At 48.8% G+C, this 119,442-nt stretch overlaps 1 protein-coding gene across 8 annotated transcripts; it reads left to right on the top strand.

Annotated features, from left to right (window-relative positions):
* The first annotated feature begins 15,716 nt into the window (after positions 1-15,716).
* On the top strand, positions 15,717-117,792 carry LRRC7 (leucine rich repeat containing 7). Of its 8 annotated transcripts, XR_009114784.1 has the most exons (26): positions 15,717-15,771; positions 58,246-58,448; positions 62,322-62,439; positions 63,268-63,346; positions 64,140-64,229; positions 66,050-66,106; positions 73,184-73,247; positions 76,079-76,153; positions 76,617-76,761; positions 77,566-77,638; positions 79,189-79,318; positions 80,793-80,908; positions 86,362-86,431; positions 88,658-88,757; positions 90,706-90,830; positions 93,571-93,771; positions 99,131-99,242; positions 99,446-99,626; positions 100,482-102,162; positions 103,798-103,947; positions 107,295-107,414; positions 108,819-109,037; positions 110,920-111,012; positions 112,659-112,733; positions 113,569-114,448; positions 114,609-117,792. XR_009114784.1 is itself a non-coding variant. In XM_058029833.1 (25 exons), the coding sequence occupies exons 1-25, from the start codon at positions 15,747-15,749 to the stop codon at positions 113,674-113,676; spliced, it is 4,410 nt and encodes a 1,469-aa protein (XP_057885816.1). In that variant the 5' UTR covers positions 15,717-15,746; the 3' UTR covers positions 113,677-117,792. The 8 variants fall into 8 exon arrangements, 7 of the variants coding, with proteins under 7 accessions (XP_057885816.1, XP_057885819.1, XP_057885818.1 ...); XM_058029833.1 differs by having other exon boundaries at positions 113,569-117,792; XM_058029836.1 differs by lacking the exon at positions 114,609-117,792 and having other exon boundaries at positions 112,676-112,733; positions 113,569-113,652.
* Positions 117,793-119,442: the final 1,650 nt, after the last annotated feature.

The following is a 119,442-nucleotide window of genomic DNA, read 5'->3' as shown; positions in this document are numbered from 1 at the left end:
TTGCTGCAGCTCCCCTGAAGCCTGGTGAGGTTCCTGACCCCGTGGCAGCCAATAATTGGGCCCCTGGTTGTCAAAAAATACTCAAGGCTCGTGTCCACAACGGGGCTAAGTTGTTAGGAGGTGAAAATTGCTTCCTTGACTTTTCCTGCTTCTCGTAGTGACAGTAAACAGCACAGGAGCCCTCTGGTAAAAGCACAGAAAGGGGCTCCAGCTGACATCAGTGTGATGAGATGGAACCCCTGGAAAGGAGCCCCAGGAATCCCTGGAAAGGCAGGGAACGTTTCCCAGCCAGGAATTTATGCAGGAATTGGGGAAATGGGGCTTCTTTCCCTGCTCCAGGGAAATGGAAAAGATGACTCGAGCTGGGCTCTTGCTTGGATTGGTTCAATTAAGCTGAGTGAGGCTTTGAAGCTCAGGTTTATTTGATGGAGTTATTGCATGGAATTTCTGAATGTGATACTTTAACCCCCAGAGAGGCTCCCCTGCCCGGGTGAGGGCTGGAGGAGCTGAGCTGTGCCCTGTTCCCCGGGCTCTGATGGAATGAGTGTAATTCCTGCAGGCCTTGACCCAAATCTCTTCTTCATCCCTTGCTCCTGGATTAAGCCCCTGATCGAGGAGAGGCTTGGAGAAATTCTTGTCAGAGATGCTTAAGTAGCTCAAGAAAAGGATGAGACACAAAGAGCTGGGAGGTTTTAGTAAACACTGAATGGTTTTTGCCTCATTTCAGAGGCATTTGAGAACCCCAGAGGTGAAATAGAAATGGGGTATGGGAGGATGAGGAGCTTCTGGGAGTTTCCAGCCCCTCCTGGGCTCCAACATCCTTTAATTAGAGAGAGAAAAACCAATGAGAGACAAAGCTCCACAATCTGAGGGCAGCCTTGCACCTCTTGTAAAGTCTTATTAATTTTGGGTAGGCAGTGAGTAAAGGGTCTGGGTCTGCTGGGACAGCTCAGCATCCTCAAAGCAGGGCACGGGACACCCTGAGGAATGGGAGTTAGTTAAAGCAGGCCAGGAGTAATTAGAGATGGGAGACTGCAATAATTAGAGATGGGAGGCTTGAAACCACTCTGAAGAAATTATAATTATTCTTGATACATTTTAATAAATGAGTTATTTAAAAACAAAAGAGTGAAAACTCGCTTGGAGTAATAAAAAATCGCTAATTTAGGGAGCAGCCTCGATGCACAAGGGGAGGGAAGGAGCTGGGAGTGCCCGTGGTGGCGGGCAGGGGACAATTATTGCTCCAACCAGAGTGGGGAACAGCAGTTGGAATCCTCTTATCTCCAGGGAATTTCTCCCTTTGTTTGGTGTTTCAGGAACGTGGCAGATGGAAAAAACTCCCCCCGGCACCATCTGTGTGTCCCTGAGAAGGGATTCCTGGGAAAGGGAGGGTTTCTTTGGGACATTCCCCTTTTTATGCCATTTTGGCCCATCCAGGAGGGAATGAGGAGCTGACTTTCGGGACAGCGCTGGTGCTGATCCACCCCGAATTCCTCCTAAATTCGGGAGTGCCACATTCCAGTTGGGGACAAGGCTCAGGACACCCTGGGACTGGAACGGGAATAACTCCAAGGACAAAGTGGCTCCCCGTTGTTATTTTTCCAATCCGTGTTTTTGCCTGTAAATTCAGGAGCACTTTCCAACTGAAAAAATAAATAAATAAATAAAAGAAGGAAATATTCCTAAAGATTCCTATCAAAGAGTGTTCCCCGGTAGTTTTTTAAATGGAAATGTTTGCAGAGGGTTCAGTATTTCACAGAAATTAAAGGAAATCCATCTTGTTCCCGGAATGCTCGGCAGCATCCTAAGGAGGGAGGCAGGGGGAAATACAGCCCGGGAAGTGCTAATATATCAAGGTTTCCGCGCTCATTATCAGCAGAGGAGACATCATATACATAAAATGTAGGTCAGAGCATCGCATTTACCGCCGGATTTATCCCTGGCGGGAGGCACCGCCGCGCTCCTGCGGAACAACGCGCGCTCCGATAAGGAATTCCGGCGGCACGGCGGCCTCCTTATCGCGCAGATAAGCAAATGCGCTGGCTGTCCCCAGGGATGCTCTTACAGCTTGTCAGCTCCTCCCTGCTGCGGGCCGGGGATGTCCCGGGTGGGGATGTCCCTCAGTGATGTCCCGGGGCAGGAATGTCCCATTCCCTGTGTGCTGTCCCTCCATCCCTGTCCCCAGCCCCTCTGCAGCTCTCCTGGAGCCCCTTCAGGCCCTGCCAGGGCTCTGGGCTCTCCCTGGATCCTTCTCCTCTCCAGGCTGGGCATTCCCAGCTCTCCCAGCCTGGCTCCAGCCCTTGGAGCAACTCCAAGGATTCCTCTGGATCTCTCCTGCAGCTCCAGGTCCCTCCTGGGTTGGGATGCTGGGGCATCTCTGCAGGTGAGGCCTCACCTGAGGGGGCACAGGGACACAATTCCCTGCCCAGCTGCCCCGGGACGCCTCCCTGCCCTCCAGGAATGGGAATTGTTAATGGGATACAGGATCCAATGAGAGACACCCCTTTGGGAATACAGGCTCAGCACCAGCCAGCTCCAGCTCAGGGAGGCAAAAAGAGCCCAAAATACCAATTACTGAGAGGAGAGCAGCTTGGAGCTGCATTCAGACCCGGACACAAATGTGTCTGTGTAGCAAATTCCCAGACAAACTCACGAAATTCCCGATCCATGCGAGGATCACACGCAGCCCGTGCAGGAAATGTTCCTGCAGAAACTCTCTGGGCCGCTCATGAAATTTGAAATATCTGCTGAGTTTTACACCAGCGAAACCTCAGCCTCGTGTTTGCACCACTCGTGGCTGAATAAATATAGAAGCTGCTCTCCTCCAAATGTTTTTCCAGCTTAATTTAAGTTTCCTTGGATGGAGTAAGGAACCAGGTTCATTCCCTGTCTGGGGGAATGTGGTTCATGGAGTGAGTTCAAGGGGGGCTTTCCAGATGGAAAGGGGGAAAAAATAAATGTCTATATAAAGAAACGTGTCTATAAATACATATTTATATAATGATATATAAAAATAGAATTGTATATTATATACCTTTATATATATATAAAGAAATTTACATATATAACAACATATATATATATATAAAAATATATAGATATAGATATAAATATATAGGTATAGATATAAATATCTATATATGTATATATATTTATATGTGTGTATATATATATATATATGTGTGTATATATATATATATATATATATAAAAAATTTAAATTGAGGTTGTGTGGGTTCCACAGGTTTAAAAATAAAGCCTGGCAAATCATTTAGTGTAAAAAAATAAAGGAGGGCGAAGTCAGAATGTGTCAATGAAGATGATCTCCAAGAGGAGGGCCTCAAGGGTGGGATGGATTCTGCAGTGGCTGCACCCAAGGTGCTGGGAAAGCCTGGCTGGTTCCTTGCAACTGCTTCAGGGAAGGTTTGGCTTCTGCTCCTTTTCCAGCAGCCTGGGCTGGGCCATGGCTCCCTCCTGCCCACCTGGGCAAGGCTTTATTTCATGTCTTGCCCTATTTTCAGAACTTCCACACATCTGAAGCTCAGCCAAAGCCCCTGAAACTTCCACGATCCCTCCTTCCCTCCATCCCTTTGCTCTTGGAACACCCTGTACCTGTCCCAGGGGGGTTGGTGACACGGTGGCCTTTGCTCTCTTCTACTCTCCTTTTGCTCTCCTTTACTCACTCCCAGTTTTTATCCTTCCCATGCTCTATAAAGTTATTTTTTCCCTCTAAATCCTTTCCCTGTTTCTGTCCTTAACCTCACGTTTTGATCCAGGTCCCTGTTCTCATTTTACACCATTCACAGATTTTTTAATAACTTTTCTCCTGACCTCTGCCACCAGTGCTGCTCTTCCCCAGGAGGAAGGGTTTAATTCCCCGGCTCCTCGTGCCCATGGGGCAGAAATGCAGATTTGTTGGAGTGCTTGGCTTTGAGTCCCTTTTGGGTTCCAAGAAATCTGATGGAGCCCAAGGGGAAGGAGAGCAGTGTGCAGAGGGCTCAGGGGGAGGGATGGGGGCACTGGAGCAGGACGCCAGGGAAGCTGGACCCTGGGAAGGTGTCCCTGCCCTCTGTGGGGCAGAGAGGAGCTGGAAGGGCCCTTCCAACCAGAGCATTCCAGGATTCCCTGGTGCTGTGGATGGGACTCCCCAGCTGTGGCCACCAGGCCCTGGCTGCAGCTGCCCTGGCTCTGGAGCTCCCTGTGGATTGTTTTTGGCATGGGAGGTTGCTCCAGGATCCATTCCTCCTGCTGAAACAGCCAGGATTTTGGGCTATTCCCATTTTCTGAGTTACATCAATCCTCATCCCCCCTGTGCCCTCCTCATGGGGTGTCTGTCTCACTCCTGGGTGACTCAGACACACTCCAGCCTCTCCTGCACCCCTGACATCCATCCCACAGCTCCCAGTCCCCCGGGGCAGGGGAGGGCAAGCAGCACCTTCCCTCCCTGATTATTTCATCCTTCCAATGGTTTTCCCTCCTCCTCCTCCTCCTCCTCCTCCTCGCGTTCCCCAGTTTGTCATTTCTGCTGATGCTTCACCTGCAGCAATTCCCCGGGATGGATCAGCAGCTCCTGCCCACTCCTGCGCTGCTCCTCACCCTGAGCTACTGTGGGGATCCCTGCTGGTGGCAGCTCTTGTCTCTGATTTTCCCATTGCTCTGCAGAATTCCCGAGCCAGCTCATCCCAGAAACGGGGCTGGGCACGGATTCCTCTTTGTGCTGCTGCTTGCCCTGGTTCCCATTGCCGGTCCCCATCCCCAAAATGTCCCAAAGAGGGGCTGCTCCCACAGCCAGCTGGGGATGGATTCCCCTGCTTTCATTCCAATGGGCTGGCAGGAGGGTGAACAGGGCAGGCGTGCTCACGTGAGCAATCCAGTTTAGTTTTAATGCAATGTTTATTCACAGCCGGTTTAATATTAATGGTAAATTGATCTTTGGAATTTTTTCCCATCAAAAATTAATGTGGTGCACTCTTTGCTTTTGTGCATGGAAAGCATCTCCCAATTAATTGGGAGATAACCACTGGAAATCCAACACTGCCACTCAGCCATTCCCAGGCCATTCATTTCCTTAAGTGCACAAGCACTCCATGAATAATTAATAATGATTAATAGTGGTATTAAACTATTACTGGTGGATCAGGAGAGCGGAGCAGGTACCAATTTGTGGTTTATAGCCAGGAAACAGTGAGGAATTTGGGAAGGGATGGGTCCCTGTGTGAGCTGGGTGCTGCTCACCCTGTGGGTGGGTGCATCACCAATGTGACTTCACACCCACGTGGCCTCACAGGTGCCACCTCTGGGGCTTGGAGCACTCCCAGACTTCTCCAGGGATTTGAGCAAACTCTTCCCAACTCGGTCTCAGGTGGGAGCTGGATGCTCCGTGTCACTGCAGGACACGAAATAACAAGAAATGCACGCGCTGCTGTTCCCAGGGTAAAGAAAAAGGGAACTTTAATTTCTGACCCCAACATTTATAGATTCCCAAAAGTGACAGTGGATTGGAGGGTGACAGTGCCACCTCTCCAGTGACGCTGGGAAAACCAACAGTCCGTCAAATTTCTCTTCTTTTATAAAAGAATGCAAAACAATGAGTTATTTACAGAAAGGGTGTGAGCAAGTTCGTTACAAGAATGTAAACATCAGAAGGCTTAGAAAAATCTTTAAAAAATCTTCAAAAATCAGGGTGACACTGTGGATTCTCTGCCATGAGGGAGGGGGAGAGGTGTCCCAGTCCTGTGTGACACAATGGCTGTGGGGCAGAGCCCAGGGAAGGGGGAAGGAGCTTTTCCCAGGGCAGTGGGGCCGGGAGCAGCCCCACATTCTCCACCCAGGCAGGCTCCACACTTCCCTGGAGAGCAGCTCCGTGCTGGGCTGCTCCGCAGCAGGCAGAACGTGCCTGGGCTGACAACATTAATATTGATTAAAGGGTTTATGACTAAGTGTGAGGAGGAAGCAGAAGCCTGTGCAGAGCTCGGAATAATTTGGAGTGGTTATTTTTGGGCCAGGATGAGATAATGGATTTACACTGAGCCAAGGGCCGGGTGCTTCATCCCATTGCCAGCCTTTATGGCTTTGGATTCTAGAGTGTCCCTGGGCACACCACCCCTGGGCCATCCTCCTTCCTCCAGGAGAACACATCATCTTGTGCAAATTCCTGCTCCTTCCCCAGTGCTTTCTGCCTCATCAGCACCTCTTGAATCCATAAGGAAGCCAGAGAGGCTGGAAAGAAATTAATAAATGTAATTAATCAGGAAAAATTTGTCCAAACCCTTCTTTCCATATGTTTGTTTGCTAAGCCATGGGTTTTCCTTGGATGTTCTCACACAACCAACCCACTGAGATTAAAGAATTGTTCAAGTATTCAACATGGAAAATGTGAAACAGCCTAGCCTAGCCTTCACAATGATGGTCTTGGGAAGCACTGCTGGGATCCCAGAATGGGCTGGAACCGGACCTTAGAGCTGATCTTGTCCCAGCCCTGCCATGGCAGGGACACCTCCACTGTCCCAGGCTGCTCCAAGGTGGCCTTGGGCGTTCCAGGGGTGTGGAGTCAGAGCAGAGCCTCACCTTTATCCCTGTGCATCCCATCCTCCCCACCACGGACCATCCCACCCCTCCCATCCATGGTCTTCTGGACGGAATTGCTGCTCCAATTCCTTCTGTGGAGTTTGGAGCCAAACCCTTGGCCTGTCCCAGCGGGGATGGGAGGAATCCCATGCAGCCACTGCCTTGGTGGGCCTGGGGAGGGGAAGGGCAGGAACCCACACCTGCCCCTGCTGTGACTGCTCCAGGGGAAGGAAGGAGTCTCTCCTGCAGGAGAGCCGGATGATTCAGCGGCGTGGAGCTCTCCCAGCCTCCCCTGGCTGCCTCGGTTGTCAGGGAGGATGGGCTGAGCTGAATTTTAACAAACCCATTCCCTGCAGCTCCTCCAGCACCAGCAGCCAGAAACAAGCAGAGGCATCCTGGGCACGGATCACATCCCACTGCAGGAGCTGTGGCCTGGGCAGATCCTGCAGGGAATCTCCTGCTCCTCAGCCCACAGGGATCCTCTGCTCTGGGCAGCTCCATGCTAAAGAAAAGGGATTGAAAAGGCATTTTATGCACTTTCATGTCTTTGGAAACAAATCCTCCTCCTCCAAATGTGTCCTGGATCCCTTTGCTTTGGAGTTTTTGAGATTCAGCTCCTAAAGGGGCTCCAGGAGAGCTGGGGCGGGACTGGGGACAAGGATGGAGGGACAGCACACAGGGAATGGCTCCCAGTGCCAGAGGGCAGGGATGGGTGGGAGATTGGGAATTGGGAATTGTTCTTGGGGAGGGCTGGAATTCCCAGATTTGCTGTGGCTGCCCCTGGATCCCTGGCAGTGCCCAAGGCCAGGCTGGACATTGGAGCACCTGGGACAGTGGGAGGTGTCCCTGCCCATGGCAGGGATGGGATGGGATGGGATCCATGGGATGGGATGGGATGGGATGGGATGGGATGGGATGGGATGGGATGGGATGGGATGGGATGGGATGGGATGGGATGGGATGGGATGGGATGTCCCACCAGAAATCCATCCAGGATTCTGTGATTCTGCCACGTGGAGAAGGAACTTTGGGACATTCCCTGCGGGAAGGCTGTGCCCTGCCCACGCTGGATCCCCCTCGTTCCCAGCAGGGTGGAACGGGGGAGCCTCGCTGGAGCCCCACGGGATTCACCCCCTAACTGAGGGATTCCCTCCCTGAGAGAGGCTGGAATGCTGTGCAAGGGCTGGATGAGCAGAACAGGAGGTGGAACTGGGGGCTCCCACTCCTGGTGCTCCCCTGCCTTGGCTCAGAGCATCCCCCGTGCCAGCTGATGAACAGGGAGCAGCTGATGCAGGCACCAGCTCCTTCCACAGCCACTTGCTATTTTTTCCTGCAGAAAATAAATTTTTTAGGTTTTTTTTTTTTTTGCAGTGTCTGTCCTAGAGCATGGACAGGAAAGGTTGGCTATAAATTATGGAGGGCTGAGTCCTCTGTGGAGGGGGAAAGGAAAATGCAGGGAGCCTGAGGAAGGGGAGCACAGCAGCTCCCTGGAAGGAGCCCAGGGAGACGGGGATCCCCCCAAAGCCTTCTCCTGGCTGTGGGAAGAGCTCCTGGGGCTCCCTGGCTGTGCAGGGAGCAGCCACATCCCACAGTCCAACCCCAACCCTGCCAGCAGCTCCGGAGCCCTGCCAGGGCAATGAAAAATTCAGCAAAGGCAGTCGGAGAGAAACCAGGATCAGGGAGCTCTTTGGGGTGGAAAAGTCCTCCAGGATCACAGAGTTCAGCCTTGAAGTGCAGCATCTGAGCACAGGAACTTTAATTGGGGAGGAGGAGGAGGCAGGGTGCTCCTCCCAGCTCCTCCATTAACTCCACTGCTGGATTTGGGATGTGGAAGAAGTCAGGAGCATTGATGGAGGAAAATGTGGTTTAGTCACTTTGTGGGGGAATTGAACAGGTTTTGCTTTGGCCAAACTGGGAAAGTGTCACTGCAGGACACGAAATAACACGATGTGCACACTGCTGTTCTCAAGGTAAAAAGGGGGAAGTTTATTTTCTGACCCCAACATTTATAGATTTCCAAAAGTTCAGAAGATTTCCAAATGGTTCGGAAGGCTGATTTATTATTTTATTATATATATTATATTAAGACCATACTAAAAGAATAGAAGAAAAGATTTCATCAGAAGGTTAGCTAAGAACAGAATAGGAAAGAATGATAACAAAAGCTTCTGTCTTGGACAGAGATTCCGAGCTAGCTGGACTGTGATTGGCCATTAATTAGAAACAACCCCATGATACCAATCCCAGATGCACCTGTTGCATTCCACAGCAGCAGATAACCACTGTTTGCATTTTGTTCCTGAGGCCTCGCAGCTTCTCAGGAGGAACAATCCCAAGGAAAGGATTTTCCATAAAAGATGTCTGCCACAGTCCTCCTGCCATTCCCTGTTCCCAGATCCTGGAGCCCTTTGGAGCAAACTGAAAGGTTAAGAACATTCATCCTCTCCTCTAAGTTGCAGTCTCCAAGTTGAACCCAGGAAAAAAGCCCTAAGCCCTGTCCCTGTGTGGCTGGCAGAAAGGACATGGAGGAATTGGACTGGGGAATGGTTTGCTCATCCCAGTCTTCCTCACCTTTCTCCATTCGGTAATTCCAGGAGCCAGCCCAAGGCGAGCTGCTCCTGGAGCACACAAAGCCATCACTCCTCACTGGCTTCCAGCGGCTCCTCAGGTTCCCTAATTCCAGCCTCAAATCCCAAATCCTCCATTTAGCAGAGGGCCAGAGATCCTGAAATCCTGCTGCTAAAAACGAGAGGAGCCCTGGGTTCCCAAAGAGCTGCTGGGATGGGCTGAGGCTCCCCACCCCACGTGTGGGGAAAGCCAAGCTCTGCCTCTCCTCTGCTGCATTCCCCATTATTTTGACACAAAAGAGCCTGGGGTAGGGACAGATCCATCATTCCTCTGGATCATTTCAATGTATGAGTGGGGTTTTTAATACCCAGGCTTCTCCAGCTGCATCTGCCCATTTTTTATGACGTTTTCCCCATTTTCTGGAGCAGGCCTATCAATTTTCTGCTGCTTTCTTCCTCTTGCTTAATTGAAAATGTCAATTCTTGTATTTAATGAGAATTTCTACTCTATTCTAACCCTGTCAGAAGAGACTTTATCCCAAATCCACTCCTAAAAACCCACTGCAAAAATTCCTGCTGCCATAAATCCACGAGGGATTCGGGACAGCTTCTGGGGCTAACAAGGATTTTGAACCCCATGTAGGAAAATTACAGCTATCTTTCCAATTTCTGTCCATCTTTTTATTAATTCCATGAATTCCCCTCGTCTGCCAGTGCTGCTCTGGGCTCTGTCCAGGGATATTGATCCTGCAGCTCTTGCCCCCATGGTTCCCCCACCCCATGAGAATATCATCCCACTTATTTTGCTTTATTTTGGAAAGATGTGTGGAAAATCTGGAAAACCTGACCTGCAAACCAAGGCAGAGGGAGAACGAACATCTCCTGATGCTGTTGCTGGTTTTGGGGGTGATGGGAGAGCAGCAGTGGGCATGGGAGGCTCTGATTCACAATTCCTCATCCCACAGTGTTTACAGCGCTTGGGTGGGAAAAATACCTGTTCCCAGGAATGCTCCTCGGTAGGCTTGGCTTTCTCCCCGCTGCCATTGCTTAGTAACAGCTCTATTTTTAAATGCTAAGAGGGTAATAGCCCAAAAACCGGGAGTTTGCTCAGTTTGTGATCCTGCAGGCTGCAAACCCAGCGGGACGGGGCCCTTGGGATGGGCTGCGAGCTGTGGGATCGGGGCCGGGAGCTGCCCACACCGACCTCCAACGCTCCAGCTGGGCGAGGGGAACCCCAAAGGGGGAATCTCAGCCCGTGGGCATCTCCCGGAGAGGGCAGCGTGCTCCGGGACGTGCTGGGCCCTGGAGCTGTCCTTGGTGCCGCTCCTGCGCCAGCGCCTCCTCCCCGCGCACCAGAGGAGCCCCGGAGCGCTGGGGAGGGACCCTAAAGGTGTTCCGGAGCCTCAAAAACCCACGGAGCTGCACCCATGGGCAGGCACGAACCCCAGCAGAGCCAGGCACCGTCCCTGCCACGGCCACAGCAGCCCACATCTGGCACAGGGCATTGTCCATCCCTGCTTTCCCTTTGGGATTGTCCATCCCTGCTTTCCCTTTGGGATTGTCCATCCCTGCTTTCCCTTTCCCTTTGGGATTGTCCATCCCTGCTTTCCCTTTCCCATTAGGATTGTCCATCCCTGCTTTCCCTTTCCCTTTGGGATTGTCCATCCCTGCTTTCCCTTTGGGATTGTCCATCCCTGCTTTCCCTTTCCCATTAGGATTATCCATGCTGCTTTCCCTTTCCCTTTGGGATTGTCCATCCCTGCTTTCCCTTTCCCTTTGGGATTGGCAGTGCTGCGGGGCTGGGAGCTGCTAGGATTGTTCATCTCTGATTTTCCTTTCCCATTGGGATTATCCATCCCTGATTTCCCTTTCCCATTGGGACTGTCAGCGCTGCGGGGCCGGGAGCTGCCCAGGGCTGCTCCCCCTCTCTCCCAGCTCCCCCCAGGGCCCGGGTTTCCCTCGGAGAGACAGAGAAAGTTCCCGCGGCCCCTCCGAGGTGGAAGGCTGCGAGGCAGGGGATGGACAGAGCCGCTCCAGCGCAGACGGGATGGACAGAGCCGTTCCAGTGCAGTCGGGGATGGACAGAGCCATTCCAGGGGATGGACAGAGCCGTTCCAGGGGATGGACAGAGCCGTTCCAGCGCAGACGGGATGGACAGAGCCGTTCCAGGGGATGGACAGAGCCGTTCCAGCGCAGTCGGGGATGGACAGAGCCGTTCCAGGGGATGGACAGAGCCGTTCAGGGGATGGACAGAGCCGTTCCAGGGGATGGACAGAGCCGCTCCAGCGCAGTCGGGGATGGACAGAGCCGTTCCAGGGGATGGACAGAGCCGTTCCAGGGGATGGACAGAGCCGTTCCAGCGCAGACGGGATGGACAGAGCCGTTCCAGGGGATGGACAGAGCCGTTCCAGCGCAGTCGGGGATGGACAGAGCCGTTCCAGGGGATGGACAGAGCCGTTCCAGGGGATGGACAGAGCCGCTCCAGCGCAGTCGGGGATGGACAGAGCCGTTCCAGGGGATGGACAGAGCCGTTCCAGGGGATGGACAGAGCCGCTCCAGCGCAGTCAGGGGATGGACAGAGCCGTTCCAGGGGATGGACAGAGCCGCTCCAGCGCAGACGGGGATGGACAGAGCCGTTCCAGGGGATGGACAGAGCCGCTCCAGCGCAGTCAGGGGATGGACAGAGCCGTTCCAGGGGATGGACAGAGCCGTTCCAGCGTGGTCAGGGGATGGACAGAGCCGTTCCAGGGGATGGACAGAGCCGTTCCAGCGCAGTCGGGGATGGACAGAGCCGTTCCAGGGGATGGACAGAGCCGTTCCAGGGGATGGACAGAGCCGTTCCAGCGCGGTCAGGGATGGACAGAGCCGTTCCAGGGGATGGACAGAGCCGTTCCAGCGCGGCCCCGCCAGGCTCCGCTCCCGCTGCGGCGCCTGCAGCGCGCTTTGCCACACGCTGCTGCGGAGTGCAGCCACTGCAGCAGGGAGGGAAGGGAATCGCCGTGCCTGGGCTGCGAGCTGAGGGCTGAGAGCTGCGGGGAGAGGCCGTGAGAGCCCCGGCTCTGCCAGCCCGGCAGCAGCAGGAGCCTCTGCAGCAGAGCAGCGCGGCCGGCAGTGACCTTCAGCTGCTCTTCACATCCCAGCCCCGGCTGCCAGAGCCCTGCCCGGCCTGGGGGAGCTGCCAGGGAGCCGTGGGGCTGGAAACTGGGATTTGGACACTTCTTGTAGGCATGGAGAGCTCAGCTGCTCCAGGAGCTGAAACAGGAGGGGAGGGCTCTGTGCGCCACCTGATCGCCGGGAACTCGAAAATGGGAATTGGATCAGGAATTCTCCTGATAACGCTCCTGACCCCTGTGGCCAGCACTGGACAGCCCAGTGGCTCCCAGGACACTCATGGAATCCCGGAATCCCAGGCTGGTTTGGTCAGAAGGACCCTAAAGCTCGAGTCATTGCAGCAGGGACCCCTCCCTCTGTCCCAGGGCACATCCCAGAGCAGGAGATCAGGATCGTCCCAGCTCCTCTCCTGGATTCCTTTGTCCTTCTGATGAGAGAGGGAACAGGCAGCAGCCTCATCTCCCTGGCTGTTACATTTTATAACAGGTTTTTAAAGTGCTTCCAGAGGATAGAAACGGAATAATTTCAGCGTTAAAAGAAGAAATCAGTTGTTCCAGTTTTAAGAGTTACCATTTTTGCAGGTCCAGCCCGATGATGTCATCGCTCCAGAAAAAATGAACTTTTTCCCACATTACCTTCAGTGCAGGGATGTAAATATCCCGAGTTATTCCAGTGTCATGCTGACGGAACAGCTCCAGCAGCTCCTCATGGACAGTGACAATTATCCATCGGTTGCACACTGGGGATGAGGGGCAAGGCAGCACCCTGCTGCTTTTTGGGTTTCCATGAAGATTTTCCTTCCTTTCCCACCCTCGTTTTTCATCTCCTGAATTCTGCCTCAATGAAAATTCCCAAACTTGTGGACCTTTTTGGGCAGAGCCTGCCAGGTCCCTCCTGCCCAGCCCTGTCACCCTCTCCCAGCTCCCAGCGGGACTCTTTGTCACCACCCACAGAGGGTGACCTGAACCCCCTGTGTCTGTGGCAGCAGGGCCTCGTCCCCTCCTCTCAGCCCCACGGTGAGAGGCTCCAGAAATGGAGATCAGCCTTGTCTGGGAATACTTCAAGTAGTGAAACCAGAGGGGAAAATATATATTGGGAATTCTAAAGGGAGAATGTTCAAGGCTGTGCAGCTCCACCATTTATTGAACAGAAAGAACTCAGTCCTTAAAACTGTTCCTGCTCTCTGTAGTCCAGAATTTTAAAAAATAGGGAATAAAAATATCTTTATTTCAGGGTTATCTATGTGCTGCTTTGATTTATCCCCCATCTTCCCAGCTGGACTTGACCAGACCCTTCTGAGCCCAAACCTGCAGAGCACTGCTAGGAACACATCCAGCTTTCCTGGGAAATCTGCTGAAATATTCTAAATCAATATTCCAAACCTTGCCTTAGCCAGGCCCACAGCAGGAAAGGGATTTTTTATAGGAGCTCAGCAGGGTAAATGCATGGAAGAGCAGCGGCAAAGCCCAGCCTAGGGACGTGTTCCACTGACCAGCTGGAGCTGTGCCCCAGCTGAGCTCAGGGATGTGCTGGCATCCACATTTCTCACTATTCTGGCCTGCTCTTTGCTGGCCTTGCTCTTCCTGCCTCTGCTGGAGCTGGTGGAGCCAGCATGGAACTGATGGGAATTGAGGATTTCAGTTCCACAGCTCCAGCCTTGCCCTTCCCAGCTCCTGGCTTGGGGGTTTGGCTCCCACCTCCCCCTGGCACATCCCTGTGCTCCTCCCTCTCTGCACTTGCCTTTTCAGGGGAGAAAATTCTCTATTTTCTCATTAAGGACTCAGTTCTTCCAGGGGTTTTCCAGCTCCTTTGTGCCCTTCAGGATCTTGGTGCTTTTCAGGAACATCAGGAAAGGAAAGAACTCTCAGCTGTAACAGAAGATTCCTATCTCGTGCTACTGTGGATCTCCTGGAGACAAATTTCCATCACCTGTCACAAACTGTGCCTGTCCCAGCTGACCATGGACACTCCCCCTGTCACCCCTGAGATCAGAATCACTGGGTTGGGTGGGAAGGGACCTTAAATCCCATCCTGTTCCACCCCTGCCGTGGCAGGGACCCCTCCCACTGTCCCAGGTGCTCCAGCCCCAGTGTCCAGCCTGGCCTTGGGCACTGCCAGGGATCCAGGGGCAGCCACAGCCGCTCTGGGCAGCATCAACCCAGGGCGTGTGAGCTTTGAGCACTGCAAAAAATGCTGGTGGAAATTTTCCAGGCCTAATTTGACTTCCCACTCAGAGATGGAGAGAGTGGGAGAAACTGGGAGCATCCCCAGAGCAGGAATTCCTCCACCAGGCAGAGGCAGAGGAGCGGCCATCAGTGCCAGGGCTGTTCACTGCTGGATGAACCCTCCTGTGACCCTGCTCCGGCTCCCTGCTGCCAGGCAGATTGCACAGAGCGGGAAGAGCGAGGTGCTGACCTCCCCCAGCACAGAGCTGTGGAGCCGCCGTGTCACCACGGCCGTCCCTTGTCGCTGCCAGGCCTGCCAGCACCCCTGGGTGGCAGCGGCTGCCCCAGAGCCCCAGAACGGGACACGGCAGGAGCAGCGCCGGCTTTGCTGGCGTTCTGCGTTTCCATGAGCCCCAGGGATGCCGGCATCGCTCCAGGTCACACACAGGGACAAGGTGGGACAGGCACGGCTGTGTCCTGCTCTGTGACACAGCGGGTGATGCTCCCGGGGATGGAGGGACCCGGGGCAGCCAGGGCAGCCTCACCCCGGGCACGGTGCCCCCGCCGAGTGTTCCCCGTGACCCCCGCTCGTGTAGCCCGTGGCCTGCGACACCGCAGCCCGCAGGGGACACCGAGCTGTCCCCAGCACTGCCCGCGCAGCGCCCGGGAGGCTGCGAGCCCTTCCCGCACCTTGGCCCGGGCGAGGAAAGGCTCCTGCGGGGCAAAGGGGCGATGCGGCGGCCGGGGCTGGCCGGGGCCGTGCCTGGGGGCTGGGGGATGCTCCGGGACCGTGCCTGGGGGCCGGGGATGCTCCGGGACCGTGCCTGGGGCCGGGGCTGGCCGGGGCCGTGCCTGGGGCCGGGGGATGCTCCGGGGCCGGGGGCTGTCCGGGGCCGTGCCTGGGGCCGGGGGATGCTCCTCTCGCGGGACGCCCCGTCGGGACAGGGACGGGCGGGGACGGCGGCACCGCCTGCGCGCTCCGCTCCGCGCCGCACCTGCCCGTAGCGCATCCCCCGCGCATCCCCCGCGCATCCCCCGCGCGTCCCCCGCCCCGCATCCTCCGCGCCGCTCCGCACCGCCCCGGGGGGGGGCGCGGCCGCGTCCCGCCCCCCCGCACCGCCCCTGCGCCGCCGCGGAGCGCAGCGCGGGCGCGCAGCGGGACCGGACCCGCCCCGCCGCCGCCGCCGCCGCCGCCGCCGCTTTGTGTCTGGGCGCCGCCCGCGGAGGCGGAGCGGGCCCGGCCCTGGGCTCCGCGGCGCGGCGGGGCGGGCGGCGGGACAGCCGCGGGCAGCCCCCGGCGGCGCCCGCGCAGCCCCCGCACCGCGGCTCGGCCGCGCATGGACGCGCGCTCCCGCCTGCACCGTGAGTACGCGGGAACGGGGCCGGGGGGCGCGCAGCCCCGGGGATGCCCGGGCCGCCCCCGCCCCCGGGCGCGGGAGGGAGCGCGGGGCGGCTCCGCCGAGGACAAAGGAGCGCGGGGCGCGCTCGGTGCGCGCAGCCGGGCCCGCTCCGCGCCGCCGCCCCCGAGACGGCCCGGGCTGTGCCGGCGCCTGCCTGCGCGGGGGTCGCGCTCGGCGCAGCTCCTGGAAAATTCTGCGCCCTTCGCAGCGCCGGTGGAGGCGCGGGGAGGTGCGGAGGAGGCTCCTTCCCTCCCTCCTTCCCTCCCTCCCTCGTCCCCTCCCTCCGCGCAGGGACATCGCCGCCTCCCGCGGTCCCGCGTGGCGCTGCCGCTGCATCCCCGGCCGGCACCGGCCCGCTTTGTGCCCGGCCCGTTTGCCCGGCCCGTTTGCCGGCCCGTTTGCCCTGCTGCACCAGCTGCGTGCCCGGGCTCTGGGGGCACCGGCTCACCCCGCGCTGGGGTCTGGGGGAGGCTGGGCAGGGGCAGGGGCCGTGGTGCCCCGAGCCCGCCTCCCCCGTGCCCGTGCCCGTGTCGCTGCCGAGGGACTACGAGTACCGAGGGCACCGAGCTGGCTTTGCTCGTGTTCTCTGGGCCAGGGAGGGTCACGGACAGGAGAGCCCTGCTGGAAGTTCCTTGGGGTTTGGGAAATAGAAACGGTCCGATGGATGTTTTTGCCGTGCCCCTCACTCCATCTACGTCCCTTCCCTTCGCTCCCGTCCACGCGTGATTCCCGGCTAAAAACGCCGGCCACGTGCGTTGTCCGGTGCCTCTAACCTCAGGCGTTGGAGTGCCAATAATCCTTAGGAACAGCTGAAATCCAAAGCGTTCCCCCAGCGCTGCACGAGCAGAGCGGTGACTTAATCCGGTGGGTTCTGCTGTTCCGCATCTGCTCGCTCAGCTCCTGGCGGAGGAGGAGGAGGGAGGAAGGAGGGAAGGAGGGATGCTCGCCATGGCAACCTCGCGGCGCAGATCGCAGCCGCTCCGGGGAAGCAGCGGGACTCGGGAAGGAGCAGGAGCGGCTGCGCTCGGAACCGGCGCGATCGGGCCGAGCGGCGCCTCTCGGACAGCCGGAGCTGTGCGTGGGAGCGCTGCCGGCGCCTCGGTGCGGGTGTGCGGGGGAAAGGGGCCCTCGGGGAGGTCACGGAGCATCCTCTGCTGCAGCCGCAGTGAGAGGAGGGCTCCTCATCCTCCCAACGCCGTTTATTGCTGTGGTTATCCCGAAATTCCGGGATTTTATCATCCGGTGCCTTGCTGGCCCGCATTACCTTGGTGTCCCTGTGAACTTTAACCTTGGCCTGTGTTCCACCTGTAAAACTTTTCCTTGGCTAAAGCAGCGGCAGTTTTTATTTTTTTAATTACCTCACGGAGGAGGAGCTTTGCTCTGTGCCTCTGTTACAGAGCTGATGTGAAATCCCTAAAAAGGGGGGGTTAGATTGCACCGATTTTAGCAGTTGCTGGAGTAACAAAACCATTCCTGGGTGCCTGGTGGATGTGAGGAGCTGCAGCTCGGGAGCCAGCGCTGCAGAGAGCTGGGCTGGAATGCCTGGGAAGGTGCTGCCTGCCCAGCAGCAAATCCCCCTCTCCCTGCACCTGCAGGGATTCCTCGGTGCTTCCCACAATGCATTAGAAATGGTTAAAGTTTAAAATCCCGCAAAAAGCATTTTAAAAGGACGCTGGAATATTTCAAGGCGGCAGCACCACTAGAGCCCCCAAAATTCAGATTAATCACCTCTGAGGGGTTTGTATCTGGACGAGGCTTTGCTGATCCTAAAGCAGAGACTCCAGGGATCCCAAACAGAGCAGGACATGGCAATGCATGCCAGGACAGGCTGGGGCTGGGTGGTCGTGGCCCCAGAGTCCCCCCAGAGCCCTGTGGCCACTGAGCCACCCCCAGCTCTGTGCTGTCCCATCCCCAGGGCCTGGGCAAACCTGGGAGAGGGCTGGCATCAGGGATGGGAGACTGAGGGACAGCAGGGCTTCAGAAACGGTGAATTTTATCCTCCTGGGCATTCAGGGAATTTTATCCTCCTGGAATCCAGCTGACACCCCTTCCCCTGCCCATGGTGGGGAGCAGAGACTCCATCCCCGGGGCTGCTCCATCCCCGGGGCTGCTCCATCCCGGGGGCTGCTCCATCCCTGGGGCTGCTCCATCCATCCCCAGCCGCGCTCCAGGGCTGCCCATCCCGGCTGTCCCCGCCTGGCAAGGGGCTGGGGACGCTCTGTGAGCGGGGACAGCGGGAGCTGCTCCCCTGCAGGGTGTGAATCCACCGGGCTGATCACCAGCACCGGGAAAATCCGCTGGGACACAGCTGGGTGCGGGAACGCAGCCCCGGCGCCCGACAAGTGTCCCGGGAACATCCAGGGCCACTCGAGAATCCCAGTTAAGGATTTCGGTGGATGCGAGCCCAGCGCAGCCCGAGCTCCTCGAGGTGGTACCAAGCCCTATTTAAAGATTTCCAAGAGCCACGACGTGTCCTTGGTTTTCATCTCAGCTCCCTCTAATTTTAGCGTGGTTTCCGTAGGCTCTCATTTGCAGATTGCATCAAATCCTAGGACGAGGCTTGCAGAACTCGGGGCTGGGTGGGTTTTTTTTTTTTTTGGTTGGGATTTTTTTTTTTTTTTTTTTTTTTTTTTTTTTTCCCTGGGAATGCAGCAATTTGTCGAGAGCAGAGAAATCCTCCGTGTTTGACTGGGCAGAGCCGCCCCTCCTGGTGCGAGCTGCGGAGAAGTTGGGGAAGGGAGGAAGGTGGAGGGATGAGCAGGGATGGCTGCAGGCGGCTGGGGATGAGCCTGGAGAGCCCCGGGGAGAGGCTGCTGCCGGCAGGGCTGGAGCCAAGTGCAGAATTAGGGGAGGAAAGGAGCCCTAAATCCCCGCGCTCTGCGAAGGGGGAGCGAGTACCGTGTTAATGGATCAGGTTCTGGTGAATAAAGAAGAAAAGAAGCTGTAAGCTCAGGAAGGCTCTTTTTCATCATAAGGAGGAGAACATTGCTCATCCTTTAGTTCCCTCGGATCCGGAGTGAATGACTTTAGAGCCGCAGGAGTTTAAGCTCATCGGAGGAAAACGGTGCTTCTTTTACATTTTTTTTTTCTTTCTTTTTTTTTTTTTTTTTTTTTTTTTTACCCTTCCCGAATATTTTTCTGGGAAAAAGATTTGGAAATGAGACTTGGAGCCAAGAGAACCTGCGGAGAGCGAATGTAACCTTCTGTAGGCTAGGAAGCAGCGGTCAGAAATAACCCGAATTTGGCCGAGGCGGGCGAAGGGCAGCGCGGAGCGGATCCGGCCGGGATGTAGGGAGCGGCGGCGGGACCGGGAGTGCCGAGCACATTCCCATGGCCGGGAACCCAGCGCTGGGCTCCGCATCACGTGCATCGCCAGGCACCGCTCCCGCCGAGTGAAGACGTCCTTGGCGGATCTGGGATTGCAATAGAGCGCCCGGCCGAGGGACCCGCCGGCGGTCACACCCGGACAGCGGCGGCGGCGGCTCGGGGACCGTGCGGCTGAGCGAGAGCGTCCCTCGGTGCTGCCGGCGCCCGGAGCTGCCCCGGCGCTGGAGCCAGCGGCGTTCCGAGCCCGGCTCCCCGCGACTGCCTCGGCCCCGGATCGCGGGGCAGCCCCGCTGCGGCAGGGCCGGGGCAGCCATGGCATGGCACGGGCACGGGCACGGGCACGGCGGCGTGCCCGAGTTCCCCCCGCGGGTGACGCGCCGGGGCAGCGGCTTCAGCCCCAACGCGAGCCACGGCCGGAGCCGAGAGCGGGGCCGGCGCCGGCGCTGGGCGTCCCTGCTGCAGAACCCAGCCCTGCTCTGCAGAGGTGCCGGGGCCGCGCGGGGAACACGGCTGGGCACGGCTGGGGACTGGGGGGCACGGCTGGGGCAGGCTGGGGGCTGAGGGGGGCACAGATGGAGGATTTGGGGGGCACAGATGGGGGATTCGGGGGGCACGGCTGGGGGCTGAGGGGGGCACGGCTGGGGGATTCGGGGGGCACGGCTGGGGCACGGCTGGGGAATTCGGGGGACACAGATGGGGGATTCGGGGAACACGGCTGGGGGCTGAGGGGGCACGGCTGGGGGGATTCGGGGGGCACAGATGGGGGATTCGGGGGGCACAGATGGGGGCTGAGGGGGGCACAGCTGGGGGATTCGGGGGGCACGGCTGGGGGATTCGGGGGGCAAACCTGCGGGATTCGGAGGACACAGATGGGGGCTGAAGGGGGCAAACCTGCGGGATTCGGGGGGCACAGATGGAGGATTCAGGGGACACACCTGGGGGGCTTTATGGGGACAGACCGTAGTGGCTTTGGGGGGACAGATCCTGATGGCTTCAGGGGACAGACCCTGGTGGTTTTGGGGAGGCAGATCCTGATGGCTTCAGGGGGACAGAGCTGGTGGCTTTACAGGGACATACCCTGGTGGCTTTACAGGGACAGACCCTGGTGGCTTTACGGGGACAGATCCTGGTGATTTTATGGGGACAGACCCTGCGGGGCTCGGAGCTGTTGCCACGAGGGGACACGGCTCTGTGGGGACAGACCTTGGTGGCTTTAGGAGTGACAATGATGGCTTTGGGAGGGACAAACCCTGCTGGGGCTTGAAGAGATGCTGGCAAGAGGGGACACGGCTCTGTGGGGACGGACCCTGGTGGCTTTAGGAGGGACAATGATGGCTTTGGGAGGGACAAACCCCACTGAGGGTTGAGAAGGTGCTGGCAGGAGGGGATAGAGCTCAGTGGGGACGCAGCTTGGTGGCTCTGTGGGGACAGACAGTGATGGCTTTGGGAGGGACACACCCCACTGGGGGTTGAGGAGATGCTGGCAGGAGGTGATACAGCTCTGGGCAGGGGGACCTTGGTGGCATTGAGGGCCAAGGAGCTGAGCTGTGGCTGCCAGGAGCTCTGGCTCCAGCTCTTCCCAGGTCAAACCCCAGCAATCTCTGCTTCTCCTGCTTTTTTCCCAAATGTATAAAAATCAGCTCCATCCAGACACCCCCACAAGTTCTGTTTCCAGCACCACCTTCAATCCTCCCTTCGCTGCTGCCCTTCCCAGTGTCTTTGGGGCAGGGGTTCCTCAGCCCTGGGACGTGTTTGGGAGGTGGTTTTGGCCCTGCCAGAAGGGCACTTGGACAGAGGGACAGGTTGGGATGGTGCTGGAGCCACGCTGGGAATGGAGGGATGAGCCTGGGAAGGGGCACTCCCTTCATAACCAGCCCTGAAAGCAGGAGCTGGGCTCTGATGGCCCTCCCAGCTGGGGAGATCCTGCTTCCCTCCTCTGGAACCTTGCTGCACTTTGATTTCTCCCCAGGTATTTGCTGTGTGTGCGGCGTGGAGGCAGCTCTGCCTGTTGTTCCAAGAAATATTCCTACATTTTCCAGCCTGAGCACTAAATTGGTGGCTTTCAGCAGTTCCCTAATTATGTGAGACATTTTTTGTACTTAACAAATGGCTCTGATTCCTGCCAGCACTTCAGCCTGGTGTTCCAGGCCCGTGGGTGTCGGGGAACAGAACATATTTCTGTGTCTGTGAATATGATCCCACACGTTGTCTTAAGTGGGAAAATGTTCACAGCCCTTATATGGAGAGGGAATTTTTTCCCCCCCTCTAAATCCATCAGTGCCTTCTCCTGCAGTACTAATGCAGTTTGATCTTGTTGGTGCTCTCCAGGCTGGATTGGGAAGCTGAAATGTGCAATGGGCTTTCTTCTTTGGCTGGCAGGAGCCTGGCGTGCCCTGCTCTGCCCTCAGAGTGTTCAGGAATTGGGGATGGAATGGGGCGGGATGCTTTCCCCACCTGCAGAGCTGCCAGGTGAAGGTAGCTGGGAGCAGCAGGGGCTGTTCCTGCTGGAACCCTGCCCCTGGCTGGGAGCTCCCTCCCTCAGCCCTGTTAATGGCACTGCTGCAGCCAGGAATGGTGGGAAAAGATGGGAATTGAGGGAAAAAGCTGGAAATTTTGGGGAAAGCTGGGATGTGTCCCAGCACAGTGACAGGGCCCCGCTCCCCACTGCCGTGCCAGGGGGATTGTGCCGTGTCACTCAGGGAGCACTTGGTGCTGGCCTGAGGGAACGCTGGGGAGAGGGTGGGTGCAGATTCATGGGGCAGAGCCCTGGGAGCAGCTCCCTGGGCTGACGGAGGGGCGGAATTGCCTCCCCGTGGATTTTGTCCAGGAATATCCATGGCTGCAGGAGGTGCTCCTGCCCGGTGCATCACTCCCAAACCCTCTGGGGCTTTGTGATGCCCAGGGAGGAGCAGCAGTGGGGTGAGGCCGCTCTGTTCCTGGGACAGCTGAGGGGAACAAGGGCAGCAGGGCCAGGCTGGAGGGGCCAGGGTCACTCAGGGCGTGGATGGGGCTGTGGTCACTCAGAGCTGGGCACAGGGGCAGGATCGCCCTGACCTGCTGGGAATGCTCTTCCCAAAGCACCCCAGGATCCCCCTGGGCTCTGCTGGCCAGGGACAGCTCAGTGTCCCCAGCTCCTTCTCCAGGGATCCTGCAGGATGTCCTGCATGAGGTTCTGCACGAGCCTGGAGCACCAGCTCAGGGAATGGACCTGCATTTGTAGGAATTTTCCTTGGGATCACAGAACAGGCCTTTCTGTATTTGCTGATCCATGGCTGCAGATGCTGCAGTGTTCTTCTCAGGATTTATTTTTTTTTTCCCAGCAAAGCCACTTGTCAGGATTCCTGCAGAAATACCTGGGAAAGAGGCCACGCTGAAAACTGGGAGCACCATCAGCTCTCCAGCCTGGGCACAGAAAACCCTGCAAAAAGGAATTCTGTGCATTTTCCAGGGCTGTCCTTGTACCCCCCCTGCCAGGGAAAGGCACTCCCTTAACAGGATGTCATTCTCACTCTGCTGGATGAACATTTCCAGTTGTGATGACAGCCATGAGGGAACCTGGACAAGTGGCAGAGGGAGCTCCAGGAGCTGCCAGGCACAGGCCTTCCTTCCATCAGAGCTGCTATTCTGGGGGCACAGATTCACCATCAGGAGCTGTGAGGCAAGGTGTCAGCCTGGATTGAATCCCTGCCCAAGACATCCTGGCTTTGCAGTGGTGACTTTGGACAAATCTCATCCCCAAGGTCACTCTGTACCCGTGGGGAGGGCTGGGAAAACCCACCCACAAAGCAGCTGCCTGATTTGTTCCCTTCTTCAGTTTTCCTTTAATCCAGCTGGTTTTGGGGCGGGGTGGGAGCAAGGAGGCAGGGGAGTGGCATTCCAGGGAATTTTGGAGTCCCTTTCCCTGGAGGTGACACTCAGTGCTGTGGGACAAGGTGGGGATTGGGCACAGCTGGGACTTGGTGACCTTGGAGAGCTTTTCCTCAGGAATTTTGGGATTCTGTTTCTCAGGGTTTGCTGGAACCTCATCCATAGGGCTGGTGAAGGCAGGAGAACCTCATCAGTGAGGGCTCAGATTAACCTGGGCTTGGGTAAATGTGAATTCCCTTGGATTTGATCCTGCCTGGCCACCTGAACTCACCATCCCAGAGAGGGACCAACATCTCCTGCTGGCTCCAGCCAGGAACACAGAGAATGCCTTAAACTGCGGGGTGGGAAAAGCTCTTTGTGCTGGGGCACTTGTTTTCAGCTGTGAACTGTCATTTCCAGTGGTTATTTGCTTCCCAGGAAATCCTGGGCAGCTCGTCCCCCCATCCAAACACATCTGCTTTTTACTCAGCCCAGTTTAATTCCTCTCTGCCCAGGGTTTCTGAAAAGCTGTCCCACAGCTTTGTCTTGCTCTCTGGAATACCCACAAGGTCAAATCCCATCCTCTGTGTCCTCACAATTTAACTGGAGCCAGGAGAGCTCCACAGAGGGCATTCCCTGGGTCCCAGTGCAGGGCAGGACCTGTGGGAGCTCCTGAGTGAACCAGCTGCTCTGTTGGGACTCTCATCCGTGTTTATCCTAAAAAAGCTTCCCAGATTTCCTCTGGAGCAGCCACAACCCAGCTAATTGCAGCAGGGATCAAAACGGGAGTTTGAAATGGAAGCGGAAATGAAATTAAGGAGAAAATAAAGCAAATAAATATTGAAATAGAAATAAACCACAGAGTGGAGGCTGCTGCCACCATTTAACTGCAGATACAACACGAACACTTCTTCTTAATTAAGGAGTGGAAAAAGCTAATTAGCAAACTGCATCACGGCATTGTTGTGGAGATGAGGGCTTTGTGATTAAAGTTGCTTTGAGGAAGCAGGCCAGGAAAGAAATCCAGGTTTCCTGGAAGATCTGTAATGATTTCGTAATTGATTTCCTGGAGCAGGATTCTTAATTTTATGGGATTTCAGCTGCTTGTGCGTTTGTGATTTATTTGTCAACAAGAGGAGCAAAAGCCAGGTTTGTCTGGAGCAGCTCTGAGAGCCCTGGGACAGGGTTTAGTGGGTGAAGGGCAGTGGATAGAAAGGAACTTGAGCTGTGGTTTATTCTGCACAGGAGAATTGGGAATTTGGGATGGAATTAGAGGAGCTTTGGGGGTTGGAATTAAATGTTCTTTCACAGAACCCCAGAACATGCTGGGACCCTCAGCATTATTGAGCCCAACTCCTGTTTCCCACAAAACCCAAGTGGGAACCCCAAAAACAGGGAAAACACCCCAAAAAAGTCTCTGGAACCCAATCCAGACCATCTCGCAGTCCTGTAATTCAGAACAAATAAGTCTTGCAACTCATGCAAAAGTTAAAAAACCTTAATTTTAACAGGTTCAGGCAATTTCAGGGTGTGTGGAGAAGCTGAAAAGGGCAGTGGATAGAAAGGAGCTTGAGCTGTGGTTTATTCTGCACAGGTGAATTGGGAATTTGGGATGGAATCAGAGGAGCTTTGGGGGTTGGAATTAAATGATGTTTCACAGAACCCCAGAACATGCTGAGTTGGAAGGGACCCTCAGCATTATTGAGCCCAACTCCTGTTTCCCACAAAACCCAAGCTGGAATCCCAAAAACTTGTGGAACCCAACCCAGACCACCCCACAGTCCTGTGACTCAGAACAAAAGTCCTGCAACTCACGTAAAAGTTAAAAACACCTCAATTTTAAACAGGTCCAGGCAATTCCAGGGCGTGTGGAGAAGCTGAAAAGGGAAGGCATCCTTTCATCCTTTTGCACAGGAACCCTTGGAGTGGGCAGGGCCCACAGGAACCAGGCGTGAGCTGGATCTGCTCTGGTTTGGAGCAGCCCCTGGCAGGAGCCCACCCCTCAGAGCGACCCTGCTGGTCCCTGGGGTGAGGCCGCTGGTGCTTGGTGGCCTCGGGGCTGGCGTGTCCCTGTCCCCAGTGCCTGGCCAGCAGATTGTTCCTCCCTGTGCCCCGGGCCAGGCTCCCGCTGCTCGCATTTGCAGCCTCATTTCACCTGGGACAGTGCCTGGAGCAGCCCCGTGGGAGGCTGGAGCGGCAGAGCTTTATGGATGAGATAATCAGCAGCTCCTGAAAGTGATTAAATAAAGGTGGCGTCTCCAGCCAGCGTCCTGGCGTGGCTTTGCCAGGTTTTGATGGATCGTTTGAGTGTTTTCAGGAGGCTTTCCATACTGGGAGCAGCAGGCAGAGCATTAAATCCAGGAATCCCAGGGCCTGCTGAAGGTCAGCATTCCCTGTGGCAGGTGCAGTGCTGTGCATCCAGCACAAATATTGCAGTTTTCACATTCAGGGCGTGGTTTCTGTGCCTTTTCCTCCCGTTTCCTCAGTTTGATTGATGCAGTGATGTATGAAATAAATGGGGGGGAAGTTATGGCAGAGACAAATGTTGGGGTTTCTGTTATGTGTTCCCTGTGTAGCTGTGGCCTCACAGTTGCATTGCTTCCTTTGGCTTTTTGATAGAGCAGCTTTTCATGGAATCCCAGAGTGGTTTGGGCTGGAAGGGACCTTAAAACCCATCCCATGCCAGGGCAGGGACACCTCCCACATCCCAGGGTGTCCCAGCCTGGCCTGGGGCAGCCACAGATGTGCCAGCGGGACATCTTAAATTCCAGATTTTAGATTTAACATCATCGGCAAAGTTACCCAAAGACTCCTCTGACCATTTGCCCTCAGCTTGGTGGTTCCTGGGAGGACAAAAATTTGACATTCTTTAGAAACGCTGAGCTCTTAAAAATCCCATTCCTTTAGATGGTAATTAGGAGGGTTAATTAACAAGGGTTTCCTGGTGGGCTGTGGCAGCACAGGAAGGTGAACAGGTCCCAGCCTGATCTGAGCTGCTTGGAAGGACCCTCAGCAGAGCAGAGGCAGCGTCGCTGTCCCTGCATGGGTGGGGTGGCAGGAGGTGACAGTGCCACCCTGCCCACGGTGACAGTGCCACCCTGTGCCCTCCCTGAGCTCCTCCTGCAGCACCAGCAGCCTGGCATCTGTGGGAAGCCCTGGAGGCTTTGCCAGGGAGTGGTTCAGGGTTTAAAGGCTGAGTTGGAGCAGCAGCTCTCTAGGCTTGATCCAGCTCAGTTCCACCCCAGCCTAGGCTGGAATTCCTGCCCTTCCCATCCCTGATCCCAGCTCAGTTCCACACCAGCCTAGGCTGGAATTTCTGCCCTTCCCATCCCTGATCCCAGCTCAGTTCCACACCAGCCTAGGCTGGAATTCCTGCCCTTCCCATCCCTGATCCCAGCTCAGTTCCACACCAGCCTAGGCTGGAATTCCTGCCCTTCCCATCCCTGATCCCAGCTCAGTTCCACACCAGCCTAGGCTGGAATTCCTGCCTTTCCCATCCCTGATCCCAGCTCAATCCCACACCAGCCTAGGCTGGAATTTCTGCCAGCCCCATCCTTGATCCCAGCTCAATCCCACACCAGCCTGGACTGCCATTCCTGCCCATCCTATCCTTAATCCCATCTCAATTCCACACCAGCCTAGGCTGCTATTCCTGACCATCCTATCCTTGATCCCAGCTCAATTCCACGCTAGCCTGGGCTGCCATTCCTTGATCCCAGCTCAATCCCACACCAGCCTAGGCTGCCATTCCTGCCCATCCTATCCCTGATCCCAGCTCAATCCCACACCAGCCTAGGCTGGAATTTCTGCCAGCCCCATCCTTGATCCCAGCTCAGTTCCACACCAGCCTGGACTGCCATTCCTGCCCATCCCATCCTTGATCCCAGCTCAATTCCACACCAACCTAGGCAGGAATTCCTGCCCATCACAGCCTTGATCCCAACTTAATTCCACACCAGCCTGGGCTGCCATTCCTTGATCCCAGCTCAATCCCACACCAGCCTGGGCTACCATTCATGCCAGCCCCAGCCTGTGGGAGGATAGAATGTAAGAAAATAAAGGTGGTGCAGAAGGCAATCTCACCCCTGAGGAGTTGCAGCTGTGCTAATCACCAAAGATTAGGAACAGGCCTGCCCTTAACAGGCCACAGCTGTGCCCCGTGAGGATGAGGGCTATAAAAGAGTGGGTCAGCTGGGTGAGAAGGGAATTGGAGTTTGTTGGTGGTGCTGTGAGGACCTGCCTGTGAGAAATCACCGAGAAGGTACGGGAGCTTTGCAATAAGATAACGCCAGCCTAGGCTGCCATTCCTCCTGGCCCCATCCTTGATCCCAGCTCAATTCCACACCAGCCTAAGTTGGTATTCCTGCCAGCCTAGCCTCAGCAGCAGCCCTCACCACCATTCCAAAGCTCATCTGAGGCCCTCACATAAATCAGAGCTTATTTCAAATCTGGGAGTGCTAGCACAGAATATCTTAGATATTTGCACTTTCCTTTTAAATTTTTTGGGTTTTTCACTTTCTGGTTTGTCAGAATGACCTTTGTTTGTTGTGAGCTGAACATGTGTCTGTGCTTGATGGTTGGGTGAGGGTTTTGTTACCCTGTGAAGGGGATGGTGCTGCAGGGGGAGGATTAAACCTAAGCCTTATTTTACATGTTTTAATGTACCAAGTTTTCATTTGCATATTACATGAGTGTTATTTTATGTATCCTGAGACTTTTCACCCTAAAATGGAGGTTGTACTTCCCACTTTTAGCCTGGAGAAAAGGAGGAATTTCTCCATGGAAAAGGTGGTCAGGCCTTGGAGCTGCCTGGGGCAGTGGTGGGGTCCCCATTCCTGGGGGGATTTCACAGCACCAATGGAATAAAGGTCCCTGTCCATTCTCCACGCTGGATTTGGGGCGCACTCCAACATTCGGTGATGTAAGAATTCCAACAATTGCAGAAGGAGCTCTCAGGCACTCTGACTGTCCCTGAAAGGCTTTGTTCCTTGTGATGGTTTCCAGCACTGCTTCCAGTTTCACAGGTTTTAAAAATATCCCTCCCGGTTTTGGTAGGAGGAAGTTTTCCCGCAGGAAAAGCGAAATCGCCATAAAAGGCTTGTTATTAAATCTTACGAGCTCAGTGTTTTTAATTTAACTTGTTACATCACAGGAGTGTGAATTCATTAAACTTCCTATTCTTATATGTGGGATCTATTTTAGCTGATGAATCTCTAAGAAAAAGGTTGGAGATGCGTCAGCAGCTCCTGTGGCTCTCTGGGAGGAAAATGTATGGAATTAAAAAGGGATGGATGGAAGGCAAGGGAGCAGTGCCTGTGTCCTTCATCCTGCCTGAGGAAGAGGAGGGACAGACCCTGATCATAGCCTGGGGGACAGCTTGGAATGTTCTCATTGCCTTTTTCCACTCTCTGTCCCTGATTTTAAATCACTGTTCAGTCACTCTGGGGAGGAGCTGGATTGTCCAAAGGCTCAGAGCTGATCCCACTCTGGCTGTGGAGATTCCCACCCACAATTTGGCTTCTCCCCTGACCCTTTCCTGTGTGAATGCCAGGCTCTCCTGTGCAGCTGGAAATGCATTTCTGGGGTCCCTGGTGCCCCTAATCCCAGCAGCAGGAATGCCCTGGTGCTGCAGGGTGAGAGGCACACGTGGACTGGCATTAATTTCATTAAGCTGCTGTAATTCTCCCTAAATAATGCTGTGTGCTGCTGATTCCATTGCTCTGGGCAGGATCAGTGTCAGGCTGCCAGGCCTGTGACTATTCCCCTTATCCCATTTTCTCCAGTAATTCTGTGCAGCAGCTGCCTGCTCCCTCCTAATTCCCTTTGCCAAGGAAGTGCAGTTTGTCACAAAAAAGGTGTTATTTTAGTTATAGTTGAGTCCTTGTCTCAGAACACAAAGGCACCAGAGAGTTACAGACGCAATCCCAAAGATTTTTGGAAAAGAAGCACCGTGAAAAGTAACGTTCTGCAGGGAACATTGGCCTGGACTAATTATTGCTGAAAAAAATCCCCAGAAATTCCCATAAATTCTCATTAATTCCGTGTTAGAGCCATCACGGAGGCATCAATATATTCCCTGCTCCAATAAGCAATCAGTTAATTTTACTTCTAGATTTCTTCCCAAAATCCTGGCAGTGACCAACAGGGCACCCCTTTGACCTGAGCTCTCCCAGATCCTGTTTGGGAAGCAGGGAAAATTCCTGCAAAATGTGGAAACTGCTCTGACCTGCTGTGTAACCCCAGCCAGAGTGGTTTTTGTGGGCTGGAAACCACCCCAAGCCCTCCCACCCTGCTTTTCCAGGGATGATTTAACACCCCATAAATCAGGGCACGCACCCGAGCAGTGGAACGGGGCAATATCTCAAGGAACCATAGAGAAAAGTGACATTAGTTACAAATTTAGACAGTCAGTGTCACCCTGTTTGCTTATTTACAAGAGCAATAATTCACCCAGACTCAGCAGCGAGGGGAGGGGAGCTGCCACCTGAGGCTGGGAATCTTTGGCAATTTTGTTGTCAGGAAAACACTGACGGGAAACACAATTTTCCTGGCTCCCAATAAGCGTGGAATAAAATGATTTTTTGGGGCTGGTGGTGCACCTTGCACTGGGGGAGCTCACACTTGTGCCTCTTCCTCATCTCCCAAGATCTTCAGAATGAGGAAATCTCTTTTCAGAGAGGCAGAGAAATCCCCAGTGCTGCTCAGGGACTCTGGAAAAGTCTCCCTGTGGACGTGGACTGTGCTGAGGTGCCCCTGAGACACCAGGGCAGGATTTGCTGCCTTTCCTCAGATGCCTGGAGGAAACCTGAAGGAAAGCGATGTAAAGCTGCTGCTCTGGGTTAATTTAATTTAATTTGATTTCTCTCTCACACCAGTCACCCCTGGGCAGGCACAGCTCTCAGGCAGTTGGAGGGGCAGGGCAGAAAGCCCTGGGAATTCCAGGCTGTGCTTTCCTGATTCTTTGGAGGAGCGGGGCTTTGGAGTTTGTGGAGCTCCATGGCCAGGAGTGGTTTTGGGGCGTTTTGGTGCTCTGAGAGTCTCGTGGTGCTGAGGGCAGCAGGACACGGCTCAAAGCACAGAACAATTTGCTAATTAAGGGCTCTGTGCTCGGAGTGGAACCTCGAGGAGGCTCCAGGGGAAGGGGAATGTGTTCATTTTACCTCTGCATTTGTAACTGCACAGCTGAGAGCAAGGGAGGCAGGAGAGGCTCCAGCTCAGCTGCACAGGAGAGCAGTGAGCCCCTTCCACTGAAATCAGGCTGATTGCTGGGGTTTCTTGGGTAAAGGAGAGGGGAGATTCCTCCAGGAGGCAAAGCAAGACAGAAAATAAAGGATTATTCATTTATTCCTTTGCCCAAAGAGGAGCCAATCTGGAATAAGGACTGAACCCCTTATTTCCAAATCCTCAGCGGAGATAATTGGATAACTAAAGATAAATACTGTGCTTAAATTCAGTGCAAATTTCTCTGGTTTATTTTAATCCTTTTAGGCTTGGGTTCAAGCTTTGCTGTTCAGCTGTGCTTTAACAAACATCATTGCAGCTGACCGTGCAACCTGAGCTTGGGGTGGGATCCTGAGGGATCAGCCTGGCCTGGGGTCCTCAGGTGCTGCATTTGTGCTGGGCACTGAGCTGTGACAGGAGCTGGGAAATCCCTCCTGGATGGCCTCTGGCACGAGGCCCAGCTGGGCAGGGATGCAAAAGGCAAACCTTTGTGCATCTCTGTTTTAAACCAACAAACTCCAGGCTTCCCAGTGCTTCTGAAACTCACCTCTATTTGCTGTCGTTCCTGCTGTGGTGTTACTGATTTTGAAATACTCAGGGAGTCACAATCCTTTGGATTTTCTTAATGAAGGGCTGGGGGTTATTTGTTGGGCAGGGATTTGAGTGGGATGGACCTGTGGTGGCAGCAGGAGGAAAGGGAATTGCACAGGAGGGAAAGAGGAAGGCACTGAAGAGCAGGAGTTGTGTGAGCAGGCAGCCCCAGCCTGGTCACCCATGCCTTCCTCCAGCTCCATGTGATTCCCTGTCCTTCTTTCCAAGCCAGGAACATCCCTCAGACACCCCCTGAGTGCTCTGTGCTGCTGGGGAGGGAAAGGACACTCCAAGCTCTGCAAAGCAATTCCCCTCTTGGACCTGACCCAAAAATTCCCGTTGGTGCCCTGTGCTGTGCGTAAGGAGAACATTGGGAAGCGGGAGTGAAACCCTTTGTGACAGGAGCACATCCCAACCTTGGAATGTTCCCAGTTCCAGGGGCCCTGAACCAGTCCTGCAATGGAAACAAACCGGGATTTGAACATTTAACCAGGAGCTTCGCTTTTTCTTTCCTGGCTGGAAAAGTGAAAGTTGCGCTGGGTTCTCTTTGTTGGAGAAAACTGGTCAGTGACAAAGAAATCGGGATTTGCTGTGCCTTGGTTTTGTTTGGGATGGAGGGAGAAGGGAGACGGCCAGGAAGGAATTCCATTATTGCGAGGAAGGAATTCCATTACTCCGTGTGGAGGAGCTGAGTGGAGCAGCAGGCAGGAGTAGCCCTGGGCACTGAGAGATGTTTTGCATCACTGAGTAGAACTGGGCTTGGCAGGGCTGATGTAATTCCAGTCATTTCCTCCGAAATTCAGAGTCCCCCTGGAATTCTGTGCTGGGGATGGACACGGCCCTCAGGGACAGGGATTGCTGGGTTCCCTGATCCTTGTGGGTCCCTTCCCACCACCCTGTGCTCCTCTGACTTGTTCCCATGTGGAACTGACCCCTCTGGAGTACCTCTTCTGAAAAAGATACCTGGGAGGATCCAGCCTGGATGAGGGGCAGCTGGGCCTGACAGGGAGCTGGGGCTGCTACATCCCTAAAATCAAATCTCTTCTGGCATCCTAAAAATGAAATATCTTCTGCTATCCCTTAGATCCAGCCTCTCTTGGTATCCCCGAAATCCAATCCCTCCTGGTGTCCCTCAGATCCAGCTCTCCCTGTGCCTGTAGGCCCTGCCGCCCATTTTTAATGGAATTTAAGTGGGTGACAGGGAAAGTGCATCTGGAATTGGCCTCGTGTTTCTCACATGGAAATATCCCTGGGTGCCGTAACCACCACAGGGTGGTGGATTTATATCCCAGGAAATTCCCAGCACTTCTGTCAGTGCAAATCAATGATGTGGAAGGAGATAGGGGGAGAAAATCCATCAGTTTTTGGGACAAATTTCTTTCTCTGCATTTTGTAGGATATAAATCTCCTTTGTGACAAAGGAGAGCTGTTATCACCAGGGGCTAAAAGCCACCAAATAAAGCAGTTAAAAGGTTCATTCTGCTCCTAAAAAAAGAGCTCCTATCATTCCCATTACTGTCACCCTGAGTTAAGTATGGAGGATGCACAGGAAAAAAAATCCAGACTTTTAAAATAACATTTTTACTGCAAAAATGAATATAAAATTATCAAATTTTAAAATATATTTATTTAAAATATATCTCCCTTTTAATTCTGAAGGGACTCAGTTACATAAAATATTTTCCCAATGTTTCTTTAGTTAAAAGGTGAATTTAAAACAATATTTCTAAATGAATAACTCTAATTATGTAATGTGCATTTATATAAATATAAACAGACATTTATAAATGCCTCGTGTACAAGTAGATAAATACATACATTTATTAATACAAATACGGACATATAAATACATAAATACCCAAACCACACAGAAATTTAAATATGTAAACAAGCAAATATAGCTTAATTTACCAAATCCAGGGCTATTTCCATATGCAAGCACACAAGCATAAATAAATGTAGAAAATATAAATAGAGATATTTCATTATGGAAAAAAAAAAACCAATTAGAAATGCAGGTATTTGGCTTAGATTTTGTAGTTTGCTTTCTTTTTAAGCACTTCCCAATTTCTGAGCAGGAGCATCCCAGGGTCTGGGGCATTGATGGCATTCCAGAATGGATTTGTTCTGTGGGATTCCTCTGGGGCACTTGGGGTGAGGAAGGTGAAAAGTCCTTCAGTGGAAGGAGTGGAACTGTGGGGTATTTAAGGTCCTTCCCAATCCAAACCAGTCTGGGATCCTGGGATCCCTCTTTTCAGGGAATTTGGAGGTAGGAGGGAGGCACTGGGAGGGGAATGAGGAATGTTGGAGATGTCAGACTCTGCAGCCCCTGCTGCTGAGGGGGACAGCTTGGAGGGAGCATCCACAAGGAAAATGTTCAACCTGGACAGAAATCATCACAGAACCCTGGAATGATTTGGGTTGGGAGGGACCTCAGAGCCCACCCAGTGCCACCCCTGCCATGGCAGGGACACCTCCCACTGTCCCAGGTGCTCCAGCCCCAGTGTCCAACCTGGCCTGGGACATTCCAGGGATCCAGGGGCAGCCACAGCTGCTCTGGAATTCCCATCCCAGTCCCTGATCACCCTGCCAGGTGATGTGAGGTGAGGTGCTGTGCTATTCCTTCCCAGTATCCCATCCATCCCTGCCCTCTGGCAGTGGGAGCCATTCCCTGTGTCCTGTGGGTGCTGGGAATGGCTCCAGCCCTGCAGGGTGGGCAATGCACGAGTCCTTTCCTGTGGAAATCGTGGAAATCAGGCAGGAAAGCAGCCTGGCTCCAAATGCCACATACATACACAAAGCAGGAATGAATATGCATGGTTCATGTGGGCTCCAGCAGCAGGAGGGAGCTGGGCACTGTGGTTGTCCTGGATGGTGGATGAAGGATGAAGTGTTTCTCGTGGTGTTAGCAGCTGCAGCTGGGCCATGAGGGGTTTGGGGTGGATTTTGGGACAGGTTCTTTACCCAGAGGATGCTGGCACTGCCCAGATCCCCAGGGAATGGGCACAGCCCTGAGGCAGCTCCAGGAGGGTTTGGGCAGCATTGCCAGGGATGCCCAGGGTGGGATTTTGGGATTGTCCTGTGCAGGGACAGAATCTGGACTCCATGGTCCCTGTGGGTCCCTGCCAGCCCAGGGTATTCCATGACTCTGCGATCTGTGCATGCCAGGAATGGGGCTTAGCATCCTGGGAGCCCCAGGTGCAGCTCCAGAGCCCAATTCCCATCTCCACGTGCTCTCCTGCATGGCTTCATTAGCCCAGGGAAGGATCTGGGGGCAGGAACGGCTGGACTGGGAGTGGTGATCCCATGATGGATCACCTGTGCTCTGGACAGGGGAATGGAATGGAATGGAATGGAATGAGCAGGGTGGAGCAGGTCCCAGGGGGACCCACATCCATGTCTGCAGGAAGGAGCTGGGGGAGCAGGGATTCCTCATCCCTGCTGGACTGCAGGATGGGAGCAGCACTGGGATAATGAATGGAGCTGGAGTAGGGAGGACTCTTTCTTGCTTTCTAAGAAGAAATTAAAAAAAAAATAAAAATTAACAAGAGAGGAGAAAAAAAGACCAAAGGAATTTCCAGGAATGGCTCCAGGTCTGTGCTCCCCCTCTCCTTCAGGGAGATGGGGTTTCCCATAGAGAAGTGAATTTCCAGGTTTTTAACGAGGTCACTGAACACAGAGTAACCCCTGAGAGGGTCTGGGGGTGAAACCAGAGAGAAGCCTCGTGTGCTGACCCACCGGTGTGAAATATCCTGTGAAACAGCTGGGATGTGATGTGCAGTGATTTGGGACTCCTTCCCCAAGCACTGAGCACTGCTGCGTTCATTCTTGGCTTTCTAAGGAGCACAAAAGGCAAAACCAGGGCTGAAGTCTTGTCCCAGCTGCAGAATTCCCTGAGGATTCCCCTGTGCCTCTTTGCTGCAGCCAGAATTCCTGACACATCCCCGGGTCCTTCCCAACACAACCATCCCATAACTCGAGCATCCTCTGACAGAAAACTCCAAACTAACAGGAAAATCCTTTCTTAAAATTCCTTTTAGGAGAGACGCCACGATGTAATTAAACCAGAGTATAATTGCATTTGCACGTTTGAAACGTGGCATTGAAGGGATTTTAATTGGGATGTAGCCAGTGCCTCTCCCAGGAGCAGAGATCCTGGTTTTCCCTGGCTATAAGCAAAGGCCCGGTGCACCTCAGAGAGCATCCAGAGGGAGCCCCTGGTGGTTTTTAAGGGTGCCTGTGCACTTTCCCCTGTTTTAGCAGCTTGGTAGCTCCTGAATGGACACCCAGGGACTGATTTCCAAACTGGGCTTTAACCTTCATCCATAAAAAGCACGTTTAGCTCTCCTGAAAGGCATTTTTACGTGCAAGTTGGGTAATTAGGAATTTAATCACCCCGCCTCCAGGGAGGAGAATGTTTTTTTTGCACGGGGAAAAAAGCAAAGGTTTAAAGGTTTTATTCCAGAGAGAAATTTGCAAGATTGATAGCCTGAAATGACTTGTTTGCCTTAGGAATAACTGGATGGGAAATGCATTGGAAGTCATTGGGGTATCCAGGAGGGAAGGCAGGAAATGCAGGAATAACTTAGTTTCACCCCAAAACACAAACCTCTGTCTGACATTTCATAGGCCCAGCTCACCCAGTGCTGGTTTTAAACCTCCAGAATCAGAATTGTTCCAACTGTTGGAACCAGCATTGAGATTTCCAGTGCCTTGCTGGGGTTAAGAGCATGGAATGGTTTAGGTTGGAAAAGCCCTCTAGGATCATTGAGTTCTCATTCCTCCAGCACTGCCCATGGCCCCAGCTGCCCTAAATTCTGCACATTCCCCCCAGGTTCTGAGAGTTCCTGTGGGAAATGAAGTGGCATTTTGCTTTGCCAGTAGGTCGTGTTTGATTCAGTAGGAAATCCACGATATTACAGAGAGTTTGGTGTCCTTTACTCCAGAGGGAATCTGTCCCAAAGTTGGTTTTCCAGAATGGGACGAAGGCGAAATGGGGAAAAGGAAAAGGGCACTGCTGGGAGAAAAATAGTGCAGGAAGAAGGAATAGGAATATTCCAAAAGGGATGTGTGCAGTCAGGTCCTCACCTGGGACTGGGGAGCTGCAGTTCCTGGGGCACAAATGCAAATCCAGGAATGTTTGGGCAGTTTTATGGATAGTTATGGATAATCAGGATAACATGGAATGGCCATTTGCTGTGTAGGTGTGAGCTCCTGGCAGATCCTGAGGGCTCATGATGGCACTTTAGTCAGGAATATCCCTTTCCTTGATGCTATTTGTTCCCAGAAGGTGATTTTATCCTGAGGTTTTTGGGTCAGGCTGTTCCGTGCTGGATCCATGCATGGGCACCAGGCTGTCCTTGGATTTCTCCCTGCACTCCAGCTCTGGCAGAGAAGGGATTTGCAGAGTGTGAGTAAGACATCCAAAGAGTGGGGGAAAAGAGATTCCCTATTATTAGTGATGAGTTATGTAAGGAATGCTTGGTTACGAAAGAACGGGACCCTGCCACATTTGGAGATGTGCTGCAATTCCTGGTGCTCTCCAGCAAATCCCATCTGTGCTGCTCACTCCATCCCTGCTTCTGCAGCAGGAAACCCTCCCCGAGTGCTTTGGGAATCACCAGGTTAGGAATTAAAAAGTCCATTCTGGAAAGGAAATGTTTCGCCTGTGGCCCTTTGGAATATTTTTTTCCCAACAAAATCCATGTTCCGTGTAAGGCCTGGAGGGTAGCATTCCACCTGGATGTGCCTGCAGGTGTTTGGTGTTCTGAGGAGGAGAAAAGCTGTGCTTAGGATGCCATTGGAATGGTGCTCTCCAAACAGGAATTTGGGATACCCAGAGGATGGATTTCACCTCTAGCTGTGGCCTTAAGAAGTTTTTAAGTGGAAATCAGTGAAGTCCTCACGGGTTAACGAGGTGCTGACTGAAGGTGCTGGGTAAGAGGGATAAAAATAGGGAATAAATATTCCTTAGGCCATGTTCAGGGGTATTTATAGCCAAGAATGGCCAGAACTCGTGATTGTATGTTTAAATACAGCTGCTAGCTGCAGCAAGAGCTCCTCAATCATTCATCCCACCTTTAGTGGACAAATTTATCGTGCTGTTTGCTTGGTTTATCCCTTTCCTCATAAAAACTTCAGCAAAAGCTGGAAGTGCCCTGCTGTTCCCCCAGAACTGGGGGTCACAGTGTGAGGCTGAATTCCTGCTGCTGCATCTGTTCCCCTCTGCTTTACAGACACAGCAGGAGCAACACCCAGAATTAAGCAGGCTGAGTAATTTCCAGGATATCAACACTCTTTTAATTGTTTATAAATTGGCTGCATGAAGCATTTGATTGAATTTTTTTTTCCCTAGGCTTGGTTCTGAATAATTTGTTTTGTTGTTGATTTGTGTTGGGGTTTTTTATGAAGTTTGGAGTTCTTGCAGCTGAAGACCAAGGGAAAAATCACTTTTTGTTTTTAGGTGTTGTCAGAGGGGTTTTGAACGTTCTGGGACCCGGTGCAAACAGGGAGATGTGGCAGTGAATAGCTCTGAAGTTAAATTGTTCCTCTTCCCACATTTATGAGGGAGAATTCTGGACTGTGTCATGCACAGATCTTTTGTATCCTCAGTGGACTTTATTTCTTGTTCAATTCGATTTTCAGAGCGCTCTGGGCTCACTCCAAGCTGATCATTAAAGCCCGGGTCACATTGTGCTCATAAAAATGAGTAAAACCGGGGTTGGGAGGGCAGCTTATTTTGGGCACGTCTTACCTGTGAAGTGCTGATTTCCCAGCTCCTCTGGAAGCCGTTTTTGGGGCACCGAGGAGCACAATGTGTGCGCTCACCGCTCACAATGCGCGCAGGGCCCAGCCCCGAGCTCCCGGGCTGGTTTTCAAATGCTTTCAGATATTATTGTCCCCAGCCCTATAAATATTATTTAAAAGCCTTTCTGAGAGCGCTTTTGCCCCGGGGCTGCGGCACAGAGCCGCAGTGTTCTGGGGGGATAATGCAGACGGGGCTTTCAGATAGCGCTGCTTTCCCTGCTGGCTTTCTTCTCCCGCGCTGAATGAAACCATTGCTGCCATGTGCTTTTTGTGTGCCTCCTCTGAGACGCGGCCTTGTCCTGGGCCCTGTCTGCCCGTGCCTCTGGGTGACTGGTGCTGCCTGCCTCGGGCAGCTGCCAAGAGCTGGGGCTCAGCCCTGCAAGGCAGCAAGCGAACAGGAGCTGTTGTTGGGCGAGCTCAGCCTGCGGAGATTTCTGCTTTTTATCCTCTCAGAACCATCTGCATTTTCAGGGTGGCACTGTCTGGTTCCCACATCCCTGCTTTTCCTCCTGTGCTCGTGGCCGCTCCTGGCAGAATCCTCTGCCTTTCTCTGGGGAAGGAGCAGGAGCCACAGCCTGAGCATCCTCCTTGGAGGAGAGATTTGGTTGCCTGGAAACTACAGCTGAGCCAACTGGAATTTCAGCTCCAAAGGAAATTCTGGGGGTTCTTTCTTATTCTCCTTCTTTTGGGTTGGAACAAAGGCTGCAGAATTCCTTCCAAACTGCCCTAGAAGTGCTCAGTGGAGGCATTTCAGTGCCCTCTGATGCAGATGCTGGATGGAGGATGCAGAACATTTGCATGAGGCAGGGTTTTGGTGTTCTGTCCTAGAAAGGTTAAAATGGATTTTCTGGAGCTGATTGAAAACTTTGACACCTCCCACTTGGGAACCAAAACTCTCAGAGGAAAATATTTGTATGGCAAGTTGTATTTTTGGCAAAATATTGTCCTCGCTTCAGAACTCAATGGCTGGGAAATTTGGGGGGATCAGAGTTGTTTCTCCAAGCCCAGCTTTGGGTTTGCTGTTCATCCTGAAGCCAGCCCAGTGATTTTTTTAAATTCCTGGCCTGTTTTATTTCCAGCTGAGGGGCACTGCCTGTTTCTCCCCTCGGTTTTAATGTGTAAAATTTGGGACATCCCCTGTCAGCAGCTGCAGAGAACAGGAGGAAAAGTGTTGGAGCAGCAGTGGCCAGGAGGGCTGCTCCTCTCCTCTCTTCCCTTGCCCTGGGTGCTGGGGGATCTCAGGGGGGATCTGGGGACACTGGAGGTGCAGAGGTGGCAGCAGCTGCCAGGGCTGTCACCTCCTGGGCACACTGTGATCTGCTGTGGCACTGTGCACATTTCCCAGCTGGCTCCAGGGATGGGAACTGGGTCAGGGCACCAGGAACCAGCCCTGCTCCCACAGCATGGACCCGAGGCAAAGGAAATCTGATTTTCTGTCCTGAGCCCCCTGAGCTGCTTCTCCCACCTGCTCCCAGTCAAAGGGAAGGGATGGAGGCCGGAGCTTGGCATTTCTTTGACATTGTGCTGGAGCTAATACTAATTTGTGGTGAAGAGTAGAGAGAGAGTTCCTAAAAATAAATTACTGGAGGACTTCTCCAAAGATGCACACTGACTCCTTCCCCCTCTCCCTCTGGCATTTTGTTCCACCCTAATTCGTGGCATTGACAAATTTCGGGGTGGCAGGGTTTTATTGCTGTGCTTCTGTATCAGCACTAAAAGGAAATCAATGGCATTTATCTTTGGTCTCAGATGAACAAGGGGCAATGGCTTCCCACTGCCAGAGGTGGGATATTGAGAGGGAATTCCTGGCTGTGAGGGTGGGCAGGGGCTGGAATAGAATTCCCAGAGAAGCTGTGGCTGCCCCTCAATCCCATGGCAGGGGTGGCACTGGATGGGCCTTAAGGTCCCTTCCAGCCAGAACTACTCTGGGGTGGGATTCTATGAAGTCTTTGCTGTAAGAGTTCCCTGTTGTGTTCATGGAGTTGAGACAGCAGAACTCATCTGCTGTCAAGTAAATTCTTATTTATTATTATCAACCTTTCCTAAAAGGCATGACTGGGTTGGCTCAGGGAACAGCACAAAGCTCCCATTTTTGACAACACAGTGTAGCCCTTCTTTTTTGTCAATTTTAGGTTCTTTTCCTTTGCTTCCTGCATTTTCAAGGGAACTGCTCAGGCTGGGCCTGCGCTCAGGGTAGAAAGTGCAAATGAAAAGCTCCCAGCTCCAGCACTGCTGCAGTGACTTCATTCAGAGCAGCCTTTTCAAAGCAGGTGCTGACCTACTTGCTTTAAATTGGGCCCTTTTTAACTGTACTTAATTAAAATTTATTCCTTTTTTAACGCGCTCCATGAAAGCCCTTTGTGCATCCCGAGGGTCACTACCTAGAAATGGGAGCTCTGGGAATGGTGTCCCGGGGGCCACTCCACTTTTCCCCTAATAAATTGTCCTGTCCTGGTATTCAGAGCTGTTCAGTCAGCGCACATGGAAGCCTTTGTGATCCTGGAGGGTGCTCAGCAGCACTCCCTGGGTTTTCACTGCCAACAAAAAGGAGGAAAGCGTGGGGAATGGCGGGGATGAATTCCCTGACAGCGCAGCCCTGGGAGCTGAGAGCAGTGCCTGAATTCCGAGTGCTTTCAGGGCTTCCCCATTCACCGGGGAACAAATGTCACTCTGGGCTGTGTCACAGCAGATCTGCCGCAGCAAATTATTGCAGATTTGCACTTGACAGCGGGGTCTGGCCACCCAACAATTATCATTTAATAGCTCGTTTATCCCGAGGCAGCTCTGGCCATGAGAGGGAAATCCCGGGGTCCCCGAGGTCACACGTGGCCTGGATCAGCTTGGAATTGTTAATGAAACCTCGCCCTTCATTGAAGGGTTCCCATCTCCAAGAGGAAGCTCTTGCCTTGTTTATTGGGCTGTAAATCTGCTGGAAAAGGTTGGATTGCGGTTAATTAAAATGCAAGCAAACAATGAGCAGGATCTGCATCTGTCACGGGGTTTGTTTTGGGGCTGTTATTGTGGCATTTGGGAAGGGAGCAGATGAGTTTGTTTGTTCCAAAGCCAATTAGGAAGGGACAAAATGATCAGTCAGCAGCAGGTACCGGTGTGGGAACAACCTTTCCGGAGCCCCTGGTGCTGGGAAGGGACCTTTTCCGTGGAGATAAAATCTGTTTGCAGGGAAGGGTTGTCTCAGTCAAAACCTGACGGGGTTTGGAAGCTTTTATGAACTTTGTTTTGCAAGATTTTCTGTTTTCTTAACCACTGAATAGGTTGGGTTGGGAGGGACATTAAAGCCCATCCAGTAACTCTCCCCTACGCCTCCCACTGTCCCAGGCTGCTCCAAACTCATACAGCCTGGCCTTGGGGACAATCAGGGATCCAGGGACAGCCACAGCAAATCTGGGAATTCTATTCCAGGGCCTCAAACCCTCTCAAGGAGGAATTCCTTCCCAAAATCCCACCAATCCCTGCCCTCTGGCAGCGGGAGAAGCAGAGAACCTCACCCCCTGCTCTGCTCAGTTCCACAGCTCCACCTCTCAGGGAAGATCCTGCCTTGGCTTCCAGCTCCTTTATTCTTGATATTGTGGAGTTTCTGTATTCTTCATTATAAACCCAAAGAAAATCCTCCTGGAACAAGGAGGATTTGTCACCCCAGAAATTCACGTGCAGGTGATGAAGATGATCAAAGCAGCCAGGGCTGCTTAGAAGTGCTCATCCCTGTTTCTGGAGAGTGCTCCACGATTTCAGCTCCTTCCCTTTGGATCAACAGGCACAAAATCCAGGAATAAAAGCATTTCCAGCATAGGGAAGTGACCTAATGAACCCCATCTTTACTGTCTCAGAATGTTCATGGCTTGGGACTTCCTGAGCAGCACCTCCCAGTCTGTTTGAAAGGGAGTAGAACTGCACAAACAGTACTTTAAAAATTCCTAAACTTGTCAAAATTTGAGGTTGGACAGCAAATTCCTAAATTAAGATCTCTCATTGGGAAATGTCAGAATTGAGTTTAATTTCTTTTTCTGTGAAATAGATTGATTTTTGCTCTAATTAGCCCATTACTTGTCACTAGAAGGTCTCAATAACATCTGAAATTATTTGACACGACATATGGATGGCATTGATCTCAAAATCAAAATATTGTCTTTATTTCATTTCCTTTCTAAGCAGCACAAATTGCTACATCTTTTTCTGGTCTGAATTCCTCCTATTTTGTCCTAATGAAACATCTTGACAGTTTGAATCAGAAAATATGGGATACCTTGGGAGTAAAAGGGAGGAAGAGCTGTTTTCATTAGTGTAAAAATGCTATCGCAGTCTCACACATGGGTGTTAAAAACATCTGCTCCTCTAATTAGTTCACTGAGTATTTCATTTTTCTACATGGCTTGGAAGGCTCAGACACGTCGTGCTGGGCTCCCTTACAACTGAAACAACAGAAAATCAACTGAACCCAGGCCTAGACAAAGGCATTGTTCTGACACTGCTCTCAAAACATTGAAATTCTGCTTGGAAACAGCAGTTCTGGGGTTCACGGCCTCAACCAAAGCCTTGAAAGCGTTAATGCAAAAAGGGTTTGAGCAGGGATGACTGGAATGTTCTGTGTGGTGACTTTCACAACACTTAATGGCATCTGAGGGACTAATTAGTGCTTAATTTGGGCTTGTTTTTGTGTGCAGTGTTTGGGGAACGTGGATACATCCACATCACTGTTTAATGTACAAGTACAGTAGGTTTCACTGCTGGTATATTGGCTCAGAGTCGATTATGGGAAGTTTAAACTCCCGTTTTTCCTTCCTGAGGAATGCCCAATTGCCTTTGACCCAAACTGGAGCCTTGCTGAGATGGGGGCTTTGGGCTGATCCTTCTCTCCTTTCCCTCTGGCTTTGTGTGACATCCCTAAAGTCCCTGTGCCTTTAGGGATGGCAGGGACTCTGCATCGCTTGAGGCTGGAAACTCACATGGACCGTGTGGGAAATTCGCATAAAACATTGAAAATTCACATGGAGCACGTGGGAAATTATTCACATGAATCATGTGGGAAATTCACATGGAACGTGTGGGAAATTCACGTAAAACATTGGAAATTCACATTCCATATTTTCTGATTCACCCGGAATGTGGAAAATTATACACATGGAGCGTGTGAGAAATTCACATAAAATATTGGAAATTCAAATGGAATATATAGCAAATTATTCACATGGAACATGTGGGAAATTATTCGCTTGGAACATGTGGGAAATTCACATGGATTATGCAGGAAATTATTCACATGGAACATGTGGGAAATTCACATAAAACATTTGAAATTCACATGGAACATGTGAGAAATTCACATGGAACATGTGGGAAATTATTCGCATGGAACATGTGTTGGAAAGTCACAGAGAACATGTGGAAAATTCACCTACAACAGGCTTTAAAGACAATGAAAGTGTAGAACTTCCAAGCAGTTGAGGTTGGTCCCTGTCATCACCAGGGGTCACCTGGAGCAGGTTGGCCAGGCCCGTGTCCAGCAGCGTGTGGTTTCTCCATGGTTGGAGCCCCCATGGGATAACCCGTGCCAGGGATTTGTTAGAGCCACACCAAAGGAGTGTTTTCCTGGATTCAGGTGGAATTCCATCCGTGCTGTGCCAGTGCAGGCCCTCACTCTGGGCTCATCCCAGGCCTGTGTCCTGCTGGAAGCCTGGAACTGGGCTCAGCCCTCCAAGGCCTAGGAAAAGCTGGGAGCTACCAATTGTACAAATTAGGACAGCAAATCAATTAAACCCAGCTAAATCTGAGCGGGGGATGATTTAGAATGCTGGTGCTTGGCTGCACCACGTTAATATGGACATGAACTTTTAGGAGGATGTGTTTGTGTACTGCTGCAAGGAGATGTTCCCATGCCAGACTCCAGCCCTGATTTCACTGGAGTGCTCAGAGCTGGGATTTTGGGGGTGACTCATCTTTAGTCACAGCAGAGCCTGACATTCCCATTTGGAAAGGGCAAAATCTGCACTCCAAGGGGGAGTTGGGCTGGTTTGGATTTTGTACTGGAATATTTCAGCTCTGGAGGAGAAGGAGGGAATATTCTGTTTGTCTCCCCCCTGATCTCTGTTAAAATCCCGATCTCATGAATCCTGGGTTGTGCCAGGCTGCCATGGTGTTTCTAGGATTAAAAGCCAGACCTGGCTATTTTATAGGTGCATCAACATCCCTTGAAAAGCTTGGAGTAACTTGGTGTGCCAAGGCAAGGAATCTGTGGGATAGAGTTAGGCTTCTGCCCATGGGCATAAACCAGGAAAAATACTTGGTGGCCTTTGTGAAAACACAAGGGGAATTGTGGAATCTCGTGATGGAAGGGATTTTAGAGCCCATCCAGCTCCACCCCTGCTGTGGGCAGGGACTCCTTCCACTCCAAACCCTGCCTGAGCTGGCCTTAAGGACATTTTTGTGCCTCACAGCAGCCCTTGCAGAGCTCCCAGGTTTTAGCTTTGTCTCTAAACTGATGGCTCCTCTTAAGAAAAATTCCCTAAAAGCAAAGAATTAACTCAGGAAAATGTCATGAAAAAAAACTTGTTCTAAACCAGGAGGAACTTCTTTCTCTGGCAGACTGACATCTCCTATAATCATCTTCTAAATCCAGAAGACAGGTTCTTTGTCATCTAAATAATCGCTTTTTTGCTCTCATGGGAAGTGACAAAGTGAAATCCTCCCCTCAGAATTCCGTCTGTTCCAAGTGGATGCTCACACACCTCGCAGCCCTGCCTCAGCAGCTCCCATCTCATCTCAGGCATTGCCAGACTTCAGCTCCTCTCTCTCTCACTGAGTGTTTATTTGTATTTTTGACTCAGTGCAACTCCCCAGAAATTAAAATTTAATAGTCCTGGGTCAGCGCTGGCAGCTCTAATTCCAGCACCGAGAGCTTCCATGGATTGAATTCCATCCCAGCTCTGCTCTGTGGAGCTGAGGGGTGCTGAAGGCCGGGCTGGACGGGGTTTGGAGACCCTGGGATGGTGGAAGGTGTCCCTGCCCCTGACAGGGATGAGCTGAGGATCCTTTCCATCCCAAAGCATTCCCTGGTTCATGGGGAGCTGTTGGGTCCCTTTGGCAGGCACAGGGATTCCTTCCATGGGGATAAACACGGCTTGAATCGCTGTGGGTAAGGAATTGGGCTGGGATTCCATCCCCACTCTGCCCCACTCCCCCTGGAACATTTCCCCCCATCCTTACAGACACAGAGCTGGCACAGAGTAACAGGTAAATTCCTGCAGTGGCTGTGCCATGGCTCTCCTGTTGTCTCTTCCCAAAGCCTTTCCTCTCCTCTGTATTCCCAGCAAGCTGCCAGCTTGTCCAGTAAATAATTCAGGAGTTTCTGTTCACACCTCCCAAAGAGCTGAGGGGTCAAGAGGGAGCTGCTGAACGTTCTTTCTGCTGCGAATAAACCCAGCGGGGTGTGCCTGGGATATCTCATCCCTACCAGCCCCTTGGGCTGTGCTGTGCCAGGAGATGATCGAGGGAAAGGACCTGTGGAATTTTATTGTTGGTCTCTGCCTGAATATGGCACTAATCCGCAATTGGAGAGTATTAAACCAGGAGAAATGTGTGCTGGAAATGATTTGGATCAAAAATAATTTAAGTGAAACATTCTGTCTTATTTTGAATTTTATTTGAATTTTATTGAATTAATTTTTTCTGACTGTGTGAGATCAGCATTCTACCAAACACATTCCCCCTTTTCAGAAGATTTCTCTGATTTAAAAAGTTTTCAAGCAAAAGCACTTCCAGCCTGGTTCTGGCAGCTGTCAATAACCAACAGTTGGAATCCCAAAGTATTTCCTTAAAATAATTCACCTGCTGGTTGAGCAGGATGAAACCTGTAAGCCTCTGAACCACAAATTTAGTGAGTAATGGGATTAAATTTCATAACAACAGCACTGACTTTCACAGCTAGGAAGGCAACAAATGTAAAATGTGCACAGAGCTGTAATTTATTTTTTCCTTTCTTTGTTTCAAACTTGAATTTGGAGAGTGAGAGCTCCAGAATGTGCTGTAAATAAATATTAAAAATGGGGTTTAAACCAAGCAGGCATTCAAGGCTGGGAGTTGTCAGGTTTCTGAGCAGGGAACAAGCTGGTTAAAATACAGTTTTTATCTCTTTTTATAGATACAGTATTCTAAAAGACTCTGTAACTATGGTTGCTGCTGTCTTTCTGTTCCATTTGTGCTGAGCAGAAGAATGGGGATATTTTTGCACCTTTTGGGAAAGGGGAATGTTTTTACTCCAGGGAAACTTGCTGTGATGAAAGGATGGAAAGGAGAGCTCAACGTGAACCCTGCCCTGCCTTAAATCTGTTTCCAGTGGGCAGAACCTGGAGAAGGGAAGCTGTGGCTGGCCCAGATCCTTGGGGAAGGTGAGGAGCAGCGCGGGCTGGGCTCCAGCTCAGTTCAAAGCCAGCCTTTGGTGCTCCTCCTGCGGAGGGTCTCAGCTTCCTCACACTCTGCCATCAGCCACTGGAAAATGAGGGGTTTTTCCTGATGTTTAGTCAGAATTCCCAGAGCTTCCTAGTCCTCTGGCAGCCCTCTGTGGAAATTCTTGTGCTTCCTTTTAGCTTCCCTTGGCTTTTTCCTGTGCCCTCCTGATCGAGATCTGTCCTCTCTGCCACCCTCTCAAATGGGGTGACAACACTTTGCTGACAGAGAAGCCATTTCCTGCCTCTCTTTACTGCTATTTTCCCTTTTTCCTTAGGGTTAAACCCCCATAATTATCATTGAAACAATGGGATTTTAGAGCACTTGCTTTGCCCATACCTTACACAGCCTTGAGAGGAAAATCCTGCGAGGCTGAGGGAAGATCCTACAAGGTTCTGGTTGTGGTGACTTTGTGAGAGCTTTTAGTGCTCCCTCTGAATTTCCACATTTTGCTGGACTTGTCTCCATTCCATGCAGCCCACCCCTGTAACTGAGCCCTCTGGCAGAGGAAAAAGAGGAAGAAGTAAAAATCCTCCGGATGGATCCAGGCCAGTTATTGATAGCGTGGGGCTCCAAAGAGGTGGAGGCCCCCAAGAACATTGCAGGAGGAGCGGGCAGGAGCAGGAGGCCTGGAGCTGGGCTGGGAGAGCTCAGGTGAGGGGTGGGGGAGCCGTGCTGGGGCCCCAGAGCAGCCCCTTGGCGTGCCCTGCTGCTCCCTGGTTCATTCCCTGGGAGCAGCCGCGCTCCGAGCGTTGGGCTGTTGTTCATCTTCCTGATGCCATCTGTTTGCCTGGGTGGGAGGGAGGATTGGGATCCACTCCAAGCTGTTCCAAATGTTTTTCCCTGGTCGGGGCTGGGGTTCAGATGTTCGTGCGCAGCTCCTGACGCCGTTCAGCGGCGCTGGCAGGGCTGGGCTTGGGGCAGTCCCGGTCCGGGGGGATCCAAGGGAGCTGGGGTCACCTCTGGCTGGGGATGGGAAGCTCTGGGCTCACTGCTGCATGCAGAGGCAGAGGAGCTGTCCCTGAATCCCCGTGCTGCATTCCCAGTGTGTTCTGGCTGTATGCACTGAATGCTCCCTCCTCAGCTGTTTGCCCAGCCCTACCCCACCTCTCTCTGCTCCCGCATCTTCTCCGTGATCATCTTGACTGCTGCTGATTTTCCATTCCTTTTTGGATTCTCTGATGTCCCACCCCAAATTCTCTCTACTTTCACTCCACTCAAACAGCGGCCACAGCCCTGATCTTGTTCTCCCTCTTTTTCTGATCCCTGTATTTTTTTCCGTATGCAGCTGACACTGAGCACAGTGAGATTCCTTTTTGATTTTCTTTCCCAGTTTGCAGTTTCCTGCCTTTAAACCAGTGAATCTCACCACCAAGCTGAGCCTGGGAAGCTGAGAGGAGCTTCTGGATACTTTTTCCTGGCTTTTTGCAGTGGTTCCTTTTTGCAGGAGAGTTTTTTGCAAGTGCCTCCCTTGAGTGACAACACTGGAAAACTGTCAAAGGCTGGGAGGTGGGAACTGTGGGGATTGAAATCCCTGCAGCACTTACAGCTCAATCCCAAAATCCTGCAATGCTTTGGGATCTTAAATCCCATCCCATTCCATGGCAGGAACACTTTCCACTGTCCCAGGCTGCTCCAAGCCACAATGTCCAGCCTGGCCTGGGATGGAACAGCCACATTCCTCTCATGGATCCTGACCCCCCCACTCAATGCATGGCTGTAAAACAGTTCTATTTTTAGGAAAATCCTTTTCTTTCTCCTAAATTAAGTCCTGATAGCTTGTCTTTTTAAGGCCCTGGAGGGATTGAATTTTTATTTTGCCACTGGAGAACTCAGAGAAAGGATGTGTTTAATTAAATATTAACAGAATCCTCTCTGAGTTGTAAGAGCTCAGTACCTGTAGTAAATCAGTAAATTCAGGGTTGTCTGGGAGTCACCCAGCTCTGAGGACTTTAATGGATATAATTCAGTGTATTTGGGGTTGGTTTTATTGGTTTTTGGAGTTGACATCCCCATCCCCACAGGAGCTCTTTCCACTGCCTCCTCCAGGTCTCCCAAAGAGAATCCACATGGACTGAAAAGTGACAGAGTGTCTCAAAACTGAGAAACTACCAATCTTTTAGAAATATTTAAATAGAAATGAGCATAAAATAGAATAAAAATATTGATAATATAATCTAAGAATAAATAAAGTGTTTTGGCAATGGCCAGAGAAAATTATCAGATGCCAAGGGGTACTGGAGGAGGAACTGGGGACCTTGTGCTGCTGTGGGGACATTGATCCACATTTTTGTTTTCCATCATTATCAGTAGAAAGGTGGCTGGGATGATTTAAATGGAAATAAACTGATGGAATCTTCAGCTGTCCAATGAATTTAGAAAAGCTTCAGGAAAAGCCTCAGTTCCTCTGCTTGCATTGTGGGAATGACAAACAGGGATTGCTCACTTTGGTTCTGGGGAAAGATCTGAGAAATATTCCATTGGTGCAGTTCAAAAAAATGAGTTAAATCTTAATGAAAGGCACCTGTTTGAGGGCTTTGCTCTGGAACAGGTGAAATTCTAATATTGGCAATTCCTGTCAGAATTAACTTGAGGTTTGTAAACTGGAATTTGGAGGATATTGTAACAACATTCCAAGTGTTGCTGGGAGTGCTGTGGCTGTAATTCCAGACAGACCTGGGCAGAATCCTCCAGATTTATTTGGATGATTGGTGGCTTTGCTTTGGTTTGTAGTTGTCCAAACAATTTAATATTTGGTACCTGCTGCAGAAAATGTCCCAAAAATCCTCATTCAGCACAGGATGGGAAATTCCCTATTTCCCTTCCCTCTGGATTACAGCTCCATGCCTTTGGGCCAGGCTTGAACTCCTTCTCTGGAGTCACCAGAGCGGGTTGTAAATGGAAATTTGGTGGTTATTTATAAGCTGCTGCCAAAAAGCAAAAGCCCAGAGGCTCTCAGTGCCTGCACCCAGCTAAGGCTGAATCCAGCAGGTGGGTGGATGGTAAATTTATCCAAGGGTTTTGTCCATGTTTTTTTAATCTGGCTCCAGGCTGTGGCTCTGGACATGCAGCACTTGTCGGGATTGCTCTGGGGAGGAATCTCAGCCTAAGCTAAATCAGCTGAGACAAGGAAAATCCTCCTGTTTAGTTGGAGTGCTTGGGATAAACAGGGGAAATAGTGGAAAAAACCCCAAAGCACATCACTGTGGCTGAATGGAAAGGATGTGCCAAAGTCTTCCCGAGCTGTTCTGCCCACAGCTGCAATTCCCAAAGCCCTGCTGTTCCCTTCCCTTAGGAGTGCAGCCCTCCTGTTCCCAGAGTGGAACAATTTGGTGCAGTTCTGGTGGCTGAGCCCGGTTTACAGCGCGAGCGATAAAATTCTCTTGAGAAAGTCATTGCTAAGATTGCATAATTGGGCATTAAAGTTCTGATTATACTTTCCAAACTCTGGGACTTTGTTAAAAACCTGACATTCCAAAAGCACTGAATTTCAGTGTTTGACAGCTCAGCTGTGAGAGTTTTTTACAGAACATTTGTACCAGAAGAACAGCATGTTAATTGCCTAAAAAAAAAAACTGGGACAGATTAATCATGGAGCAGGATACTTGGGAGAATGTAGTTCTAGAGCCCTCTGCTGATGGATTTCCTCGTGGAAAGGCTGGAGTGGCCAGCTCTGGAGGTGGCACTCGGTGACAAGCTGGGGATGGGGCACAGCTTGGACTCAATGATCCGGGAGGGCTTTCCCAACCTCACTGAGAATCTCCTGCCATTCTCCAGCCATCCAAGCAGATGTCCTTGTTTTCCGTGATATCCTTGCACATTCCTGCTCCTTAAACCCCTGACTCTGGAGGTGTTCCAGCTGAAATGTTGGAAATATTTCACACATCACACAAATCTGTGCGCAGTGTTTGCGGAGCGACCGGCCCGAGCTGTTAGCTGGATTTGGAGAAGGAGTTTGCAGCCACAAACTGCTCATTATTTTATTCTTTATTTTTACTTTGTGGGTTTGTGTCACACAATAAAATCATGGAATCAATCTCCTGAGTGGGACGGGACCCACAGGGATCATCCAAGTCCAACTCCTGGCCCTGCACAGGTCTTCTTTATTGTTCCTGAGGAGATTTGAAGCAGAGAGAGCTCTGATAGGGCCAAAGGGCTTTGTTTTCTCAGATCTATGAAACCAAAGCTTTCTGGCACAATAATTTCCTTGGAAAAAGGAAGAATTGTCCTGGAGCTGCCCTGGGATCTCCCATTTTCCTATACAAGGGCAGCTGCTTTGGGGGTGACTCTGACAACACCATGGCGAGGGTTGGGAGCCTCCCGTTCCCAGAGCCAGGCAAGGAGAGGATTTAACTTCAGCCAGAGAGGCTGTGCTGAGTTCTGAATTCCAAATTCATCTCCCTTTGATGGGGGACCTGGCCCTGACAAAACTTGTTTAAACCCCAAAAGAGCAGGAGGCAAAACCTGGGGTATGGGAAGGAAGTGAGGATGTGCCAGGCACAGGTTTCCTCAGGGAAGGGAAATCCAGTTTCAAGGAACCATGGTGCCAGTGAGGCATTTTATGAGTGAACATTCTCTGGGCAACCTGTGGCTTTGTGGACACGTTGGCAGTGCCCAAGGCCAGGCTGGATGGGGCTTGGAGCACCCTGGGACAGTGGGAGGGGTCCCTGCCATGGCAGGGGTGGCACTGGGTGGGATTTAGGGTCCCTGCACTGAAATACAGAGGAGACAGGCTCAGGAGTTCCTGGATAATGAGGTGTTTATGGAGACAAATGTCAGGTTTAATGTAAAATCATTTTCTCGTATTTGAGCAACCAATTTTCATGACTGCTTGTGGGAATTGTGCCTTTGAGGTTTCCCTGGTGCTGACATTCCCTGTACAGGTTTTGGCATTCCCAGAATCCCATTTATGAGCAGCCATGGAAGCATTTTCCAGCACTGCATCCACAGACAGGAAAGGGATGGACAGAGGACAAAGAGGAAAGGTGGACAGCAAAAAGTTTTGTGCTTTTTGCCAGAACACAAAGAGCAGAGTGAGCAGGGAAAAGTTTTTAGCTGGGAATGAACGAGGGGAAGAACTAAATCTGTGTTTGTGCAGGTCAGTGGAATGTTTCTGTAGGAACTCCTAGAAGAGAGGGTAATTCCATAGTAAAGAAAGGATAATTTCATAGGACAGAAAGGCAAGAAATAATGCTGGAGGTGCAGAACATTAAACCCAGCTGCAGAGAGTTTGGGGAGCTCAGGGAAGAGGGTGTGAGCCAGAGGAGGGCTCTGGGAATGGGGCCTGTGCTTGGAGTGGGAAGGGGATGTGTGGAGGGAGGGAATCCAGGAGCATTGGGATGGGGAAGGAAGGAGAGGATGGTCCAGGTGAGAAGTTATTGCTGGGAAATAGCAAACAGCAGAGAAGGTTAAAGAAGGTAAATGAAAGCTGGGAAATAATGGGAATATCCATGAGAATGGGCACCTTGTGGGATAGAAACTCTCAAGGAGCAGTTGGAGTGGTGGGGGTTGGCAGAAAAGCGGGCATGGGATCAGAACTGGAATTTTCAATGGTTCAAAACTCCCTGTTTTGTTCAGAAAGGAAAAGGTTCTGTGACTGGATGGGAACATTTCCCACGCTGAGGGAACCACGCATTTTCCAGGCAGTTTGCTGTGTGCCTCCCAGAGGTTTGAGAAACACAGAAATGAGCTTAATCTCCAGTTTGGAGCTTCAGGAACACCTGCTCCAGTGGGAATGTCCCATCCCATGGGAGAGAGGCAGGGAAAGGCCCCTCATCCCTCAGGACAAGAGGGATGATGGGCTGGAGGGTGTCCAGGGCAGGGAACGGAGCTGGGGAAGGGTCTGGAGAGCAGGAGAGGCTGAAGGAGCTGGGAAGGGGCTGGAGAATCCCTGAGGGAGCTGGGCAGGTGCTCAGCCTGGAGAAAAAGAGGAAAAATTGCAGGATTATGTGATTCCACATCTGTGCCAGAGGGTCAGTGTGACCATGTTCACAGGGGTCTGAGGAAGAGGGAAGAGACGAGGATCTGACTCCGTGTTTCAGAAGGCTGATTTATTATTTTATGATATATATTACATTAAAACTATACTAAAAGAATAGAAGAAAGGATTTCATCAGAAGGCTAGCTAAGCTAAGAATAGAATAGCAAAGAATGATAACAAAGGTTTGTGTCTCGGCTCTCTGTCCCAGCCAGCTGACTGTGATTGGCCATTAATTAGAAACAACCACATGAGCCCAATCCCAGATGCACCTGTTGCATCCCACAGCAGCAGATAACCATTGTTTGCATTTTGTTCCTGAGGCCTCCCAGCTTCTCAGGAGGAACAATCCCAAGGGAAGGATTTTCCATAAAAGCTGTCTGTGACAGGTCAGCTCTCACTGGGAGCCAGAGCTGCCACTTTTAGCTCAAGCTGCCCGTCCTGGCTGCAGTTTGTGGCTCCCAGTGCCCTCCCTGGCACTGCCAGCTCAGCAGAACACCCCCCTTCCCTGCTGCAGTCCTGCCAAGCTGGTTCCTGTGTCAGGAATAATGCAGCTGGACTGTGATGGAAGCCACTGGGAAGTGATTGGGGATTCTGTAGGAGCCTGTGAGGAAGAAAGCAGAAGTTTTGTTGTTCCTACTTTGATCCCAATTTGTTTCCGTGCTGCCTTCAGCAGGTAAACGATGTTCTCTCTGCTGTTCCTTTGGAGAGCACTTCCAGCCATTGCTCCACAAAGCAGCAAATAAAGCCCATTTCATCCCAAATTTCACAGCACATCATCTCTTAAACGGAAGGATTACTTCACATAAAAGCTGTGACACATCAAAGATGCAAGCAGAAATGTAAATTCCCTGATTTCCAGACAGCACACTTCCCCAAGAAATGTCTCCTGTTTATTGGGATTCTCTCCTGCTGAAATGTCTGCAGGGTGAGCTGTCAGAGTGATTGGAATTTCTAGCAATTAACGGCATAATGATTAATTTTCAACATGTGCCACTAATGTGCAACAAATTACTGGAATTCTGTCGCTCCTATAAAAAGAATCTGGGCTTTTCCTTGAGGTGTGCAAGAATTGTCTGTAGGGAGAACGGGACGCAGATTATTGATAATCAAAACAACCCAAACAAGTGCCTTTGCTGTCACTAAAATGCCTTTGCAATTGGAGTTATCATCATCTAGGATTATCCAAAACCATTTGCTCAGAAAATCTCCTTCAGGAAGGAATTTCAAGGAAGGAAATTGGGAATTTTGAGACAAGGCCAATAGTAATCTTTGGAATCAATTCATATCTTATCAGAAAAGATAAAGATTTGCCTTTATATCCCAAAGGTGTAAGGTCTGGGCATTCAAAACTGATACTTGGTAGAAATAATCCTCCAATTTTCCTCCACTGTTTTTCTGCACCTTTCCCAGACCTCAAGGTGTTCAGGTCTCCAGGGACCTCCCAGGACTTGCAGCAAAGCCAGGGACACTTCCCCTCATTAATATTCCCCAGAGACAAAAGCTGAAATCTGATTTTTCATGCTTGGTTATTTTATTTTAGGATTAGCCAAATCTGAATGTGAACCTGAATTCAGACCATTGTAATGGGGGCATAATGAAGAGAATTCAATTACCAGCATTAAATGGCATTTCTGGGGGAGATATGCTGCTTATCTGGGAATTTCTGTGCAGGAAAACAATTCAGATAGCATTGCACACCCCTCTCTTTGATAAGACCAATTCCCCTTTGGAAGCTCCCTAATAATTCTGTTATTGTCACTTTAGAGCCAGAGTTCCTTAATCTTTCAGGAAGGTTAATGAAGATTATTACCAACGGCTTCTACAGCCAGAATAAATCCCTAATTTTGCATTTCCAATTAGGAGCAGAACAGGGACAATCCCACTTCCCTCACCTGACTCAGGGGGGAAGTTTGGGACAAAATGCTTCTTTGCTTCTAAAAAGGGTGTGGAAAACCAGAATTTGGATGAAATGGAGAGACTTCCCATGGAGAATCCCAGGATTCCTGAGGCTGGGAAAGCTTTTCTGAGCCCAACCTGGGACCGATCCCCTCTGATGTTTTTTTTGGAACATCAGAGATTCCATCCCCCTGCTATGGGCAGGGACACCTCCCACTGTCCCAGGCTGCTCTGAGCCTTATCCAGCCTGGCCTTGGGCATTTCCAGAGATCCAGGGGCAGCCACAGCTGCTCTGGGCACCCTGTGCCACCCTCCTAAACAGGAATTCCTTCCCAAAACCCCATCCATCCCTGCCCTCTGCCGGTGGAAAGCCTTTCCCCGGGTCCTGTCCCCCTTGCTCCATCCCTCTGCTCACCCTGGGCTCTCCCCAGCAGCTCCAGGGGCAGGGCTGGGGGCAACTCGAGTAAATCATAGTGAACAGGCTTTGTTATTGTAGCAGATTTTATATCAAAATTCTATACCTGCATGAGCATACGCATTTTAATCAAGGCACCAATTCATAAATAGCAGGTGTGAAATATTGGAGGCAGCTCGCTTTGCTAAAGGTAGATTGATGGAATCATATATGTGTAAATGCATGTTTATTTATATGTGTTATGTCTGTGATAATTGAGGTTTTACTCGCTGCCTAACTTCTAAGCCTCTGAGCGCAAATTTTATTTCAGAATATGAAGTTTAAATATTTTAATATAAAGAGGGGCAGCATCCAGGCTGGGAATGCTCCCTCCCCTTGCAAGGAATCAAGCAGATTTTTCAGCAAGAGCAACGCTGCTCTTCAGGCAGAGAATAAGCAGCTTCCACCTCATCAGAGGCCTTTTCTGAATGGGAAAATGGGGGGGGGAATGCAAAACAGCAGCAAGGGCTGATGTCAGAGCTTACATAAGCACAATTCCCATGTCACAAGCACGGGATTACAGCTGCAGACAAAAGTTTGGGATGAGGAATGCGAGGTAGGGGTAGTGAGAGTTACACAACTGCCAGAGCAAGGAAACCAAGCGCTGAAAACTCCCAGCAAAGCTGGTGCCCACAAAGCTGCAGCTCACAGAAAGGTGAGCAGCGAATTTGAAATCCAAAATGTGGGTGAGGAGGTGGCAGAGCTGCGGAGAGGTTCCACGTGGTTGCAAATGCAGAGAGAGCCTTCCTCCGTTCCTGCAAGGCTCTGAATTGTGAGCAGGGCTGTGCTTCTAATTGAGATGTGGTGCTGGAAATGAAGAGGGCTCCGAGAGCTTTGAAGTTCCCTAATTATTGCAGTGACCCAGACTGCAACTGGACACTGTGGAAATCAGCCAGGCAGCCCACAGAATTCATTAAAGGGAAGAAAGGAAACACAAGTGGATGTCTGCCCAGTGCCAGGAGAATATCCATGGGGAAAAGGCTTTGGGATGAGGGAAATCTGAGGGTTGTTTTCTTTTTTAATTCCAACCTTAAGCTCAGCTTTGTTGCATTTCTCGTGTGTAGTCCCTGTTATCAAATCTCTTTTGGCACAGAAAAGGTAAATTCTGGGGTATTGGGACAAACTGGGCAATTCCCAGTGCCTCCCTTGGGTCAGAGGAGGGAGAAGCTGCCCTGGAGCCCCCCAGGAGTCCTGGTGAATGCTCCAGAAAGGGCTCCTGCTTTCCAAACAAGTCCTTTATGGGATTTGGAGAAAATGGGAATGTGCTTTAGAGAACAGGAGGTTCAGATTGGATTCTTTGTTGGAGATTTAGATGGGACGCTGGGAAGTAATTCCATATTAATGGTGTTGATTGTGCTGCTAAAAGAGAAGGAAAACAGGAGCAGGAAAACCATCCCTGTGTGAGATGTGTGACAAAGGAGGCACTGAGGAGAATTCCCTGCTGCTCTGGAAATAACCCCTATTTTTTGAACCCTCTGACAGATGTTTTACTGCTCATTCCAGCCCTGCCACGCTCCCATCCACACTCCCAAGTTCTCTGTTTTCAGCATTTCCCTTTAGTAACTTTCTAGCTCTGCCAGGTCCCTGCAACTGGGGTTTCTTGGAGTTTTCTGAATGAAATTGGAAGGGCAGGAAGGGTTTCATGTTTGGCCAGACAGCTCAGGCTGGTCCCTGAGAGCCCAGAACCTGCTGCCTTTGGCTCTGGTTATTCTGGGTATTTATTGAATTTTGGCTCTGGTTGTGGCACTGCAACAACTCCCTGAGACGCCAGCCCTTCTGTGAAGTGTTCTGTGGAAAACTTGTTTGGGAGAAAAATTAAATCCATCATTAATGCATCCTGCAAACCAGCAAATTAGAAATCGATTTCTCCTGCCAATCACTCAGAGGCCGCTTCTGGAGCTTTTTGTAGCAGCATTTCCACCACCCCTGTCCTGCACCCACTGCTGGACTCTTCAGGAGAGCCCAGAATTCCAGAATTGGGGCTGGAAGGGATCTTAAATCCCATTCCATCCCACCCCTGCCGTGGCAAGGACACCTTCCACTGCCCCAGGCTGCTCCTGGGACAATTCAGGGATCCAGGGGCACCCACAGCTGCTCTGGGAACCCCATCCCAGCCAGGAATCCCATCCCAAGGCATTTGGAGTGTTGGATTCTGTCGAGCCGTTTCATCCCATCTTCAAATCAGCTGGGTGAGCCTGCAGCAGTTTTCTCTGTCTTTCCAGCAGGTGAGGGAAATGTCTTCTCCTGTGGCTCCTGACAAACAGGGATTAGTGTTTTCCTGCACAAAAGGTCCGTGAATTGAGGAGGGATTGTAAGTTATTGTAATTGATTTCCATAAAGCTCCTCTTTTCCTCAGCTGAAGGAGTTTCTTTATAAGACAATAAACTGCAGGAGCTGATAATGAGCTGCTTGCTGGAGCTGAAAAGGAGCAGGTTATTTTATGCTGCTTTTCTCATTTATCTGTCTTTATTCAAGAAATAATCTGATTTTGGAGCTCTTTTTGAGGCTCTCTGATTTTCCTGTGTAATGTATGATGTGGAGCAGTGACCTCAGGACTCGGCTGTGGGGAATTTCAGCTCTGAAATGGGGAGAAGCACCAAGCTCTGGTGCTTCCAGGGGGAGTGGGAGAGGGATGAGGAATCCCCTGCAGGGATTAAGGGATGGATGAAGCTGCTGTGTCCCTGAGCCTTTTCCATCAGCAACCACCAGCATGGAGGAAAGGATCTCTGAACGTCAGCAGAGAGCAAAATGCAGGGAAGGAAAGTGTAATTACCAGAGCTGGAATTAGTCCAGGGTAGGAATTAATAATGCTGAAATTAATAAAAAGTTTAATTACCATGAGCCCACAAGGCGTGAAATTCTGCTCCTTTCGATCATAGCCCAGGTCCTTCCATTCCATACTGGTGCTTGCTACAAAAACCTTATTTTGCTTTATTTGGACTAATTCAGTGCATTGTTTTCCTAAATCTAATCCTTGGGAGTGGTTTGGAAAATGGGAGTTGAGGGCTGAGCCCTCCTTGCCTTTGTGGTAAATGGGTTTCAGGACAGCCTGGTTTATCCAGAATGTTTAAGTAACTCCTAAAGGTGTCCAGGATGGATTTAGGGACTGCTTGATGTGTTCCCAGTCTGCTTTTGGAGCGTTCCCCCATCCTGAAGGGGTTCTGTTCCACAAGGAGTAGGGCACTGTGTAAAGTTACTCACTGAGTTAGGGTTGCACACACATACTGGGGCTGCACCACTGGGACTGAGGGTGGGAGAAGTTTGAGAACAGTTCTGGATACCTATTTTAGTGCAGGAAAAGGAATAGGTTTTGTTGAATCCCCTCTTGGAGCTTCCAGCAGAGCCTGGTGGCACGGGAGGAGCAGGAATGGTTTGGGATCACTCTGCAGCCAAGGGTTCCATCCCTGCTTTCCTCAGCTGCTGCAGGAAACTGTGGGAGCAGCATGGGGAGCTCTGCTGGTGTGGGGGATCCAGGGATAATTCCCATTTCCCACAGGAATCACACCCAGGTACATCCCTGCCAGCTCTGGGCCAGGGACTGGTTTTGGCTCTGTGCTTCCGTGGGTGGGTTTGGATCCTGTGCCTTCCCATTTTCCCATTACAGCCGGGCTTGTGGCTGGGCTAGGTGTGTTCCCATCCATCCCAGAGCAGGGAACAGCTGCAGGGTCCAGGTTTTCTCCTTGCACTCCAAATCCCACCTTCCATTCCAGCAAGGTGCCACAGACACCACGCAGTGTGCACTCTGGACATCCCTGGGCAAAACTGCTTTTCATGAGCTGCAACCCAAGCATAACTCCAAGAACATCCCCCCCAAAAAGGCTGCTGAAACCCCCATTTTCCTCCCTTTTTCCCTCCAGTATGCTGCTTGGAGATGACCAGCAAAAGGAAGCTGATCGGGCGCCTGGTGCCGTGCCGGTGTTTCCGCGGCGAGGAGGAGATCGTCTCCGTGCTGGACTATTCCCACTGCGGCCTGCAGCAGGTGCCAAAGGAGGTCTTCAACTTCGAGAGGACCCTGGAGGAGCTCTACCTCGATGCCAACCAGATTGAGGAGCTTCCCAAGGTAATCCATGCCCTGCCAAGGCGCCAGGGCAAAGCTGGGGCGTGTGCCCGGCTCTGGGGCTGCTGAGCTGCTGGGGAGAGGAGGAGATGGGGGCTCCAGGGATGTTCCTTGGAATCAGGGCTGGGCTGGGAGGAGAAGGGGCTCCTGTTCCTTCTTCACAGCGTGGGAATGGGGCAGCTTGGGGCCTGGAACTGGGAAAAGCAAATTCTGCAAAATAAATGGTTCTGGCCCCAGAAATTCCTGTGGTATCCAGTACCTGGATCAGGGGTCACTGATGCCTGTGGATCCTCTCCATCCTTGCTTTTCCCTCAGGATCAGCCCCTTATCCTTGTAGGATATTCCTGGCAATGCCAGGGCTGTCCCCTGTGTCAGGATCACCCCTTTATCCCTGTAGGACATTCCTGGGAATATCAGGGCTGTCCTTCCTATCAGGATCAGCCCTTTATCCCTGTAGGACATTCCTGGGAATATCAGGGCTGCTCTCCATGTCAGGATCAGCCCTTCATCCCTGTGGGACATTCCTGGCAATGCCAGGTCTGTCCCCTGTGTCAGGATCAGCCCTTTATCCCTATAGGATATTGCTGGGAATGCCAAGTGTCCGAGCAGGAGTTTCAGAACTGCCCTGAGATCATCCAAGCAAATCCTTCCCCTGTAAAATTCCCCTTCTGGAACCTTCCAACCCGCTCTCCTGCTGATCAATGTTTGCTGTAAGGGATTAGAACCTACTGTAACCAAAATGTTCTGGAAACAAAGGAGGGAAGGGTGGAAAAAACCAATTAGTGGCAGGTGCTGGCTCCATAATGAAGTGTGAAGGGATGGGATCCAGGCCTTAATGGAATTTTTTCTCCACAATAATGAAAGATGCTTACAAATCTTTAATTAAACATTGCTTCATTCTCCATCAGCTTACAGCAAATTTCCTGGTTTTGCTGCACAGAGACTTTGTAAAAAATCCATTTACAGAAGTACAAAATGGGCTTTTCCATGCCATGGGGTTGCTTTGCTGGGATGTGATGGTTCATCGCTTGAGAGGTCTCACTCTGTGGAGGAATTCTACACAGATGGTGGGGCAGGGCCACCAAAATCCCTTTATTTTCATGGGAAAATGCTGTGGAGAGCTGCCTGAACTCTCCTGGAGACACAGCACAGAACCAGCTGGGTTCTATCCCCAGAAATCCCAAATGGATCCTGGGGAAAACCTGCTCAGGAAGCCCTGAGGTCCCATCTTCTCCTTCTTCTTCTTCTTCTTCTTCTTCTTCTTCTTCTTCTTCTTCTTCTTCTTCTTCTTCTTCTTCTTCTTCTTCTTCTTCTTCTTCTTCTTCTTCTTCTTCTTCCTCTTCTTCTTCTTCTTCCTCTTCTTCTTCTTCTTCCTCTTCTTCTTCTTCTTCTTCCTCTTCTTCTTCCTCTTCTTCTTCTTCTTCCTCTTCTTCTTCCTCTTCTTCTTCTTCTTCCTCTTCTTCTTCTTCTTCTTCTTCTTCTTCTTCTTCTAATAATAATAATAATAATAATAATAATAATAATAATAATAATAATTCCCTTCTTTTCCTTCTGCTACTGAGGAATACTGGAAGTCTCTCATTTAGGGAGGGATTTTTGGGATATTTGGGTTGGACCTCTTGGAATGATTGAAGTGTTTCCAAAAACAAATATATCAGAGCACGATGCTGTATGGAAAAAAATGAGGACCAAAGGGAAGCGGTCCAAAATGCTGAAGCTGGGATGAAGGTGATAATTTAAATTTAGAGTAAATCAAGTTTAACATAATCTTGGCCATGTGGAAGAGAAGATTAATGGCAGTGTTAATAGCACTCATCGGTTTTTGTCTTAAGCCTTTATTAATTGTAACCAGGAATTCAACAGCTGAAATAATTCCTTTATCAAATTTTCTGCTCGAGGTGTTTTTGCTGCAGAGCTCAAGGCTTTTTTTTTTCATCTCTGAATTAATATTCCAGGAGAGAAAATGCCTTCTTTTTTCCCCCGTGAAACTGGCACTGTAATACTTAACATGAACTTTTGTGTTTTACATTAAATTCTACCACTCTCTCCTCCTTCTGCAAATGTGTTTTCAAAGATTTTATTCCAGAGGAAATTTTTGGACATTTTCTGTTCTTTGCCATATATTCTGTGCCTCTGATATTAAAAAGTTCTTTTGAATCAAAACTCTTGATCATGTTTTATTATTTAATGAGGAAACAACTTAACTAAGTCCAGCTCTACTTTAGTTTCACGTGATGCTCTAAAGTCCAGTAGATTATTTTGCATTGAACTGATGCCTTAAACTCATTCTGCCTGATCTTATTTTTGCTTTCCATTGAAGTATCATACTGATGATTCTTTCCCTGCTGATTTTCAGTTCTTCATTTCTTGTATTTCTCTGTTTTTTTAAGGATTTACAAGATGTTTTTATACTTCTAACTCTTTTTTTGGCTAAATTCAGCCAAGTCTTTTTATTCTCTTTGCCTTTGACTTCATTCTCCTGCTGCAAAAAATCCTTTATTTGTGTGAGTCAAGTGAATTGATGACTAATAAAGGGAAAATTGATCTGGATGAGAGTGGAGTCATTGGAATCAGCATCCAGAGAAACATGAGTGGGCTGGAGTTCTCCCCAGAGGTGCAGAATAAAACCCTGATTTCATAACTCAGAGCTCGGTAGCATCACTTGGATTTGGTCTGAGAGGAATTAAAGTTGTTTCATGGGCAGAGGGAATGGTGATTCCAACAAAATCCTGATAGCCAGGGAGCTCTGGAAACTGGGGAAAATATCTGTTAAGCACCCAGTGGTTGAAAAAAAAGCAATTTTGGGACTTCATTCCATGGCTCATATTCCTTCTGATGCTTCATAAAATCATTCCAGAGGGAAGATTTTTAATTGGGCTTCTCCCTCCAGCACTTCCAAAGCCTTGGGTGTGTCCAGGTGGGGTCAGAACTGGAAGTCCCAAGCCTTCCTCTGCTCCCAAAGGAATTCCTGGTGAAAACTGGGCATCCACTTCTGTAAAATTGGAATTTGATAGAAAAATTAGAATTGAGTCCTGAATTTTGGGCAGGGGTTTCAAGAAAGTATGTTTTGGATAATGCCAAAGCATTTTTGCATCTTGAGGATAATTATTTAATCTGAATGCAGTCACAGTATTTTAAAATCTGCCATGAAATTTAATTAGGAAATCAAATATTTTAATTTAGCAGGGGGCACAAAAACTTGGGAATTTTTATGACAAATATGAAACACAGCAATAAACTGAATTATATGCAATGGTATCAGAATCAAAAGATATTCATTGCAGTGAATTTACAGGTTTTGAGTAGCTTTGAACATCCTTGCTCCCCATGACCTGTTTGTCATATCCCCTAACAATGTCACATTTTCTGAAAAATCCCTTTGCCAGGATTTCTTCTCCTGGGAAGCTGAGAAGCTTCAGAGCAAAAGGAAAGCAATATTATCTCATTTGCTTCTCCTGTGTTTTGCTGCTTTGGAATGTGGTTGGAGATTGTTTATCCAACACGTGAATTGTTTTGACTCAATGACCTATCATGGTCAGGCTGTGTCAGACTCTGATGAGAGAGTCAGGAGTTTTTATTAGTATCTTGTTAAGGATCCTTCTGTAAGGATCCTTTCTCTATTCTTTAGTATAGTTTTAGGGTAGCATTCTTTTATATAAAATAATAAATTAGCCTTCTAAGAACATGGAGTCAGATTCATCATTTCCTCCTTCATCCTGGGGACCCAGCAAATGCCACAATCCCCGGGAATGTCTTCCCAAAATCCCCCTGGGAGGGTGGGATTCTGCTGTGGCCAGGGGTTGTTTGTGCTGATTGTGTGTCAGTAAGGATCCCAAATGGATTTATTTCTTCTCCCCCGCGGAACCCCCGGAACAGCAACTGTTCAACTGCCAGGCCCTGCGCAAGCTGAGCATCCCCGACAACGACCTGTCCAGCCTCCCCACGTCCATCGCCAGCCTGGTCAACCTCCGTGAGCTCGACATCAGCAAGAATGGTGAGGGCTCCCCTTCCCCAGCATCCCCAAAAAAAAAAAAACAGGAGCTGAGATGGAGTTTTGGCTCCCCGTGGCGTGGAAATTCGCGCTCCGTCTGAGGTTCCGCGCACGGCGCCTTGTGGGGGGGTCTGTGCAAATCCAGCTCGAGTTTTTCCTTCAAAAATTGAGTTTTCTTCAGTGTCCTGTGCTCTGGGGACACTGCCCAGCTGGGAGTAGGAATGTGAGGCCAGTTTTCCATGCGCTTAGGAACATTCCACTCCCAAAGGGGTTCAGAGCTCGCTGGGCTCTTCTGTGGGGGTTTAAACAATTCCCAGGATTTATCTGGGCTGGTTTGCTGCTGTGCAATCCCAAATCTGGGAATTTTCATTCCATTCTCATATCAATGGGCCTAAAAACCTTTGCTGTCTGAGCTTGAGGGTCTTCATTTTTAAAAAATGAGGCTTAGGAACTCCTGGAAACATTGGGAAATTTCTTGTCAGAGGAGGGTCTGGAGACTCTGAGGATTCTGTGACAGAAAAGCAGTTTGGGAAGGGATGAAGGCACAAATCTCAGCACAAATTATGTCACTGTTAATTCTAGAACATTATATAAACCAAACACTATCAGAAAAGTAATAATTTTGTATTTTCATGTATTTATTTAGGACTTGAGCCCTTTTGGATGATAATTCCAAACTGTGTTTCCTTCCTGCTCCAGCTGAAGTCTGAGCTGGAAATCCCAACTGAGCATTTATGAACAGACTAGGCTGAACAGTTTTTGTGTAGATAATATTTGTCTATATCTAATAAATATTTTTGTGCATCTAATACTCTTTCCATGTTTTTTTAGGAATCCAAGATTTCCCAGAAAACATTAAGTGTTGTAAGTGTTTAACAATAATCGAAGCCAGCGTCAACCCCGTGTCCAAGTGAGTACCAGGAGCTCGTTTTGCACATTCCAAGGGCACAAAATGAGCTCAGGCTTAATCTGAGTGTCTTTCTAATTGTTTGAATTTAAACAATTTAAATTTGTTTCTAATTTAAACCCAGGGTGGGTTTGTCTGAGATCTGAGTACTCTGGTAGTGCCAGTCAGGCTGGGCAGTATCCATACACAGGGGTGAGGCTTCACCTGGACACTTGGCCAGCCTTTATTCCTTATTCCTTCCAAAATCTTGCAAAAACAGCAACAAAAAAATGAGGTGTAAATGCAAGATTTACAAAATGGAGTGAAGGGGAGAAAGGGTGAAATGTTGATGTTCCAGTTTAAAAAAAAATAGAAATAGATGAGGGAGAGGGACAAAGAATGAGAGGAAAAGAGAAGGAGGAGAGAGGAAAAAGATTAAGATAAAAGAGAGAAAGAGAAAGGAGGAGAGGAAGAAGGGAGAGGGAGAGGGAGAGGGAGAGGGAGAGGGAGAGGGAGAGGGAGAGGGAGAGGGAGAGGGAGAGGGAGAGGGAGAGGAGGAGACCTTTAGTTTAAATCCCTCAAGCAGGAAGGGAGCAAAAGCTGCTGTCCCCTGAATATGCCAGGCCTTTGCATTTCCTGTTTGTAGCAATGCAGAGAAGATGGGAATGGGGAAAAATGTCTGTTAAAAGTGAGTTCTTCAGGAGAATTTGGGTAGAAGTAGGTGAGAGAGAAAGTCACCTTTCTACTTCTAAATATACATTGTTATTATCTCCATGGCAACTCGGGGTGAGCATTAAGGTTTGCTCTGTTTTTTCAGGCTGCCAGATGGCTTCACACAACTTCTAAATTTGACCCAGCTCTATCTAAACGATGCCTTTTTGGAGTTTCTTCCAGCTAACTTTGGAAGGTAAGGATGAGTCACCACAGCACATTCCTGTCCCTGAACCCGGCTCAGGCTCCGAGGGACAGGCTCAAAGCCGGCTCCCCTTGAAAAGCTGAGCACAAACCCAGAGATTTTGGCTTTTCAGCCGTGTTTTGGGGAGTGTCACCAGGATGGGGTGGGGAGGTGATGGAGGCTGGGGAGAGGTGACGAGCAGCATCCCCTGCAGTGACTCAGCTGTGGCAGGGCCAGGGGCACCAGGGGCACCAGGGGCACCAGGCTCCTCTCAGGTCCCCTTCTGGTGACAAAGGGACAAAGGAGGGTGCAGAGCTGTGGCTCGGCAGGGCAGGGAGGGGTGGCTGAGGGGGCTGGAACAGGCAAAGGTGGAGCTGTGGGAGCAGAACCAGGGAGAGGAGCCCAGAGACAGCGGGGCAGGAGGGCGAAAATAAACCCAGCAGGAGCAGAGCCAGAAATGTCAGGTGAGGACAGAGCAGAGGTGGTGGGAGCAGGGTGCCGTGGGTTTGGCTCTCTAATTGGAGATTTCACCCGTTCTTCAGATGTCCCAGCCAAGGCACCAGCTTCAGGCTGGTCCCTGCGGCCACCTGGGTGAAAGTTCTATTGTTTATTTAATTTATTTTTATTTATTTAAGTTATTTTATTTATTTTTATTTATTTCATTTATTGTTATTTACTTTATTTATTTTTATTTATTTCATTTATTATTTATTTTTTGTTTGTTTGTTTGGTTGGTTATTATCTAAGGGAACATTTGCTCATCTCTCCAAACCAAATGACAAAATGTGACAAACTCCTGCTGGGAGTGACACTGGGCTGCTCAGGCCTGTGGAGATAAAAATGTTGGGGTACTATTATTTTATTTTATTTTATTTTATTTTATTTTATTTTATTTTATTTTATTTCTTCTATTATTATTGTATTTTGTTTTTATACTATCATGTCTATATATTATTTCTTCTATTATTATTATTGATATTATTATTGATATTATTATTGGTATTATTATTGATATTATTATTATTATTATTATTATTATTATTATTATTATTATTATTATTATTATTATTATTATTATTATTATCATTCCATATTATTATTCCATATTATTGCTGTTGTTATTATTACTATAATAATAATTATTATAATCACACCCCCTGGGGCAGGCCTGAGCACCTTGGAGAAACACAAAATCCCAGCAGGAGGCAGGGAATTGTTTGCCTGTGAGGAGTGTGTGGGATGCCAGGATAAGCCCCAGTTCCTGCCCCTGAAGTCAGATCTAAATCCAAATATCCAGGAAAGGGATGGTGGGAGCCCTCAGTGTGGTGTTTGTGCCCATCCTGCTCTAGCAGAGCCCTGCTGGGGCTTGGGCTGATAATTTGGGGATTAAGGTTTAGGAGCTTAAATCTTTCCGCAGAAAACATTTTATTCCACAAGTGCTGATTTTATATGAACTCAGTGACTCTAATTCCTTTATTATTGTTGTTATTTCCTCCTGTCTCATCTATTTGGGACCTTATACTTACAAACCTTGCTCTGGTTTTCTTGGGGTTTTTTGTTTCTTCCAAATTTCCCAACTTTTCCTGTGTTTGGAAGCACTAATAAAATCAATTTAAAATTGCTGGGAAAACCTGATAAATGTCAGAGCTTTTCGGGAGAATTCAGATCAGGGCAGACATTGCGTGAAATTATTTGGCTCTGATTTTTGTCCCACAAGAACTGGACTTTGGATTATTTTGCATTAAACAGACTTCTTAAAATTAGAATAAATAATTTCTAACAATTCTGATGGATTCTTCAAATGCATTAATTATTTTCTCTCCCATTCCCAGACTTGTCAAATTGCGAATTTTGGAGTTAAGAGAAAACCACTTGAAAACTCTACCAAAGTAAGTGCTGGGGTATTTACAATTATTCACCTGGAATTTCCAAAAGTGCCAAATATCTGGATTGGTAGCAATGCAGTGGTGATGTTTCTGTCATGAGTTGGGTTTTGGTTTTCATTTGTAAAATAAATTCTACTGAAGGTTTTTAGCATTTCTACTGAAGTGTTGGAAATACCCTCAGGAAAATATTTTCCTCTCATGGTCTGTCCAGAATTAAATGGTTTGAGCTTTACTGTGCCAGCAGGATATTGAGTCCCTTCTGCCCAAGATTATTTAAGTTAAGTGGGGCTTAAGTGGACAAAAAGTTCTCAAAAGTAAATTCCAGCCCTGGGTTGATCCCACACATGGGGCACCAAAAATTATTATTGCTGTTTTTAGGATGGAATTATTTTAAAGTTTAAAATTATTTATTGTTTAGATAAACAGTAGTCTCAGAGATTGTGAGATTTTAAAGGAGTAAGTTGTTGATTATAGCTTAGGAGTAGTTACAAGTTTCTTCATTATAATAGATATAATTTATATATCATATCATATATCATATCATATTATATCATAATATATCAATCTAAAATATATACTATTATTTTTATATTATTATATTAGCATCTATTTTTATTTTTAATAGATATATTATTGTTTATAATATAAAATATATGTCTATATTATAATATAAATATATTCTATTATATTATAGATTTTTATAATATTATTATATATTATATAATATTATATAGTATATGATATTATATAGTATATATTATATAATTATATATTATAATATATAATATATATTACATATTATAATTTCTATAATATATAATTTTTTAAACTAATAGGCAGTTGTTCCAGGGTTTATTCTACTTTTCTAACATATCACTTACTTCTGTTGTACTGTGGATACTTTCGTCTAATGGGCTTTTAACTTACATGCACATTTCTATTCTAACTTTTAAACTCTTAGCTTTATTAAACTGCGCTTTTATATTATAAACTCTTCACTATTTTATTAATACAGTTTCTCACGTAAGGCATATACTTATAACTATAGAAACATAATTTGATGGTTTTGTTATGTTTCTGTTTTATGTCTGTGTCTGCTTTATGTTTAATGTTTTATCTTGTATTTTTACTTTATGTTTTATGTTTAATGTCTGTATCTTGTACTTTTGCATTAATCTAAGTTTATTCCAGGGCCGTAGATCCAATCTTTTGGTGTCTGGGGAAATTTTTCTTTTTCCAATTCCCACCCCTGGGCAGAGGAAAACCTTCCCGAGGTTCTGGGGGATTTGTTCCCAAATTCCTCTGGAAAATTGCAGGATTGCAGGGACCTCCTTGGGGCGTGGTGACTCAGCACCAGGGGTCTGCAGGGATGAGAAATTCCCTGGATTTGCTGTTCTCATCCTCTGACTCATGGCTCTCTGCAGATCTTTGGGGGTTTTTGGCAGCAGGAATTGTTTTCCTGCAGGACCTGCTGGAAAAATGACATCCAATGGATCCTTTCCAAAGGAGCAAGTCCTGATGTAGGAAAAAAAAAAAAAAACCCAGAAAAATAGGATTTCTCCTGGACTTCAGGATTAATTTGCTTCTTGGGAAGGAGAAGTTGCAGCGCCCAGAAAATGGGCAGGATTCTGAGGGAACACAGTCAGAATTTGGGATTTAATGTGCAAAGTCACATCCTAAGGGACCAGTGTTAATTTGGGGGTAAATCAGGAGCTCTCCAGCTGGGAATGAGGGATGGGAGAGTTTGAGGGGTGTGAAATGCCTGGGAGCCATGGATCCAAATGGATTTATCAGGGAATTCTCACCTGAGCCCAAGGGATGTTTGTGCCATGGGGCAGATTCTAGACTCCTCCAAAAGTAAAAGAAAAAATCAGAATAAAATCAGAATATTCCTGATTGCTCTCAGGAGCCCAACAGGATCTTCAAACCCCCCCCAAAAAATCAGTTTAGGGGTGAAAAAAGGGGGAGAGCTCATCTGGGAAACGGGAAAGGCTGGAGCAGGTCCTGATAGGAAAAACAGGGATTGCACAGTGAAGGGTAAGGAAGGGCCTAAAAATAATGATATTTATCTAAAAAAACAGAGTTGAGGGGAGATATTTCAGTGTTTGTGCGAGCTCCCAGGGAATGTGTTCACTGGGGAAACTGGGGAAATGGGCTGAAAGCAGCCAGAAATGGGACACTCCATCCCCGATGACAACGTGTGACTCCTCAGCACTTTGATCTCCTCTGCTCCCCTTTGTTTGGGCTGCTCTGCTCCGTGGGGCTTTCGGGCTGAAACCCCTGAAATCATCAGATTTTCCAGCTCCCTCTTTGCAATCTTCCAAAATATTCCTTCCTTGTCCTTCTCCTGCTGCTTGGAGTCTGGAATGGAAGGACTTCATGGACAGGATGATGATGATGATGATGGGCTGGAGGTTGATTTTCCTTTTTCCTTGATTTTCTTTTTTCCTTGATTTTCCTTTTTCCTTGATTTTCCTCTTGTTAAAATCACTGATTTTATCTCAGTTTTCAGCCTTAAAATGTTGCTGTTTTCAGCCTTAAAATCGAAACCAGTTTTGGTTTTGAATTCATGTTTTAATTCATGATTCTTTCAGGCTCTGACCGTACCCAAACAGCCCCCTGTGAAAATAGAGGGTTGGTTTCAGCCCCCCAGTTTTATTCATTCTTTTTGCTGTCAAAATTCAGATTTTTTCCCTTGAAAAGTTGTTGTTTTGCTTTACCTGTTGTGGGCAATGGAATGTAGGAATTTTCTGCTTTGCCTTTTTCTCCAAATCCCTCAGGCTGGGCTGAATTTCTGGGGTTCTTAGCTGCCACAATTTAAGTTACAAAAGGATTTCTGTGCATTCAATTATGTAAAAATTAAATTTTCCTATTTTGTATAATATTTTCCTATCGATGATCCAATATTTTCCTTGATCAAGGGGAAATTGGATAAATATTCCTCTCATAATTTAAAACCAAGGACACCCTGGTTAAAATTTTCCATTAAAAGGAGAAACGGACACAGGAAGGATCTTCCTTAATTAAGATTTTCCTTCTGGGTAATGAATGAAGGGGTGAAAGCAAGATTTTGGTGCAGTTATAATTGAAAATATCTAGTTTGGCTTCCCAATTAGATATTGGGGAAAAAACTTGGGAGAAAAACACATTTTTCACCCACAAGAACTTCCTCTTAGGAATTTCCCTAAAATGGAATTTTCTCGGTGCTTAGAATTCCAAGCATACTTTGATTTTTTTTTCTGTAAATACAATGTGAAAAAATGACATTTTTATCTGTCATTCATTCCATTTTTTCCCCAGGCCTTCCCACTTTTTTCCATATATCTCTTCCTCCCCCCAGATTTAGAGATAGACCCAAAGCTTTAATTTGAATTAATCCCACCAAATGATTGTGCCAGGAACCCACAACTCCCCAAAATGTGGGAAAAAATCATTTGGGAGCAAGGCAGAGTGGGGAAGTTTTCCTGTTCTTGCTGAAATTCAGATTTATTGGGATCATTTGCAACTCTTATTTGTTGTTATTTCTTAAAGTGCTGGGACTGTGTATAAGGAGGTTAAACACATTAAGGGTTTTTAGCAGCATCCTAAAAATTGCGTGAAAAGCAGATTTTTGTCTTGTTTTTGAAACAAAATCAGGTGAATTAAACAAGAATCTTCCTATTATCAACAACAGAGGCTGTTTTGCAGAAGTTAATTTAGAAAATTTGAAGTTTCTAACCCCATGGAGTGACAATTTTTGTGCTTTCTGCGCAGAGGGAGAAATGAATGAATAATCCAGAAATTTAAGAATGACATTCCGGGATTACAGCTCTCCCAATCCTTTACCTCCCTTCTGGCAGGAATTTGCTGGATAAAAGTGATTTTTACTTCCAGGAACCTGACAAGAGAGTGGTCCAAATCTTCCCTGCCACAAAATCCTCATTCCTCCCATCCCCAGCCCTTCCCGAACCCCACTTTTGGAAGCTGCTTGGCAAAAATCAAAAGGTTTTTGGGGTTTTTTTTGGAAGCCTGTTGAAGTCAGTGGAAGAGACAATTTAAATCAGCTGAGAATCTGTCCGGGGGGGAAGGGGGGATAAATTTAGGGAGAAGCTTCACTTTCTCCTGCTATTTTTTGAGACGCTGCTCCACTTCCTCCCGGGTTCCTGATGAGGATGGGAAGCGTTGGCCACACTTTGGGTTTACAAATATTTGCAGAGTCCCTGGTGCCCTGTTTTCCTCAAACGGCAGCTCTGGCTGGCTTGGGGAGCCCACACCCCGCAGATTCACTGCCTTATCAAAATATTGGCAATATTTTAATCGGCAGCTGCTACTACGAGTTTTCCCTTGAGGGTTCTCCAAGCTGGATCCGTTTGCTGCTCAGGGAAGAGGATGGGAAATGCATCCCATGGTTTTGCATTGGGGAAAAAAAAAAAAGGATTTTCCCATTGTTTCAATTTAGGGGAAAAAAAGGCTTTTCCCACTGTTTTTCTTTAGGAAAAAAGGCTTTTCCTATTTTTAAAGGGGGTAAAGTTGTCTGGAAAATTGATTTTTAAATTTTATTTTGAAGTTGTTTTATTTTATTAATTGATTTTATTTTTAAAATTATTTATAAAAATTATCTATTAAATTATTTATTATAAAAGTTATAAAATGTATAAAATTATTATTTATAACATTATATTATTTATAAAAATAATTTATAAATTTTATTTATAAAATTAATTAATTTATTAATTAATATATTTTTGTTTTAATAATTTATTTTATTCTTACAATTATTTGCAAAAATTATCTATAAAATTATTTATTATAAAAGTTATAAAATTTATAAAATTATTATTTATAACGTTATATGATTTATAAAATTAATTTATATATTTTATTTATAAAATTAATTAGTAATTAATTAATTAATGTAATTTTGTTTTATTAATTGATTTTATTTTTAAAATAAAAATTAAATTTTATTTTATTAATTGATTGTTAATTATTATTAATTATTCTTCATAGAATCTATGAAGAATATGAATCTTCATATTCTTGATAGATTTTCAAGGCTGGTTTGGGTTGGGAGGGAGCTGAAATCCCACCCAGTTCCACAGACAGGGACACCTTCCATGGGCCAGATGAGCTTTAAGCTCTTTTCCATGGGATTCTGGGGTTCTTTTCCAGAGGAAAAGAGAAAAGATTATTTTCTATCTCATTAGGAATGCTGAATTCCAGGGAAAAACTTGCTGGCCCCAAGTGGAAAGAGGGGAGGACCTGGATAACCCTGGAGAACCCCCCAGCCTCCCCCTCCTGGTTTTTATTTCCATGCCTCTGTAGCCTTTTAAAAAGCACACAATATTTTTTAAAAATCACAAAACAATTTTAAAATAAATTTTTTAAAGCAGAAAATAATTTTAAAGTAAAATAATTTTATTCTGAACCTTGTGGGAATTCCATCCTTATTGCCCAAAGTCTCCACTCACTCATGAGTGGAAGGAAAGCTCCAAATGGGATCCCCATAAAGATTTGGGGGCAATCTTTGGCACATTCTTTGACTGTAGAAATGGCACAAAGAATGGTTAAAAGTTGCATTTGAAGCTGAATTTATAGTAGAAAACACGAAGCAGTTGAAGTTGTGTTCAAAAGAATTTGGGATGAAAGACAAAGGTTTTACCAATTTGCGTGTATTTAATCTCTGAAGAGTTCCAGGATTTAATAATTGAAAAGATATAATAGATATATATAAAATATTAAAATATTTGTAATATAGATAATGTGTAATGTGTGTAATAATTAAAATATTAGTTATAATAATATATGGTAATACATTTCAGTGGAGTTTGTTTCCCTGGTTTTGTGGGGTTTATTTCCCTGTTCCTGTGGGGTTTATTTCCTGTTTTTACAGAGTTTATTTCCTATTTCTGTGGAATTTATTTCGCTATTTCTGTGGAGAATATTTCCTGTTTCTCTGGGGCTTATTTCCCTGGTTTTGTGGGGTTTATTTTCCTGTTTCTGTGGGATTTATTTTCCTGTTCCTGTGTAGTTTATTTCCTATTTCTGTGGAGTTTATTTTCATGTTCCTGTGGAGTTTATTTTCCTGGTTTTTTTGGGGTTTATTTCCTGTTTCTGTGCAGTTTATTTCCTATTTCTGAGGAGTTTAATCCCCTATTTCCATGGAGTTTATTCTCTGTTTCTCTTGGGTTTATTTCCTGTTCCTGTGGACTTTAATTCCTGTTTTTCTGGAGTTTATTTCCCTGTTTTAACAAAGGAAAAGTGACATTTTCTGGCAATAAAACACAGCCCAGCCAGGCTGAAATGCTGAACCAGGGCTGTGCTTGTCAGCCACAGCCTTTCAACAATAATCACTTTTACCTCTGGTACAAATCGCAGACATAAAATGGTTGATATTTCAGATCACAGCAATTAAGGCTATGCTAATTTTTTGATTAGGATCTGATTACCTCAGGAGGCCTCTGAACTGTTGTTGCAGTTCGTGTTAAATGATTTAATTATTTTTATCCTCTTTTTTCACTGCATGCCCCCAAACCCAGCGTGGTGTTTGGTTCACTTTGGTCTGTCAGGGCTTAAGGAGAAATTCTGCCCCTGGGATAAAGCCCTGCTCCACTTTTGTTCGTGGAAACAAAGGCAAAAATTGATTTATTAACTTTGAACTTGATTAAATCTGAACCTCAGAGCAGGAGACCTGGCTCAAGAGTTCAAACACTTTCTAGTGGTTTGTAAAAAAACAGAGCAAATGCATAAATCTCTCTCAAAAAGACACAATTTCTGTTATATTGCATTTCAATCATTTATTGATATAACATGGGGCATTTTCCCAGAGCAAAAATCTACCAAGATTTTGTTTATTTTTATATGAAAACAACTGTTGCTGGTTTTTCAGTTCCATGACCTCAGTCAATGTCTCAAGGATGGAATATATTGTTGGAATTTCCATCAGCATCAAACTGGTGCAATTCTTTTTTTTTGCTATCAGAGTATTAATGCAGCTTTATTTTCCCACTAAAATATTTTCCTTTATTTTCACCCCCCCAAAACCTGCCCGATGCTTTGCCAGTTAAAATCTCATTTTGAGTCTTTGCCCACCTGTTCCAGGTCAATGCACAAGCTGACCCAGCTGGAGAGGCTCGATCTGGGCAATAATGAGTTCTCTGAGCTGGTAAGAAATGCTCCAGTTTTTAAGGGGAAACCTGGGGGGTTTGGGTGCTCTGTCCATGGGGCGTTAAACTTTTACTGGAGAGGCTTTGTGGGGATCATGGCCTTGGGCAAGGGACACATTTCCCTCCAACCCAAACCAATCTGGCATTCTGCAGTTCCAGCAGAGGTCAATTCTGAACCTCATAAGGAATTTCTGCCCCTAACTCATCCCCAGAATCAGAATTAATTTCCCTGAGATTGAAATATTTTGGGAATTTTCCCTGTTCCCAGCACAGGGAGTGAGTGATGCTGTTCCTTGGGAGCCACGGAAGGGCAGGATCAGGGATTACAGTCCTACAAGGGAGTAGTTCCTGTGGCTTTAGTTAAAACTGAGATAATCCCACTTCAAACAAAGCCTGAAATGTCACCCGGTGCTACAGAGCTGTAGCAAAGTCTGTACATCTGTTTCATGGAGCAGCTCCCACCCTGCTCCGGGCTGCTCATTTATTCCACGCAGGAGGAAAGAGAGGATTTAACTCCGATTTTTAATTAAAATCTTCAGCGTGGATAAACAGAGAGAAATTTTCGGAAGAGCTGTTTGGAATTTTAATTGTAGGAATTAAATCCTGCCCGAGTTCAGGGCCTCTCTTCTGGGGGTGTTTGAAAGGAATTGGACAATATTCCACATATTTCCATGGCAGCCCAGTGATCCCACGAGTGACAGATCAGGAGAGAGGTGGTCCCATCTTCCTGTTAGGCCCAGAATTCCCAAATTTACTCATTTTTCAGCCAAAATGTAGGAACTGGAATCAAATTCCAGAAGGCAAATGGGCCCAAGAGGCCAAGGCGGAGTGGGAATGTGCAGGAGAATAGAATAGAATAGAATAGAATAGAATAGAATAGAATAGAATAGAATAGAATAGAATAGAATAGAATAGAATAGAATAGAATAGAATAGAATAGAATAGAATAGAATAGAATAGAATAGAATAGAATAGAATGTGACTTTCTCAAAACTTCCTGTGAGTCAATCCCAGGAAGCTTTTCTGTGATCAGACCCTGGAACAGGCTCCTAGAAAGGGACATTTGGCCAATTCCCTGAATAATATCCTTTATGGTTTGGTCAGACTGAATTGGTCAGGGAGCTGGACTGGGTGATCAATGTAAAACCCTTCCAGCTGGTTCCCTTCTGTTCCTATTCCTATTCCTATTCCTATTCCTGTTCCTATTTTATTCCTGTTCCTATTTTATTCCTGTTTCTATTCTATTCTATTCGATTCTATTCTATTCTATTCTATTCTATTCTATTCTATTCTATTCTATTCCTGACGCTATTCTATTCTATTCTGTTCTATTATATTTCTTTCTATTCCTATTCCCATTCCTTTTCTGTCCTCTTCCTATTCCTTTTCTGTCCCATTCCCATTCCGCTCTATTCCAATTGTAGCAACCTCTGAGGAAAATGAGAATATTCCCCACACAGCCCCAAACCAAAGCATTTCTAAGAGAGACAAACAAGGTTTTAATGGCACTTTGATACCAACCCACCCATGTCTGGATCATGGTGTGCCATAATGTGGAATATCCCATGGTGCTCCACAATAATGGCAAATTCCATCATCCTGAGAAATCACAGTCCAAGGAATTCCCCCCATCAAAGTGTGCTCTGCACAGGCCAGGAGCAGGCCTTGAAGAAAGGTGTCTGCTAATGAGAGGGATTGAAAAGCAAATTAAAGTTGAGAGGGGAAATTATGATTATCCATAATGACCTCAGCCCGTGAACACTCCAGAGGGATAAAGAAGCATTAATCAGCCCAGGAACAAATAGTATCAAATGCCCATTAATCAATTCAGCCTGGAAATGAGAAGTGGTTTTAATCATCAAAGGACAGCAGAATTTCAATGGAATTAACAGAGGCAAAATAAATCATCTTTAAAATGCTCACCACTAGTTTTTAATAGGAGCTCATTAGGTGGAGATGTGGAAAACAAGGGGTGAGTTCTCCTGCTCATCAGCTTTGTTCTCGTCTGCTGAGGCACCAGGAGCTTCTCCCACCATTCCCTGGGCACGTGGAAAATCAGATTTATTCTGGGAATGGCAACATTCCAAACCAGACCATGCAGGGTAACTCCGGGTCTCTCCTGGGGTCTGGGGGTCCATTTGCTCCTGCCTGTGTTGGAATCATTCCAGGGCAATAGTTCTGCTTCCAAAGCCTGGTTTGGAATGGAATATTTAGTGGAATATTTCATGGAGCATTTAATTCCAGGTTCTGACAGGCTTTGAAAAAAATCTCTACAACCTGGGAGGGCAAAGGCAAATTCCAAGTGTTGGTTTGCTGTGGGAAATGTTTTATGGGAAAGGAAAACACTGCTGAGGAAACCTGGGAATGTTTGTGGCCTGGATTTGTAATTCTGGGATTTCACAGCTGTGAGGAGTGATTTGGGGAATTGCCTTTTTTAGCTCCTCTCACTGATACCCTGAAAAGAACGAAACAGATGAAAGTTTGATTCTGCAATTCCAGGTTTTATCAGTGCCCATTTTCTCCTGTGCATTCTGGCTCCTGCCCGTGCCAGCTGCAGATGTTAAATCTCCCCAGGACGTGTCCTTTGGGCTCATTTGTTTTGCAGAAGGCTCTTAAATTTTACAAGTTTTGATAAAGAGCAGCAGTGGTTAAATTACACCGAGGGAATGTTCTCTTCTTGTCCTTGAACACCTGGAAGGCTGAGGTGGGGTACGAAAACCAAAGGGAAGTGAAGAGGGAAGCTTTATTTTCTTAAGAAAATGTTGATTTTTATTTAACTAAAGACACATTGCTTTACTTAGCTGCCAATAATAATTTATTCTTTCCTCAGCCTGAGGTTCTTGAACAAATCCAGAATCTGAAGGAGTTGTGGATGGACAATAATTCCTTGCAAGTGCTACCTGGGGTATGGACATTTATTTTAGGGAATTATTGGGTGATTTGGTGATTCCCCTGTTTGCCTGGCAGGGAGCACCTGCCTGTGCATTTGCTTGGGTGGGTGCAGAGAGGCATTAATTAATTCATTCATTGATTATAAAAGTTTTGGGATGGCTCAACACAGAAGAGCTCCACCTGCCTGGTGGAAGGTGGGAATTGGGAATACCCCTTGGATCTGTGTCCAGATGGAGAAGCACCTCAGCTGCATGCCCAGGAATGCCAAATCCCAGCAGATTTAATGAATTTGGAGCACATTAATTAACCGGGGGGGGTTAATTTTGTTCCTTTGAGGCTGAGCCCACCCCGGCCCTGCCGGATCCGAAGGGTGCTGAGATAACTCCAGATCAGCTGGATTTGTGTGTTTGTCTCTAATTAACGCTCTAATTAACAGCTCTATCTGCTCAAGTAACTCTGTCTCACGTGCTATTAAGTCTATAGGGAAGTTAAAACAGCTCGTGTACCTGGATGTGTCCAAAAACAGGATCGAGACGGTCGACCTGGACATCTCGGGCTGTGAGGGGCTGGAGGATCTCCTCCTCTCCTCCAACATGCTGCAGCAGCTGCCAGATTCCATAGGTGAGGAGAGACCTGGCATTCCTCTCCATTTGATAGATTTTTAAAATATTTTTAAATTTTTTTAAAATTTTATTTTAATTTTGGAATCATGTGATTTTCTAATCATGGAGCAAGGCCTGCCATTAAATCCCAAAGGAGGCAGAAAAGGGTGTCTGCACAGTTCCATTTTGTGAAGTCAGGAGCAGAATCCCCTGGCTGGAAGGGATTGGTCCACCTGGTTTGCTGTTTTGAGGAAAAGAAGCCAAGGAGGACAGAATTAATTTCATTTAAATGTAAAAATCAGTCTGAGAGCGATGATGGGATTGCTGCTCATTTTCACAGTGGGAAAAGGAAATAAAAATTAAATAATTCAAATTATGAATTTTCTTTTTATTTTGACTGTTTTACATGCATGGAATTCCTGGATTATTTAGGATCACATCCCTCTGTCCACTGGGATATTTCCTTTCTGTCCCAAGCCTTTTTCTCTTTCCCTTTGAACACAGAACTGCAAAATTCCTAAATTTTAAATCAATTTAATCATATTCCAACATGGATTGCTAATTAATGCTGCTAGTTATTGACATTCTTACTGGGTGTCTTCTCCTCCTGTTTTCCATCTTGTTCTTCTACATCTCCCCATCAATCCCAGGATTTTTGTTCCATGGCCCAGATTGGTTTTCAGAGGGCATTTAGCAGGAACAAACCCATTTGGAATGATACTCCCCAAAATCCAGAGCAGAGCTGCTCAGGGTTGCCAACCATTGCTCATGGGATTCCAGGAGATCTCCATGGGAGCTCCTTATCCATCATTTCTTCCTGCAGGATTGTTGAAGAGACTGACAACCCTGAAAGTGGATGACAACCAGCTCACCATCCTGCCCAATGCCATTGGAAAGTGAGTCCAAGTTTCATCTTATTTTAATTAAAATGCCTTTTCCCTTCTTCTCAAGGAGTGTGGGCTTTCAAATAGAAAAGAAGACAAATACACTTTGAATTATGAAATAATTTCCAACCCCCGGGCTGTAACATTTCAATTTGGAGCGTCACTTTTAATCCCCGGGGATTTTTCAGTGCAAGGGGGAAGAAGATGAAATATATCCAATTTTCCAAGAGGAAAACCAAAGGTTTGGGTGTGAATCAATCTGGACGAGCAGAGAAGTGAAAGCGGAAGAATTTGGGGGAAATCCATCAGTTGCCATGGCAACAGCCAGGAGCTCACAAGGATCTGGCTGTGGCCTCACAGGGATGGAGAGCTCCTAAAATATGACAGAAACCTCTGTGGGAAAGCCAGGAGGGTTCCAGGGGCTGGGATCATGGGAGGCTCTCTGCTGTGGGGTCTCACATGGCTCTGCCTCCTTCTGCTGAGGGTTGGTGGCTTCCGAGGGTTCCCTGGGAGGAACAGCAGTCTCTGCTTTCCTTTGGCATCAAATCTGAAGGCTGAAAGATTTCTTTTTAATCAAGAAACCGAAATAAAGGTGAATTAGATACAGAGTGAAGACCCAGTCCTGCAGCTGAGGTCTGTCTTGTGTCCTGTGAATCCGACAGAACGAGGTCTGTGGAAGGGGTGGTCAGAGCCAAACTTCTTAATAGATCCTCCAAAATATTTGGGGAAAAAACAGAGAATCCTCTGACAAGTCCCTAAGGCAGTGGACAGGGAGATGGGAGATTTTAGGAAGAAATAATTGGCTGTTATTTACCCTTACTCTGATTAAAGTACTTGAGAGTAAGAGGTGGAACGTGAGGAGCAAAGGGGGAGAGGAGCTGGGTGGTGCTCACACAACTTTCACTTGAAGGATTTTAATTTGCAGTCTTGTTTTAGAAGAAGATTAGAAAATATTTCTTCAGAATATTTTAATGTATATCTATAACCTGTATATTTAATGTGTATATTTGTATATCTCACTCTGTAATGTTCAGTACATCCATATATTCCCACTGGAATACATTCCCACTCCCCCTCAGTGGTGTCTGGAGACCCAGATCCCAGACCTTCTACCTTAAACCTGTTACTTGGGTTAACAAACACTAAATTCTTGGTTCAATGGCTTTGGTTGTCCTGATCTCTGTCTGAAGTCCTTGGAACTCTTCAATATCCTCAATATCCCAGAAAATCTGAATGGTAGCATGGGCAATCCAGGTGGTCCTAAAGTGGGTTCCAAAAATCCCATTGTTACAGACTCCTGCCAGGGAAATGATGGGATGACTTGGGTTGGGATGGCCCTCAAAGCCCATCCAGTGCCACCAGGGACACCTTCCACTGCCACAGGCTGCTCCAGCCTGGCCTGGGACCCTTCCAGGGATCCGGGGCAGCCCCAGCAGATATCCCCCAACTGTTCCCTCTCAGGCTGGTGGAGCCTGGAGCTGGTGAAGCCCCCAGAGGTTTGGGGTTGATAATTTGGGGATGCAGTCCCTGCAGGGCCGCTAACGAGGGGTTTGCCGTTGCAGCCTGTCCCTGCTGGAGGAATTTGACTGCAGCTGCAACGAGCTGGAGTCGCTGCCCTCCACCATCGGGTACCTGCACAACCTGCGCACCCTGGCCGTGGACGAGAACTTCCTGCCGGAGCTGCCCAGAGAGGTGAGAGCTGCTCCAGAACCCATTCCATCCCTGGGATGTCCCCTGGGAGCCACCATCCCTGCCCTGGGATGTCCCATGGAGCCAGCATCCATCCCATTCCATCCCTGGGACATCCCCCGGGAGCCACTGTCCCATCCCACCCCACCCCATCCCATCCCATCCCATCCCATCCCATCCCATCCCATCCCATCCCATCCCATCCCATCCCATTATCCCATCCCACCCCATCCCATCCCATCCCATCCCATCCCATCCCATCCCATCCCATCCCATCCCATCCCATCCCATCCCATCCCATCCCATGGATCCCATCCCATGGATCCCATCCCATCCCATCCCATGGATCCCATCCCATGGATCCCATCCCATGGATCCCATCCCATCCCACCCCATCCCATCCCATCCCACCCCATCCCATCCCATCCCATCCCATCCCATCCCATCCCATCCCATCCCATGGATCCCATCCCATCCCACCCCATCCCATCCCATCCCACCCCATCCCATCCCATCCCATCCCATCCCATCCCATCCCATCCCATCCCATGGATCCCATCCCATCCCACCCCATCCCATCCCATCCCACCCCATCCCATCCCACCCCATCCCATCCCATCCCATCCCATCCCATCCCATCCCATCCCATCCCATCCCATGGATCCCATCCCATGGATCCCATCCCATCCCATCCCATCCCATCCCATCCCATCCCATCCCATCCATCCCATCCCATCCATCCCATCCCATGGATCCCATCCCATCCCATCCCATCCCATCCCATCCCATCCCATCCCACCCCATCCCATCCCACCCCATCCCATCCCATCCCATCCCATCCCATCCCATCCCATCCCATCCCATCCCATCCCATCCCATCCCATCCCATGGATCCCATCCCATCCCATCCCATCCCACCCCATCCCATCCCATCCCATCCCACCCATCCCATCCCATCCCATGGATCCCATCCCATCCCATCCCATCCCATCCCATCCCACCCCATCCCATCCCATCCCATCCCATCCCATCCCATCCCATCCCATCCCATCCCATCCCATCCCATCCCATCCCATCCCATGGATCTCATCCCATCCCATGGATCCCATCCCATCCCATCCCATCCCATCCCATCCCATCCCATCCATCCCTGGGATGTCCCCTGGGATCCACCATCCCACCCCTGTCCCCACAAATGGATTCCAGCTGCTGGTGGAATTGTCTGGGTGTGAAAGAGGTGCTTGGTGCTCAGACTGAGCAAGAAATCCATGGAAAGTTGGGAATATCCCTGTGAGGAACCCCAGGCACTCCCTGAGGTTCCTGCCAGCAGGAAAATGTCGTTTTCTGGTTGAATTTTGGATTTCCTGCCTTTTGTGGCTTTCGGTAAAACCCATTTTAGGCGCCTCACGACACAAAAAGTGATAATAAACATTCCCAGGTTTGGGGTTCCATCCTTTGGGCTTTTCCATTCCCGCAGATTGGGAGCTGTAAGAACGTGACTGTGATGTCCCTGCGCTCCAACAAACTGGAATTTCTGCCTGATGAGATTGGCCAGATGCAGAAGCTGAGGGTGTTAAATCTGAGTGATAACAGGTACAGTTCACAGCAATTTTTTTAGCCAATTTAAGAAATTTTTTTAAATTTAAACTTTTCCTTTGAGGTCATTATAAAGATACATTTCTCTAAAATATATTTTAAAATTAAAAAATAGAATTCTAGTTTTAAAATAGTATCATTAATTTATTTAAGCTGTAAGGAAAGAATCTTGCTTGTTTTTTCTTAATCTTTGTGGTTTGGTCTCAGCTCCTTTGACATCTAAGGGAAAACTTCAAGAAAACTGAATAAGGCCAAAATCTGGATCTTGGTGTGTTTTAATAGCTTCAAACCCATTTCTTTCTTTTCTCTCCTGCTGTTTCCATGCAAAAAAAAAAAAAATAGATATTGTCTATAGGTTTGTAATATTTAATGATTAAAATGCTGATACCCAGGGAACCAGGAAACAAAAATTAGTTATCTTGCATCCACAGAAATCCAAGGAACATTTTTCATTTCCTCCAGCAGAGTTTTTTTTTTTTTTGTCAAACCCCAGATGGATTTGTCCTTATGCACAGGCCTGTGCTTAGATGAGAAACAAAATGCTTCAAATGAGCTGTTCTTGATCCTTGTCCTGTGCTGCCACAGGCACATGGAAAATCTGAATTTCCTTGGGATTTATCCGTGTGGATGTGCCAGGAGTGTGGTGATTTGCAGTGTCAGCACAGCTAGTGCAAGATGTGGGGGGTGAATTCCATTTTCTCTCCACTTGCCATCCACGCTCAGCAAAAATTAGGGAAGGATTTCCCAGCCCAGTTTCATTGCTGAGATTCAGGTTGAACATAAAAATATAAATTACATAAAGCCATGGAGAACCCCCTGGAATATTGTTGATAATGTTTAAAATTCCTTCATTCAGTTCCACTCTGTCGTGCGTTGCAATTCCGGGGCACAAATTCTGTCCTGTCCCAAATCCAGTGGATTTCCAGGTGGATGTGCCCAGGGCTGGTGCCTCCTCTGCCCTGAGGGGACACGGGGCAGAGGACTGATCCAGGATTTCCTGGGAGCCAGGAATGCAGGGAACCTTCCCTGGCACGTTAAATCACCCTGAGCAGGGTCACTGCTCCCTTTTCCAACCTGGAATCCTGCTGGGAGTCTGAGCTGGGGGAGCAGCAAACTGTTGGGGGGTATTTGGGGATTTTCCCATTTTTCCCCCCCAGGTCCCAGGGCCATCCCTGGTGTGCAGGGACTGGCTGGGCTGGGACAGGGGCAGGCAGGGCTCCCCCCTTGCTGGGTCCCAGCAGAATTCCAGCTCCCTGCCCAGCTGGGAGGGGACTGGGGTTTCCACTGGAGGGGAAGAAGATTGTGGGACCAGCATGTCAGTGGTGTGGAGTGGGATGTGGTGATCCTTGGGGTGGGATGTGGTGTTTGTTCCATGGGGTGGAATGTAATATTCCATGGGGTGGGATGTGATATTCCACGGGGCAGAATGTGGTGTTTGTTCCATGGGGTGGGATGTGGTGTTCCATGGGTTGGGATGTAATGTTTGTTCCATGGGGCAGAATGTGGTGTTTGTTCCATTTGGTAGGATGTGATATTCCATGGGGTGGAATGTGATATTCCATGGGGCAGAACGTGGTGTTTGTTCCATGGGGTGGAATGTGGTGTTTGATGGGATGTGATATTCCATGGGGTGGGATGTGATATTCCATGGGGCAGAACGTGGTGTTTGTTCCATGGGGTGGAATGTGGTGTTTGATGGGATGTGATATTCCATGGGGTGGGATGTGATATTCCATGGGGTGGGATGTGATCTCCCATGGGTTGGGATGTAGTGTTTGTTCCATGGGGCGGAATGTGGTGTTTGTTCCATGGGGTGGAATGTGATATTCCATGGGGTGGGATGTAGTCTTTGTTCCATGGGCTGGGATGTGGCAGCCGTGCCCGTCCCACTCCCCCTCAGTGGTGTCTGGTGACCCAGATCCCAGACCTTCTACCCTTAAACCTGGCTGAATTGTGTTTAAACCTGGTGGAATCATCTCCTCTACTTTTCTGGCCTGGTTTGGGAAGGGAATTTTCCCAAACCTTTCCTCCTCCATGGCTCTCAGCTCCAGTTGAGTTTGACCATTGCCCTGCTGAGATGCTGGGGTAATTCTTTTGCCATGGAACTTCCCACCTTAATGAAAACTAGAAAGTTCTGACATTCTGCACCAAAGAGTTTGGATTAAGTTCAGACGCCTTCTTAATGCTGTGTTTTTAGTGATTTTTTTACTTTCTGTGATCTCAGCTTCACTTTCATCACTATTCCAGCAATCCCTGTTGTCCCTTTGGATGAGCCCACACATTCACACCAAAGAGAGCTGGGGCTCCCCTCCTGCTGGAGCATTCCTGTGTTCCCACAGCAGTTCTGGCCCTCTGCTCTTCCCTGGAGCTGGCACAGGAGGGAGATCCCAGGAGATCTTCCCCTGGAGCCCTTGGAAGAAGGGACGCATTCTGCTCAGGGGAATCAGTGTCTGAGTCCCTCTCTAGTGAATTTTGGATCAGAGACAATGGAAATCCCAGATTCCATTCTGCTCAGGGGAATCTGAGTCTGAGTCCCTCTCTGGTGCATTTTGGATCTCTGCTCTTTGCCACTACAGACCTTCACACTGTTCCGTGTCTTCTCCTCATCCCTGGACGTTGGGACTTGCTGATCTTTGAATTTCAGGATTTCCTCCAAGCTCCCATGTTGGAATTTCACTCAACCCAAGGCAATGCCTCCAGCTTTCCTTCCCCATGGCACACCTTCTAAGCTGTGTCCAAACTTCTCATCTCCACACCTGGGATTGCTCTGTCCTTTCTCTTCCCATCTCCAGACCTTTCCAAAGGGAACTTTTCCAGGATTCTCTTGGCTCTGCCCAGCAGAGCCAGCAGGGTTTGGATCTGGATCCAGGAGGTGCCCATGGTGAGGTGTTTGTGCAGGAGCAGCTCTGTGGAAGCTCTGGGAGCTCCAGCTCATCCTGAATTTCTCCCTGGGGCGGCTGCTCAGCCTCAGGCACTCTGGGGAGTCTGGAAATCCCAAATTCCTTGCCAGTGACCAGTGTCCCTGTCCATGGGTAGCCACAAACACCTTGTCTCCCATCTGCTTCTCCTCTCTCCTCAGAGTCCTTCCAGGTCTGAGCCCTGTGAGTGAGAGGTAGAATTGTTAGAAAAGTCCCTTTGGGCTACACTTCCCACAGAGCCTCGGTTACTGGTAAGTGACCTTTCTTTTAGTTCCAGATTGTTCTTAAAGAGCTGAGAGAGGCCTCACTTCTGCTCTTCAAAGGACTGAGAAACCCACTTTCTATTCCTAAAGGGGCTGAGAGAAACTCCCCTTTCTATTCTTAAAGGGCTGTGAGAACCCCCATTTCTGGACCTAAAGGGGCTGAAAGAAACCCCCATTTCTGTTCCTATATGGACTGAGAGAAACTCCCTTTCTATTCTTAAAGGACTGAGAAAATCCCCCATTTCTGTTCCTAAAGGGGCTAACAGAAAGCTCCATTTCTCTTCCTAAAAGGACTGAGAGAAATCCCTCTTTCTGTCCTAAAAGAGCTGAGAGAATCCCCCCTTTCTGATCTTAAAGGGCTGAGAGAATCCCCCTTCCTGTTCCTAAAAGAGCTGAGAGAATCCCCCTCTTTCTATTCCTAAAAGGGCTGAGAGAACTTCCCCTTCCATTTCCTAAAACAGCTGAGTGAATTCCCCATTCCCATTCTTACAGAGCTGGGTGAATTCCCCTTTTCTGTCCTAAAAGAGCTGAGAGAACCCCCCCTTTCTGTCTGTGTTCTGGGGTCACTCCCACAGAAGCCAGAAGAGCTCCTCATTCCTCACCATCCATCCCCACAAACTCCATTCCCTGTGTCCTTCCCTCCTCCTGGTCAGGAATTAGGATTGCACATTTTAAAAGGAAAAAAAAATGTTTTAGAAAAAGAGGTTGGGGCTTGGCTTGGCTGGAAATATTCAAAGCCCAGCAATGATTTTGGGTGCTCCCCATCTTTGATCTCGAATCTGAGTTTTTTTCTTTCAAAGACTTTAAAATCAGGCCTTGTTTGACGTTTAAAAGTTGTATCCAGGGGTATTGGCACAGCAAATGAGAAATGCAGAGTTCTGTGATGTGGTTGGGAATGGAACTGGAAAATCGGCACGGAATGGTCTTATCCCACATGATCCCAAGGGCTGTGGCCAGTGCTTCTCCCTCTGATTCCAAGCTCTCCACCTGAGATCCCTGGAGAGTCCCGGTGCCCTCCCAGAGACACCTTTCAGTCCAGTCCTGACTTTGGTGCTCAATTCTGAGGTGCCCAGAAACGTGGGAATCACTTCTGTGGATGATTAACTCAGGGTCTGAGTCTGGAACAAAAGGGCTTCTCCTTCTGGTTCTTCCAAAATCTCATTTAGGATTTGCTTTTTCCAATGTTCCTTCAACTCCCAAAAGCTGAGAGAGCTTCAGTCCATGGCTGGGCCAGGCCATGTGCTGGGAAAGAGCAGGGCTGGGTGGGAAATGGGGAAGGAATTGTTGGATGTGAGGGTGGGGAGGCCCTGGAATGGAATTCTCAGATTTGCCGTGGCTTCTCCATCCCTGGGAGTGCCCAAGGGTGGGTTGGAGCAGCCTGGGATGGTGGAAGGTGTCAATGATGGGATGGGATGGGATGGGATGGGATGGGATGGGATGGGATGGGATGGGATGGGATGGGATGGGATGGGATGGGATGGGATGGGATGGGATGGGATGGGATGCGATGGGATGGGATGGGATGGGATGGGATGCAATGGGATGCGATGGGATGGGATTTGAGGTCTCTCCCAACCCAAACCATCCTGCATTCCGTGATTCTATAAAAACAGCCTATCCAGTAGGAGTCATGGGAAAAAAATTCAATGAAGATTCCACAAATATCCTGCCATCCATTCCCATTCCCACTCCCAGGTCCCTTTTAGGAAACTGTGTTTAAATGTCTCGTTAAAATGCTGATTTATTTTTTTCCCCTGCTCCATTTAATTTTGTCATTTAGGTTCACTATGAATATTTATATTATTTTAATCTTTGGTCTGACATTCCAACAAAAATGAATTTTCCATCATCTTGGAATATTTCTGTTCCAAACCTCCAGTGTCCAATAAAGGGAGCTCTGTGAGTGACTCTGAGGTCCCTCTAAACCTCCCTGGGACCAAGATTTTTTCTTTTTTTCTGTCTTATATGTGTAATTTTATTACACTATAACCAAAGGAAAATATCAGTTTCTCCTCAGTACCAAAGGATGTGGTGTCAGCAGTTCTACCTTCCAAATAGAACTCTTAATGTGGAATATTAATCAGATTAATAATCATAGCAGGAATAACAACAACAGGAACATTGATAAAATATTGCATTTTAGTAAAATTGATTTTAAAAGCAGTGAAGTTATAGCTATTTCAGTGTGACAAACATGCTGCATGCAAATCTTTAAATAAATTACTTTGGAAACGAAGGATTCACCTTGTCCCAATGTTCTCCTTTACAGACTGAAGAATTTGCCCTTCACTTTTACCAAACTCAAGGAACTGGCAGCCTTGTGGCTTTCTGACAACCAGGTAATGCCTTTCAATATCCCCATTTTCCTTAGGAAAGGGGCTGGCAATGAACCCTGTCACTCAATTCAAGATTTAGAAGAATTTTGGAAGGGTTTGCTCCCAGCCCAGCTGTAGATTTCCATATCCAGCCATAAATCCTGTTGGGTGTCACTTTTGACCATGGAAAAATCATTTTGCGGGATTTATTTCACCAGGATCAGCTCCTGCCTCCTTACCAAAGTAGTAAATAAAGGGCAAAAGTAGCAGGGGAGTATTTTTGAAGCAGAAATTCAAGATGTTCGTTCCCAAACTCGTTATTATCCTGTTCCCACCCTGTTCTCCATCTGCTCCTCTTCCCTTGGCTTCCTCTTCCCTTTTCCCACCCATTCTCCCATCCCTGCACATTTTGAGCTCCACTGCAGTCAGGGAGAGTTCAAACAAGTCAAAGCTACACGAGGACTCTGGGTCTTGCTTTGGAGAAAACTCCTTTTTCTGTGCCTTTGAAATCTGAGGGGGCCCTGCTTTGTTCCAGGACTCTGGTTTATAGCAGATATTCTTTGGGATTCTATTTTAAACCAAATTATGCAACAGGAACCCTGAGAAATGCAACGGTTCCAGCAGCAGCTGAGCCCTAAAATAAGTCTGAAATGTACATTTGGTTTTAGAGCCGAGCCAAAAATGTGAAAGCTGAAAGGGTGGGTAATGGAAAATTATGATTAAATTTTTATGTGTTAAATGAGGATTCTTGGGGGTTTTGCATTTAAAATTTTGCATTTTAAAAAATAACATTGCCTGGCTGTGCAGCCCAGGCACAGAACACCCCCAGCCCTTTAAATATACAACATTTTCCAGCATTTTGACTTTCCTGTGGCACTGGAAGGATTGATTTCCACTCTCTGGGCTGTGACAGTCACTCCTGGGCCAGAGTGACTTTGGGTAGAGCAAAGCAGTGATCAAACATCCCCAGCTGCAGTCAAACCCAGCAGGAATTCCCAGGGAATGCTCCTTGGGAATTCTGCTGTGCCCTGCACCAGGTTTACACCAGTTCCAAGGTGAACTGCCAGCCACCAGGAATTTACTCCTCATCATTAATTAACTCTTCATTAGGCCTGGCTTAAAACACGTCCCAAGGGGTGTTGAGGTGCGCAGTGCCAGGTGTGCTCCCTGATCCTTTCCCCTGGAGCAGCAGGCAGGGTTCCCCATGCCCTCATGGCTGGCAATGCCAGGAATGGCAGGGCAGGCACAGGAGGCTCCACTGTCCTCCAGCCCCTGGGGAATTTGTGTTCCTGCGGAGCTGCAGGGAGCTGGGACTGCTCAGATGCCAGCAGTTCCTGTGTGGGTTCCCATTCTGGTGTTGGTGGTGGTGTTGGTGTTGTTGGTGGTGGTGGTGTTGTTGGTGGTGTTGTTATTGTTATTATTACCATTATTATATTGTTGATATTGTTATTGTTGTTATTATCCCATTATTGTTGTTATTGTTCTAATTGTTGATGTTATTGTTATTTTTTATTATTGCTATCATCATTATCCCATTATTATTGTTGGTGGTGGTTTATTATTGTTATTATTGTTGATATTGTTGTTGTTGTTATTGTTCCTATTACTATTATCATTATCCTGTTATTATTATTGTTGTTGTTATTTTCACATTGTTAATAATAATAATAATAATAATAATAATAATAATAATAATAATAATAATAATAATAATAATAATAATAATAATAATAATAATAATAATAATTTATTATTATTGTAATGTTATATTAGAATATAATATTAATAGCATTAATACATTATTGTCATTGTTATTAATAATAATAGATTATTAATATTATATTGTATTATTGATTATTTTTACTACTACTACTACTATTATTATTATTATTATTATTATTATTATTACGATTGTTTTGGTTGTTCTTGTTGTTGTTGTTATTATTGTTATTATTCTTATTATTGATTATATTGTTATTATTGTTATTATTATTATTATTACTATTATCAGTATCCCATTATTGTTGTTATTTTGTTGTTACCTCGTTGTTGTTGTTGTTACTACTACTACTACTACTACTACTATTATTCTGGTTGTTCTGGCTGTTCTTGTTGTTATTATTGTTGTTGTTGTTCTGGTTCTTCTGGTTGTCCTCGTTATTGTTGTTGTTATCATTGTTATTATTGCTGCTATTATTGTTGCTGTTGCTGTCATTGTTCTCCTCACGCCGTGCGCTCCCTCTCCCGCAGTCCAAGGCGCTGATCCCGCTGCAGACGGAGGCGCACCCCGAGACCAAGCAGCGCGTGCTCACCAACTACATGTTCCCGCAGCAGCCCCGCAGCGACGAAGGTACAACCCCGAGCTCGGGGGGCCTGGGGCCGAGCCTGCCCCTCTGACACCCCACGGCCACGGGGACACCCTGGCCTGGCCCACGGCACGGATCCGGGCATTCCTGGGCTGCCACACTTCTGACACTTCTGACTGACACTCTGAGATTGACACTTTGACACTGACATTTCTGACTGACACTCTGAGATTTACACCTTGACACTGACATTTCTGACTGACACTCTCGGATTGACACTTTCACACTGACATTTCTGACTGACACTCTGAGATTTACACTTGCACACTGACATTTCTGACTGACACTCTCAGATTGACACTTTGACACTGACATTTCTGACTGACACTCTCAGATTTACACCTTGACACTGACATTTCTGACTGACACTCTGAGATTTACACCTTGACACTGACATTTCTGACTGACACTCTCAGATTGACACTTTCACACTGACACTTCTGACTGACACTCTGAGATTTACACTTGCCCACTGACATTTCTGACTGACACTCTGAGATTGACACTTTGACACTGACATTTCTGACTGACACTCTCAGATTTACACTTTGACACTGACATTTCTGACTGACACTGAGATTTACACCTTGACACTGACATTTCTGACTGACACTCTCAGATTGACACTTTCACACTGACATTTCTGACTGACACTCTGAGATTTACACTTTCACACTGACATTTCTGATTGACACTCTCAGATTTACACTTTGACACTGACATTTCTGATTGACACTCTCAGATTGACACTTTCAGTCTGATATTTCTGATTGACAATTTCAGACGGACATTTCTGATTGACACTCTCAGATTTACCCTTTCAGTCTGATATTTCTGATTGACAATTTCAGATTTGCACTTTCACACTGACATTTCTGATTTACACTCTCAGATTTATGCTTTCACACTGACGTTTCTGATTTACACTTTCAGATTTACCCTTTCAGTCTGATATTTCTGATTGTCACTTCCAGATTTACACTTTCAGACTGATGTTTTCTGATTTATGTTTTCAGATTGACATTTTCCAATTTACATTTTCACATTGACATTTTCTGATTGACACTTTCAGATTTACAATTTCAGCTTGACATTTTCTAATTTACATTTTCAGACTGACATTTTCTGATTTACAATTTCACACTGATATTTTCTGATTTACACTTTCAGACTGACATTCTCTGATTTACATTTTCACACTGACATTTTCTGATTTACAATTTCAGACTAACATTTTCACATGGACGTTTTCTGTTTTACAATTTCAGATTTACACTTTCAGACTGACATTTTCTGATTTACAGTTTCAGATTCATACTTTCAGACTGACATTCCCTGATTTGCATTTTTACATTGACATTTTCTGATTCACAATTTCAGACTGACATTTTCTGATTCACAGTCTCTGATTTATTGACATTTCACACTGACATTTTCTAATTCGCAATTTCAGACTGACATTCTCTGGTTCACATTTTCTCATTGACATTCTCTAATTTACATTTTCAGACTCACATTTTCTGATTTACATTTTCAGACTGACATTTTCTGACTAACCCTTTCACCCCGGCGTTTCCTGAACCCCTTTTATTTCCAGAGAGGCTTTGCAGGAGCAGTCAGAGCCCAGCTCTGGGTGTGCACACCCCAGGAATTGCTGGCTCCAGGCAGGAGCTGGGAATGCCCATCTCCATGGGGTGGGGGCTCAGAGCTCCCAAACTGGGCTGGATTCAGACTTTGCTCCACCAAATTGCCATTTTCACACTGCCCCTCTGCTCCAGGGCTGCCCCAAGCCCTGGTGCTGCTTTCCACCACTCTGATCCCACTTTTATTCACAACCCTGCAGTGGTTTCTCAGTTTCCAAACAATCACCCAGGTGACGAAGCAGGAAAATCCATTTGGCTCATTCCCAGCTCCCTCTCCCATTCCCTGCAGATTTCCAGTCAGACAGTGACAGCTTTAACCCCACTCTCTGGGAGGAGCAGAGGCAGCAGAGAATGACTGTGGCCTTTGAGTTCGAGGACAAGAAGGAAGAGGAGGAGAATCCAGGGAAAGTCAAGGTGAGTGCTGCTGGATTTATTCTGGGATTCACTTTTTGTGAATGGGCAGGGTTCAATATGCAGGTCCTGAAATGAGCTGGGTTTGGGTTTTAATATCAGATTCCTGCTCTGTCCCAAAGGGAATTGAGACAGAATTACTGTCCAACTTTATTTACAGATTATATGTTATATATTCTATTCCATTCCATTCTATTCTATTCCATTCGATTCTATTCTATTCTATTCTATTCTATTCTATTCTATTCTATTCTATTCTATTAATTTTTACAGAATTACTGTCAACCACTGCTTTTTCAGGAATATTTGAATCCCACAGGGGATCCCATATTCGTCTCCAAGCAAAAGTCAACAAAGGCTTTGCAGCCTCATGGAAGGTGCAGTGGAAATGGCATAATCTGTGAAAAATAAAGTTCAAAGCATGAATTTCCTCCCCCAGTTTTGTGAAATTGAAGTCACTGCAGAGCTCTCCATCAATCCCTCAATCAGCTGCATTGTCAGGAGGATATTTTCAAACCTGTCAGCCTTTACCTGCCATGGAAATCTCTCTTTCTTGAATAATATCAAGGAATTATCCCACACTTGAACCCTGCAGATTTCTAACTGTGGTAGAACGCCCAGGGTAAAATGTAGGGTCAGAGATAAAATCATCTGAGGAGTTTAAATTCGATTTTACTTCTCAAATTAACAGTTCTCTTGTCAATAGCATTTTAACACCCCATTGAAAACTTGGTGGAAATTCTTCATTTTTCTTTCCAAAGTTGGGAATTTCTCTCCAGCTCCTGTGCCCAGAGCTAATGGAGTCTTCTCCTTTAGTGAAACAGAAAATGAAGCCAAAAGCAGCCTTCACCTTACAATAAATAGATTAAAGTGGAATTTTACCCTGGATGAACTGCAGGTTTATGGGTCACGCATGGAAAACAGCATCTGGGGAAGTTTTCTGTTGTTCCACAACTTTTATCAGAATTTTCCCTGGGGGTGACACGGCTGGAGGTTTCAACATGAACGTTTTTAGCAGTTCCACCAGAGCTTCAAGGGATAAATTTAAATAAATATAAATTCTCAACAGGCAGTAACCACCAACACTGCAGCATTTCATAACAGCAGAAAAAGTTTTCACTTTTCATCAGGAAACTGAACTTTCAGCCAGACAGATGTTAAGATTGATTTGATAATTGGGATTGTTCAATAGCTTTTTTCCATCGCGGATTTTGAACTCTGAAAATTCTCTCTTCAGGGTCAGGCTGCTTTTGATGTAGCCCTGGAATGGGCTTGGCAGGGAGTCCAGATTTCCTCTGGGACGGGGAATGTGGACCCGTCAGGGAAAGATCTGCATCCCACTGCTGGTGCTGTTCCCCAGCAGAGCTGCAGGAGTTTGGCTGTGCGATATTAACACTCCCAGGGAGGGGAAACTCCTGCTGCAGTCCCAGTTTGGGGTTGTCTGTGCCATCCCAGCCTCCAGTCCCTCCTCCCTGCTGGAATTCCTGAGGATTTGCTCTGTGCCTTGCCCTCACACCACGGCCTGAGCTCTGGGAGACACCAAGTGCCTCATTGGGCCACCCCTGAACACCATTGCATTCAGCCAGAATTGAAGCAGAGCTTTCAGTGCTGCTTTCCAGACTGCATCTGTCCTTTTCCTGCTGGAATTCTTTATCAAAAGTGACATCCCACTCACAGATTTTAACATTTTCTCTTCTACCCCCTGACGTTTATTCTCTCCTGGTTCGGATCTGGATGCCAGCACTTGACACAGTTTTATTTACCAAATCAATCATGCTTTTGCCTCTGAAATATTCCTATGGACAGACCATTTCCAGCTAAACCTAAAACTGTGGTTTTCCTGCTCGTTGGGAATTTAAATCCTGCAGCTCTGAGCTATTCAAACCAGCTCACCTACACCACCAGGTAGAAGCTGCTGTGTGATTGTCCTGGTTTAGGGCAAATTTGGGAGTGAACCCCTAAAGGGGTTCCTCTAGAAAAGCAGATTCAATTGGCCTCTCCTCCAACCAGTTCAGGAGAAAATACCTTTTTAAAGAAAAGTGGAAAAAAACTATTATTAAACAATGAAACAGTGGAACCTAAACAATATTAAACTCCAGATCCTTTATCACCAGCAGGAATTTGAAGTTTCCCAGCCTCGTCACCCTGACATGCTCTGGGAAAGCTGGGAAGTTCAGATTAGTGGGGTTTTCCAGGAAACCTGTGTGTCTGTCAGTCAGCCAGAGCTCAGTCAGGCCTTGGGCACTCCCTGGAGAGCTCTGGGTCTGTGAGAGAAGAGAAAGAGCCCCAGACACCCGGCTGGGTGTGAGCATCATGCATCTCCAGGAGGCAATGGCTCCCAGAGGAGCAGCTCTGCTCTCAGCTGCCATCCATAATTCACATTAATTGAGTACAGGAGCGTGGATGAATTAATTCTGCATTTACAGCAGGGCTGTTTGGGAGGGTGTGAGGGGATGTGTCAGCAAAGTGCAGAGCTACCAACACCCTCCCAGGGGGAGAGATGGGCTTGCAGGGAACCATTCCTATCCTTATTTCATGGCACTGGGATTGCATTTGATGCTGCCAAAGAGGGAACGAGCAAATTTCAGTCCTGAACCCCTCAAACTCCCCAGACAGATCACCCAAACCTCAAGGGAAGCGCCCTCAGCCCCAAACCCCAACCAGGCTTTCCTTTGCACTCTGCTTCCATCCTGCATTCCTGCCTCCATTCCTAACCCTGCCTCCTCCTTCCCCGGCTGCTCAGGTGGAGATAAACCTCAAGCGTTACCCCACGCCCTACCCCGAGGACCTGAAGAACATGGTGAAGTCAGTGCAGAACCTGGTGAGCAAACCCAGCCTGGGCGTGCGGCCCGAGAGCGCGGCGCCCGCCGCCAGCGCCGACCCCACGGGCAAGGACAAGTACGAGCACAAGTGGCCCCTGACCCCCAAGGAGATCTCCGTGGAGGTACTGGCAAGCACCCTTGCTCCTCTCCAGAATTACAGATGCTTTTTTTTATGGTTTTGGAGCCCCAAAGGATGGTTTGATCCACTGGGAACCTCAGGTCGTTGTCGGGGATGCTCAGCTTGTGCAGGGCCTGGCAGTTGAACAGTTGCTGTTCCGGGGGTTCCACGGGGGAGAAGAAATAAATCCATTTGGGATCCTTACTGACACACAATCAGCACAAACACCCCCTGGCCACAGCAGAATCCCACCCTCGCAGGGGGATTTTTGGGAAGGCATTCCCATGGTTGGTGGGGATTGTGGCATTTACTGGGTCCCCAGGATGAAGGAGGAAATGATGAATCTGACTCCATGCTCTTAGAAGGCTAATTTATTATTTTATATAAAAGAATGCTATCCTAAAACTATACTAAAGAATAGAGAAAGGATCCTTACAGAAGGATCCTTAACAAGATGCTAATTAAAAACTCGTGACTCTCTCCTCAGAGTCTGACACAGCCTGACCATGATTGGGCATTAAGTCAAAACAATTCACGTGTTGGATAAACAATCTCCAACCACATTCCAAAGCAGCAAAACACAGGAGAAGCAAATGGGAGAATATTGTTTTCCTTTTTCTCTGAGGCTTCTCAGCTTCCCAGGAGAAGAAATCCTGGCAAAGGGATTTTTCAGAAAATATGATGGTGACATTCCACCTGTAAAGTTTTATGTTGAGCTGCTGGGTTGCACTCAGGTTTAGATTGAGCTGCTGAGTTTCGTCCAGTTTTAGACTGAGTTGCTGTTTTTCCCAATGCTGCTGAACTTTTGGGTTGAGATCTCCCCAGCTGGCAATTTTGCTATGGATTTCTCCCAGCACTCTTCAATTTCAATGATGTGAGGTTGGCACATAACAGGAGGATGGGCCCAGGTACCATTTCCATCCCATCCCATTTAATCTGTTAGAGACTCCTTGGGTCTCTCTGGCCCTGTGTGCCAGGAGGTTCTGCCCTTGGGATTATTGCCAGGAGCAGGAATCCAATTAACCCTGCCCAGGGTTAATGAAGGCAGCAGGAGGGCTCTTTCCTGTGCAGGGAGCAGCCCTGGATGCTGTGAGCTGCAGAATCCAGCTCTCCCTGGAGTGTTTGCCAAGCACAGGAACAAATTCAACCCCAGGATTAGTCCCTAAAAGCTGAATTCCTAAATCCTACAGCCCTGCTGGAGCTTGGTTCTGTCACCCCACCAAAGGAGGGGAATCCCTTCCCATGTGAGATGAAAAGCTTGGAGAGGTCTGCAGGAATGCCAGCATTCCTGGAAGCCTTTGCAAAGCTTTAATGCTGAAAAGAAATAAATGAGGAAAAATATTTTCCTTCTTTTTCGCTCCTTTGTTATCTGACCGTTATGATAAACTCCTTGTCCTTGAAACATCCTTGTCTGCAGCCAGTCCTGAGGGCAGGAATTGTTCTCCCTCAGATGTCCATGGCTTTGGCACAAATATTACACATTCAGCTGGAGCTGCTCTCTCAGTGCTGTCTTTTATTTGCAGTCAAACATTTTCATTCCTTAAAAAAATAATCCCCCAAAGTTTTCTCTTCAAGCTGGATTCAGAAGACTTCAACTCTAGGCACAATTTCAATTAGGACTAAAATATTGAAGTTAAATATTTAATTTCAACTAAAATAGCTAAGTTAAATCACTCATGTTTCCATCTAAATCTGAAATCTTCAATTCCACCACGATTCCTTTTTACTCATTAAATTCTCACTGTGTAAATCTGGTCCTTGAACCAGCTGGTGACTCAGGCCACGAGTCTTGACATTCTGCTCTTGTTGCTGAATATATAGAATTTATTTTGTATAATCTATCATTTGAACTTGAGTATTCTCAACAGCTTTCTGCGGGTTTTCATTATCCCTACGTGTTTCCACCTGGAATTTGATCCATGTGGCCGGGCAGAGGTTTTAGCGGTTTGGTGTCCAGAAATCAGTGGTTTGTTAATAATTGTTAAAATAATGCTAATTTTTTTCAATGAAAACATGAGCACCCCAGAGAGCTGAGTCCCAGCAGGGAGCTGGCAGAGCCAGGGAACGCATCCATCGCCAGGGAGGAGGAGATGGCAGCGGCACCACAAACGTGGGGTGACACCACAAACGCGGGGTGCAGCTGGGGACACATCCCTGGGGCTGTGTGCGTGCAGGGAGCTCCCAGAACTCTGCAGAAGGAGCCCAGGGTGACTCCTGAGGTGCCACTGAAAAATGGGAGAGCAGTTCCCTCCCTGCAGAGCTGGGAGCCCCCCCTGTCCCCAGCAGAGATGAGATTTCAGCTCCTGAGCTGTGATGGGGGAACTTTTCCAGATTTCAGTTTCCCTGGGATGGAGTCAGGAGTGTAGCACGGCTATTCCAGCAGCTGAAGGAAAGAAAAGGGATGATCTTGTCCTTCCCAGACATTAGGGGGGGTTTCAGCTCCAATCAGGGTGGTGCAGACACGTTTCCCTCTCCTTGGCTTCCTGCACCAGGATAAAGCACGCGGGAAGTGTAGGCAGAGTGTGAATGGATTAGCGAACAATATTGGCCTGATTTCAGTTGTAACCCATTAAATAAAACATAATTAAGCTCCATTTGCTTTGCAGATAATTAGCAGACAAACTCAAGCCTCGAGTTAAAGTGCACTTTGAAATTGCAGGTGTGTTGTGATGTAGCTAAAGGCTGAAGGCAGTTTCTGATCCCAGGTAATTGAATTTCAGGTGCACTGCTCACTTTTCATCCTCAGATAAGCTGGTTTCTGATCCCTTTTGGCTTTTCCTGCAATTCATTTGCACGTGTCTCTTCAGAAACTGTTTCTAAATAATGAAAGGGAGCATCTGGAATGAGGAGCTGCATGTCAAATCCACTGTACATCCTTCACCTCCATTCACAATAAGCAAACAATGTCTTGATTAATCATCAATTAAAACAAACCTCCTCATCATTCTAATTCTTTCTGGAAGATGTGAGTTTTGGCCAAAGAGGAGTCTGGGATTATTCAGGGAGTTGTGCTGCCTTTCCATGAGAAACAATGAGGAGTATCAAAATCAGCAAGTCAGGTCTTTACAGTTCCTGTTCCTGATGGGTTTGCATTGAGAATATCCCACATTTCCTCTGCCTCATCCCTTCCCAGAGCCCTGGGCTGCTCCAGGCAGATTCCAGGAGTCTGAGCATTCCAAACATTCTGTCCCTCTGGATTATAATTTAATTTAATGTTTATAATTTTATGTTCTTGTGTCCTCAGCCTGAATATTTGGTGATATTTCTCTTGCCAGTTGTTTTAATGGTTTGTACCAGGAATTTTCTCCTCACCACAGTTCTATGCCCTCTTCCTGCATCCTTCCCCAGTTAATCCTGAGGAATAAATCCTGAGGAATAATCTCCAGGCACCTACTCAACACAACTGCATTTATCTCTTCCCTTTCTCCTTGCAATTTTCTTCCTATTAGTGACCTTTTTGTTCTTCAGCTTGTAAGAAAAAGGTCCTCCTAAAGAGAGTGGAATTAAATGGAAATGATTCGGGGTTTTTACAGCGTATTTCACACATTCATGGCAGATTCACAAATGCCAGAGTGGTTCTTTCAAAAGTGCATTGGTTTTTCTTGGATAGCTGGGCTGGGGGATAAAAAGAAAAGGAAAGTCCTATAGAATAGGGAATTTCATGCAGCTGAAGTTCACCATCTTGTCAAAAATGGAACTGCTGAGTCTTCCTCTCTTCCAGCAAGGGGAGGGAAGTTTGAGCTTAAAACTCCTGAAAGTTTCATGGCACAATATTGGGATTCCAGGTCCGAGCTAAAGTAACCAAAGAGCCCCCCAAGAGCCCCCAGCCTGACCCTGAGCTCAGCCCGAAATCACCTCTGGAGGCCCCAGGCAGGGAGGAGAGAGCCCAAGGCTCAGAGGTACAGGCTCAGGTGGAGAGACTCACCCTCTGCATTGCTCTGCACCTGCACTGCCCCCAAGGCTCAGAGGTACAGACACAGGTGGAGAGACTCACCTTGTGCTCTGCTCTGCACCCACACAGAGCCCAAGGCTCACAGGTACAGACACACCTGGGCACACCTGGGCTGCTCAGGTGGAGAACTTCACCCTCTGGCTGCTCTGCACCCACACTGCCCCCAGCTCTGGGCTCCCACCAGCTGGTCCTGCTGCGCTGGGAAAGGGCACTGGGCACCTGTGGAGCACCAGGGGAATCCTCTGCATGGGGAAGGGAGGGCTGGGTCACTCCATGTGGGAGTCACCATGGAACTGCCTTAAATATCAGCCCTGAGGGCGTTGATTAAACTGAGGATGGCTCTTTCGGAGAAGGTCCTGCCTCCAGCAGAACATCAGATACAGAGGGTTTGAAATGGCTCTGGTGCAAACAGAACTAAATTCTCCAAGGATAAATCACATGGCAAATGCTTCTACAAATTTCTGTCACTAAAAAAGATATTTGATGGCAGCAAACCCCTGAAAGTTTCCTTCTTGTAAGTGAAAACAAGAAAATGTTTTAAACCTTGTCGCATTAAACATTCTAGCAATGCAAATTTGGTTTGGCTACTCCAGCTTAAATTGTTTCTCTAATTATTACATCTCTCCCTCTGGCCTTCCCTATCCAAACTCACTGGAGAACCTTCACAACCTGTACAGAGACCCTCCTGTGTCACCCATCCCTGTCCCCCCACCCTCCTCATCTCTGAGCTTTCTGCAGGGATGAGAAAAGCCCCCAAATTCCCATTGGTGCCTTCATTCCCTCCCAGCCACCCTAAGGGCTTAACTGCCCTAATTTAAAATTTCTCTTTCTAAGAACAAGTCCCACTTTCCTCCCCCAGTTTAACTGGGGTTATTTTCAGCACGCGTTCTCTTGCAGGGCCTGTGTGAAGGTCAGGTGTGCTGAACCCTCAGGCAGAAGTTTATTAAATCCAAATAATTTTAATTTAGCCACAAACCCCTCAGAGACAAAGCCATTTTAATTAAGTACAGCTCCAGGGACAGCTGAATCTCTGGAAGGACTCAGCAGAAATAACTGAGCGAGGAATCCTCCCTCTGAAATACCAATTGTTTACACTCAATTAGTGTTTGTTTCTTTCTGCTGGCAGCATTTTTGGTGACCTTGACTTCATCAAAAATGTTTACAGGGCCTTGATGTATCTTGCAAGTTCCATCTGGTTTGTCCACATTTCCATAACGAGCACATCACCCTAATTTTGAGGAGGATTAATTAGAACTCTCTGCTGACAAATTGGAGCCTCCTGCACTGCACTGCCCGTGTGGTGGGTTTGGGGTGTTTGATGATCTCGAGGAGCAGGCTGTGAGCTGTTTGTGTGCTGCAGGTCGAGGTGCTGCTGTTGCCTGTGCTCACTGTGCCTCGTTGTGTCCCTCAGGATGCCTTTGGACACCCTGCCAGCGAGATGAGGATAGGGGAGCTCCGTCCGTCCATGCCCGAGACGCCGCTCTACCCGCCCAAACTCGTCCTGCTGGGTAAAGACAAGAAAGGTACTGATGGATTTGCAGCCTTTGAGATGAAACCTTGTGATGGGGATGTGCCGCCTCTGCTTGTAAACCGTAGCCTGTGGGCATTTGTGCACGTATCAGTACAGCCCAATGCAATGCAATAACAGATTTAAGTTAAAATGTGATTTTCTGGTGTTCCGATCCCGAGTGCCGCCCCTGAAAGCGTTTGCTGTGTTTTGTTTCAGAGTCGACAGATGAGTCTGAAGCAGATAAGATCCATTGTCTGAATAACAGCGTTTCCTCAGGCACTTACTCAGACTATTCCCCTTCCCAGGCTTCCTCAGGGTCCTCCAACGCGCACGTAAAAATGGGCTCCCTGCAGACCACGGCTAAAGAAGCAGTGAATAACTCTTTGTGGGGGAACAGGTGTGACATCTTTCCTGACACAGCTTCTGCCTCCCTTTTGTCCCCTCTGGGCCCACAGAGCGACCCTGTTAGGGCGTTTGGGTTTAAAAATCCACGTTTTTGTCCCTTGTTGGCTGTGCAGAGATGGCCACCCTCCATATTCCATAATCCCACAGCTGGTGGGTTCAGCTCTGTGCCATCTCCAGGTATTAATGCTCCTGGAGATGGAGCTGCAGCTGTTGGTGTCCCATTATTGCTTTACCAGCTCCCTCTGCCCTGGACCTCCAAAAAGGTTCTTGGAGGGCCATAAGCTGCACTGGACACATTCCAGGACCAGCCTGTGCCTGCCCTAAACCCCCTCACATTGTTCCCTCCACAGCTCTGCCCCTTAAAGAGCTGGATGGGAACAGGCAAAAAACCGCCTGTGGTGTCTGGTTAAAAAGTGGGGAAACCTTCTGCTGCAATCATCCGTTATTTTTACAGCAGGAAAGTCTGCTCAGCAGGATTTCTGGGAACACAGCATGGAGCCAGCCAGGCCTCTGAGTGACTTCTTAGCTTCTCTGTGTGTGCCCTGACAGAGCCTGTGCTCCGGGGCAGAAACCTGCTGCCACCGTTCCCGTGCCAGTGGCACAGCATCCGCGGAGCTCCCAACAGCTTGAGAGTAGCTCAGGCGGTGCTAAAACCACCGAGGGGGCAGGTTTGATTCCCGGACTCAGTGATCCTTGTTGGGGCCCTTCCAGCTGGGAACATTCCGTGCTAAGCATCCCCAGAGTCTCCCGGTGCGATCCCAAAGCCGAGCTGCTTTCCAAGGACAATGAGCGCTGGCATGCCGGGACAGAGGACATTTGATCTTGTTCCCCTCTCTTGTCTTTGCAGGCTGGCCCAGTCGTTCCCACAGCCCCTGGAGACCAAGCCATTGCTGAGCCAGCGGGAAGCGGCTCCGGCCGGGACCGTCCCGGCGCGCCCGGAGCGGCGCCCGCTGAGCGACGCCTTCGCCGACAGCTGGAACGACGGCTCCCACTACGACAACACGGGATTCGTGGCCGAGGAGAGCGCGGCAGAGAACGCCGGCACCAACCCCCTGCTCAGCACCAAATCCAGGAGCTCCTCCGCCCACGGGCGCCGGCCGCTGATCCGGCAGGACAGGATCGTGGGCATCCCCCTGGAGCTGGAGCAGCCCGCGCTCAGAAACACACACGACTCTGAAGTGCCTCCTCCCAACCCTTGGCAAAATTGGACCAGAACCCCCAGTCCTTTTGAAGACAGGACAGCTTTTCCTTCCAAACTGGAAAGCACCCCCAACACCAGCCCTTTGCCCGAGCGGAAAGATCACGTCAAGGAGTCTCCCGAAATGACGAGCACTTTCACTCCAGGAATCCCGTGGGAATACCACGACCCCAACGCTAACAGGAGCCTCACAAACGTCTATTCCCACGTGCACTGTCGCCCGGACCCTTCCAAAAACGTCATCTCCATCAGCAAGAGCACGGAGCGGCTCTCCCCCATGATGAGGGATTTAAAAACGAACAAGTTTAAGAAGTCGCAGAGCATCGACGAGATCGACATCGGTGCGTACAAGGTGTACAACATCCCCCTGGAAAACTATGCATCCGGGAACGACACCGTGGGCCCCCACGAGAGGGTGGACAAGCTGCTGGGCCCGGAGCACGGCGTGCTGAGCATGTCCCGCAGCCAGTCCGTGCCCATGCTGGACGACGAGCTGCTGACCTACGGCAGCGTCAAGGTGCAGCCGCAGCACAAGGCGTCGGTCACCAAGAAGGTTTATCAGTTCGACCAAAGCTTCAACCCCCAGGGCGCCGTGGAGCTCCCGGCCGACAAGCGGCTCCTGCCGCCCTTCCAGCTCAACGCCGAGTACCTGCCCCAGCCGGCCAAGAGCCTGCCCCAGGAGCTGGTGAGCCCGCGGGGCTACCGCGGCTACGCGCCCGTGGAGCCCATGTTCTCCTTCTCGCAGCCCTCGGTGGGCGAGGAGCCGGCGGCCACCCCTTTCACCGGCCCGGCCGCGCGCCCCGGCTTCCTGCGCAGGGCGGATTCTCTGGTCAGCTCGGCGGAGATGTCGGTGTTCCGCAGGGTGGGCGAGCCCCAGGAGCTGCCCCCCGGGGCGGACAGGTACGGCCGGGCCCCGTTCCGCGGCGCCCCGGAGCGCCAGGGCAGCATGGCCGTGCCCGAGGCCCAGTTCCTCAAGCGCAACGGGCGCTACGAAGACGAGCACCCTTCCTACCAGGAAGTGAAAGCCCAGACTGGGAGCTTCCCAGTTAAAAACCTCACGCAAAGGAGGCCCCTGTCGGCACGAAGCTACAGCACAGAGAGCTACGGCACGGCCCAAACGCGGCCGGTCTCAGCGAGGCCCACCATGGCAGCTCTGCTGGAAAAGATTCCGTCAGACTATAACTTGGGTAACTATGGCGACAAGCCTTCCGATAGCAGTGATATAAAGCCGAGGCCTCCCCCTGGGAAGGGAAATGAGAGCTGTGCTAAAATGCCCGCTGACTGGAGACAACAGCTACTTAGACATATAGAAGCTAGAAGGTTAGACAGGGTATGTTTGGCATTTCTCTGCAATTAATGCCTTTAGTTGTGTGTTTCGCTCTGTCAAACGATTTGCACGTGCAGTGGTGACCACCAGAATTCCCAGGGATGAAATTCCTGCCGTTGGTGTCAGGGGGACTGGCCCGCCGAGGGCCCTGGGGGTGCTCGGCTGGAGTGAGGGACCCCAGAAAATCCAGAGGCTCCTCACTGACGGTGCCCCTCGGGACGGCCGCCGGGGCGGAGGCTCCGGGCACTGGGTGAACCCAGAGGCCCCACGCCGGTGCCGCTCCTTGGGGCAGTCACTGGGGCGGTGATTCTGAACCCTGGGTGAATCCAGGGGCTCTGTCACTGGGCTGGTGACTCCTGCAGCTCTGCCCAAAATCAGGGGGAACCCTGAGGTTCTCCCCTGCCCGTGGAAGCGCTGCTGGAGGCACCAGGTCAGTAAGGACCGAGAGCTTGGAGAGGTGCTGGGCACATCTTGGCAGTAAAAGGGAATAAAGGAAAAAGAGAATAAGTAATAAAATGTATTTTAGCTCTGGTGTCACTGTTAGTGCAGTGGGCTTAAAAGTGTCTATAACTGAGAAATATCCCTGGGTATCCACTGCCACGGTTCTGATGGGAATGTGATCATCACTCCTTTTAGCTGTAGGAAGTTATGCTGATTTGCCTTCTATCCAAAGGGTACTTTAGTGCATGATTCAGTCATTACCTATTTAATGACCTAATCCATTAATCCTATTTACTCCGTGATTTGAAGTGGTTGTGACAAATTCCTGTGGTGAAATGCATAAGGGGTCATTGCCAAATGTGTCCATATTTGCTTTATGCTAGAGCCTCCTGAGTTTGGTGCTAATATTCTCCTTACCTTCCATGATATTAAATTATCCTTAAGGATCAAATGGGGAAACTTCAAAAAGGGGCTCCAAGGCCAAAGCGTTTTCCTCCCTCAGCTCTTTTCCTTGTGCTGTGTAAACCCACTGGGAACTGCCTCCCACCCAGAGGAAGCAGTGCACCCTGAGCAGGGCCCTTCCTGGCGCAAACAAACCCTTGCCAGGTGTTGCTGGCTTAAGGAACACCTTTACACTTGGCTTACAACGTGTACGAAGAGTTCCAGGGTTTAACCCTGGAAAGCTGGCACTGGTGTCTGTCCCTAAGCCCTGCGAGGTGGTTCCTGCTGGGTGCAGAGCTCCAAGGAGCTGAGCTGAGCTGAGCTGGGCTGGGCTGATGGGAACATTGGAGAGCAGCCCCTGTCCCTGGGGTGGGCACAGCACCCATGTCCCTGCCCTGCCCAACCAGGTTTTTGGGGAGCGGGGCTCGCTCCTCCCCGCCAGGCACAGCCCTGGCTGCGCAGCCCACCCCGAATTTGGCCATTTTTTTTTTTGCAAAAGCGAGATTGGTACGAGGTGAAGTGCAGATCCCACCACCCCCTTGTGCTGTCAGCGTGGAAGTCCTCTCTGGTGCCCATTTTCTGTACGAGGAGCAATGTACTCGCTGTGTGTGACCAGTGCATGCCTGGAGGAGCTCTCGAGACTCGGGACTGTTTGTTGGCTTAAACTAAAACTCTGTGAACTTAACCATGTATGTGTGAGACTTAATTCTGAGCATGTGTGTTCATATGTGTCCCGTGGTTGTTTCCTCTACTCAGAGCGCTGCTTACAAACACCACACAGTTAGCCTTGGCATGCTGCACTCTGGAGGGGTTTCAGCCATGCATGCCGGCCGAAGCATGACTTTAAACTTGCAGCCTAAATCTAAATTTGAAAACCAAATGCTTCAAGAGCTACCTCTACCGAAAGTAAGTATGGGCTAGCCAGCATTGCCGGCATTCCCGGTTAATTAATGATCCTTGCTTCCTCCTGGTTTAGCTTCTGCCTCTTCCTCCTGCTTTGAGGATGCCCACTCCACAAAGCAAGGCTGGCAGGGACGCGGCTCTGCCCCTTGCTGGCCTTGCTTTTTGGATTCTGGGCTCCCTGGCTGTCATTCCTGCTCTCCTGCTCTCCTCACACACGCCAGCGCTGCCATTTGCTCAGTGGGGAACATGGTTTGCTCTGGGACTGTTTGATCCTAGAAAAACGGGCGTGGAAATGTTATACAGGCTCCAGGAGACAGGGATTTCAATATCTGAGCAATAATTGGGTGTGCTGTAATTCCTGGTGGGTTTTGAACACGGTACCACACCCAAACCCATTTCAAACTTCAAGTAACGCCTAAAAAAGAGAGTATTTCCCTCATTTATTTACTGTTTATCTTATATTTATTATGTATATATTGTTGACTAGTACAGACATACAAAACCATGTATTCCCAAGGAATATCTGAAGGGAGAGGCACACAGGACAAGGCAGGGAGGGTCATTCCTGCAGGATTCTCAATGCCAGGGAGGGATGCTGAGAGCTTTCCCTGCATCCTGAGGGATGGGCATAGCTCAGCCTCTCCCTGCTCTGGCACAGAAGCTGAGGGGACAAATCAGCAGCAGCTCTGTGAGTGATGAAAGGGCAGCAGAGCCCAGGTCCCAGTGTTCCATCTGTGCTGGGAATGGCCAGGCTGGCCCCTGTGGAACAGCAATTCCCAAAGGAGCCTCCCAAGGGTTCAGAGCTCAGATCCAGGGGTTTGAGGAGAGCAGGACGATGCAGCAGCAGCAGGAGCTGGCCCAGAGCTCAGCCCTGCTCCCCTTGCCCACCTCCAGCTGGAGTTCCCAGCAATCCAGGGCAGGGGGAGCTGTGCCAGGCCTTCCCCAGTGTCCCCAGCCCTCCATCTCCTGTCACCTCCATCCGTGTCCCCCGTGCTGCTCTGGGTCTGTGCTGCTCTGTGGTGGGGCGGGGGGCTCCCAGGGGCTCCCCCTGGGTGTGTGTGCTGGGCAGGGACACCCCAGTGTTGTCTTTGCTTCCCAGACCTGTCTGTCTGCTCAGGTACTTGTCGCCTGTCCCTGGAAAAGTCCATTGGGAAAAACCCATCAACCCCAGAGAGAGGTGCTGGTTCCCTCCACACGTTGGGAGCGAGGTGGTTTGGGCACTGCCAGGGTTTCAGGCTGTAGGTGAATGTGGATATTAATGATGGATGTCTGAGGAAACCCAGGAATCTGCTCTGTGATCTATTCTGGGGTGTGGTCTGACGTGGGTTATTCTGCTTTTCTCTCTCACCAGCATTCCATTGCTCCATGTCCATAGAAACTGTGATGCTGAACTGCACTGAGGGGTTGTTCTCTCACTGTACTGTTTGGGGAAATGATTGTTGGGAAAGGTCACTGCAGGGGGAAATGACTGTTGGAAAAATGCTGTGTATATTTAGTGTTGTTGAATTTTATTGCTTCACACCTTCCACAGAATTTGCATTTCCTAAAGAATCCAGGCCACAGCAGTTTAATCCTTGCCTCTTCTGCTCCCTCCTTCCCGTGGCCTGGATTCAAGAGAGTAATGAGTGAGCTCTGGCTGTCAGGAAACCAACCTTAACAATGAATTGCCTTGAAAATGTTCATGACATCGATCTGCCCCTGCAGAAAATGTGGGAAGTGCTGCATTTCCTCTTTTCCCCACGTTTCCTGGAAGTGGAGCTGGGTTGCAGCCTGTCCCAGCTCAGAAAACGGCCACAATTTTGGGGTCAAATTCCTTTTGCTGCAGCAAATGAAATCCCAGGGTTTCCCTGTTTCTGGAGGAAGCTGAGAGCACTCTCTGCATTTTCCCTTTTACCTGTGGAGTACGAATTCCCCTCTGCAGGTCAGGCCCAGCTCTCTCCAGAGGGATAATTTCTACTTTTGGCTGCCAGTGAAAAGTTTTAAAAGCTCATGGTTTGGTGCAGCCCATTCTGAGAATGGGAATTCCCACCTTGCTTGGGAATCTCAGAGGACACCCAGAGAGGCCCATAAATGGATCCCTCAGGATGTGACCAGATTCCCAGGGCAGCTCTGGAGGAAATTGCTCAGTTTGCCATTTTTCTATTTTTAATGGGGGTAAAGAAAGCTCTGCAAGGAGATCCTGGGCTTTAAACTGGGGAAATGTTTTTTCTAGTGGTTTTTTCATAGAAGGAAAATCACAAATTCAATTATTTTTCTAGAGGATTTCTTGAATGATGGAAGAATTATAATGGAAGTTTCTTTTCATTTTAAATAATCACTTCACGTCAGAGATGTGATTTAAATCATAATTTCCTTCTATTTACTTTTCAACTTCTGTCTAAAAACAGTTTTTAATGGAAAAATTCCCACCTTTCACATTTCAAAGCAAATTTGATTAATTCCTTCATCCATCTAGAGAAGTGCATCCTGATTTCTTATGTTTTATACCCAAAGCTGGAGAAGAGATGCCTGGAATGGCAGAGGGGAAGAACAGACATTTTTTGCTCCTTCGCAGATTCCCATTAATCAATAAGCACTGAAGTGTGCCAGGTGCTGTCAGTGGCAGGACAGTGCTGCAATTTTGGGAAGTCTGACACCCAAAAGGTGTTAGGAAAACTCCCAGTGATGATGGAGAAATAGAGGGACAGACAATGGAAACTCAGGGTGGGGCAGGAAAAGTCCAAACCCCCTCCAAAGCCTAAAAACAAGAATGAAACAACCAGGGGGAAAGTGACAAGGAAGAAACATGGAACAGGAGAGAAAAGGGAATTATTGGGGAAACTTTCCCTGTGTGTTGTGACCATTCATGATGAGGCAAACATTGAATTCCAGGTCAATATTGTACAAAAATTGTCCCTGGCACAAGGCAGGAGGTTCTGGGAGCTGCACACGGAGCCAGCCCAGCCTCAGCACTGCCAGCAGGGGATGTTTGCTGCAGAAAACACAAACAGCTCCTTTGCCTTGGTGGCAAATCCTTCCCACAAAGTTCCTGCTGCTGGAATGAGCAGGGAGCAAATCCTAACTCCAGAGTTAACGCCAGGCTCTTTAAACATTGGAATTTCACCAAAATCTGTTTTTCTGAAAGTAACGAGTCCCATCCAATGAGTTTTCTCTTCTCTCCCACCATTCATTATTCTCATTATTTCTGTCCTGAGCCCCTCAAGCCCCGCTGCTTGCCCCCCGAGAGCCCCCGGTGCCGCCGCGTTGGCGAGCGCTGGGCAGGCCGGGCGCCGTGCGCGTGGCTGGGCTGCTGTGGCTGCGTGTGGGGGGTTTGTGCTGGTGACTAAGGGCTGCCCTGCCTTTGTGAACAGACCCCGTCGCAGCAGAGCAGCCTCCTGGACAACGGGCAGGACGAGGTGGCCGTGGGCAGCCCCTGGAACCCCTACCCGCTGGGCCGGCGGGACGTGCCCCCCGACACCGTCACCAAGAAGGTAAGGGAGGACAGCAGGCACGGGACAGCCTGGGGACAGCAGGACAGCAATGGGGACAACAGGACAGCCCTGGGGACAGCAGGACAGCCCTGGGGACAGCCCTGGGGTCAGCCCTGGGGGCAGCAGAACAGCTCTGGGCAGCACCCAGGGCTGCTCCAACCCTGAAAGCAGGAATTGCTGTGATTGAGGGCAGTGTTTGATTGAGGCCCTGATGCCTTGTGCAGGCTGCCCTAGAGCAGAGTCACAGAATAAAGCAGGGATTGATTCCAAGCATCTCCTCCATGGATCCACCTTGGGCAGCACCAGAGCCCAGCCAGGGCTGCACCCAAGATGAACCAAAATGGCCCCAAAATGCACGGCCGGGCACGGGCTCTGTCCCTGGGATCAGTTCTGCTCCATTTGCACCTTGCAGTTCATTGTCCCATTGCAGCTTTAGCCCAGGCAGTCCCACCCTGCTTGTTTTTCTCTCTCCAGCCCACGGGGTTTGTGCTCCTGGGCTGAGATTTGGATCATTTGTCCTTGGTGCCCAGCTGGAGCAGGAATTGTTTTGTCTCCCTGCTCTGTGCACACAGCTCACCATCCCCTGTGTGAGGCCCAGACCCACACACTAAAACAGCACAGAATCTGAAAATATAAAAGCCAAACCCTGAGGCATCAGCCCTTTGTGTGCTCTGGTTCTGCTGTGGGCAGTGGGCACAGGAGGCTGGGCAGGGCTGCTCCTGCAGGGTCTCATCCCAAGGTTTCACCCCAGGGATGATGCTCAGTCCACAAACAGCATGAGGGGTGGGATGGCTCCAGCCCAGCCCCGCACAGGCACAGCCTTTTGCTGTTAAACTCCCTGGAAAAGGGTCGCTTTCTGGTGCTTCTGTGGTGGTGGACACTGAATTCCAGTGCTTGGAGCTCCTGGCTGCCCCTCCCAGCCCCAGCTCTGCTCAGCGGTGCTCTGACCATAAAGCTGGAGACTGGAGAATCCTCACGGCCCTGTTGGAGGAGGAGATGCAGGGATGGGCCAGGATAGGCACAGGGATCACTGTCAGGAGATCCCTCCTGAAGTCCCAGCAGTGAGTGACACCACCGTGCACAGAGGAGCATCCCAAGGAGCTCCTGCTGCTCCAAGCTTTGTCCTTGGAGATGCAGCCAGGGATCCCTGAGTGCAGGAAGGCTGCTGGGGGTGGAAACAAAAGCCATTGCTCCCAGAGATGCCTGCAGGCACAGGAGGAGGAGGGAAACTGATGCTGAGGGATGGAGCTGGCCCAACAGCCGAGTTTTTGTCCCCTGATCTGAGGGAAAAGGGGTTGAGCAGAGCCAGAACCCCGCATTTCCCGGCTGCAGGGGGAAACGCCGGGTCAGAGCAGGGAGCGGGGCCCCGGGGCAGGCTGGCCCTGACGCGCTGCTCGCCCACAGGCAGGTAGCCACATCCAGACGCTGATGGGCTCGCAGAGCCTGCAGCACCGGAGCCGGGAGCAGCAGTACGAGGGCGGCATGAACAAGGTGACCATCCAGCAGTACCAGCCCCCGCTGCCCATCCAGATCCCGTCCTCGCAGGGCTCCCGGGCCCCCCAGCCCCAGCGGTGCCTCATCCAGACCAAGGGCCAGCGCAGCACCGACGCCTACCAGGAGCAGGTGAGCCTCGGGGGCACGGGCACAGCCCGGGCTGTGGTGTGGTGAGGTACCAGGACGAGGTGAGAGATGAGAAATTGGCTCCAGGTTCTCAGAGGGCTGATGTTATATTATATTATATTATATTATATTATATTATATTATATTATATTATATTATATTATATTATATTATATTATATTATATTATATTATATTATATTATATTATTAATTACGTATTCATATTTATTATATATATTTATAATATAATTATATATTATATAAATTATAATATTATATAATTGTAATTATATATTATATAAAATATAATTATATATTATAATATAAAATCTATAATACATATGAATATATATAATAAATATATAATTTATTATATATAGTAATCTATAATTATATATATTGTATATTTATAATGTATAGTTATAATATTTCTAATACTTATATTATACTATATTATATTATACATTATATATAATATTATATGATATTTGTTATATTACATTATATTTATTAATATAAAAATATATATTTCTTAATATTTAATATATAATATATAGTAAATAGAATGCGTTAATAATTAAGATATTCATTAATAATATTCTATTTGATGTTATAGTATTATTAATATTATAATATTAATCTTTAAAAATATTATATATTTATTATAAGAAATTATATACTAAAACTATACTAAAGAAAGATAAAAGATACACACAGAAGGCTAGCAAAGAATGAAGAATAAAATCCCGTGACTCACCAGGGTCCCGACACAGCTGGGACTGGGATTGGTCATTAGGTTAAAACAATTCACGTGCTGGGAAAGCCATTGTCCAAGTCACATTCCAGAGCAGCAAGACAGGGAGAAGCTGAAGCTTCCCAGCTTCCCAGGAGAAGAAATCCTGGTGAAGGGATTTTTCATAAAATGTCACGGTGACACTGGGGGGGCACGGGGCAGCTCCTGGGTGCCAAAAATCCCAGAGGGCTCCTCCAGAGTGCCCACGGGAGAGGGAACCCTGGGCAGGAGTGGGGGAGCTGGGCCGGGGAGTCCAGAGGAGCTGGGACTGGGAGAGCTCTGGCTGGGCTGAGAGAGCTCTGGTGTGTCTAGGGGAGCTCTGGTTGGACTGGGAGAGCTCTGGTTGGACTGGGAGAGCTCTGGTTGGACTGGGAGAGCTCTGGTGTGTCTAGGGGAGCTCTGGTTGGGCTGGGGACAGGCTGGGTCCATCCCTTGCCCAGCACCAGCCACCAGTACCCATTTTCTCCCAGTATGGCCCAGTGCCACCGTTTGGAACTGAGGTCTCTGGGCAGTCCTGGGTCAGACTGAGTTCATTTTCAGCCTCTGCCCTTTGCCCAGTGACTCCATTCAGGGCCAGCAGGGCAGGGCTCTGGGGGCACCCTGCTCTGCCCAGCACAGCCCAGGTGCTGCCCCAGTGCCCCAGCCTGGCACAGGCACTTGTCCCAGGGGTGCTGCACATCTGGCTCCTCCTGGGAAAATAAAATTGCACCAGGCAAAGCCTCACTGATGGGTTTATCCCAATGTTTAAGTGAAAAACTTGGCGGGGGTGAACTTCTCTTTCATTAATCTAAAGGGGTTTTTTCCTCCCTGAAAAGAGAACATTAAAATCCATGCAAAAATCCGTGAACCACAGGGAATGTTATGGTATCGATGCAGTGTGGGAAAATACTGCCAGTTCTTCCAGCTTATATATTTTATAGCTTATATATTTTATAGTTGTGTAATATTTCTATGTTTTAGCAATATTCCAGTGGCTTTTCCCATCTTGTGGAGTGCAGGGGCTCAGCTCCTCCAGGGAAATGGGATGTGAGGGCAGGAGGTGCCTGCCTGGGGCAGGGTGCAGTGCTGACACCCCTGTTTTTCCTGCCTAGTTTTGTGTGAGGATAGAGAAGAATCCTGGCCTTGGCTTTAGTATCAGTGGTGGAATAAGCGGACAAGGAAATCCATTCAAACCTTCTGATAAGGTAAGTGTGAAATTCCTCTCTCCCTGCTCCTGGTCTGAGAGGTCACAGAGTGGAGGCAAAGAACAGGAGGGGATGTTTGTGCCTCTCTGTTGGTGTAATTGAAAGATTTTTTTCCCCATTCTTAGCTTTGTTCTTGGGTGGATTTTTTTGCTGTTTGTTTATTTTGGCAGAGTGTTGTTTGCTTGTTTTCCCAGTTAAAGAAGATGAGGGAATCAAGCATCAATCCCATGAGTGTCTGGCCCATATTCCCTGGATAAAACAATTTTTTGGGCTGTTTTATGGAGAATTGTCTCTCTCACTTTTTAAGAGTTGCCTTAGACCTCAATTAAATTTTTAGTAAATATATTATATTATATTATATTATATTATATTATATTATATTATATTATATTATATTATATTATATTATATTATATTATATTATATTATATTATATTATATTATATTATATTATATTTACTATACTAAAGTACAGTATCATCCCTTGAGGCTGAAATTCCAGGGTTTGTCGCTGCTGTGTCAAATAAAAGCAGCCTGGAAGTCCCTGGATCCTTACAGACCCCATGGCAGCAGATGTCTCCTGTTCTGGGAGTTAAAACTGACACCTGGTGGTGGCCAGGGACACTCAGGGCTCATTCTGGGAATTGCACATTTCAGATAAATCGATTTGCAATAGAAAGAGGCCGCGAAAACTCCAAGGTGTGCTGAGTCCCAGCTGCCGGGGCTGTAGGAGAGGGAAGTGGACTCTTACCCCTGTGGGTTTGTGTTTGGTGCCGTGGAACTGACTGGAGTTTGTTGGAAAGGAGGCCTTGAACGCATGCCTGGAGCTGATGTTCTTGGATAATACTGGATTCACGTTGCAGGGACAGTGGGAACTTCCATAAATATTTCAGATAATGAAATTGAAGCTGTGCAAAGATTGCTGTATTGATTATGATACACATTGTTCCAATAATTAACACTTGCTCCATTTTAATTTCCCTCCTGACAAGCTGCCACTCCTGCCCTGTTCACACTGGACTTTCTTTGTGATGTGGATTTTAGTGTAAGATTGTGGTGGTGTTCACAGGGGTCCCAGGATGAGGGAAGAGATGAGAATGTGGCTCCATGTTTCAGAAGGCTGATTTATTATTTTATGATATATATTATATTAAAAGAATATTATATACTAAAAGAATAGAAGAAAGGATTTCATCAGAAGGCTTGAAAAGAATAGAAAGGAATGATAATAAAATCTTGTGACTGCTGAGTCCCAACACAGCTGGACCTGTGATTGGTCATCAAGTAGAAACAACTCACAAGGACCAATCCCAGATGCACCTGTTGCATTCCACAGCAGCAGATAACCATTGTTTTTCTTTTCCTCTGAGGCTTCTCAGGAGAAAAAATCCTAGCAAAGGATTTTTCAGAAAATATGTCTGTGACATAAGATGACCCACAATTATTGACAAGTGCTGAAGGTCCCAGGGAGCTGCTCCACCCCCAGACTGGAGTTTGATAGCAAACAAATAAACCAGTTTGGTGTCAGCCAGCCCCTCTCCAGGGCGTGCAGAGCCCCCAGGCCCCAGCCAGGGAGGGAGCCCCGTGTTTTTTGGGATGTAGTTCTTGGAGAAAGCATCCTAACCTGTGTTACTTCTGACTTATAGGGTATCTTTGTTACTAGGGTTCAGCCTGACGGCCCCGCCTCCAGCCTGCTCCAGCCCGGAGACAAAATCCTGCAGGTAGGGATCTGGGGGTGCTGGGCTCAGAGCCCAGCCTGGGAGCACACGGGGTGTGTTTGCAGCAGGGCTGAGCTGCTGTGGCGTTCTGGGGACTTCAGTGGTGATTTACAGCTGGTGCCCAAAGCACTCTTTGCCCTGCTGGCCACCACCTCCCTGGGCAGCCATTCCAGAACTTTATCACCTTTCTGGAAAAAACTTTTTCCTGATACCCAGGCTGTATTTCCCTTGGTGCAGCTGGAGCCTGTGTCAGGACCCTGATCAGCCCCAGCCGTTCCCCTTTGTCCCCCTCAGCACCTCATTCCAGATTCTCCAGGCAGATCCTCCCTCTGGAGCCTGTCCCTGTCTGTGCCACCAGCTGGGGCTCGGATCCATCTCCCCCCGGCCTTGGCCCACTGTCCCCACACTCTGCCCCGGGATCTCCCTCTGGATCTTCCAGAACCCTGACATCCCTCCCAGCCCACAGTGCACGAGTCTGGGATTAATGCCTCATTTTGGCACAGCTGTCGGTGCATTTGGAATCCTCCCTGCCTGGAATTTGGATTCCTCTTTCCCAGAGGAAAGGTGTTTTATTGTGTTGAGGCTTTCAGCATGGTCAGAGCCCAGAGCCGTCCCAGAGTCACAGCCTGATTCAGTGGGGGTGAAATCACTCCTTGAAGCCCCCAGCCCAGCCCCAAAGCCGTCCCACACAGGACAAGGGCAACATGTGCTCTGTGCTCACGAGAAACCCTCACGTGTTCATTGTTTATTTCAGCCTTGCTTTTAATTGCCAAATAGCCCTTTTTTTCCCCCGAAACAAGGCACTGAAGCCTCTCCCGTTGTGTTTTCCCTGCTGCAGGCCAACGGACACAGCTTTGTACACCTGGAACACGAGAAGGCTGTGCTCCTACTGAAGAGTTTCCAGAACACAGTAGACTTAGTTATCCAACGTGAGCTTACTGTCTAAATATTTTTTTATAAATAGTAAATATGTCTAGCCAGATCTAATGTTCAAAAGGATTTATACATAGGAAACCAATTTTTTGCCAATTGCTGGACCAATGGCAAACGGTAGTGCCAAATGTATAATACTCTATGTTAGTACCAATCATCGGGAGAAAATATAAGAATTAACTCTATAAATATATTGTTCATGTGGCTCCGTATTAGTTTTACTTGTCAGCCTCTGGCTGTGCATTGGTGCGTTTTTTTAACCAAGTTCCTTCTTAAAAGTCAATTTCATATGATTTCAAAACACAGAAGCACATACAAATCCTTTAGGAATTCTGCTGTCCATCAGAAACACTGCCTCAAAGTTGTATATGCCTTTATAAAGATGAAATATATTAACCTGTACTTCCCATGAAATATTTCTATCATGTCGCATACGAAAGTATAGAGAAGAAAATATTTTCATAAACACCTCAAAGAAAGTATATATTAAATTAAATTTAATAATGTTCATTTATTTTCAATGCAAAGATATTCTATGCCTTATGAAAATACCTGTACATATGCCGTGTGTATAGCTGGCTCCGTAGGGATCAGGAACAATTCACTACACAGGGTGAGAGACTTCTCCAGCTGTAACTCTGGGACCTCGGGACAAGGAGCCCACGTGGGAATGGGACAGCTCCCTCTGGAATGGGTGAACAACTCCCTCTGGAGTGGGATAGCTCCCTCTGGAATGGGTGAACTCATTGTGGAATGGGATAGCTCCTTCTGGAATGGGATAGCTTGTTCTGGAATGGGATAAATCCATCTGGAATGGGATAGCTTGTTCTGGAATGGGATAGCTCCTTCTGGAATGGGTGAACTCATTGTGGAATGGGATAGCTCCTTCTGGAATGGGATAGCTCCTTCTGGAATGGGTGAACAACTCCCTCTGGAATGGGATAGCTCCCTCTGGAATGGGATAGCTCCCTCTGGAATAGGTGAATTCATTCTGGAATGGGATAGCTCCTTCTGAAATGGGGTAACTCCCTTTGGAATGGGATAGCTCCCTCTGGAATGGGTGAACTCCTTCTGAAATGGGGTAACTCCCTCTGGAATGGGATATCTCCCTCTGGAATGGGTGAACTCCTTCTGGAATGGGGTAACTCCCTTTGGAACGGGGTAACTCCCTGTGGAATGGGATATCTCCCTCTGGAATGGGTGAACTCCTTCTGGAATGGGGTAACTCCCTGTGGAATGGGATATCTCTCTCTGGAGTGGGGTAACTCCCTCTGGAATGGGTGAACTCCCTCTGGAAGGGGGTGACTCCCTTCAGGACAGGTTAACTCCCTTTGCTTTGGCTCTTCCCTCGATTCCATGTGCACACACTACAGGAGAACACCGAGGACAGGCAGGTTTGGCTCACGGATGGAGGAAGGTTGTGATGGTGGCAGTAAAACTCCTTTTGTTGCTGCTAATTTAACTCATTAATTTTTCATTTCAGACTCCCCATTGACATTGTTGTGTATTTTCCCCCCTGCTCCAGGCCCTGCTCGGGATATTCCCATGGGTGAGGCTTTCTGGTATCCTGGGCTGGGTCCTGGGAAGGGATGGGCACAGACACATCCCAGGAGCTGCAGGTGACCCCAGACCAGCCCAGCAGGAGCATTCCCAGCACAGGGCCAGGGACAGCCCCTCGTGTCCAGGTCCTGGGGCTGTTCCCAAAGCCCAGACCGTGCCCAGCTGCTGCTGCTCAGGGGTGCCAGGGTCCAGCCTGGTTATCCCTGACAGCAAAGTGGGAAAACACAGGGAAAGCCCTGCAGGGGATTTCAGGGGATCCCAGTGCCCTGGAGCAATGGCCAGGGGCTGAGGGACAGCTGGCTCTGGGATCACCTGCACCATTCCCACCCAAAATCCCACAGCCCAGGGTGCAGCCACAGCCCACGGGGATGCTCCCCTTCTCCAAGGATTCCCAAACCTTCTCTCTCTGGCTGTGGGACCTGGGCAGCTGCAGGCCCAGGGAAGCCCCCACCCCTGATAATTTGCCATTTTCCCAGTGCCAGCTCACAGTCCCTACCCAGGTGATGGCAAACCAGGGAAGTTCTCAGCCAGTTGTTCCCGACAGTGACCATTTAACATCCTCAAATCCGGTTTCATGTTTTCCAAGGTATTTTTTAACACATCCACGTCTGCATCTGTGTTTGGTGGCAGTGCCAGCCCTGGGAGGGGACAGGGGGCTCCACACAGGGAACAGGCAGGACAAGGCTGAGGGTGATGGGGCAGCTGAGAGCAGAGCCAAGGAAATCCAGGAAAAATCTGAGTAGGAAATGTCCAGGACGTTGGTTTGCTGTTGGTAGTGAGCACTTGGAGTGTAAAGATGTTAAACCCCTTGGTTAAAGCCCTTTCCAGGGCCTGAAGGGGCTCCAGGAGAGCTGGGGAGGGACTTGAGACAAGGCATGGAGGGGCAGGACACAGGGAATGGCTGCCAGAGGGCAGGGATGGATGGGAGATTGGGAATTGGGAATTGTTCCTGGCAGGGTGGGCAGGGGCTGGAATAGAATTCCCAGAGCAGCTGTGGCTGCCCCTGGATCCCTGGCAGTGCCCAAGGCCAGGCTGGACACTGAGGCTGGAGCACCTGGGACAGTGGGAGGAGTCCCTGCCATGGCAGGGGTGGCACTGGGTGGCTCTGAGGTCCCTTCCCCTCCAGCCCATCCTGGGATACTGGGACCCCTTTGGGATGCTGGGACCCCTTTCGGGATGCTGGGACCCCTTTGGGATGCTGGGGCCCTTTTGGGATGCTGGGACCCCTTTGGGATGCTGGGACCCCTTTGGGATGCTGGGACCCCTCTCTGCTGGAGTTCAGCACCGATTACCTGGTGCAATCAGAGGTGCCTCTGCACAGAGCTCTGGGGGGATGCAAGGACAGGGAATGCAAACCCAGGGCAATGAACCCCCACAATGGGATCAGCTGAGGGCAGGGCTCGGGGGAGGCCCCGCTCCCAGGGGATCAGGGTGTTTATCCTGTTTGTTCCCAGGAGCTGCCCTGGATGAGGGATGTCCTGCTGGGCCCCCTGGCCAGGCAGAGCCTGTCCCACAGCAGCAGGGCCGGGGACAGGTGCCCAGATGGCTCAGGGGGTGACAGAGCTGCGGGCTCAGCACCCACCCTGGCAGGGTTTGCCCATAGACAAACGCAGCAAGTCCCACCTCAGCTCGAGGAAGAATTTCTTTCCCTGGGGTGGCAGGGCCCTGAGCAGGGTCTGGGGTTTCCCTCTGGGGACACCCCAACCCCACCCCGTCCCCGTGCCCCCTGCCCCAGGCTGGGCTGGATGGTGCCCAGAGGTCCCTGCTGTGATTCTGTGAACTGGTGGCACGTCACAGTTAGAACTCCCAAAGGAAACTGGGGATGCTGTGCCAGCGGGAGCTCCCTGCCCGTGCCCGTCCCTCGCCATCCCTCTGCAAGTGCCCGGCTCCAGGCTGTCCCTGGCAGGCAGGGCAGGCCCCCGTGCCCACACAGCTTCCCGGGCAGCAGCTTGGGCAGGACACGGACCCAGGGACCCACGGGGAGCTGGCCTGGCCCTGGAGCCACGGGTGGGCACAGCTGTGGTGCCGCTGGGGCCAGGCCTGCAGGGCACCACCACCCAACCCCAAATGGCACCGTTTGCAAATCGCAGAATTTCAAACCAAAAAAGAAAATGAAACCCCAAAAAAAGCTTTTTGCCAATCCTCTCCCTGGCTGATTCCAGCTGATCTAGTGGAAGTGACTGACTGGCACCGGTCCGGGCACTCCTGGCACTGCCCTGTGTCCCTTGGGTGGCGGTGGCTGTGTCCCTCCTCCTCCTCCTCCTCCTCCCCGGGCAGGGCACTCTCATCACTTCGGTTTTCTACCTGTGAGTACTGTATCCAGTTCAGAACCAACAGCTTCCTTTAGTAAAGATTTTACCATTTTATAAAAGACATGTTTAATTATGATGGAGATGGCTGTATTGTAATTAATATTTTGAGATAATTGTGATTTTGAGCTTAAATTATATACAGAAATGGTCATTTTTGTATGTGTTCAAAGATTGCTATATTCCAGATGACTGTACTTTTCAGTTGAATTCCAGTATCCATGTAAATAAAGCTGAATGAGGAAATATTTACTACTTTATTAACATAGATTGTGAATGTACTTCATGTTTTTTGCAGTATAAAGACTTACTGAACTTGAAAGCTGCTTCATTTTATGTGCAAAAAGGTACTTCAAAAATTCTATTTTAAATCTATTGATTGAGTGCAATCAGCTCCTGTCCCCTGGCACACGCAGGTTGTCCCCTCCCCGTGCCCTGGAGGGCCTGGCCCGTGCTGTGGGGCTGCTGCACTTGGCAGCTGCTCTGCAAAGAGGGAGCCCAGGGACTGAACCGATGCTGTGCAGTGCAGCAGAGCCATTTTCGGCTTTGCTGTACCCACCTTTTTCAGTATTTCCAAGAAAAAAAAGTGTTTTGAATAACATTAAAAAGTCTCTTTATTGTATAAATAATAAAAACGTCACCTTATTGTAAGGCTTTCGGGTGTTTTTTGTTTTTTCCTGGCAGAAAGGACCTTTCAGAGGGTGGGGAAGGGTGGAATGAGTCTGGAAAATCGGGCAACTCCCAAACTCCCTGGCTACAGCCAGGGGAGACATCAAATATGGAAAGGGAGTGATGGCAATGGGGAAGAAAACTCAGGTTTGGCAGCTGTGGGAGCAAATGTATGGAAAGATAAATGCATGGAAGAAATGGATGAAAGGACAAAATGTATGGAAGGATAAATGCATAGAGAATGAATGCATGAAGAAACGGATGAAAGGACAAATGCACAAAGGACAAAATGTATGGAAACAGCAGGGGGCAGGGGTGAGGGCAGCAGCAGCTCCATCACCCCAGGAGCTGCAGAAGTGGCCCTGGAGCTCCAGGTGTCCCCTGCTGTCACCACACACAGGCCCTGCCATCTGCCCTTCCCATCCCCACTCCCCCAGACCTTTCCCAGCCCATTCCCTTTCCCATTTCCCTGCAGCCAGGACCAGGTTCTGCTCCCCTCCTTGGGGACACAGGGAGGTGCAGCTGAGCCCCCTGAGCCATCCCTGCTCCAGCTGGAAGGCAATTCCCACACCTGGGGAGCTGAGGGTGTTTTATGTTCATCTGGACACGTTCAAAACCTGGGAATTTTAGTGAGGAACTGCAAAAAGTCCTGCAGTGCTACAGAACATCCAGGGCTGTGTCCATGAGAGACCCTGAGGGGCTGGAGAGTGTCCAGGGCAGGGAATGGAGCCCCAGGAGGGGCTGGAGAATGAAAGGGAAGGGGCTCAGCCTGGAGCAAAGGAGGCTCAGGGGCCCTTGTGGCTCTGCACAGCTCCTGACAGGAGGGCACAGCCGGGGGGTTGGGATCTGCTCAGGGAACAGGGACAGGAGCAGAGGAATGGCCTCAGGCTGGACACCAGCAGGAATTTCCCCATGGAAAGGGGGCTCAGGCCTTGGAGGGTGATGGAGCCCACCCACAGCACTGCTACCATTAAAGGTACCACCTGCAGGACATTTGGAAGTGTGTCTGAACAAGAGAAGTTCTCAATGTTCCCATCTACAGAGCTGCTACAGCTTGAAGGACCCAAGGCAGACATCCAAGAGGAACATTTATTGTCTCAGCAGAGCACCAGCCCCATTTTCACTCAGGCGAGCCCTGCACACACCTGGGGCATCTCTCACCACCTCACAGCTCAAGCACTCCACCTCACTCACACCAGGGGACAGCAATGAAACAATAGAAAACAGGAATACAAACCCCA

The sequence above is a fragment of the Melospiza georgiana genome, chromosome 9, assembly GCF_028018845.1.
Source record: "Melospiza georgiana isolate bMelGeo1 chromosome 9, bMelGeo1.pri, whole genome shotgun sequence".
Taxonomy (NCBI): domain Eukaryota; kingdom Metazoa; phylum Chordata; class Aves; order Passeriformes; family Passerellidae; genus Melospiza; species Melospiza georgiana.
The sequence above is the reverse complement of the archived record's forward strand: the minus strand, read 5'-3'. Positions and strand labels throughout refer to the sequence as shown.

What these genes read in the sequence shown, in the direction of transcription:
- LRRC7 (XM_058029833.1), top strand. Translation starts at nt 15,747, where the DNA reads ATGGACGCGCGCTCCCGCCTGCACC. An exon ending in CGCGCGCTCCCGCCTGCACC is followed by an intron (nt 15,772 to 58,245) that starts GTGAGTACGCGG and finishes TTTTCCCTCCAG; the next exon opens with TATGCTGCTTGGAGATGACC. An exon ending in GCTCGACATCAGCAAGAATG is followed by an intron (nt 62,440 to 63,267) that starts GTGAGGGCTCCC and finishes ATGTTTTTTTAG; the next exon opens with GAATCCAAGATTTCCCAGAA.